This window comes from Mercenaria mercenaria, chromosome 14, assembly GCF_021730395.1.
Source record: "Mercenaria mercenaria strain notata chromosome 14, MADL_Memer_1, whole genome shotgun sequence".
NCBI classification, from domain to species: Eukaryota; Metazoa; Mollusca; class Bivalvia; order Venerida; family Veneridae; genus Mercenaria; species Mercenaria mercenaria.
Genome location: NC_069374.1, coordinates 21432019 through 21576197, shown reverse-complemented (window position 1 = coordinate 21576197; position 144179 = coordinate 21432019). Strand labels below are relative to the sequence as shown.

General features: G+C 35.1%; 3 protein-coding genes across 4 annotated transcripts; 1 reads left to right on the top strand and 2 right to left on the bottom strand.

Annotated features, from left to right (window-relative positions):
• Positions 1–52994: 52994 nt before the first annotated feature.
• LOC123526534 (dynamin-like 120 kDa protein, mitochondrial) lies at positions 52995–109649 on the bottom strand. Of its 2 annotated transcripts, XM_053523025.1 has the most exons (30): positions 109490–109649; positions 94169–94535; positions 92295–92435; positions 91214–91307; positions 89731–89772; positions 87434–87516; positions 86815–86868; positions 85581–85685; positions 84741–84827; positions 83937–84013; positions 83254–83371; positions 82601–82675; positions 82175–82246; positions 81328–81427; positions 80305–80435; positions 79995–80067; positions 79483–79555; positions 76707–76822; positions 76077–76141; positions 75463–75539; positions 68536–68628; positions 66454–66526; positions 65873–66034; positions 63765–63873; positions 62650–62783; positions 60136–60222; positions 59459–59575; positions 57562–57655; positions 56730–56840; positions 52995–55503 (listed from the first exon to the last, which is right to left on the bottom strand). In XM_053523025.1, the coding sequence occupies exons 1-30, from the start codon at positions 109516–109518 to the stop codon at positions 55439–55441; spliced, it is 3024 nt and encodes a 1007-aa protein (XP_053379000.1). In that variant the 5' UTR covers positions 109519–109649; the 3' UTR covers positions 52995–55438. The 2 variants fall into 2 exon arrangements, with proteins under 2 accessions (XP_053379000.1, XP_053379001.1); XM_053523026.1 differs by lacking the exon at positions 89731–89772.
• Positions 109650–111718: 2069 nt separating this feature from the next.
• On the top strand, positions 111719–129080 carry LOC123526529 (heat shock 70 kDa protein 12B-like). Its single transcript, XM_045305721.2, has 5 exons — positions 111719–111960; positions 121449–121769; positions 125307–125525; positions 125793–125928; positions 126165–129080. Exons 2-5 carry the CDS (start codon positions 121461–121463, stop codon positions 127217–127219), a joined length of 1719 nt encoding a protein of 572 aa, XP_045161656.2. The 5' UTR covers positions 111719–111960; positions 121449–121460; the 3' UTR covers positions 127220–129080.
• A 2979-nt stretch (positions 129081–132059) lies between these two features.
• LOC128548266 (uncharacterized) lies at positions 132060–134996 on the bottom strand. Its single transcript, XM_053522749.1, has 2 exons — positions 134940–134996; positions 132060–134071 (listed from the first exon to the last, which is right to left on the bottom strand). The coding sequence occupies exon 2, from the start codon at positions 134047–134049 to the stop codon at positions 132724–132726; it is 1326 nt and encodes a 441-aa protein (XP_053378724.1). The 5' UTR covers positions 134050–134071; positions 134940–134996; the 3' UTR covers positions 132060–132723.
• Positions 134997–144179: the final 9183 nt, after the last annotated feature.

The window sequence follows — 144179 nt, the reverse complement described above, 5'->3', positions numbered from 1 at the left end:
GCCTCTTTATAAAAGTCCCTGGCAAGTCTACAATACTAATTAGCCTCTTGATATAAGTCCCTGGCAAGTCCACAAATTCACCAGGCCTCTTTATAAATGCCCAGACAAGTCTACAAACCCAAAGCCTTTTTTTAAAAAGTCCCTGGCAAGTTTACAATGCCACTAGGGCTCTTGATAAAAGTCACTGTCAAGTCTACAATTCTCCCAAGTTCCTTAAAAAAGCCACTGAAGTCTACAGTACTCCAAATTTTCTCGAAAAATGTCCCTGGCAGGACTACAATACTCTTTAAATAGAAAAAGAGGAAAAGCACAAGTCCCCCAACACAACCTCAGTGAAAATGTTGCAGGCTGGGGTGGATTGAGCCTGTTCATAGATGGTTGTGAAAATAGTCACAAGCCTCCTAAAGAAAGGCCCTTGCAAGTCTCAGTACTCCCAAGCCTCTTTATGAAAGTCCTTGGCAAGTCTAAAATTCTCCCAATCCTCTCGATAAAAGTCCCTGGCAAGTCTACAATATACTCACAAGCCTCTTGATAAAATTCAGTAGCAAGAGTACAATACTTCCAAGCCCCTTTATAAAATCCCTGGCAATTTTACAATACTTACAAATGTCTTGGTAAAAGTCCCTGGCAAGTCTGCAATACTCCCAGTGCTCTTTATGAATGTCCCTTGCAAGTCTACAGTACTCATAAGCCTCTTGATAAAGGTCCCTGGAAAGTCTATATTACTCCCAAGTCTCTTGATAAAAGTCCCTTGCTAGTCTAAAATATCAGAAGGCCTCTTGATAAAAGTCCCTGGCAAGTCCACAATAATATCAGGCCTCTTGATAAAAGTCCCTGGCAATTCTACAATATCACAAAGCCTCTTTACAAAGGTCCCTGGTAGGTCTACAATAATCCCAAGCCCTGCGATAAAAGCCCATGCCAAGTATACAATACTCTGAGCCTCTTAATAAAAGTCATTATCAAGTCAACAGTTCCACAAAGTGTCTTTTTAAAGGTCCCTGACAATTTTACAATACTTCCAAGTTCCTTGATAAAAGTCCCAAGGAAGTCTACAGTATTCCAAAGCATCTTTATAAATGTCCCTGGCAAGACTACAATATGCTCAAAACAGAGAAAGAGGAAACCCACAGATCCACCAACATGACATCAGCGAAAATATTGCAGGCTGGGGTGGATTGAACCTGTTCATAGATGGTAGTGAATATGATTCCAAGCCTCTTATTGAATGGCTCTTGCAAGTCTACAATACTCCCAAGCCTCTTTCTAAAAGTCCCTGACATGTCTAACATTCTCCCAAGCCTCTTGATAAAAGTCCCTGACAAGTCTACAATACTCCCAAGCCTCTTGATAAAAGTCCCTGGCAGTTTTACAATACTTACAAGACTCTTGATAAAGTCCCTGGCAAATCTAAAATACTAATAAACCCCTTGATAAAAGTCCCTGGCTAGCCTACAATATCACCAGGCCTCTTGATAAAAGTCCCTGGCAAGTCCACAATATCACCAGACCTCTTGATAAAAGGGCTTGGCTATTCTAGAATACCACAAAACCTCCTTATAAAGTCCCTGGCAGGTCTGCAATACTCCCAAGCCCTGCAATTAAAGCCCACCAGGCCTCTTGATAAAAGTCCCTGGCAATTCTACAATATCACAAAACCTCTTAATAAAGGTCCCGGGCAGGTCTACAATACTCCCAAGCCCTGCGATAAAAGCCAATGCCAAGTCTACAATACTCCTGAGCCTCTTGATAAAAGTCATTATCAAGTCTATAGTTCCACAAGGTGTCTTTATAAAAGTCCCTGACAATTTTACAATACTTCCAAGTTCTTTGATAAAAGTCCCAAGGAAGTCTACAGTATTCCAAAGCATCTTTATAAATGTCCCTGGCAAGAATAAAATACGCTCAAAACAGAAAAAGAGGAAACCCACAGATCCTCCAACACGACATCAGCGAAAATATTGCAGGCTGGGGTGGATTGAGCCTGTTCATAGATGGTAGTGAATATAATACCAAACCTCTTATTGAAAGGCCCTTGCAAGTCTACAATACTCCCAAGCCTCTTTCTAAAAGTCCCTGACATGTCTAACATTCTCCAAAGCCTTTTGATAGAAGTCCCTGGCAAGTCTACAATACTCCCAAGCCCCTTGATAAAAGTCCCTGGGAAATGTAAAATACTCATAAACCTCTTGATAAAAGTCCCTGGCTAGTCTACAATATCACCAGGCCTCTTGATAAAAATCCCTGACAAGTCTAAAATTCTCCCAGGCCTCTTGATAAAACTTCTGGAAAATCTATAATACTACCAATCCTCTTGATAGAAGTCCCTGTCTAGTCTACAGTATCACCAGGCCTCTTGATAAAAGTCCCTGGCAAGTCCTTAATATCACCAGGCCTCTTGATAAAAGTGCTTGGCAATTCTAGAATACCACAAAACCTCTTTAAAAAAGTCCCTGGCAGGTCTACAATACTCCCAAGCCCTGCAATAAAAGCCCACCAGGCCTCTTGATAAAAGTCCCTGGCAGTTCTACAATATCAGAAAACTTCTTTATGAAGGTCCTTGGCAGGTCTACAATACTCCCAAGCCCTGCAATAAAAGCCCATGCCAAGTATACAATACTCCTGAGCCTCTTGATAAAAGTCATTGTTAAGTCTTCAGTTCCACAAAGTCTCTTTATAAAAGTCCCTGGCAATTCTACCATACTTCCAAGTTCCTTGATAAAAGCCCCTAGCAAGTCTACAGTATTCCAAAGCCTCTTTATAAATGTCCCTGACAAGACTACAATACGCTCAAAACAGAAGAAGAGGAAAACCACAGATCCTTCAACATGGCATCAGCGCAAATGTTGCAGGCTGGGGTGGATTGAGCCTGTTCATAGATGGTAGTGAAAAAAGTCCCAAGCCTCTTATTGAAAGGCCCTTGCAAGTCTAAAATACTCAGTGTTTTTTTTCGGCCGTTTTTATAGCCGTTATTCGGCTATATTCCCAATGCCAAAAAGTATGTATTTTTCCCAAAATGAGTGCAAAAATTCCCAATCTACATTCTGAAAAAAATTTCATCAAAATTGCACAGCTATTTACCAAATTATGGACAATTTTGTAATGGAAGTATGTTAAAGAGGTTGTACAAAGTGAAACAAGTGACGAGAAAGTGCTTAAACACATCCTTACTATATCCTATGGGACTAAACATTTCCCAATTTGGAACATTTATGCGTCAAAATTCCCAATTTTGGGGGTATAGGCTTTGTTCCCAAATTAGCTAGAAAAAACCCTGAATACTCCCAAGCCTCTTTCTAACAGTCCCTGGCATGTGTAAAATTCTCCCAAACCCGTTGATAAAAGTCCCTGGCAAGTCTACAATACTTGCAAGACTCTTGATAAAAGTCCCTGGAAAATCTAAAATACTCATAAGCCTTCTGATAAAAGTCCCTGGCTGGTCTACAATATCACCAGGCCTCTTGATAAAAGTCGCTGGCAAGTCTAAAATTCTCCCAAGCCTCTTGATCAAACTTCCTGGAATGTCTATAGTATTCCCAAGTCTCTTGATAGAAGTCCCTGGCTTGTCTACAATATCACCAGGCCTCTTGATAAAAGTCCGTGACAAGTCAACAATACCACCAAGCCTTTTGATAAAAGTCCCTGGCAATTCTGCAATACCACAAAGCCTCTTTATAAAAGTCCCTGGCAAGTCTGCAATACCACCAGGCCTCTTTATGTATGTCCCTTGCAAGTCTACAATACCCCCAAGGCTACCAAGGCTATTCATAAAAGTCCTGGCAAGTCTACAATACTCCCAAGCCTTCTGATAAAAGTTCCTAGCTTGAGTACTATACTCGAAAGACTTTATAAAAGTCCCTTGCAAGTCTACACTAACTACCAAACCTCGTGATAAAAGTCTATAGCAAGTTTACAGTTCTGTCAAGCAATTTGATCAAAGTCCCCAGCAAGTCTACAGTACTCCCAAGCATCTTTATAAATGTACCTGGCGAGTCTACAAGCCTCTTGATACAAGTCCCTGACACCCAATTCTCAATTGATAAATGTCCCTGGCAAGTCGACGATACTACCAAGCCTCTTTATTAAAGTCCAAGCAAGTCTATAACAATACACTTAAGCTAAATCTATTCATAAATCCCTGGCATGACTACAATACTCACAAAACAGGAAAAGTGGAAAACCACACATTGTCCAACACAACAGCGAAAACTTTGCCGGCTGGGTTTTCATTGAGTCCATTCATTGACAGTAGTGAAAATAATCCCAACTTGAGTCTCTTAATAAAAGGCTCTTGCAAGTCTACAATACTGCAAAGCCTCTTGATAAAAAAGTCCCTGGCATGTCTACAATACTCCCAAGCCTCTTGATATAAGTTCATGGCAAGTCTATTATACCCCTAATCCTCTTGATAAAGGTCCCTAGTCTCAAAACAGAAAAAATGGAAAACAATAGATTGCCTGACATGACATAAGCGAAAATGTTGCAGGCTGCGTGTGACTGAGCTTGTTCATAGGCGGTAGTGAAAATAATACCAAACCTCTAAATTAAAGTCCCTGGCAAATCTACAATACTCCCAAGCCTCTTGATAAAAGTCCCTGGCAAGTCTACAATACTCCCAAGCCTCTTGGTAAAAGTCCCTGGCAAGTCTACAATACTCCCAATTCATAAAAGCCCTGGCAAGTCTACAATACTCCCAAGCCTCTTAATAATAGTCCCTGGCAAGTCTTCAATACTCCCAAGCCTCTTGGTAAAAGTCCCTGGCAAGTCTTCAATACTCCCAGGCCTCTTGATAATAGTCCCTGGCAAGTCTTCAATACTCCCAAGCCTCTTGGTAAAAGTCCCTGGCAAGTCTTCAATACTCCCAGGCCTCTTGATAAAAGTCCCTGGCAAGTCTACAATACTCCCAAGCCTCTTGGTAAAAGTCCCTGGCAAGTCTTCAATACTCCCAAGCCTCTTGATAAAAGTCCCTGGCAAGTCTACAATACTCCCAAGCCTCTTGGTAAAAGTCCCTGGCAAGTCTTCAGTACTCCCAAGCCTCTTGCTAAAAGTCCCTGCAAGTCTACAATACTCCCAAGCCTCTTAATAATAGTCCCTGGCAAGTCTTCAATACTCCCAAGCCTCTTGGTAAAAATCCCTGGCAAGTCTTCAATACTCCCAAGCCTCTTGGTAAAAGTCCCTGGCAAGTCTTCAATACTCCCACGCCTCTTGGTAAAAGTCCCTGGCAAGTCTACAGTACATCCAAGCCTCTTGGTAAAAGTCCCTGCAAGTCTACAATACTCCCAAGCCTCTTCGTAAAAGTCCCTGGCAAGTCTACAATACTCACAAGCCTCTTGGTAAAAGTCCCTGGCAAGTCTACAATAATCCCAAGGCTCTTGATAAAAGTTGATCTCCCTAGCAAGTTTACAACAGTCTCAGAAAAGCAAAAATGGAAAACAATTATATATTGCCTAACATGACATAAGCGAAAAAATGCAGGCTGGGTGTGACTGAGCCTCTTCATAGACAGTAGTGAAATAATACCAAGCCTCTTTATAAAAGTCCCTTGCATGTCTACAATACTCCCAAGCCCTGTGATAAAACTCCCTGGCAAGTCTGCATTACTCCCAAGCTCCTCGATTAAAGTCCCTGGCAAGTCGAAAATATTTTCAAGCCTTTTGAGAAATGTCCCTGACAAGTCTACAATACTCCAAAGCCTCTTTATAAAAGTCCCTCTTAAGGCTACTCCCAAGGCTCTTCATAAAAGTCCCTGGCACATCTATAATACTCACTAGCTTCTTGATAAAAGTCCCAGGCAAGTCTATAATTATACTCAAAAGACATTTGATAAATGCTCCTAGCAAGTGTACAAGACTCTTTATAAACAGGGTATATTTTTTCTGCTATAATCTACCTCTGGTAAAAGGAGGCAGTCCCAAAGCAAAAAAGTCTGGGTTTTTTTCCAATTCTGAACTTAAAATTCCCAAGGGATTGTTAACTTTCGGTGCTTCTGCTGCTTTACAATAGTTTTGCTACTGTATCTGTTTTTTGGTGCTCTATAAAACAAGTCTTGTAATTATTAAACTGTTTAACAATTATATAAATGCTGACCCACATTTTGGAAATACATGATTGTATTACACATAAAAAGCACTTTTATATAGATTTTGGTAAGTCACTGGCAAGTCATACAAACTCTCAAGCCTCTTGATAAAAGTCCTTGGCAAGTTTACAGTACTACCAGACCTCTTTATAAAGGTGTCTGGCAAGTCTACAGTACTATACTCTCAAGTCTCTTGATTAAAGCCCCTGACAAGTATACAATACTACCAAACCTCTTTGTAAAAGTCCCAGCAAGTCTACAATACACTTAAGGTTCTATACATGTCTCTGGCAAGTGTATAAAACCGTTGAATTTCTTATAAGAATGCAATTTTCTCAAAACAGGAAAAGTGGAAAACCACAGATTGTCCAACACAACATAAGTGAAAATGTTGCAGGCTGGGTTTGATTGAGCCTGTTCATTGACAGTAGTGAAAATAATCCCAAGCCTCTTATTAAAATGCCCTAGCAAGTCTACAATACTCACAAGCCTCTTGATAAAAGTCCCTGGCAAGTCTGTAATACTCCTAATCCTCTTGATGAAAGCCCCTGGTTAGTCTACAATACTCTCAAAACAAAACAAGTGGAAAACAACAGATCGTCAAACACAACATAAGCGTAAATGTTGCAGGCTGGGTTTGATTGAGCCTATTCGAAAATAATCAAAAGCCTCTTAACTCTTACCCTGCTGAATTTCTATAACGAACTGACAGTACGGCATTTATACTGTTAAAAGGGGTGCATAGCAAAAAGTTATTGACTGAATTTCAAACAGTGCAGTCCGCCATGTTAATAGACAGTAGTGAAAATTATCCCAAGCTTCTTAATAAAAGGCCCTTGCAAGTCTACTATACTACCAAGACTCTTGGTAAAAGTCCCCAAGCCCCAAGTCTTTTGATAAAAGTTCCAGGCATGTGTACAATACTACCAAGTGTACAGTACTTTCCCACAAACAACCACTTCACTAATGTCCCAGGCAAGTTCACAATGCCCTCCTTTAAAATGCCACTTAATTTAAGTACCTTATAAGTCTGTAGTACTCTCTTACAAAAGACTACATCTTACTATTGCAATTCTGCTTACAACACGCCTCATCTTGTAAGTCTGTAATACACTCCCACAAAAAAACCTTTTGACTGATGTCCCCTAAGCCTACCCATGCTGACTGGTACCCACCAAGGTAGTGTGATGTTTACTAGTAGTTTACCAGTCTTACACTGTGAACAATTAATACATGGCCAAACCCCACTAAGGTAGTGTGAATGTTTAAAATAGCTCTAATTACCTTAGCTATGCCTTATTTCACTATCCAACATGGAAATAAATTAAATAATCAAGTGGGCCGTGTCTCCTGTGACAACTCCTGTTGTGGTATACATGCATTTCCTATAATAATTGCATTCTGTCATTCCATCAATTGTATCAAATTCCTTGTGGATGTATAATATGGGCCTTAAATGTGAGTTTATAAAAAAGTTAAAAAAGAAGGACAGTAAAATTATGAACTTGTGCTGTACATGTCCTCTTATTAACATCTTTCATTGCATGATATGTCCACAAGAATGAAATCATCAGGCCCCAGCAGATTTGTAAGATATCATTAGAAAATATTACTCTAACTATTAGATCTTTGAAGTTGCATAAAATATCTTACAAGAAAACACCTGATGGCCACAGATCTTTATATAATAGCTCTTTCAATAAAGATGATGACACTTGGGAAAGATGTCCAACAAGAAAAATCTTTAAATATCATGCAAGTTATTGCATGTTATTGCATGTATCATCTTTAATATAAAATAGGCCCTTTAAAGCCTATTAGAAACCCCTGAAAATGTTAAAAGACACAGGTACTTAAAGTGAGAGACACACAAAAATGCTCATTTAGGCTGAATGTATATAATTAAATCATAATAAAGTATCGGTTTTATTACAAGAGCGATGCTTTCCCAAGTTGAATAAATTTTTAAGTTTATGTAAAATGTAAAAGGAAATAGTTTGTAACAGTGAGCCATACTCATTGATGAGACTGGAGCTCATTTCATTGTCATTGCTCTCCTTAACCCTTACCCTGCTAAATTTCTAAAATGGACTGGTCCATTATTCAATTTGGACAGTACCACTTCTTACTAAATGGTGTGTTCAAAAAGATTTACTGACTGAATAGCAGATATGCAGGCTGATCTTGGTCTGCACTGGTCGCAAAGGCAGGATCACTTGTCACCAGCAGGTTAACAGTTAATTATTGTAATTAATTTCAATGTATACCTTCAAGGTATACTCCAAACAGGGGAAAAGAATCAAACTGGAGTAATTCTCAAATCTGTAAAAGCAGATGTAAGAGTTATGATCATTGTACACAACACTTCTTCCCAGTGCCCCTTATCTTTGTGTAAAATGTCAAGTAAATCTAATGAGATATTAGTTCTGGACAAGCATAATAACATAAAATGATGGGAGATTAAGTAGAAATGGGGCACAGTAGAGTTAAGTTTCCTGGACATTGCACTTTGTCTTAAATGTCAGCTACCACTGCATGCAACATTTACCAAATCCCTTAACATCCCTTGCATGACTGCAAAGGCAGACGGTAATGATGATAACAGTGATAAATAATAAAATCTGTAATAAGAGTAAATCTGAGTTAGGAGATCCTTTGGAACCATAGAATGCATCCAAGCAAAATAATAGAAAAAACAAACTAAAGCAACTTCAGAAACTGATTTCAAGAGTAGACCTTTGTAGTCTTTCAAGAAAGATATCAGATAAATGAACCGGTCATACTGCATACTGAAAGACATAATTAATGCTCAAAAAAAATAAACAACAGTCAATATCCACAGAATGCATAAATCTTCAATAGCACATGGCTTCTTGTATCATATAATCTTGAGTCTATAGTACTTGTATGTTGCCAGATATGCTTCCTTCAAAATAGAATGCCATAACAAAAAGGTGTAAATAGTTATTTCACATGTTTAATTCAAGCCACATTGCTCAAGCTTAAGTGTTTCACAGAAGATTGGTCTGAAATGAATTCAGAATTAATTTTATCACATCTAAGGGAAATAAGATTGATATAAAAAAAGCTTTAGCATTCCTTCTAAACAGAGGTATCTTTTTTGAGGTATATAGAAAAAACAACACTTTCATATCTCCCATGTTGAAAGGCTGTCCTTTAGTTGCGGGGAATATTTAGAGGCTGTCCTTTGTGGGGAATGTTTAAAGACTGTCACTTGAGGTGAACGTTTAGAGGCTGTTCACTCGTGCCAAAAATCGATGGGTCTAATTTTCCCATATGAACGACCCTGGGCCACAAGTTCTGCCAACATTAGGAAACGGCCCTTCCCTTGAAAATTAACTACTACTTAAAATTAACTACTTTTACGAAATAAACATTTAGGGAATGTTAAGAGGCTTTATCTTACTTGTGGCAAGTTTGGAGACTTCCCTTACTTATCGGGAATGTTGAAAGGCAATGCCTTCTTTAAAGGAATGTTGGGGGGCTTCCCTTTCTTATGGAAAATGTTGCAAGGCTGTCGCTTACTTATGGGGAATGTTGAAAGGCTGTCGCTTACTTATGGGGAATGTTGAAAGGCTGTCGCTTACTTATGGGGAATGTTGAAAGGCTGTCCCTTACTTATAGAGAATGTTGGGAGGTTGTTCACGGAACAAACTTCGCAAGTGAGAAGGTACAGTTTATTGCTCTTTGTTAAAAGTCAATAAGGCAGAAAACAAATGAACATAGATAGAGGCTTTATCTCCTCCATAAAAAGAATAAATCTTCTTTACAAAATGTAAATATTTTTTACAAAATACAAAGAAATGAAGGAATATGAATATTTAAGGATTTAAATTTGATGCAGAGAACAAAGTATAGTTTCCTACATGGGTCTCATAATACAGGCAGCAGTCACTGTGGTAAATGAATATTATGCGATAATTAAGTTCTGTAGTTCAATTTCAGAAAGATACTTGTTTATGAATAGCTGCCACAGAAACTTCAAGTTGTACCATATCAATACATGGTCCTGCCAGGAGATGTACATAATTATGTACACAAGAGGCTCGGTGAAGATCCTACAGAGACGGAAGGTTTTAAGGATGCACACCAGTAATCTACAAGACTTCAAGCAAACATTGCTTGTAAAACATTTATCATGTAAGTTTTTTTTTCATGAAAATATAGAAACAAATAAAAATTAATATTGATTTAATATTAATACTCGTCTAGATTTTTAAATATTTAAATATTTAATAATGATGTTAATTTTCTCAAATAGAAATGCTACAGCCTTTAAAGTTAATTTTGTTAGAAAGAAATAAGAGTAATTTAAAATCAAGGTGGTTTTTTTGCAATCATTTTTTCTAACCTTTAAAGTAATTTGCTGTATATAATTCTATGGTTGAGTGGTGAAATCACATACCCAACCCAAGTTGGTTAGAGCCCTGCTTGTGTCATGAAAGTAAGCCACCCTGAGCTAGCATGTTAAAGATTGTTGGTTCTCAATGAAATTATGCCTGGAGGGGCTGCTTGGGTCTTCCTACACAAAAGCTGGAAAGTAGCCATATAACATGCAAAATGTTGAGGTCACTTAAAATGCAACAATAGAACTATTTTAAAGAAATAGTGTTCACATTTCTTTGAATGATTTGTTATAAATTAAGTTTATTTACTGATAACATTCTTATTTTACCAAAATAATTTTTGTTTCAGGACAGTGCTGATTATACAACACTACCAAGTTTCTGTTTCAAGTAGATGATGCTACACCAAACATGACTGCCAATAACAATGGAACTTCCTAGGAGCAGGCCGCACTGGACAGAGTCAACACTGTCTAATTTTCTTTATGAGCAGATGCTAAACAAGCAGGCTGGTTATGTTGGAACTTCATGCAAACATGTTGACACTCAGAATCAAGCAAAATGGAGGCACTATATTGGATATTTTGAAAAATAAGGTATCTAGTTTATGTGGGAAAAAAATGGACAAATGAAAGAGTTAAATCTAACATGTTGCTGACTGAAAGAATGAAAGAATGAATGAATGAGACTTGACAGTTTTAAAGCATTTAATTTTGTAAGATGTAGAAGTCACACAAACGTTCATTGATCATATATTGTTGTTTTTTTTTTAAACAATGCTACAGATTAATTTTGTAAGGCTTGTAAATACAGTTGAATTAGATATAACTGTTTATAATTTCATTTGAACAAAGAATTGTTTGTTTTTTTTTCACTCTTAAACTTCAGGCATACAGTAAGTAGAACTTTAATAAATCTGAAATGTCTGTTTACTGTCAAACATTTTTCAAGAAACTGACCTGACTACAGTTCAAAATTCACATTTTAATGTTGACACCTCCATACAAAATTTTAATGTATCCTATCACCTGTGCAAATTACATAATTACTGGACTGAAATGCAGTATATGATACATACATATAAATTAACCCAACCTATTGGCCTTATTTACATAGAAAATTTGCTTTTCTAACATCAGCAGCAATACAATGACAGAAATGGTAAAATTTGAGCTTCTGAAAACTTTGGGCGCAGGGGGGCGGGGGGGGGGGGGGGAAGGGGTGAAACCAACAGGGGGCTTCACACTTAAGGTTTATACCAAAAGGGTTTTATCAAAACAATTCACATTTCACAGTATTTATTTAGGTTTAACATAATGCGAGGTGTGTTTCATGTTATATTGTACAGTTGAATCAGAGACAATTCTACAACACATATTATCACCTAATTAGACTGTCCAACAGAGCAGGTGGGGAATTCAGTCCATGGGCATGGTGTGTTGTTCTTTATGACCAATTTTACTCATAAATAGTGTTTGAAGTGGTTTGTCCTTTATCACTGAGCCACATGGAGAAGTTGTCTGTTGCTTGTGGAGAAAGCAGGAACATTGGTTAGCTTAACTGCCTATCATTTGTGTAACAGATTATACTGTTAAAAATTGAATAGATGAATATTTATCATTCATTTTGGCATTAAATCTGAAACAGTATGTTACCTTTAGAATATGGATTATACATGTTATTTGGTAAGTGAACAACATTGTCCCAACCTTCCCCATGCATTTATCTGTCATCTGTCATGTTAATACTATTCTGAGGTATCATGGACATTAAGACTTGTGTTGTCTCAAAGAACTAAAAATACACAGAATTGCAACTGGGGATAATCCCGTGTCATCTCGTGTTAGAGGGTTATCTTATTTCAAAGCGTTTGCCGACTTGATCAATCGTGATCAAATCAACAGACGTTTACTGAAGTATAAAATTGGCGGTACGCCCGGCGCATAATGAACCGAATTGAGTCCTTTTTTCAAACGAAAACTGTTGATTTCTTAGACTTCCAATCATAAATTCATTCCTTCCCCATGTAGAAAATACTAATAACATTAAAAAGCACCATTATCATTATAAACAATCGATCCGAAAGTAACCTTATTTAAAAGCGTTTGCCGACTTGATCAATCGTGATCAACAGACGCTTACGAGATCTCATTCAGTTGTCACGGGATGTTGGCGAGATTTGCTCTATATGCCTTTCAAGTTGCTGATCTATTTATTTTTATAGCTCTTTGGTTGTCTGCACTGTGACTAAAGCTACCTGCAAGTCCTTGCACTTCTTGGTCTTTCATGATATAATTTTTAACACCACTTTTGTAACACAATTTATCTCCGTGTATGAGCATTTATGCTGCATACAAGTATGAGATCTTTGTTGATTCAGGTAGCCTAGAAGAAGAAACCATAACTGAGTCTCAGTTCTCTGTGAACAAGTTATATTTCACTGGTACTACCAGTTAGTAAGTTCATACTCTAAAAATCAAATTAGAGAAATTTGGGAAGTTTTTAAGAATTGAAATGTTAAAACTAGATTATATATTTTTGTGTACACGAAAATTGCCTTTAGCTAACAAGGTCAATATGTCAGTGGTCCATAGTAGGCTGAACATGCCATTGTGACAAAATTGTTCCAGTTCAAGTAATGTAGTATGGAAGAGTATAAGCCTGGCTGTAGAAACTGCTGTAGTATAATACAGTGATATGGTATAGTTTGCACCTAAGGTGTGAGATGTCTTGGGTTTCTGGTCTTGGTCAAGCCTTAAAGTTCCATAAGGCTCTTAATTTTATGTTAACCCTTACCATGCTAAATTTCTATAATGGACTGGTCCATCTTCTAATTTGGGCTGTACCATTTATCATTTGAAGGGGTGTTTACTGAAAATTTACTGACTGAATAACGACCAGTGCAGACCATGATCAGACTGCACGGATGTGCAGGCTGATCTTGGTCTGCACTGGTCGCAATGGCAGAATCATCTGCCGCCAGCAGGCTAAGGGTTAAAAACAGATAAAGCTGCTGACCAAATAGAGACTACACATAACTGAATAGTCAGAAAAATGCTACTTTCAGTATTACACATGCAATTATGAAGTCAAGGTCATAAAGGGAGATCATCAGAACTATGCATTTTATAGTACTTTCTATAATGTTAATGATATAGTCAAACCTATGACAAATACATGACAAAACAATTATCAAACATTGGATTTAACAAGAAAATAATATATTTTCTGTTCGTAACAAAAAATGTGGTGGCCACATTTTAATCAGGGACATTATGACCCTTTAAATATTTTATGTGACTGTTCCACTGTTCTGTATTTTTAGTGAACAGTTCACTGGGCCATTGCACCATCCAGATTACCCGGTACTGTTAACACTGAAAAAGAAAATATTTGGTATATAATGTCCCTTTTATATTTCTGCTCGACATGTAAGAAGAGTTACTTTTCCTTGATCACAAAATTATTTAACCCGCCCGCTTAGCTCAGTAGGTAGAGCATCGGTCTACAGATCTTGGGGTCGAGAGTTCATTCCTCGAGCGGGGCGTATGTTCTCCTGACTATTTGATAAACAACATTGTGTCTGAAATCATTAGTCCTCCACCTCTGATTCATGTGGGGAAGTTGGCAGTTACTTGCGGAGAACAGGTTTGTACTGGTACAGAATCCAGGAACACTGGTTAGGTTAACTGCCTGCCATTACATGACTGAAATTATACTGTTGAAAAACGGCGTTAAACCCAAAACAAAAACAAACAAAAAAAACCAAAATTATTTATTATATAAATATCACTCATAACTATGCACTCTTGGTTAAGATTTTATAGGTATACTTATTTTTGAGAAATATAGACATTTACATGCATTTCAAAGCTTTAAATAGAGTCTGTGGTTTGTAAAAATAAGGGAAGTCTCAGCAGTTTTTTGAACTAGACCACCATTTTCAGCTCGACTTTTTGAAGAAAAAGTAGAGCTATTACACTCGCCCCAGCGTTGGCGTCACTGTTTAAGTTTTTGATAAAGTCAAATATCTCTGTTACTATCAAAGCTATTGACTTGAAACTTAAAATAGTTATTTACTATCTAAGTCTACACCAGGAGAAACAATCCCTGTATCTTTGATTTGAATTTTGACAAAATTATGCCCCTTTTTAACTTAGATTTTTTTGTTAAAGTTTTTGATGAAGTCAGTTATCTCTATTACTATCAAACCTTTTGTCTTGAAACTTAAAATAGTTGGTTACTGTCAAAGTCTACACCAGGAGAAACAATCCCCATAACTCTCACTTGAATTTTGACTGAGTTATTTCCCTTTTTAACTTAGAATTTTTAGCTCATCTGATTTTTTGAAAAAAAAATGATGAGTTATTGTCATCACTTGAGCGGTTGTCGGCGTCGGCGTCGGCGTTGCCTGGTTAAGTTTTATTTTTAGGTCAGCTTTTCTCCTAAACTATCAAAGCTATTGCTTTGAAACTTGGAATACTTGTTCACCATCATAAGCTGACCCTGTATAGCAAGAAACATAACTCCATCTAGCTTTTTGCAAGATTTATGGCCCCTTTTGTACTTAGAAAATATCAGATTTCTTGGTTAAGTTTTATGTTTAGGTCAACTTTTCTCCTAAACTATCAAAGCTTTTGCTTTGAAACTTGGAATACTTGTTCACCATCATAAGCAGACCCTGTACATCAAGAAACATAACTCCATCCTGCTTTTTGCAAGATTTATGGCCCCTTTTGGACTTAGAAAATATCAGATTTCTTGGTTAAGTTTTATGTTTAGGTAAACTTTTTCTCTTAAACTATCAAAGCTATTGCTTTAAAACTTGCAACTCTTGTTCACCATCATAAGCTGACCCTGTACAGCAAGCAATATAACTCCATCCTGCTTTTTGCAATAATTATTGCCCCTTTTGGATTTAGAAAAATCATTTTCTTGGTTGAATATTATGTTTTAGTCAACTTTTCTCATAAACTATCAAAGCTATTGCTTTAAAACTTGCAACAGTTTTTCACCATCATAAGTGGACACTGTACATCAAGAAACATAACTCTATCCTGCTTTTTGCAAGAGTGATGGCCCTTTTTAGACTTAGAAAATCATGGGTAGGACAATATTTCTATTATACAAAAAAAATCAGATGAGCATCAGCACCCGCAAGGCGGTGCTCTTGTTGGTTGAAGTTTTTGATAAAGTCAAATATCACTGTTACTATCAAAGCTTTTGACTTGAAACTTAAAACAGATCTGTACTATCAAAGTCTACACCAGGAGAAACAGTCCCCATCACTCTAACTTGAATTTTGTCGGAGTTATGCCACTTTTTATCTGGGAATGTTTTGTTTTGGTTATTTTATAAAGTTTTTACTGGCAAAGCTGTTATTCAGAGTCAAGCACTGAGATGTCGAGCGCACTGTCAGACAGCTCTTGTTACAGATGAAATTGCCTACAATGCAAATTAAGCTCTACTGTTATTTTAGTTAATGTAAATTGCCAACTGAGGTCCAAGCACTTTTTGGGTTAAGCTGTTTATAAGTCTTAGCTCTTCCTTGATTTAAGTTGCCTTCATGTCTTAGCACTTCCTTGATTTAAGTAGTCTTTAAAACTTGGCACTTGCTTGGTTTAAGTTGCCTTTTAGACTGAGCACCTCCTTGGTTTAAGTTTCCTTTTAGACTGAGCACTTCCTTGGTTTAAGTTGCCTTTTAGACTGAGCACTTCCTTGATTTAAGTTTCCTTTTAGACTGAGCACTTCCTTGATTTAAGGTGCTTTTTAAAAGACTGAGCATTTCAATTTATGATTTAAGTTGCGTTCAAGTCTTAGCACTTCCTTGATTTAAGTGGACTTTAAAACTTGGCACTTCCTTGGTTTAAGTTGCCTTTTAGACTGAGCACTTCCTTGGTTTAAGTTGCCATTTAGACTGAGCACTTCCTTGGTTTAAGTTGCCATTTAGACTGAGCACTTCCTTGGTTTAAGTTGCCATTTAGACTGAGCACTTCCTTGGTTTAAGTTGCCTTTAAGACTTAGCACTTCCTTGATTTAAGGTGCTTTTTAAAAGACTGAGCACTTCAATTTATGATTTAAGTTGCGTTCAAGTCTTAGCACTTCCTTGATTAAAGTGGACTTTAAAACTTGGCACTTCCTTGGTTTAAGTTGCCTTTTAGACTGAGCACTTCCTTGGTTTAAGTTGCCTTTTAGACTGAGCACTTGGTTTAAGTTGCTTTTTAGACTGAGCACTTCCTTGTTTTAGTTGCTTTTAAGATTTAGTTATTCCTTGATTTAAGGTGCTTTTAAGACTGAGCATTTCTGTGATTAGAGTTGTCTGTAAGACAGCACTTACTTGATTTAAGTTGCCTTTATGTTTGAGCAATAAAATTTTTAACTGTTGCACTATTTAAATGGCATTTCTATTTCTGGAATATATATTAATACATTCTTTTAAGTTTTAAAGTTACATTCACATGTGGAAATCTCATAGTTAATACAGTATAATGCTTATTGCCGGATTAGCGTATGTATTATAAAGGCATTACATAACATGAGTTTTTGTAAAATGTATCTTACTGTGGCACAGGCTCTACAAAACTTGAAACAATATTTTCTGTAAATGAAATACAAGACCTGTATGTAAAAATAATGGGAAAGGTTGTGTTAAGGGATGCAAAATTCAATGAAGGTTTATGAAGGAGTCTAATGCCATTTATTAATGTGTATTTCTGGTAAATCACTGAACATGGTAGGCTATTAATTATGCTGGCAATATTTAATGTAAATGAAACTGTTATGCTGGTAACAGACATAACCAATCCCCCTATGAGACTGCACACTTGTTAGAGTAAGCAGTACTAATCAGAATGTTAACAGCAACCTCTGTAAAGTGTAAACATTTGAACTGTAAATAAGGTATTCATTATGTAGTAAGTTATATTGTAATTAATAGTTATAACAAAAATTATCAGAATATCTTTATTGTAGGATTTTCAGACTTTTACATCTATTTGGTAGAAATATATGCATGTACTTTATCAACATTGGGTAGGTATCATTCCAGACGTCTGGATGCATAGGAACAGAAATAAGCTGCAGTATGACCATAGAGTGATAGTAAATCAATATTTTATTGCTAGGCTGGCTAAATTAACTAACATTAATGTGATAATAAGTACCATACTTCCTGAGGAACTAAAGGCATAAACTAGGCAATAAGTACCATACTTCCTGAAAAACTAAAGGCATAAACTCGGCATTAAGTACCATACTTCCTGAGCAACTAAAGGCATAAACTGGGCAATAAGTACCATACTTCCTGAGCAACTAAAGGCATAAACTGGGAAATAAGTACCATACTTCCTGAGCAACTAAAGGCATAAACAGGGCAATAAATACCATACTTCCTGAGAAACTAAAGGCATAAACTCAGCATTAAGTACCATACTTCCTGAGCAACTAAAGGCATAAACTGGGCAATAAGTACCATACTTCCTGAGCAACTAAAGGCATAAACTGGGCAATAAGTACCATACTTCCTGAGCAACTAAAGGCATAAACTGGGAAATAAGTACCATACTTCCTGAGCAACTAAAGGCATAAACAGGGCAATAAATACCATACTTCCTGAGAAACTAAAGGCATAAACTGGGCAATAAGTACCATACTTCCTGAGCAACTAAAGGCATAAACAGGGCAATAAATACCATACTTCCTGAGAAACTAAAGGCATAAACTGGGCAATAAGTACCATACTTTCTGAGCAACTAAAGGCATAAATTACCAAACTATCGGGGAAGACTTGGCAATAAGTACCATACTTTCTGAGCAACTAAAGACATAAATTACCAAACTATCAGGGAAAACTGGGCAATAAGTACCATACTTTCTGAGCAACTAAAGGCATAAATTACCAAACTATCAGAGAAACTGGGCAGTAAGTACCATACTGTCAAGAGAAACTTAGCAATAAGTATCATACTGTCAGAGAAACTGGGATATAAGAACAATCCTGCCATAAACTGAGCAGTAGGTACCATACTGTCAGAGAAACTGAACAGTAAGTACCATACTGTCAGAAAAACTGAGAAATAAGTACCATACCGTCAGAGAAATTGCGCAATAAGTACCATACTGTTGGAGAAACTGAGCAGTAAGTACCATACTGTTGGAGAAACTGAGCAATAAGTACCATGCTGTCAGAGAAACTGAGCAGTTAGTACCATACTGTCAGAGTAACTGAGCAATAAGTACCATACTGTTGGAGAAGCTGAGCAATAAGTAACATACTGTTGGAGAAACTGAGCAATAAGTACCATACTGTCAGAGAAACTGAGCAATAAGTACCATACTGTCAGAGAAACTGAGCAATAAGTACCATTCTGTCAGAGAAACTAGTCAATGAATACCATAATGCAGAGAAATTTTGCAATTCATACCATAATGTCAGAGAAACTGAGCAATAAGTACCATACTGTCAGAGGAACTGAGCAATAAGTACCATACTGTTGGAGAAACTAGGCAATAAGAACATGTACCATACTGTCAAAGAAACTGAGCAATAAGTACCATAGTGTCAGAGAAACTGAGCAATAAGTACCATACTGTCAGAGCAACTAGTCAATAATTACCATAATGCAGAGAAATTTTGCAATTCATACTATAATATCAGAGAAACTGAGCTATAAGTAGGGTAACCATACTGTGAGAGAAACAGAGCAATAAGTACCATACTGTGAGAGAAACTGAGCAATAAGTACCATACTGTCGGAGAAACTAGTAGATAATTACCATAATGCAGAGAAATTTAGCAATTCATACAATACTGTTAGAGAAACTGAGCAATAAGTACCATACTATCCGAGAAACTAGTCAATAATTACCATAATGCAGAGAAATTTAGCAATTCATACAATACTGTCAGAGAAACTGAGCAATAAGTACCATACTGTCAGAGAAACTGAGCAATAAGTACCATACTGTCAGAAACTGAGCAATAAGTACCATAATGTCAGAGAAACTAGGCACTAAGTACCATACTGTCAGTAACTGAGCAATAAGTACCATATTGTTGGAGAAACTGAGCAATAAGTACCATACTTTTGGAGAAACTGAGCAATAAGTACCATTCTGTCAGAGAAACTAGTCAATAAATACCATAATGCAGAGAAATTTTGCAATTCATACCATAATGTCAGAGAAACTGAGCAATAAGTACCATACTGTCAGAGAAACTGAGCAATAAGTACCATACTGTCAGAAGAACTGAGCAATAAGTACCATACTGTCAGAGAATCTAGGCAATAAGTACATGTACAATACTGTCAAAGAAACTGAGCAATAAGTACCATAGTGTCAGAGAAACTGAGCAATAAGTACCATACTGTCAGAGCAACTAGTCAATAATTACCAGAATGCAGAGAAATTTTGCAATTGTGTACCAGGCTCTAGTTGGACTGGCTCGAATCTCATCTGGGGAATAGATTTTTATATAAAAATTTCTAATATAGGTGATTGTATAGATTTATCTATGGCCGATATATTTCTGGGGAATTTCCTACACTACAGTGAAGACAAGAGTCATCAACTCTATATAGATCTATATTTATTCAGTATTTCAGAATTTATTTAATTTAAATAAACAAAGAAACTTAAAGAAGGAAAGTAGAATTTTAATTATTAATCTAAAGAGTAGAGAAATTTTTTTATGTTTTAGAGTTTTGCTATAAGCAAGTAAATATGTGAGAATGATCCCAATTAAATAGATGAAGCGCTAAGGCTTCTATGACAGTACCGGTTGCCCGGTACAGCCTATCTAAATAACAAAATGGCTATATAAATGAAATTTCCTGAGCATTATATAGTCACATGACAGATATAAACAATTAACTTAACATAAACTAATGAAAATACTCGAAACATATTATTAACCAATGAAATGATACGTAGTAAAATACATTCGGCGAAGAAGACAATATGGCAGTGCCCATGAATTACAACAACAAGTGAACAAGTATAGCTAGAGAAAAGATTTTAAATATAAAACTGACCTATTACCATAGTTTTAATTACAAAATACTGATGTTTTTGATGTTTTCATTCAAATATCAGCTAGAAATTGTTGGGTTCTGTTATTTCTTTTGATTTCAGTATTTCTAGTTTTACATAAACATTTGATAGATATTGGGATATTTCAACAATGTGAACCAAAAGATAAGTTATAAAAACCTTGTCATGTATTTCAATCTGTGTTTTTTGTGCAAAGGGAGGTAATAATAATTTTACAAACTTATATTTCTAATAAATTTGGACTTAGTATATTATTGTCAATGTACATCTTTGACAAATATAATACAAAAGTTCTTAATATTCATATCATTCTTTAGGCTACGTTATGTTAATTAATTAATACTTAATATGTTTTATTAATCCAGTCTTGGTTCAGCAAGCACGATAGGAAAAACAAAATTAATTTAAAAAATACCTGCAGTGGAAATACAACACATATTAAGCACTCAGTGCACACAATTAAATGTAAATGATCAGTTGTTAAAGTTTCAAACAAATCCATTACTTGACCAAGATCTCTCAAAAGTGCTTCTTTATCTATTATGCACATTCGCATTCACCCCTTGATTTATACTTTTATATTCATTTATGAAAGAAAACAGAACTAGATTTTTAGATTATTTGAAATAAATGTCCACCTTTTGCAAAAGGCTACACTGGGATGCTAAGGCGCAGGAACATTTATTCCTAGATATATGATACATAACAAAAAAGACAGTATAGTTCGAAAATGTGATATGAATTAGGAAAATGTAAGTCTTGAAAACTGGAATCAAACATATTATATCAGTATTGTATAAGTTTACAATAAAATTGTCTCTTTGTATTTTATTCTATTGGAAAGTTACAAAGAGAAAATTTTATTTTATGATTTACTTATAGTAAGTGTATAATATCAAAGCTTTGGTAACTTTTAGATGGCTTATAACAATTTAATAACAATATTACATAGTTTTGGTAATACAATAGAAAAAGATTGTTTGTAGCCAACTGATCTTGAACAGCTCATAACAGGTAACATGGCAAAACAATTAATGCATGATAAAATCATGTTGTTGTCTGCAGTGATTTATAATTAACATTTCTGTTCACCAGCATTGAAATTAATGATCAAATTTATTGAATTTAGTAATTGCCTTCAAGATATGAGCCGTGCCATGAGAAAACCATCATAGTGGGTTTGCGACCAACATGGATCCAGACCAGCCTGCGCATCTGCGCAGTCTGTTCAGGATCCATGCTGTTCGGTATCGGGTTCTCTTATTACAATAGGCTTTGAAAGCGAACAGCATGGATCCTGACCAGACTGCACGGATGCGCAGGCTGGTCTGGATCCATGCTGGTCGCAAACCCACTATGTTGGTTTTCTCATGGCGCCACTCATATGTTCATATTTATGGGATATAGCAGGTTTGAGATTGCTTTGAAACAGCTGTGACATACTTTTAGTCTTCATCAGTGCAAGTTTATGTAGAAATAGTAGCATCCAGCCTCTTCTTGGTAGTGGTTTCATTCATTGATGTTTTTTCTCAGGTGCAGCTCTGATGTTTTAGTTTGATAGCCAGTTCCTTTTGGCTGTTTTTCTGTGAGGTATGTGATTATGAGATATAAATAGCGTGGTAATTTGGGTGTTGTTGTTGTTTATGTAGTTGGTTATCTCTGTGATGTGTCTTGACCGTTGCAGTATTCTTAGGGTTTATTGTAGGTTAGTGAGATCTTAGTATTAAGATATTAAAATCATTTGACGCGGTGATGAAGACTAAATAATATGTCATAGTTGAACTGTAAGCAACAAAATGGTAATTAGATAGTTGCAACAATTGTATCTTACTGAATTGGAATTATTTGAGAGACCCAGAATTCCAATTCATTTGTCATTAAGGCCATGCAAACTAGAATTTTAAGGGTCTCAGAATTCTAGTCTGTATGGTTTATGACTATGATATTGTGTAACAATTTCTTGCAGCTATAAATAATCATGTTGTTTACAGTTTTGTAATTCATTATAAATGTATACATATTATGATTTAAGGTGAGACATTGAAATTTCTGCCTAAAATTTAAAGGCACTGGACTACAGATTTGTACGACAACAAAAAAAAAAGAAGAAAATTTAGGTATCAGGAAAGCTTTGAAACTTAATTACTGACAGACTGTAATGTTATGGAAACACACATGAGAATAAGTTGTTTTTACTAATTTTCACATTGAAAATTGAAAAGCATTTGTAACACTTTACTCGATTTTAACTGCCTGAATTATAAGTATGTATATTTAATGGTTGTTAGATACATATTCGTCCATGGTGGTATTGGTAAAGACAGCAGAAAAGTTTTTATTGCCGTTGCATCCCGGGTTCAATTCCCAACGAGGGCATCATTTTTTTTTCTTGATTTGGCATTTTTAAGATAGTTTAGAAACAAAAACTCATAGTCAAAATATTCTATTTCCAAACTAGTTTTAAAGAAAGGTTATTTTTAGCCAAAACTCGAGGTAAGTGCCTTTAAAATGAGAAATTGATATATCCGCCTAAGATTTAAAGTGAGAAATTAAAATTTCTGTGTAGGATTTTAAGTGAGAAAATGAAATTTCTGCATAAGGTTATAAAACTAAGCTTTGAAGACAAGTCTCAAAACTCTAGCTTCTGATTGGTTGTTTTGGGGGATCAGTTTTGTAATTGACCAATGACAAGTCTGTCGGCAAGTTATGTGCAGTTTGAAAAGAATAGTTATTTAAGCATCATGATTATTTGGACCCCAATAGATATAGCAAACTTTGATTGCCTAATATTTGATTTAATTTGTCGAAAACTATTAAAGAAAAGCAGAAATGCTAAAAATCACTGCAGATGCATGATAAGCTATGAAATTCAAACCAACAGTTCTTGGAAATAAAATGAGTCAGGAGCTGTCATTTTGTTCCTTTCAGTTGTCAAAAACCTGACAGATATTTTCTATCAAACATTATAATTATGTAGTTTAAGAATGCTTTTGTTTAAGAGTTTCCAAAGCAGTGAATAGAGAGAAAATATTTAAAGCTTAAATTGGACTGCAGGATATTTTTTCAAAGACTACATTCATCATTATATTCATCATGTCAACTCTATAACTTTATTTTGGATTGAAATATTTATACCAAACTTGACCTATAACTTTATTTGGATTAAAATATTTAATTTCCCAAACTTGACCTATAAGTTTACTGTGGTTTGAAATATTTAAACCAAACTTTACCAATAGCTTTACTGTGGGTTGAAATATTTAAATATGGTTACTGGGTAATCAGATTTCGGTCAACTAATGGATTTGTTGAAAACTTAACCAACTGCTGATCATTTACACTTTTTAATTATGTTCACCGACTTTTTAATACATGTAAAATTTTCACATTTTTTGTCTAAGACAATTCCGTCCAGTGGAACCATAATAATACATATACGAATTTCGTCTTAATCGATTTTTTGATAACCACCATAGATTTCACACTCCATCGAAAGAAAATAGTTATCAAATGGCAGCACATAGAACAACTGAAATCAGCACGCTTCACTGCGCGCTTTAATTGAATGCAGATTAGTGTAGTATTAACTCAAGCAGAAGATGTGCCCGCTGACCAATAAACTAAGCATGCTTTATAAAAATTACGAGACAGTGTTCTTATCACTGGATGACAGATTTTTCATTGAAGATTTTACATCAATGGAATTCACAAATAAATTAGCTGTACTTAAAAAATTCAGAATTTAGGGAAAGTAAAAGCTGGAATATTTGTTATTTTTAATCACCACAAAGAAGTGAAATAGAATAATAGAACTTTGATAGATGCTTTTGATATTAATTCCAATGATTTATGATACTTGGAAATTTATTGAGAAATGAATCTATTATATTGCCGAATACAATATTACTTTGGGAGCTCTCGGTAAATCTGTAAAAGTAATTCCTATTCTAGAGCAAAATCAAAATATTTCATGCTCAAATGATTTGGCTATTACAGTCTATTTTAATTTGCAACATGGTAATCCATTACATGTGTATTCCTTAAAAGTATGATCATCCCTGCTATAATTAGTGACCTTAAAAATGTGTTTCAGTTCTGTTCACTATGTTATTGTAGTTTGATGTATATTTGCCCAATAGTTATTACAAAATGTATGATTGTTTTGTAATTTTGTGTATGTGTCTACATGCACATCTGTGCAGTCTGATAATGATTGTCTGCATTTTTCATATTAAGTCATTAAATTCACAATGAACATAGAAATTTGCCAAGGAAATGGTTACACTGTTGTAAAAACAAACGAAAAAGACATTTACTAGTTTAACACTCCCAACAGAAAAGGGACATTGCAGATCTCGGACCTGACAGAATCAGTACATTTCAAGACAATCCGTCCTCCAGTATTTACACTTATGCTTTGATTATAAACTGATTTTCCTATCCTGGTTGTCCAACCAGAATAACATTATTTCAGCAAAAGTATAAATCAAATAACATATTTTGCCTAAAGAATGGTAAGAATATAATCACTTCAGTACTGTATTAAAGTTGTCAAATATTTGCATTGACATGACTTTAGTACATATTTTGTCAAAATAAATAAGAAGTGCTAGTTTATTAAATTATTATTAATTATTATTACCTCCCTTTGTCTATCTTGGTTAGAATGGAAAAAAGATGAATTCTGAAGCTACACCTGTGTTACAGCTTGTCTTTTGTAACAGGTTTTTGAAATATTGAAATATTTACCAAATGCAAAATGTAAAACTAGAAATAATATTGAAATCAAAAGAAATAGTCAACTTTTTTTAAATACTTTTAAATTAAAGGGAGGTAATTACAAAATTTGGTAAAAAGTAATGAAATACATTTTTCCAATAGCTGACTCCATGAAATGGATCTTTTTGTTCCTTAAATAACTCTCTAACAGAATACATGAAAAACCAAAATAACATTTTTTCAGCAAAAGTATAAATTAAATAAACATATTTGCCTAATAAAATGTTGCTCAAATGTGACTTCCATAATGCTTTAAATTTTGATCATAAAAACAGATGAAACAGCTTCCCAAATAGATGTTATGTGTACTTACATGGTTGTAGAAACACTTCTTTTAATAGTGTACATGAACTGTTATAGTTAGGGCATTAAAGGGAGATAATAAAAAACAATAGATTCAATAAAACGTTAGTATATTTGGCAACATTCAGACCTTTGACAAATGTTAAAGAAAGTAATTATCAGTCTGAAATAGGATTTTACAAGAAATTAATGTCTTATGTTCCAAACGGAAAATGTGGCAGCCACATTTTAAACAAAGGCATTAGGAGCCATTAAAACAAACTGTACCTGTAACTTAAATGTGGATTGAAATATTTAAACCAAACTTGACTTATAGGTAGCTAATAGTATGAATGAGGTAGGGACTTGATATGGTGTCAGTGTCATCAAGGTCACTATTACTTAAAAGAAAGAAAGATAATGGAAGCTCAATATCTCAAGAAAGGAATAAAGTGAATCAAACAGAAAATCACAGTATTTAAAGCTTGGATTGCTTAACCTTTACCCTCCTAAATTTATAAAATGGACTGTTCCATCATTGAATTTGGACAGTACCATTTATTATTCGAAGGGGTTTTCACTGAAAATTTACTGACTTAATAGCGAAAAGTGCAGACCATAATCAGTCTGAATGGATGTGCAGGCTGATCTTGGTCTGCACTGGTCGCAAAGGCAGAATCACTTGCTGCCAGCAGGCTATTAGGTTAAAAATTCACATATGTAAAGGTATCTGCTCAATAACTTGACATTTGGATTGAAATGCTGAAATAAAACTCTGCCTATAGGTAGCTTATTTGAATTGCATTTGGGTCCAGTTTGGTCAAGGTCACCATTTCTAATTTTCACAGCTTTAATTTTCCCAACTGTTTCAATGTTCTTGCATGGCCGAGTGGTCCATGTAGTTGGTTTATGGAACTTTTGAAGGCAGGCTGTTGAATATGTTTAAAGCATTTTTTAAAAAAAGTTTGTTTTAATAGATTCAATTTTATTTCTTTAACATTTTGCAGCAAAATACGGTTTTATTGTACTCACTGCTCACCAGAACTTAAAATACAAAATGATATATTAAAGAATTTCAGTAACACTATTTGTATAATTGAGCATCGGAACTGAACATAGAAATAATTATTATAACTAATTTCTGTGATTTCTTTGTGTTATTTCAAAGCCTTTTTGCAATAACTCTTCTATTTTAGTTCAAATCATTGTTTTTATTTAAAAAAAACATACAGGATTGTCTGCAAAACTTTTAAGATTTAAACAATGCATTCTCAAGAATTATTTGATAGGAATTTACAAGCATTTGTGTAGATGTTGTGTTGCAACTAATGGTTGCACCTGGTATCTTTAAGCGAAGTCACATCATTAGAAACTTAGAAAATTTTAGAAATGTGAGGCTGAATTGTTATGAACTGTTTTGAAAAAAAATTCCTGAAGGTTTAGAAATGTGAATTATTGGTATGTAATGCAGTTTTCATTTACCTACTGGTAAGTTACCCATTTCAGATTTAAAGTCACTGACAATGATATATTGATGACCAACGGTAAAAAGGAAAATTCCAAAATTTGGCATTGTTATGTAAGAAGTTATGTAGAATCCATCAGGATCATGTCTACATTCATTATTATACAGTAAATTGACTGTCTGCAAAATAAAACCAAGCAAATTTGATGAATTGGTATCCCCAGCCGAAAGGGTTTCTGGTGTGGAATGGCCAAAAAATATATCCAGCAAAAAGTTAAGGATGTTACTAAAAAGCAAATAATTTCATTAGCCAAAATCAAGTTAACAGAAAACAAAATTTATGTTTAAAGTGTATATAGTAAAGGTATGATACATTGATCCTGACTAAAGAAATTATTTAAATGGAATATGCTTACTGTAATAAGCTTAGCTTTTAAAACTAAATGGAGTTATTTGAAATGTGAGCTTGGAAGTTTAACTGGAACAAAAATATTGTCTTTGAGTGGTTTGGCACCAGAAGTTGCTGTTTAACATGTACATTTGAACTTAAAAGAACAGATGTCCTTAAGGGAACACAATCAAGTAAGACATCTAGAACAATATGGCTGGGGGCAAGGTGGGTGCGGGTACAACTGCACAATTGTTGAAGGTTTGAACATGTTTAAAAAAAAAAAGGAATGGAAATATATTTTATGATTTGTGAGACATGAAAACAGAGATTTGAGTATGCAAATGTTGAACCAGTACGAATGTGTAGTACAATTCGGGCCCGTATATAAAGCAGCATCGAAACCAATCTTACGGTTATAGTGGACTTGCTGTGGCATGTGCGTGTTCGTTTGTACTGCTAGGCGCTTTGCCATAATTGGTCTGGTATATTGTGGTGGTGATTTAGTTCGTAAAAATTTTCTCTACTATATATATACACACACATATATATATATGTATGTATATATATTTTTTTTTTCTTTCTTTTTTTGGAGGGGGAGGGGTGTGGGGGGGGGGGGGGGCGTTGAACGGGTGAGGAAACAACTTCACATGTTGATTATTAATGTTGATGGGAAAATTAAAAATGAAAAAAAGGGGGGGGGGGGGGGGGGCTGTAGGGGGATGCATGATCGATGGTGGGCATGACTGGGTAGAGGAGCGAGGTGGGGGAATGGTACAACTTGCATGTTGATAAATATTCATGGAAGGTTTTAAAAAAATATAAAATACGGAATTAAGGAATGAATTTTTTTTTTGGGTGGGGGGGGGGGGGGGGCCTGGAGGGGGAGGGGGTTACCTGGCATTGGTACACAACTTCACATGTTTATAATAAATGTTCATGGAAAAGACTGAAAGAAATTTAATGAAATTCTACCAAATGGTAAGTGTATGTACAAATATGTGGATTTTTATACAATTAAAACGCAATAACTCTGAAGTTACAAAAGAAATCCAAACAAAATTGTGTGTGCACAACCACATTATGGTGATCTGAATTCAAAATAAATTTCATAGTTCTAGGTCAAATATATCAGAAGTTATGATGCAGAAATTGCCATATTTATAGTATGCCTTTTTCTCGTAATTCCGAGCCTTCTCATTGTTCCGAGCCTTCGGAAAATTTGCCCTTGCAGCTATTTCCTGTTTCTAAATTTTATGTATGTTATGGCAAATCATAAGACAGTTAAACAAAAATAAAGAGAAAATAGTACTACTTGCATTAAAATAGAAATAGACACAACAGAAAATTTTGGCACAAAATTGGCTTATCTAAAATCACTGGGGTAATATATAACCTTCTTACAGAAAACAGAAACCACATATTTTAAAACTTTTTGTCCGCAAACACTATAATGTATTTGTTCTTAATTTTAAAAAAGAACTTTTTCAAAAAAAGCCTTATTTTTTCAGAGCTAGTACAAATGATCGCAAGTCTCGGTTCAACGAGAGGGAATCTGGCTGTTTCAGAGGGATGGGGTCATCAGGTGAAAGCCTGGATTATTTATTTACAACAATCTTTAGAATTTTTCTTCATGGGGATTTTTTAAGTTTAGATGTTGGAGTATCAAACTAAAACAAAAACACTTTTGAAACTTTAAAGCTGTTACTGACCAGCACTGAAATACCGGTTAAGGGGCTCGGAATAACGAGAAAAGGGCATACCCTACATAGTTAACACTAGAAACTTCTAAGGGCCATAACTCTGGTGTTACTTGGGCAATCTGACTGAAACTTGATGGGCCGCATAACCTCATAGTGGTGAACATGTATATAAGTTTTACTTTCTAGATATGGCTCTGGACGGACGGACGGATGGGAGGACGAACAGACGGACAACACCAAAACTATATCCCTCCGACTTTCGTTGGGGGATAATAAATGGGGCCTTTATTGCCAAGTGGTGAAGGTCACTGACTTCAAATCACTTGCCCCTCACTGATATAATTTATTGTGTTCAAACCTCATTTAAGGTGTAGAATTCTTTATACAAGGAAGCCATCCAGCTAGCTTATGGAACGTCGGTGGTTCTAACCTGGTGCCCACCCAAGATGAAATAATGCCCGGAGGGGAACTTGGGCTCTTCCTCCATTGTCCAAAGCTGGATCCAGAGTCACCAAAATTAATGACCTTTGATTGTGTCTGCATGACATTTTGGTACTGCAAGCTGAAAAGTTTCTCTGAGTACAGCAGCCAAAGGACTTCTTTGGCACTGCAAGCTTTATAGCTTCTCAGGATATTGCAAACTTAAAGTTTTTTCTGTGTTCTGCATGCTATAAATTTTCCCTGGGTATTGAAGGCAAAATTTATTTTCTGGATACTGCAGGCATATTAGTTTCTCTGGATACTTAAATCATCATTAAATTAAATATTCGTGGGGGACTAATTTTCATGGATTTCGCAGTTGAGTCAATCCACTAAATTTAATCCCATTATGAACAAGTAAAATTCCCTTTCATTTTATGTTCAGAGGTTGAAATCCACGAATTCATATCCCAACATAATTGCCGTTTTGACCAAAACTACGAAATTTCATGCCCACTTAATCAAATGATTTTTCAGTAGCTAATCTATTGATACTGCAAGCTCAATTCTGTCTTGTGGGGTGGGGTGTGGGGGGGGGGGGGCAGGTGGGGTCTGCAAGTTTTAGTGAATAGCTTTTCTAGTTACTGAAAGCTGAAAAATGAGTACTGCATGTGTAATAGTTCTCATGAGTACTGCAAGCTCAGTAGTTTATCTGGGGACTGCAAGATAAATAGTTTCTATGGGTTGAATAGTTTTTCTTTTTCAAGGTAATGCAGGCTGGCTGCTCAGCAGTCTGGGGCCTCCGTGGCCGAGTGGTTAGAGTCGTTGACTTCAAACCATTTGCCCCTCATCGATGTGGGTTCGAAACCTCATTTGGGGCGTAGAATTCTTCACGTGAGGAAGCCATCCAGCTGGCTTACGGAAGGTCGGTGGTTCTACCCAGGTGCCCGCTCGTGATGAAATAGTGCACGGAGGGGCACCTGGGGTCTTCCTCCACCATTAAAAGCTGGAAAGTCGCCATATGACCTAAAATTGTGCCGGTGCGACGTTAAACTCAACAAAATAAAAAATAAATGCTCAGCAGTCTATCTGGATACAATGTATTGTAAGCTGAATAATTTCTCTGGATATTGCAAGCCTAGTAGTTTCTGTAGGTACTGAATGTTTAATAGTTTTCTGTGTAATACAACCTTAATAGTGTTTAAGGGTACTGGGATTTTACTAGTTTCTCTTAGCACTGCAAACTGTTTTTTTTTCTGGGTGCTACACCCTGACTAGTTTTTCTGGCTATTTTCAATTTTGATAATTTTCTCTGGATACCTCAAAATAAAAAGTTTCCTTGGTAGGTTTTCTTGGTACTGCATGCTTAAGTTTCTCAGGGTATTGTAAAAATAACAGTTCAAAAAAAAACTGCACACTCTTAATATTTCTTCTTTCTGGGTACATAATGTCTAAAATTTCCCTGTAGATACTACAATTGTAATACTAGTAGTTACTTTGGTATTCCAAACTTAATAGATTTTTTTCAGGGTACTGCAAACCCATAATTTTACTGTGTGTACTTGAAGCTTAGGTACTGCAAGTTCTCTGGTACAGTAAATTTCTCAGTGTAACACAATCTTAGAATTTTCTCTGGGAACTGCAGTCTTAATAGTCTCTCTTGGTACTTAAAGCTTAATTGTTTCTCTTGCTACTGCAAGTCTAAAAGATTTTTTCAGGATACTGCAAGTTTAAAAGTTTTCTGAGTACTGCAAGTTTAATTGTTATTATAGCTCCTGCAAGCTAAAAATATTTTTTCTGGGTATTGCAAGCTAATAAGTGGAAATCTTTGGTATTGCAAATTTAATAGTTTATGTGGGTGTTGTAAGTTGACTAGTTACTCTGGCTGTTGCAGATTTAAGAATTTCTCTGGCTATTGCAAACATAGTAGTTTTTTCTGGGTACTGCAAGCTCTTAACTTTACTCTGGGCACTGCAAACTTAGAATTTCCCTGCAATCCTAGTATAGGTTATAGGGAACTTAACATTTCTGTAGGTACTGCAATCTTAATAGTCTGTCTGGGTATTGCAAGTTTAATAGCTTTTTGGGTATTGAAAGCTCAGTTGTTTTTCTGGGCACAGCAAGTTTAACAGCTTTTATTGTATGTTTTACTTATAAATCTGCCTACTAATTATTACAAAGTAAGGTTGTATGCTAGAACCTATAGCTTAAAGTTTAAGTATAAACTCGTATGCATGCCAAGTATTTTTAAAATAGAAATGTACTAGTCTTAAAAACTTATAGCCAATAATTCTTCTTGCCAGATATTTCTCAAACTTACTGCACAGTGTGTAGATATAACTCTATACCAAGTATTTCCAGAATAGAAATGTGCTGTGTTATAATGTTGCTCAAATTATTGCATCATACCTTTTCATGGCTGATATTTACAAAATAGAAAGATTTGTAGACCAAACTTTAACATACAAGTTGCTGGTTCTTCAAAGTATTTCAAAATCGATATGTGCTAAGACATGTAGCAACAGTGTCTTACAAAATAACTCTGCCAATCAGTTTCAAAACCGAAATGTGCTAGAACTTGTAGAACAAAGCTTTAAGACTTTAGCCCAGTGTTTTACAAATAAATTTACCAGCCAAATATTTCAGATAAAGAAATGTGCTAGAACTTATAGACATAAGATTTACAAATCAATCTGGCTGCAAAATATTTCACAAAAGGAAATATACCAGGACTTGTACTCAGTGGCCAAAACTTTACAAATTATTCTGCCAAGAAATATTTCAAAAATAGCGATGTTTTAGGACTTATATAGACTTATATTTTAGAAATAAGTCTGTCTGTGAAATATTTAAATAAAAGAAGTGTGCTAGGACTTGTAGCCCAAGGTTTTACAAATAACTGACTGCAAAATATTTTGAAAATAGAAATCTGGAATTTTATGCAAAAGATTTACAAAAACTCTGCCTGCAAAATATTAAAAAAAAATACAATAGAAATACAAATGTGCTTGGATTTGCAGCCCAATGAATAATTATTATTCTGCCTTCAAAATATAATCAGAAATAGAAATGTGCCAGGAATTTTATCAGAAAGTTTTACAAATAACTCTGCTTGCAAAATATTTTGTAATAGGAGCGGAAAAATGTGCAGCCCAATACAGGACTCGAACCTGCAACCTTCTGCTTGCAAGTCAGATGCTCTACCAACTGAGCTAATCGGACAATCGATATCATAGACTAATTATAAACATTATATACACACTGCTACATTCCTCCCTCCTTTTTTTTCAACTCAGATTCTTTTGACTAACCCAGCCAATTGCTTCACCCTAGCTCTAGGATTCCAAGGATAGTCACCACTCTCACGGCACCAATGTTATAGGAGCGGAAAAATGTGCAGCCTGATACAGGACTCGAACCTGCGACCTTCTGCTTGCAAGTCAGGTGCTCTACCAACTGAGCTAATCGGACAATCGATATCATAGACTAATTATATACATTATAATACACACTGCTACATTTCAAAAATAGAAATGGCCAGGAATTTTATCCAAAAGTTTTACAAATAACTCTGCCTGCAAACTATTTAAGAAAGTCCTTTAGTTATAATAAATGTGCTAAGACTTGTAGCTCAACATTTTACATTATTATATTTCAAAAACAGAAATGTGCTAGGATTTGTAGCCCAAACTTCTATACATCACCCTCTTGAAAATGAAATGTTCTAGCTTGGACTTCTTGCTTTATGTTTAACAATGTTATATACATCTGCATGCCAAAGATTTCAAAGACTGATTTATTCTAGGGCTTCTTCCTCAAAGTGTTACGTAGGTAACTCGGCATTCAAAGTATTTCCACAGTTTTTTAGCTCACCTGTCACATAGTGACAAGGTAAGCTTTTGTGATCACGCAGCGTCCGTCGTCTGTGCGTCAGTCCGTCCGTAAACTTTTGCTTGTGACCACTCTAGAGGTCACATTTTTCATGGGATCTTTATGAAAGTTGGTCAGAATGTTCATCTTGATGATATCTAGGTCAAGTTCGAAACTGGGTCACGTGCCATCAAAAACTAGGTCAGTAGGTCTAAAAATAGAAAAACCTTGTGACCTCTCTAGAGGCCATATATTTCACAAGATCTTCATGAAAATTGGTCAGAATGTTCACCTTGATGATATCTAGGTCAAGTTCGAAACTGGGTCACGTGCCATCAAAAACTAGGTCAGTAGGTCTAAAAATAGAAAAACCTTGTGACCTCTCTAGAGGCCATAAATTTCACAGGATCTTCATGAAAATTGGTCAGAACATTCACCTTGATGATATCTAGGTCAAGTCGAAACTGGGTCACGTGCCATCAAAAACTATGTCAGTAGGTCAAATAATAGAAAAACCTTGTGACCTCTCTAAAGGCCATATTTTTCATGGGATCTGTATGAAAGTTGGTCTGAATGTTCATCTTGATGATATCTAGGTCAAGTTCGAAACTGGGTCACATGCAATTAAAAACTAGGTCAGTAGGTCTAAAAATAGAAAAACCTTATGACCTCTCTAGAGGCCATATATTTCATGAGATCTTCATGAAAATTGGTCAGAATGTTCACATTGATGATATCTAGGTCAAGTTCGAAAGTGGGTCACGTGCCATCAAAAACTAGGTCAGTAGGTCAAATAATAGAAAAACCTTGTGACCTCTCTAGAGGCCATATTTTTCATGGGATCTGTATGAATGTTGGTGTGAATGTTCATCTTGATGATATCTAGGTCAAGTTCGAAACTGGGTCACATGCCATCAAAAACTAGGTCAGTAGGTCAAATAATAGAAAAACCTTGTGACCTCTCTAAAGGCCATATTTTTCATGGGATCTGTATGAAAGTTGGTCTGAATGTTCATCTTGATGATATCTGGGTCAATTTCGAAACAGGGTCATGTGCGGTCAAAAACTAGGTCAGTAGGTCTAAAAATAGAAAAACCTTGTGACCTCTCTAGAGGCCATACTTGTGAATGGATCTCCATAAAAATTGGTCAGAATGTTCACCTTGATGATATCTAGATCAAGTTCGAAGGTGGGTCACGTGCCCTCAAAAAATAGGTCAGTAAGTCAAATAATGAAAAAACGTTGTGACCTCTCCAGAGGCCATATTTTTCATGGGATCTGTATGAAAGTTAGTGTGAATGTTTATCTTGATGATATATAGGTCAAGTTTGAAACTGGGTCAACTGCAATCAAAAACTAGGTCAGTAGGTCTTGAAATAGAAAAACCTTGTGACCTCTCCAGAGGTCATACCCTTGAATGGATCTTCATGAAAATTGGTCAGAATGTTCACCTTGATGATATCTAGGTCAAGTTTGAAATTGGGTCACGTGCCTTAAAAAACTGGGTCAGTAGGTCAAATAATAAATAAACCTTGTGACCTCTCTAGAGGCCATACTTTTCATGGGATCTGTATGAAAGTTGGTCTGAATGTTCATCTTGATGATATCTAGTTCAAGTTTGATACTGGGTCAACTGCGGACAAAAACTAGGTCAGTAGGTCTAAAATTATTAAAACCTTGTGACCTCTCTAGAGGCCATATTTTTCAATGGATCTTCATGAAAATTGATCTGAATGTTCACCTTGATGATATCTAGGTCAGTTTCGAAACTGGGTCACGTGCGGTAAAAAACTTGGCCAGTAGGTATGAAAATAGAAAAACCTTGTGACCTCTCTAGAGGCCATACTTTTCATGAGATCTTCATGAAAATCAGTGAGAATGTTCACCTTGATGATATCTAGGTAAAGTTCAAAACAGGGTCAGGTACCTTCGAAAACTAGGTCAATAGGTCAAATAATAGAAAAACCTTGTGACCTCTCTAGAGACCATATTTTTCAATGGATCTTCATGAAAATTGGTCAGAATTTTTATCTTGATAGTATCTAGGTCAAGTTCAAAACTGGGTCACATGAGCTCAAAAACTAGGTCACTATGTCAAATGATAGAAAAACAACGTCATACTCAAAACTGGGTCATGTGGGAAGAAGTGAGCGATTCAGGACCATCATGGTCCTCTTGTTTATGTATAATTTGGCATACCAAGTATTACTATGAAATGTTGCAAGTTTTATATATAAATCTTTTTGACAGATAATACACAAAATAGGAATGTATGAAGACTGTATAATTTTGCAGACTATAGTCTACCACACCCCCTGTCCTCCCTAAAACATGCAGTCAAGCTTATTTCCCCACCTGGGGGTGGCATGTAGTAATTGCAGTATTTAACTATCCTTTTGTTAATTTGTTCATCCCAATTTTGTGTCAGGTCTGTAACTTTGTCATTCATGGATGGAAAAAAAGCTTTGCACCAATGATCAAAGTAACATGATAATGTGTGGATACAAGACCCTTAAATCAATCCCTTTTACTTTTTAGCTCCACTATTTGGAGAGTAGGGGGGCTATACTACTCGCCCCGGCGTCGGCCTGACCCTTCTTGGTTAAAGTTTTTCGGCAACCTTTGTTTTTCTGTCGTATCTTTGTTACTATTGCTTATATCTTACTGTAACTTCACATAAACATTGTCCAGTATACAAACAATATATGTTTATGGGCTGAGCCCATTATACCCAAGGTCAAGGTCACCAAGCTGTTATACTTAGGTTATTTTTAAGGTTAAAGTTTTTCAGCAACCTTTGTTTTTCTGTCATATCTTTGTAACTATTGCTTATATCTTACTGTAACTTCACATAAACATTGTCCAGTATGCAAAAAAAGTATATTTAGGGGCTGAGCCCATTATACCCAATGTCAAGGTCACCAAGGTGTTACTTCGTTTATTTTTAAGGTTAAAGTTTTTCGGCAACCTTTGCTTTTCTGTCATATCTTTGTTACTATTGCTTATATCTTACTGTAACTTTCATAAACATTGTCCAGCATACAAACAAAATATGTTTAGGGACTGGGCCCATTATACCCAAGGTCAAGGTCACCAAGGTCTTATACTTAGGTTCTTTTTAAGAAAGTTTTTCGGCAACCTTTATTTTTCTGTCATATCTTTGTTACTTTTGCTTCTATCATACTGTAAGTTCACATAAACATTGTCCAGCATACAAACAGAGTATGTGTAGGGGCTGGGCCGATTATACCCAAGGGCAAGGTCACCAAGGAGTTATACTATGAATTATTTTCATTTTAAATTTTTTCGAAAGCTTCGTTTATGACATATCTTTGGTACTTTAAAAGATAATGACTTGAAATTAAAAGTGTTTGTAGCTTTATAATCATCTGCATGTGTGGCTATACACACCCCATAACTCTAATTATGTTTTTGACATAGTTATGCCCCTTTTGTACTTAAACTTTTTTGCAATCTTCGGTTTCTGGATACTACTTTAATGCAATATAAGATTGAAAATTGAAACTTAAAATGTATCTTTATCATCATCATCTGCATGTGTGGTAACAATCCCCATAATGCTGATTTGTATTTTTGACTGAATTATGCCCCTTTTATACTTAATTTTTTTACAAACTTCGTTTCCTGGACATAACTTTGGTACTATATAAGATAATGACTTGAAACTCAAAATATATCTTTATCATCATCATCTGCATGTGTTTTAACATTATCCTAATAACTCAAATTTGTGTATTTGATGGAATTATGTCCCTTGGTATATCTTCCTTTTAAAGTAGAGGTCTCTTATTAAGACATATATTCATTTTACTGTCAAATCCCGGAATAGTGGAGCACGCTGTCTTACGGACAGCTCTTGTTGAATTATCGATATTGAATATCTGTCTGGATATCTGGTTTGTAACTTTGCCATTCGTGTATGAAATTTAAAAAAAACGCTAATGATCTAGAGATAGTACCTAAATTTTTCAAATCATAGGTATGAAATTAAAAAGCTTTGAAATGAAGGCAGATTTCCACAATATTTTAACCAGAAGCATATAGTTATAAGCATTTAATATTTTCATAATTTAACAGAAAATTTTGTGATCAAGGAAATGTAACTCTTCTCGGACATGTAGAGCAGAAACAAATCAAAGGGACATAATATATTGAATATTTTCTAGTTGGGTGAATTTCATTTAACATTCAGCAATGATCTGGATTGCTCAATAATGATCCATGATACTGTTCGCTAAAAATATAGAACATCTGAAACAGACTGCATGATAACTGCAAATACATGCTGTAACAGAATGCAAATGTTTAAGCTCTGACCGGGTGGCGAACCCCTAACGCAGACAATCTACCACTTTCCTATAACAGCAGTAGCTATAGCTAAGCAGTTTAAGTGCACTCTTATTCTCTTCCTGACTACATAATGTGAACTGGAACAATTTTGTGACAATAAACTGTTTAGTGTACTCGGATCATCGGCATATTCGCTTTTGTTACCTATCGGCAATTTTCATGTAAAGAAAAGATATAATCTAATTTTGCTAACATTTTGATTGGTCAAAACTTCCCAAATTTCTCTGACGTGTTTCTTAGAGTAAGAACTTACTAACTGTTAGTACCAGTGAAATATAACTTAGTTACACTGAATCTTTTATAATATTTAATTACGTTTTGGCCTTTTAGCAGCTGGCGAATGGCAAAGACACTGAGCTTTGTCCAAATTTAAGCAATCATTTTAAAAGTTTTGAGAGGATTTCAGTTGATAGAAGATTACAGTTACAAACTAAATACCTTTCTGCAACAGTCACTAAAGAGACATGTAATATATTGCATATCAGAAAGTTCAAATAAAGAAACATGCTTTTACTTGTAGCCCAAAGTTTAAATATTTAATATAACTTAGCATAGCAGTTAGTTCAAACAACTTAATAGGCTTTTGACATGTAGCCCAAAGTTTTACATGTAACTATGCATATAGATAGTTCACAGATAGAAACCAATTTTTACTTACCGACAAAAGTTTTACATGTAACTCTGCATACCTGTAGTTCAAAGAAATATTGTTAGGTTTTTGACCAAAGTTTTGCATGTTCAAAGATAGAAATAGGCTTTAAACTAGTGTTATTAGTATATTATTAATTTTAAACTAACGGTAAACTCGACTCATTTACATTTTGTCTAATCAAAGTCGAAAAGGCTGGAAAGGTGATGATAGCAGCCAGGAGGGGGTACCAGGGACAATGTCACCCTCATTTGAATATTCTGTTTTTATCGGCCTTTGACTTAATCACTTCTGTAAATGTAGAACATGTACCTGGGTAAATTAGCACTGTTTTTTAAAACAGTATTTTTGTTATGTACTGATGGGTACGGTAGTTAACATATTACCAGTGTTCCCAGATTCTGCACCACAGTACTGACCTGTTTCCCACAAGAAACTTCTCCATATGACCCAGAGTTGCCTCTCCTTAAAGGATTAAGCTCAGAACCCTGTGATCCATAAAGTTGCACTCTTCCTATTGAGCTAAGATGGTTGGAAGTTAGTTTTACTCGTATAAATATAATTTAACTTTTAAAATTTGTATATGTCACAGCCAAAAGTTTCAAATTTCTTAGTTGTGGTAAAGCCAGCTTTTGTAAAATTGCCATTTTGTATTTGTTTTTTTTTTCAGCAATTTTCCTAGGGGGAGGCTTTCCACCCCCACCAAAAGGAGGGGATTCCCTTTCCCACAACCTTCCCCTCAGAAACTTAAAAATTATTGGTCAGTTTACACCCCTGGTATACATGATTTGACTAAAGACTGGGTAAACATGAATATTTCTGAATATGGAAAGAACAACTTGACGTTATAAGTTCAACATTACTTCTAGAAACAATGGTTGACTCAGAACACTGCTGTTTTAAAGCTACATTTTGTATATAATTATGATATTTACAGAATTGGCATATTTGTGCTTTTCAGTATGAATTGTTTGATAAAACCCAGTGGAAAAATACAGATTGTTTACTCTAAATACTGCTGAACTTCGGCTTTGGCCGAGGTGTTGTTTTTAAAGAGTCAAATACATACACTACAATTATTTGATTGGAAATAATTGGCCATTTGAGTCAGATGATGTCTGTTCACAGGTGACAACTACATGACTGTAATGATTTAAAGCACAATAATTATGGTTATTTATATATTTATTGAATATTAAAAATTTTGTTTGGAGATTCAGACATTAATAACCTTTTAGATCATGGCTGTAGTAACTAATGAGGCAACCATTGGCACACTAGGTCAGGTTTTCTGTCTTGTTTGCTTCAGTCGATTTTTCTTCCTCAGTGGCTCTTGTTGATTTTTCCCAGAAACATGTTTAACTGTAGAAAAATGCCTTTGACAAAATTTAGCCTATGGCTTAGCATTTTCCTGTAGATGAGAGGGTTACAATTGAGCTGTATAATGGTATCCCTTCAAGTTTCTTCAATATTATTGTTTATTATAGAAGTTTATACTTAATATGCTTATGCATTTTTTGGAGACTTTCATTTAATTACAAACATTTCCAGTTAAGGCTTTGGGGAATTACATGAATTAAGAAAATTTTAAGATTTTTATTATATTTTCTGGAACTTTTTCTATGGTTTAATGCATGATCTATGAATGTTTGAAGCTTGACACTTGTGCAGTTAAAGTTCATGTGGTGCTTGTAATCTTTTATATAATTAGTAAAAAAACAAAAACAAGGGAAAATGAGAAAACAGACTTAATATAGAAATGTTGTGTAGGAATAATGAATGCAAAATGACAGATTGAGAAAATGAATGAATGTATGAGAAAATGGAAAAAAGAATAAAAGAAATGAAAGGAATGAATGAACAAATGGGAAAATTGAAAAAGAAAGAATTTTTGCACATCAGTATGAATGAATGAATAAATGAATGAATGAATATGAATTAATGTATGAATAAATATGAATGAATGAATGAATGAATAAATGAATGATCTTGTTTAAAAAGGAATTGTTAAGTTTTATCATATTTATGAAAAATATTGTTATAAACATCTTTTTACATTTTGTAAAAAAAAAATTTCAGTAAAGTTGGCAATACTTAAGATACAAGAAAATGGAATTAAATGAAAAAGTGTTTTAGACAAGCAATTTTAATTAGTTATTTTTACAGAAGTAAGAGATGTATTTCAAATTAAATCTTTTTTAAGTTAACACTTAAATTCAGAAATATTTTTTTAATTATATTTTTATTGGATTGAACTCTTTTTTTCCCCTAGTATTTGTTGATTTCTGAATTTCAATGTTTCAGATAATGTGGTAGGTATTTCAACAACAACACATATAAAAGTTTTTGGCTATAGTGTTTTTATGCCCCCGAAGGTAGGCATATTAAAATCGCACTGTCTGTCCATCTGTGCAAGCATAAATGTTCACCATAATGAGATGACGTGTCATACGCAAGACCCAGAGACCCCATAGCTCCAAGGTCAAGATCACACTTAGAGGTCAAAGGTTAACATGGTCTGTTTCATGTCCGGTCCATAACTCTGCAATCCATGAAGGGATTTTGAAACAACTTGGCATAAATGTTTACCATAATGAGACAATGTGTCATGCGCAAGACTCATACCCCTGGCTCCAAGGTCAAGGTCACACTTAGAAGTTAACAGAGTATGTTTTGTATCCGGTCCATAACTCTGCCATTCATCAAGGGATTTTGAAATTACTTGTCATAAATGTTCCTCATAATGAGACGACATGTCTTGCGCAAGATCCAGACCCCTAGCTCTAAGGTCAAGGTCACACTTAAAGGTTATAGGTTAACGTGGTCTGTTTCTTGTCCGGTTCATAACTCTTCCATTGATGAGCATAAATGTTCCCTATAATGAGATAAGGTGTCATGCACAAGACCCAGACCCCTAGCTCCAAGGTCAAGGTCACACTTAGAAGTCAAAGGTGTTTCTTGTCTGGTCCATAACTAATAACATTAATCAAGGGATTTGAAAATAATTTGACACAAATGTTAACAATATTGAGGTGCGTCATGCTTAAGACCTGGACCTCTTGGGTCAAGGTCAAGATCATGAAATGATTTGTGATTATTTTGCGCATACAACTGTAGCATTCTGGGGCACACTTTGGGGGCATTTGTCACCAATAGTGACAGCTGTTTTGTTTTTTTTTTTCTTCTTTTTTTTTAAATGTTTCAGGTAAGAAACTTAACAAATTTTCCTTAGTCACTAAGTTATCACCATGATATAGCATGTTTTTTATCTATGTTAAAATAAATATCTTTAACACTTGTGCAAATTAATAAAATTTTAAATCTGTGTTGATATTGTTATGTTTCTATGTACCCTACTCCTTTAACATCAAAGAACAGGGATTAGACTGTTTTGCTCATGCAGATTGCTAGGAGCTCTTTTTCCAAAGAGATTTTGTCCAGAAACCATGGTTTTGCATGACATAATACTCACATACTGAATGGCTTGCTAGCCAATAGTAATATTGTAGGTTCTAAGGACCAAGGACCAATAGGTTTGACTGTTGATCGGCAATTTGGGTCTTGGACATGCAATAGAATTATGTCTCCCCCTCCCCCTCTGCGGGAGACATATTGTTTTTGGCCTGTCCATCCGTACGTCACACTTCATTTCCGATCAATAACTGGAGAACCATTTGACGTAGAACCTTCAAACTTCATAGGATGGCAGGACTTATGGAGTAGACGACCCGTATTGTTTTTGGGGTCACTCCATCACAGGGGCCTGAACATTGAAAACCATTTCCGATCAATAACTTGAGAACCACTTGACCCAGAATGTTGAAACTTCATAGGATGATTAGTCATGCAGAGTAGATGACCCCAATTGCTTTCAGGGTCACTCAGTTAAAAGTTCAAGGTCACAGGGGTCTGAACATGGAAAACCATTTCCAGTCAGTAACTTGAGAACCACTTGACCCAGAATGTTGAAACTTCATAGGAAAATTGGTTGGTTGGAATTTTTTTTAGCTCACCTGTCACATAGTGACAAGTTGAGCTTTTGTGATCAACCTTCAACCGTCCTCTGTGCGTGCGTGCGTCCGTCAACCATTTCTTGACTGCACGATAGTGGTTTCATTTATGATTTTATTTTAACCAAACTTGCATACAACTTGTATCACCATAAGATCTCGGTTCCTTTCTTGAACTGGCCAGATCCCATTATGGGTTCCAGAGTTATGGCTCCTGAAAGGGCCAAAATTAGCTATTTTGACCTTGTCTGCACAATAGTGGTTTCATTTATGATTTGATTTTTACCAAACTTGCACACAATATGTATCACCATAAGATCTCGGTTCCTTTTTAGCTCACCTGAGCAATGCTCAGGTGAGTTTTTCTGATCGCTCAATGTCCGGCGTCCGTCGTCCGTCGTCTGTCGTCTGTCGTCTGTCGTCCGTCGTCTGTCAACATTTAGCTTGTGTATGCGATAGAGGCTGTATTTTTCAATTAATCTTCATGAATATTGGTCAGAATGATAACCTTGATGAAATCTAGGCCGAGTTCGAAAATGGGTCATCTCGGGTCAAAAACTAGGTCACTAGGTCAAATCAAAGAAAAACCTTGTGTATGCGATAGAGGCTGTATTTTTCATTTAATCTTCATGAATATTTGTCAGAATGATAACCTTGATGAAATCTAAGCTGAGTTCGAAAATGGGTCATCTCGGGTCAAAAACTAGGTCACTAGGTCAAATCAAAGAAAAACCTTGTGTATGCGATAGAGGTGGTATTTTTCAATTAATCTTCATGAATATTGGTCAGAATGATAACCTTGATGAAATCTAGGCCGAGTTCGAAAATGGGTCATCTCGGGTCAAAAACTAGGTCACTAGGTCAAATCAAAGAAAAACCTTGTGTATGCGATAGAGGCTGTATTTTTCAATTTTTCTTCATGAATATTAGTCAGAATGATAACCTTGATGAAATCTAGGCCGAGTTCGAAAATGGGTCATCTTGGATCAAAAACTAGGTCACTAGGTCAAATCAAAGAAAAACCTTGTGTATGCGATAGAGGCTGTATTTTTCAATTGATCTTCATGAATTTTGGTCAGAATGATTGCCTTGATGAAATCTAGGCCGAGTTCGAAAATGGGTCATCTCGGGTCAAAAACTAGGTCACTAGGTCAAATCAAAGAAAAACCTTGTGTATGCGATAGAGGTGGTATTTTTCAATTGATCTTCATGAATTTTGGTCAGAATGATTATTTTGATGAAATCTAGGCCGAGTTCGAAAATGGGTCATCTGGGTTCAAAAACTAGGTCACTAGGTCATATCACGTAAAAACCTTGTGTATGCGATAGAGGCTGTATTTTTCAATTGATCTTCATGAATTTTTGTCAGAATGATTGCCTTGATGAAATTAACCCCAAGTTCGAAAATGGGTCATCTGGGGTCAAAAACTAGGTCACTAGGTCAAATCAAAGAAAAACCTTGTGTATGCAATAGAGGCTGTATTTTTCAACTGATCTTCATGAAATTTAGCCAGAATGATTACCTTGATAAAATCTAGGCTGATTTCGAAAATGGGTCATCTGGGATCAAAAACTAGGTCACTAGGTCAAATCGAAGAAAAACATTGTGTATGCAATAGAGGATGTATTTTTCAATTGATCTTCATGAAATTTGGTCAGAGTGATTGCCTTGATGAAAACTAGGTCGGTTTTGAATATGGGTTATCTGAGGTCAAAAACTAGGTCACTAGGTCAAATTAAAAAAAAATCTTGTGTATGCGATAGAGACTGTTTTTTTCAGTTGATATTTATGAAATTTGGTCAGGTTGATTGCCTAAATGAAATCTAGGTCGAATTTGAATATGGGTCATCTGAGGTCAAAAACTAGGTCACTTGGTCAAATCAAAGAAAAAACTTCTGTATGTGATAGAGGCTGTATTTTTCAGTTGATCTTCATGAATTTTGGTCAGAATGATTGCCTTGATAAAATCTAGGTCGAGTTTGAACATGGTCATCTAGGGTCAAAAACTAGGTCATATATAAGAAAATGCTTGTTTTATCGCAAGAGACCAATTTTTTGGTCCAATCTTAATGAAAATTGGTCAGAATATTTGTTTCCATGAAATCACTAGGTCAAACATGTTTTACACTGTTATGGAGTGTTTCTTAGGTGAGCGACCTAGGGCCATCTTGGCCCTCTTGTTTGAACTAGCCAGATCTCATTATTGGTTCCAGAGTTATGGCTCCTGAAGGGCCAAAATTAGCTATTTTGACCTTGTCTGCACAATATCAGCTTTATTTATGATTTGATTTTTACCAAACTTTCACACAACTTGTATCACCAATAGATCTTGATTCCTTTCTTGAACTGGCCAGATTCCTTTATTGGCTCCAGAGTTATGGCCCCTAAAAAGGGCCAGAATTAGCTATTTTGACCTTGTCTGCACAATAGCAGCTTCTTTTATGATTTTATTTTAACCAAACTTGCACACAACTTGTATCACCATCAGATCTTGGTTCCTTTCTTGAATTGGCTAGATTCCATCATGGGTTCCAGAGTGATGGCCCTGAAAGGGCCAGAATTAGCTATTTTGACCTTGTCTGCACAATAGCAGCTTCATTCATGATTTGAATTTAATCAAACTTACAAAAAACTTGTGTCACCATAAGATCTCAATTCCTTTCTTGAACTGGCCAGATCCCATAATGGGTTCCAGAGTTATGGCCCCTGAAAGGGCCAAAATTAGCTATTTTGACCTTGTCTGCACAATAGCAGCTTCATTTATGATATGATTTTAACCAAACTTTCACACAACTTGTATCACCACAAGATATTGGTTCCTTTCTTGAACTGGCCAGATTCTATCATGGGTTCCAGAGTTATGGCCTGTTAAAGGTCCAAAATTTGCTATTTTGGCTTTTGCAGCCATATGGAGACTTCATTTATGGTTTGATTTGATACAAACTTCCAAAATATCTTCAACAACAATAAATCTTGGATTCCATGATAAATCTGTCAGAATCAAAAATTGTTTTATATCTGATTACCTCCCCTGATTGTAATCAAAATGGATTTATATCAGTAAGTCCTTATGACTTATTTGAAATTTCATTATTGTCATTAGTTGGACTGAGACAATCAGGGTAGATAACTATGGACTGATTTTATGTCAAATTACCTTCCTTTATTTCAAATTAAAATAGGTATTTCTCCGTAAAATGAAGATACTGATCTGAAATTTCATTTTATGTCAACAGATGGACTTGGACAATCAGTGAAGATACATATTGACTGAATTTATGACAAATTACCTCCCTTTATTTTTTATCTAAATGAATACACCTTAGCAGCTTCTAATGAGATTGGTTTGAAACGATCATACCATTTTGAGCAATGGTACTCAGGTGAGCGATACAGGGCCATCATGGCCCTCTTGTTTTTGGTTGGATTTAACGTCGCACCAACACATGATAGATCACATGGCGACTTTCCAGCTTTCCGTGCATTATTTCATCACGAGTGGGCACCAGGGTAGAACCACTGACCTTCCGTAAGCCAGCTGGATGGCTTCCTTACATGAAGAATTCAACGCCCCGAGTGAGGTTCAAACATCGATGAGGGGCAAGTGATTTGAAGTCAGCGACCTTAACCACTCGGCCAGGGAGGCCCCCCTCATAGGATGATTGGTCATGCAGAGTAGATGACCCCTATTGATTTTGGGTCACTCTATTAAAGGTCAAGGTCACAGGGGCCTGAACATAAAAAAACATTTCCAATCAAAAACTTGAGAACCACTTGACCCAGAATATTGAAAATTCATTGGATGATTGGTCATACAGAGTAGACGATGCCTATTGATTTTGGGGTCTCTGCGTTAAAGGTCAAGGTCACGGGCCCGAACAAGGAAAACCATTTCTTGTCAGTAACTTGAGAACCACTTGACCCAGAATATTGAAACTTCATAGGATGATTGGTCATGCAGAGTAGATAACCCCGTTTGATTTTGGGTCACTATTAAAGGTCAAGGTCACAGGGGCCTGAACATGAAAAACCATTTCCAATCAATAACTTGAGAACCACTTGACCCAGAATGTTGAAACTTCATAGGATGATTGGACATGCAGAGTAGATGACCCCTATTGATTTTGGGCTCACTGCGTTAAAGTTCAAGGTCACAGGGGCCCGAACAAGGAAAACCATTTCTTGTCAGTAACTTGAGAACCACTTGACCCAGAATGTTGAAACTTCATAGGATGATTGGTCATGCAGAGTAGATGACCCCTATTGATTTTGGGTCACTCTATTAAATGTCAAGGTCACAGGGTCCTGAACATGAAAAACCATTTCCAATCCATAACTTGAGAACCACCTGACCAAGAATGTTGAAACTTCACAGGATGATTGGTCATGCTGAGAAGATGACCCCTATCTATTTTAGGGTCACTCTATTTAAGGTCAAGGTCACAGGGGGCTGAACATGGAAAACTATTTCCGGTCAGAAACTTGCGAACCTCTTGACCCAGAATGTTGAAACTTCATAGGCTGATTGAACATGCAGACTAGACTACCCTTATTGATTTTGGGGTCACTTGATCAAAGGTCAAGGTCACATGGGCCTGAACATTGAAAACAAATTCCATTCAGTAACTTGAGAACCACTTGACCAGAATGTTGAAACTTCATAGGATGATTGATCATGAAGAGGAGATGACCCATATTGATTTTGGGGTCACTCCGTTAAAGGTCAAGGTCGCAGCGGATAGAAAATTGAAATCCTTTTCTGATTTATAACTTCAGAACCATTTGACCTAGAACCTTCAAACTTCATAGGGAGATAGGAATAATAGAGTAGGTGACCCCTATTGTTTTTGGGGGTCACTCCATCAAAGGTCAAGGTCACAGGGGGCTGAACATAGAAAACTTTTCCCAGTCAGTAACTTGAGAACCACTTGACCCAGAATGTTAATGTTACTCAATAGGATAATTGGACATGCAGAGTAGATGACCCCAAATTATTTCACTTGATCAAAGGTCAAGGTCATAATAGCCCGAACATGGAAAACCGTATCCAATTATAATGAAGCTGGTCAGTAACTAATGTCACTGGGTCAAGTCCCATAGCTCTGACATGTATTTTGGACTCAGAAAAAGACAAAAATTCAAAGCTGTATATGCCTTTAAATGATAGCTGTATGTACTTGCATGCAAAACTTTTACCAGGTTTTTATTAGTCGATAACCAACCTCAATTTTGGCTGAATTATGCCACCTTTTGTACTAATACTAATACTAATGCAAATATTGAATTGAAACTTCACACAAATATTCTTCAGGTTTATAACACTAGGTCATAGCATCAAGTCCCATAACTTTGTGGGGAAGATCAGTTTTGAATTAAACATTGGGTTGAATAATTTGACATTAGTATATATACACTTAAAATGATTTAATTCATAACATGCCCAATGATTATTAAAACTATCAATATATGTATCGGACAACATTTGGCGTGTAATTGGGAAAATAAGGACCTTTATAGTGGCTTTGAAATTTTATAATTAAATAAGTATGAATAAATAAAGAAAAAATAATTTAAAACAAGTAGTTGCGTTCAATAAACGCTAAAGTCCAAAACGAAGTCAAGATCAAACTGAGGTCAGGTTAAACTGAGGTCAGGTGATGTTTGAAGATGAGGAATGGTCACAGGTTACTTCTGTATTAATATCAATTCATTCTTGTAAGCGGTATTGATGCTAGAGGAAACTGTCCCATTTGGTTAACCAAGAGATGGCCCATATAAAGCAACCTAAGTCCAAAAGGAGGTCAAGGTCAAGGTCAGACAGGTCAGGTGATGTTTGAAGATGAGGAATGGTCACAGGTTACATCTGCATTAGTATCAAGTCATTCTTGTAAGGGGTATTGACGCTAAATGAAACGGTCCCATTTGGTTAACCTCCTGCAGATGGATGAACGAAAGAACGGATGGACAGGACAATCGCTATATGCCTCCTGTATTAGTAGATAAATAAATAAAAAAAAAGTAGTATTTAAAAATGGATTATTCTTTAACCTAAGAAATTTAGTACTCTCTAACATTAGAAATTTAGTAGTCTCTAACCCAAGAAATTTACAAGTCTGTAACCTTAAAAATTTGGTAGTCTGTAACCTACAAAATTTAGTAGTCTCTAACCTAAGAAATTTAGTAGTCTGTAACCTTAAAAATTTAGTAGTCTGTAACCTAAGAAATTTAGTAGTTTGTAACCCAAGAAATTTAGTAGTCTCTAACCTTAGAAATTTAGTAGTCTCTAACCCAAGAAATTTAGTAGTCTGTAACCTAGGAAATTTAGTAGTCTGTAACCCAAGAAATTTAGTAGTCTCTAACCTTTAAAATTTAGTGGTCTCCAACCCAAGAAATTTAGTAGTCTGTAACCTAAGAAATTTAGTAGTCTGTAACCCAAGAAATTTAGTAGTCTCTAACCTATAAAATTTAGTGGTCTGTAACCCAAGAAATTTAGCAGTCTCTAACCTATAAAATTTAGTAGTCTGTAACCTATAAAATTTGGTAGTCTGTAACCTATAAAATTTAGTTGTCTCTAACCGAAGAAATTTAGTAGTCTGTAACCTTAAAAATTTAGTAGTCTCTAACCCAAGAAATTTAGTAGTCTGTAACCTAAGAAATTTAGTAGTCTCTAACCTAAGTATTGTAATTTAAGTAGTCTGTTAACCGAAGAAATTTAGTAGTCTGTAACCTGAAAAATTTAGTAGTCTCTAACCCAAGAAATTTAGTAGTCTGTAACCTAAGAAATTTAGTAGTCTGTTACCCAAGAAATTTAGTAGTCTCTAACCTATAAAATTTAGTGGTCTGTAACCTATAAAATTAAGTAGTCTGTGACCTATAAAATTTAGTAGTCTCTGACCTAAGAAATTTAGTAGTCTCTAACCTAAGAAATTTAGTAGTCTGTTACCCAAGAAATTTAGTAGTCTCTAACCTATAAAATTTAGTGGTCTGTATCCTAAGGAATTTAGTAGTCTGTGACCTATAAAATTTAGTAGTCTGTACCCAAAAATTAGTAGTCTTAACCTATAAAATTTAGTCGTCTGTATCCTAAAAATTTAGTTGTCTTAACCGAAAATTTAGTAGTCTGTAACCTTAAAAATTTAGTAGTCTCTAACCCAAGAAATTTAGTAGTCTCTAACCTAAGAAATTTAGTAGTCTGTAACCCGAGAAATTTAGTAGTCTCTAACCTATAAAATTTAGTCTGTGACCTATAAAATTTAGTAGTCTGTGACCTATAAAATTTAGTGGTCTCTAACCTAAGAAATTTAGTAGTCTCTAACCTAAGAAATTTAGTTGTCTCTAACCCATAAAATTTAGTAGTCTGTAACCTATAAAATTTAGTAGTCTCTAACCTGTAAAATTTAGTAGTCTCTAACCTCTAAAATTTAGTAGTCTGTAACCTATAAAATTTCGTAGTCTGTAACCTATAAAATTTAGTTGTCTCTAACCGAAGAAATTTAGTAGTCTGTAACCTTAAAAATTTAGTAGTCTCTAACCCAAGAAATTTAGTAGTCTCTAACCTAAGAAATTTAGTAGTCTGTAACCTTTAAAATAATTTAGTCGTACTAAATTAATACTGACCTAAAAATTTAGTAGTCTCTAACCTAAGAAATTTAGTACTCACTAACCTAAGAAATTTAGTAGTCTCTAAACTAAAAAAATTTAGTACTCTCTAACCTAAAATTACAATTAAATTACTTCCCCTTTTAAACTGCTTGATGGATTTCCATCAACCTTGATGCGTAGCGTCTTTAGAAGGTTCTTTCTTCTTTTTTTTCAAATGCTGGAAATTACTCCTACTACAGCTAAAAATAGGAATGAATGTAAACAACTTCAACCAGTCGCCAAACGTCCGATCGCTCCGCCTTAGATCACGTGTTCTGAAAATGCGAAACCTTTGACAAACAAGCTTCAAAATAACGGATACGATAATGCTGAAAATGATGTGCCTTACGATGTTAGCTAATATTTCTTTCCATACAAAAGATCATTATGACTAAAAAGTTTGCTAATAAGTCCTATATCAATTTGATAAAAAAAAAAATTTCGGATGGAAATAACACTACTAAGGTTCAAGAGGCTGCAGGTATTTCACATTCGAACGTCAAATGTTAAGCTAAGGCTCCACGTTGAGTTGTAGTTCTTTTTCACTCTCATATATTTCACAAATTCTAAAATGTATATTGTATTTTCATATATTTCTTAAATTCTAATCTCAAATTCTATACTGTATTTTTACGTCCAGATTAGTATACTTTCTGTCCCTTTATTCACATTTCGTTAATTATTCTAAACTCTAGATATTATTTTTTATTCATTTTAAATTTACTTGCGTTAATTCATTTGTTATACAAACGGCTTCTTTTTGTGGCTATTAAACTGAAATTTAAGACGTGCAACTTAAATCCTTAATGAACTTGCTAGGTTTTATTTATAGGGTGTAGGTATATATTTGGGCACCCGAACAGTCACTGGCATTTCAGAGAAAATCACACGAGTCCTCTGCCCAGTTTGGGGATCCTTTGCATTTTTCAAATGTCTAAAATCTTAAATCTTCATTATTTCTTCTATAGGCAGAGATTTTTCGAGAAAAAAAAATAAAACACTAAATTTCTGACAAAAAAGGTTGCCTACCTGATCAGGTTTTATTTAATTTGGCCATATAACGCAACAGATTGAACAATACTTGTTCATCCACAAAATCAGTATTAGTTTATTTGGATGATTATATGTTTCAGCTAGATATTTATTTATTACAATGTATTTTGTAAATATTCGCCAAATAGCGGTTACTCAAAGTGCAGAGTTCACTTTTTATTATGTATTATACATACATTGAATATGGTGATACATTTTAGTAACTTTTAAATTTGATGCAAGTTTTAAGGTCTCGAGTTTATATTTCTTCTATAGGCAGAGATTTAAAAAAAAAAAAAAATAATAAAACACTAAATTTCTGACAAAAAAGATTGCCTACCTGATCAGGTTTTTTTATTTGGCCATATAACGCAACAGATTGAACAATACTTGTTCACTCACAAAATCAGTACCTTAGTTTATTTGGATGATTATATGTTTCAGCTAGATATTTATTTATTACATGTATTTTTGTAAATATTCGCCAATAAGCAGTTACTAATAAACTTTGATAATGTGGCAGGTGAGTCCAATACGTCCAGGGGTGTTCAAAGATAATCCTTCATAGATCTATTGTGCAGCAAATATTGGATTTACCTGTATTGGAAAATAAACAGTGTCAACTGTACTGAGGTCAACTGCCACATTATCAAAGTTTATTAGTACTTCGAGTGCAGAGTTCACTTTTTATTATGTATTGTAGTATACATACATTGAATATGGTGATACATTTTAATAACATTTAAATTTGATGCAAGTTTTAAGGTCTCATGTTTATTCATCTTCAGCTGACATAGGTGCTTATTATTGTAAAAAGGCCAAAGTTTACATGTCTTTCAAGATTGCTTTTGGTTAAGGGAAAGAAATAACTTGCACAACTCTAAGTCCACTTCAACAGTTAAGCAATAAAACAGAATTTAAACTAGATTTTAAAGAGAGATGCTTATCTACTAACCTCAACAAGTAGCTTGTCGAAGGAAAATGGCGGCGATAAGTGGTACACACGTGTTTGTTAAATATCGTTATCTGATTGGATCATAGATAAATTTGATTGACAGGTCAATTCACACATGGCTGAAATATTTTGTGGCAACAGTGTGGAAGCTGCAAGTTTGAACCCAGAATCCAACAGTCTTGACAAATTTCATGGTACCTTGAATCTACCCAAGATACACCTCTGTGGCCGAGTGGTTAAGGTCACCGATGTGGAATTTAGCCATGCTTCTGTTGTTGAATTTTTCACGTCAGGAAGCCATCCAGCTTGCTTACAGAAGGGCATTGGTTCTACGCAGGTGCCCATCCATGATGAAATAATGGAGAGAGGGGCATCTAGGGTCTTTCTCCACTATCGAAAGCTGGAAAGTCACTATACGACCTATAATTAAGTCTTTGTGACATTAAACACATCAAATGCACATAGTGGATATTAACTTTTCTCAATGACAGTATTAGAAACAGATACGTCTTTACAGAGTACATATCACCAGGACGACAGGGCCTTGTTGGTTGTACAGCAGGCATTCTTCCGGACAGGATAATTGGTTTGAAAGGAACTGGGCAATTTGCTCTCGAGGTGCTGTTTAATTTACTCCTGATTTTACTCACAATTCTGTAACTGATACATAATTGAGCCACACCATGAGAAAACCAACATAGTGCATTTTGTGACCAGCATGGATCCAGACCAGCCTGCGCATCTGAGCAGTCTGGTCAGGATCTTTGCTTTCAAAGCTTATTGCAATTAAAGACACTGTTAGTGAATAGCATGGAGTCTGATCAGACTGCGCGGATGCGCAGGCTGGGGTTGATCCATGCTGGTCGCAAATGCACTATGTTGGTTTTCTCAAGGTGCGGCTCAAATATATTATAACAATAACCACAGAATAAAGTTTTTACATGTTTGTTATAATCATGGTTTGCAACATTGCATACAAATGAACAGACATACAGAAACAATATTCAGTATGCACCAAAGAATCTTCCATATCAAAATGTAACAAAGATAAATAAATCACAAATAATATAGTCCTGCTCTGCTTTAGAACTTTAGAAATCTAAACAAATATGTTTCAGGGACAGCCCATGTCTCTCCAATATCTGCATTTCAATTCTTTGTATAAATTACGGTTTGAAGTTCATGGATTAAAATATTTTCAGACCACTATGTATACTGGTATATGCATTTTTTTAAATCAAAATTAAACAAGTTAAAAGTATGTAAATTAATGCTAAACAGGTAAATGAAAGACAGACAAGAAAAGCAGACAAGTGGACAGAAATGGTGTAAACAGTTTCTACAGATTTCACTGTATGAAAAGACAAACTAATCTAAACAACTTGCATAAAATGTATACACAACAATTTCTATAAAATTAATTTCATTGCAGACAAAACTAAACAAATCTTAACATAAATAGAAGAAATTTCATTTGATGTAAATTCTAGAATTTCTGGCGATAAAAAGAACTTAAATTAACAAAATATTTACTACAAAAATAAGGAACAAAAGTAAGTTAAACAAGAGAAGGAAAAATTAAAATGTGGGTATTGACATATCCAATTGAATGAACCTATTCATAGCCTATCTCAAAACACACTGTAAACGCCGATTATTTCAAATTGTCCAAACTCAAAATATATTTGATTCAAACTCGAACATGGATTGATAAGTAAACCAAAAGTTTACCATGTGAATAAGGATTAAGTCGAACATTATTCACAGAAATTTTCCGACACTAAGGCTTAACATGTTCATTTAAAAAACAAACAATTTTAAAATGGATTTTACGAATACAATTTGAACCGCTGAAGATATTGTTCATATGATCAATAATCATAAATGCTGAAGTAAGAACTTGTGTTGAAATATTAAACAAACGATATATGCTTAACACATTTAAGCAATGAACAATTCACATATATAGATATAAACAAAATGATGTATTACTAAGTGATATAACATTTCATTTTTCTTTTGTCAATGACCTCCGGATTGTGCAACAACAAAAACAAGAGCTGTCCGTAAGACAACACGCTTGACTTTTCTCAGTGCTTGACTCTAAATAAGAGCTTTGCCAGTAAAAACTTTATAAAACTTAAACCAAAAAAAACTATGTTAAAAAGGGGCGTAACTCTGTCAAAATTCAAATCAGAGTTATTAATGCTGTCAAAATTCAAATCAGAGTTATGAGGATTGTTTCCCCTGGTGTAGACTTTGATAGTAAATAATATTCTAAGTTTCAAGTCAATAGCATTGATAGTAACAGAGAAATTTAACCAACGCCGATGGCAGGGCGAGTACAACAGTTGTACTTTTTCTTCAAAAAGTCCAGCTAAAATAGAAAATTTTATGGTATCAAACAATCATTGCTGTATTTCTTAAGACAATGTAAGTAGACTTTAAATTTTAGTTACTGACAGATTATAACGGTCAAAGCTCCTTCTTTATTTAATGCAAGTTAAGATAGTTTTCTGTCCAACCATCAAAATTGGTGTTTTTGTATTAAACGATGAGTGTATAAATCAATGCATCATAATAAACAAGACAAAGGTATGGATCAATATACTGGCAACCTACGGAGGAGGTATAAACAGCAAACTTTGTGCAAATATTAAAATTTTGTGGGGACTATTTTTTTTCTTCATGGATTTTGCATTTCAATCAATCCGCAAAATTAAACCACAACAAACCAGTAAAATTCCCATTCACTTTCATGCTCCAATGTTAAACTCCATAAATTCATTATCATATCTCCTGTGAAAGAGCCATTTTCGCCAAAACCAAGACCTTTCATGCCAAATAAAATTAACCTTTAGCCTACTGGTGGCAGGTGATTCTGCCTTTGCGAGCAGTACAGAACGTGGTCTGTGCTATTTGCTATTCAGTCAGTAAATTTTCAGTGAACGCCCCTTTGAATAATAAATGGTACCATCCCAAATTGCCAAATATTTAATGACTTTAAAGTATTCTATTTAGACTTCATTGTTCCATAAAATACTCTCACAATGTAGCCTGTAAACTGAATACTGTAACCAATATTACTGGTTCCTAGCACATTTAAACAAAAAGCACTTATATCATTATCTCTCAGCTAATGCACCAAAAATTCAGTTATGTGAAAACAACATCATGTACACAATAAACTTTTCAGCTATACAAAATCAGACAATGTACCATTATGACACATTCCTTCCTGTATGAAAGGCATTCGATTTCATAAATAGTTCCTAAAACATCACAAAATGTACACAAATAGTTTGAATCCAACAATAGGTCTGTGTTCATGTATTCATTTCATGTCCATATCTGCAAGAACTTCTGCACAGCTCTACTTTTCCCTGTTCAATGCTTCAATAAATTCTTCTAATTTCTCTTGTATTTGTCTAACTTTTTCTGAAAAGAAATACCACAAGTCACAAACATAGTAGAAGTAACGAAAGGATTTTCAAAGCATTATCAAGTTTGTGAACAAAGACAGTATGTTTTTGCTATATACTTCAATCAGTCTAAATTTTAGCTTGAAATTGTTATTTTTTCTTCTTTTTTTATTTTTTGTTGGGTTGTACCGACACAATTTAGATCATATGGCGACTTTCAAGCTTTCATGGTGGAGGAAGACCCCAGGTGCCCCTCTGTGCATTATTTCATCACGGGCGGGCACCTCTGTAGAACCACCGACCTTCAGTAAGCCAGTTGGATGGCTTCCTCATATGAAGAATTCAATACTCTGAACGAGGCTTGAACTCAAGCAGTGAGGGTCAAGTGATTTTAAGTCAGCGACCGTAACCACTTGGCCACGGAGGCCCCTCAAAATTATGGTCTGGACAAAGAAACTTGGTAAGTGTATAAAGACCAAATATTGGAACTGACCTGTTTTTCAACATTATACACATATTAAATGGCTTGCTGGCCAACTATCAAAACTATTGCTCTAGGTTTGAAAGATCAAAGGTCAACAGTTTTGACTTTCGGACGGCAAGCCATTCAGGTAAGTCAAAGTGTTTTGTTTACATGACATCAGAAATATATATTCAGATGTTTTTGTTTTTTTCTCTCCAGTTTTGACTTTTGTTTAGCAAATTTATAGTGCTGAAGTATAGATTTTACAAAACAATGAACTATGGACCAATGATTTATATCAGCAGTCATGTAATAATATGTAATGGTGAACATAAAACTCCTTGTGTTTCATCATTCCTTGCAAGAACTAATTGCATGTAGATGAAAACTTCTCCAAAGGCAAAGATAAGAAATCTTTCTCTTCATAAAAAAAAAAAAACCTTTGCATTGCAGATGAATTAAACTTTAGACCTTTTGATTTTACATATCAAAGTTTCCATATAATGACCAGACAGGCTATACCTCAACCCATACCATGCTGGATACAACTGATTCTGTCTTTGCGACCAGTGTAGATCATAACCAGTCTGCACATCCATACAGTCTGATTATGGTCTGCCATGTTCTCTATTCAGTCAGTGTCTTTTTGGCAAGCACTCCTTTTAACAGTTAAAGGTGCTGTCCAAATTGAAAGTTCAATATAGAAATTTAGCAAGGTAAGGGTTAATGCTGCCTGATCTGTGCAGATTTTTTTTTATTAAAATGTGAACAAAACTCACTTAGTTCTTCCGCTAGATCAACAGGTCTTCCAGTTAACAATTTCTTCAATCTATCAGTATCTTCAGAAAAGTCATCTAATACATCTTTGATAATCCTCTCTAATCTTCTAGCTATAAAAGTAAACAGTAAATATTTATATATTTATACTTGATATTTTTTATGCTACACCTCAATTCTCTTAATACTTGGTACTTTCAGATGAGATACCCAGTTCTCTTAGTACTTGGTACTTTCTGATTTAATACCTCAATTCTCTAAGTACTCAATACTTTCTGAGAAGGTACCTGTATTCTCCTACCAGAATCAGGTTTTTAGATAATTTTATGAGCTGTTACATACATTACAGACCTTTCAATATGCCTAATAGTAGCCCTAATAAGTGTACCCATAAATATTATCCATATTTGCCAAACTGCATATCCCCACTTTAAAGCAACTCCATGGTTATAACCAAGATCTCTCAAAATTGGGAAAGAATTTATTTTGGAAGTTTATCAAGTAATCTGAAAGGTATTCGCATGTCACTTTTTGCAAAGAATACATGCAAAAGACAAACACACTGGAAGAGTAAATTATCACAGATGCTGCTGAAATCATGAACAAACTCAACAACTTTCGTTAATGGCAGATTACAAGCTGGAAAATGAAATAAAATAACTCATTATGTTTTTCAATTAACATGTAGGTGTTCATGGGGACAGACATAAAATAAAATGTCTACTGCAGGTTTTCTATTATATTTTAGTCAAAACTTTATTACACTAGTGATGACTTTAAGTCAACTTCGAACATGAAATAAATATTATCTAAACTAAACTAATTTGTACGTACCTTCATTATTCATAACTTGTTGTCGTAGAGCATTACTTGTCATTTCTAACATTCTATGTATTCTCCAAAACAATACAACCTCGTGGCATTCAAGCTGTAATATATAATACAGAGAAAACATTTAATTTATGGGGAAAAATTCAAGGTTTAAATAAAAAAAAACCACAAATATTTCTTTGGGACATGAATTTGCTTACATCAAAGTTCAAACTTTAAGATTAAATAAATGGAAAAATTGCTTTATAGTTGGATTTGAATTCGATGACTGACTCAACCATGGAAAATTAGTCCCCCAAAAATATTACTGCTTTCACAGTATAACATACCTCTACCAAACACCTAGTTTTTATGCTTGACAGGCAAGCCATCCAGTAAGAGTTCTATTAGTACACAAAATCAGAAAAAAAGGTTCTTTTCCCAGTTTTGATTTTTAGCCCAGTGAAAGTTATGCTAAATATAGACAAGTTACATAGCACAAACTATGGGCTGGCAACTTATGTATGTAATCATATAATAAACCATGTAAGTTTAATGAATGGGATAGTAACGGTTGTATTATGTATTTTGAAACCATTTTCATCATCTTGCCGAGTTTCTTGCCAAAAGGTTGAACAAACTACTACCAACAAACCTACGGGAGAGCTGTCTAAAATCAAGCTTGTAAATGTATTTCAAGTCCCCTTAAATGCTTGGCCAAAAAATGGCCAACTACTGATTTCATTTATTAATTCAAAATAGTCACTAAGTTATACAGTGCATTTGTTTTAAACATTAAAAAATAGAGCTGCTTTTGAGAAAAGCGCAAGTCTCCCACAACTGCCTAATCAACTGAATTGTAAAAAAAGTACACTTCAGGAGTAAATTTTGATTCAATAATTTAAAGGGCCACTCCGTTCAGTAAGTTTTGGTTCAGTAATTCAAAGTAGTTTGGACGAGTGGTTCGGATCAGTAATTCGAGGGCCATAATTACGAAGTGCCTGGGCCGATTTGGCTAGTTATCAAACTTGGCTGAGGACTTAATTCGAGGGCTTGGCGCAAAAGTATTGTATCTTGTTCTTTATTTATATACACTTACAATAGTTTTGCACCAAGCCCTCGTTATGGTCAAACACATTTTGTTCAAGTTTGGTGAAGATCCGATGAGAAATGTTCGACTTAGAGCATGGACAAGATTTGTGACACACGCATGGACAGACACATATACGGGAGTAAATCAATATGTCTTCCACATGACTGTGTGGTGGGAGACATAAATATGTATGTACATATTTTAGCTGATGCACTGAAGTAACAGTAAAGAATTTAAAATTCCTCAACTGCATCTTTCTCATAACCACAATACTCAACTGCAAAATTACAGGATTTCTCATATTAATCTATCAGCAATGAATACTCTGGTTAAATTTTTTTTGTTTTTTGTTTTTTTGTTTTGGGTTTAACGCCATTTTTCAACAGTATTTCAGTCATGTAACGGCGGGCAGTTAACCTAACCAGTGTTCCTGGATTCTGTACCAGTACAAACCTGTTCTCCGCAAGTAATGCCAACTTCCCCACATGAATCAGAGGTGGAGGACTAATGATTGCAGACACAATGTCGTTTATCAAATAGTCATGGAGAACATACGCCCCGCCCGAGGATCGAACTCATGACCCTGTGATCCGTAGACCAACGCTCTTACCTACTGAGCTAAGCGGGCGGGTCCTCTGGTTAAATAGAAAGAATAAATCTGCTATATGGATAGTACAACAAGAACATACATAATCTGACTTTGACTTTGCCCTTCTTAGCAGAATCCTTTTATTTAGAACATTTATGAAACAGAGGTCATCTTCTATTCATCTGAAATGCTTCAATGTAAGATATTTTAAACAAACAGTTATTTGTGAAAATACTCACCCCTGAATTTGGAACGTTATGCTGGTAATAATAGAAACCCTTTTTACAATCACTACATTGCTGTAGGGCTCTCTTGATGAATTTCTCTCTAAATACATGGTACCATGTTTGTTTTATCTGAAAGTAAAGTATATGTCTATCACGTGTTCAAACGATTCTTTCAATAGTGGACATTCATGTATATATCAAAATGAATTATAACTAAGTACCATCATTTATATAGTATTCCAGCATTGCCTAGGAAGTGAATTAAGCTAAGATTGCTCCCAACATCACAATTTTTCAAACTGACTTTCTTATATCTCACAATCCTATAAGTTAAACATTCAATTTTGAAATCAGTACAGTATAAATGACTTCAAAAACAGAATTCAAAGTTAAATGAAATACATATAGGAGCTCCATATTATTGATTATGACGTTAAAAAAAGCTTACCTTTAACTTTACAACAGATTTTGTTTATTTGCATAACAAATTTGTCAGGAAAAATTATTCAATTAACAGGATTATTCATATAAACGAAAACAATGTTGATTACTTACAATATCATACCCTATCTGTCACGTAATACTATTTGTCCATTGTGACTTAAATCTATTTGATTGAGCATAGTTAAAAACTTTGCTGATATAGTTTGATATAGTAAATAAATGTAAAACCAGAAAATGCTACTTACAAATTCAGCATCTACTTCTATACCCTGGGACTGCAGTGTCTGTTTTACTGTAGTAAGTTCATCTTGAGATAACGTTGGTCTATGCTTCTGAAAAACAAAATGGAATTGTAAATTCATAATTGAGCCGTGCCATGAGAAAACCAACATAGTGGCTTTGCGACCAGCATGGATCCAGACCAGCCTGTGCATCCACGCAGTCTGGTCCTAGTCAGGATCAATGCTGTTCGCTAACAGTTTCTCCAATTCCAATAGGCTTTAAAAGCGAACAGCATGGATCCTGACCAGACTGGTCGCAAACCCACTATGTTGGTTTTCTCATGTCGCGGCTCAATTATATATATATATTTTTTTTTTGGTCTGCCATTTTTTATTTCTGCACTACCAGGCTGTCTAGCATACCCTGACAAAAAATTAGGGCTAATTTTAGGGCAATTTGTACAAAAAAAATAGGGCTAAAATTAGGAATTTGGTACAATTTTAAGGAAATTTTAGGGCTAAATTTAGGAATTTTCAAATTAAAATATGGACTTTAAAGACCATGTAATGTGCTTACCTTTATGAGACTGACATAAAAGTAACTCACAAATAGTGCTTTATTTACAGAAAAGACATCTACCACTGGTAAACTGCTTTGAACTGTGCTAAACTGTTTTTTCTGAATTAGAAGAACTTTAAAACAACATTTAAAACATTTTCTCTTTTTGATCATTGCAAAAAAGTTAAAAAATTAGGAATTTTTGTGAAAAAATAGGGCCTTTTTAGGAATTTCCTTTGATTTTTTTTAAAAAATAGGAATTTTAGCCAAATTGAAAAAAAATAGGAAAAAGTAGGAATTTTAGGGACGCTAGACAGTCTGCACTACCCATACTATGCCTCCACCTCTGCCTCTAAGCACAAATTTCTAAGGCTATTATGCATCTTTCTAACATACAGATTACTTTCAACTTTGTCTCATTTCCGGTTAAACAACAAAAATACCACTGTCTGAAGTATAGTATGCCTAAAACAATGTGTCTATCAAGTTTTAGAATCACAGCCTTATAGGTAAAAACATTTGCAGTTACCGTGTGGAAACTAAATCAAGAACAGATAGATGGATGACTTGCACCATCACATAATACATCTAGTATGTGATCTTTTCTCATGACAGTGACCACAACCTTTCATTAAGAAACCTAAAAATCATGAGGGATTCGTGGTGTATGTTAATTTATTTTTAACTAACCATCACTGTAATCTTAACCTTAAACCCACTGATCTCAATATCAGGAGACAGCCATTCCCTGCCCATGAGCAATGAGCCTGCCAAGGTCATGAAATTATCTTCCTCAAAATATTGAGTGGAAAAGACTTTATGTACTAACAGTCACTGTGCCCATGACTTGACTAAATGATTTCAAAATCAATCAGGGTCATCCATTGCCTGCAGGTATTGTTGTTTGTCTGTTTCGGGTTTAACGCCGTTTTTCAGCAGTATTTCAGTCTAGCCTGAGAAGTAAGATGACTGAAAGTCAAATGGTTCTCAAGAAAATGAGTAGAAGAACTTTTTGTAATACCAATCACTGTGACCTTGACCGTTAACCTAAGTAGCCTTAAACTCAATCTGGTTCATTTAGTGCCGACTGGCAATGTGCCTACAAAGTTTAAGGTCCACAGGTCAAATCACTCACAAAATATTGAAATGAAAACAGTCAGTGTGACCTTGACCTTTCACCAACTTGTCTTAAAACTGACAGATGTCATCTACTGCCCATAGGCAATGTGCATTTTAAGTAAGAGAATTGAAGGTCAAAGGGCTCTCAACATATTGATCAGAAATATTTTTGAAATAACAGTCACTGTAAACGTGACCTCTAACCCACTGATTTATAATTAATTGGGCTCTAACCTGTAACCAGGGTAATGTGCCTACCATATATGAGGATTGTATGTATAGGCATTCTCAACATACTGAGCAGAAGTGTCTTTTTATGTATTTACAATAACTCTGACCTTGACCTCTGACCTACTGATGTCAAGGTCAATACAGATCATGCAATGCCCATGAGTAATGCGAAGTTCAAGGAGCAAAAGTCCAAGTCTAATAAGTTATTGAGCAAGAGCAATCTTTGTATTACCAGTCACTGCAACCTTGACCCAATGACCTCAAAATCATTTAGGGTCATGCATTACTCATGTGCATTGTACATAAGTTTGAGGATCATAGGTCAAAGCATTTTTAAGATATTAAGCAGAAACAAAACTGCTAAGAAGAGTACAGACAGATGACCTGTGCCATCACATAATACATTACTTTGGGCATATAAATTGAACAGGGCACTCATTTGCTATGAAGAAATCATTTTTAACACTACATTTTCATTACTTCAGTTTTATTGTCACTTCAGTCATCATAAACCTTAAAATATACGGAAGTATTGCCTCTTAAAGGTAACATTCTCTTTTTAAATTTTCGTCTGCACAGAACTTAAAAAATACACAACAATAAAAAGTGACTGTGTTCAGCATACTTACATTTTGAGGTTTAAGTATTCTTTCCAGCTCATTTCTGGTGGCTATTCTATTTTTATGTTCAGGTGTTCTGTATGTCCAATGTCTCCACTGTTCCCAAGATCCCGGGCCCGTCAACTCCCTCAATGTCACCTCATCTGTGAAATATCAACAGAAAATCAGGAGTCAGGAATCACATCCACAAAGACAAGACAACAATGTCCACATGCAAACAGTCAAGTGGTTAAATAGCCTGCTGAACAATTCTAAGTTGAGGGCTCCAGCCATGTTATGGTTACGACTGCAACTCTACATCTGACACCAGTACTGGTTTTACAAGTGGAAATGACTTAAATAAGCAGAAGTGAGCTAATATAATAGTTTTCATAAACTAGATCCAATCACATTCTCATAGGGCTACATAAGCTGTTGTTATCTTCATGACTAGTCAAGCTTCTACTGAAACTTATTTTTCAGTAAAGTATGCATATTATTCTAATAGGAATCATGATATTCAGCCCTCACATCCAGTGAATGATAATGCTTTTCAAGAATTAACCAATAATAAGAGGGTCGTGAAAGCCACTACTAACTCACCAAACCTTGACTTTTTACTTTGCTTCTGACAAAGTTTAGAGAACATACATCAAGCCATTTACGAAATGAAGTTGTTCAAGGTTTTCCTAGTATTAGCACTGGCCCCCCAAGTGCTGATTAAGTGGATTCACTTCAATTAGTTTAAGAAAGCTCCATGGAAGGATGCTTCTCACGAAGTATGGTGAAAATCCATCAAGTAACATAAAGTTGTTAAGTTTTTTAACATTTAGCGCTCATAGTCTCTGAATACTGATAGAAATCCATGCCAGGATGTCTCATACCATGTTTGGTGTAATTCTGTCCAGAAGTGTCAGAGAAGAAGATGTTTAAGCAAAGTGGTGGACAATGGACACCTGACCATCTGCCTAATATACTAACAGCTGAACCTGAACGCTTGGTCAATGTGAGCTTAACATTCTGTGAGCAATGTCATCTTGTTTTGATAAGAATACACAATGGCTTACAGTTTCCTTATCTGTTTGCTGATCAGCTGTTTTAGACACAAAGGATTTCATAATCTAGACAAAACACACTAAACTTACTTTTCTCCAGTTGTTCCTTTAGAGCTTCTTCCATGAAATTAACTGATGTATCCCACTGTTGTTTATCCTGTACTGCTCTGTCTTCTAGTGTATTACGCTGCATCACTCTCTACAAATGTTAAACAAGTCAGAGCTATCTGTAAATGATGCCTAAGTTCACATCATAGTTCACATCATAGTTAAAGGTCCATAATGCTTAAAATTTTTTATCTTAAAAACAGATGCAACAGCTTTCCAAATAGATGTTATGCGTACTTAAATAGCTAGAAAGGCACTGCTTCTAATATTGCACATGAAGTGTTGTAGTTAATGCCATAAAGGGAGATAATAAACAAGAGGGTCATGATGACCCTATATCGCTCATCTGTTGAACTTGGCCTTGGAATCATCAAGATAAACATTGAGCCCAAGTTTCATGAAGATAGGGTCATAAATGTGGACTCTAAGAGTGCTAACCTAGTTTTTGACCCTGCATGACCCAGTTTCGAACTTGGCCTAGGAATCATCAAGATAAACATTCTTACCAAGTTTCATGAAGATAGGATCATAAATGTGGCCTCAAGTGTTAACAAGCTTTTCCTTTGATATGACTGGGTGACCTAGTTTTTGACCCTATATGACCCAGTTTTGAAATTGGCATAGGAATCATCAAGATAAACATTCTGACCAAGTTTCATGAAGATAGAGTCATATCTGTGGCGTCTAGGGTGTTAACAAGCTTTTCTTTGCTTTGACCTGGTGACCTAGTTTTTGTCTCCACATGACCCAGTTTCTAATATGGCCTAGAGATCATCAAGATAAACATTCTGTGCAAGTTTGTATCAAATCAAAGCATAAATGAAACCTCTATATGGCTGAAAGGTTCAAAATAGAAAATTTTGCCTTTTTCAAGGGCAGTAACTCTAGAACCCATGATGGAATCTGGCCGGTTTTAGAAAGGAACCAAGATCTTATTGTGACTTAAGTTGTGTGTATGTGTGGTTAAAATCGAATGTAAAATGTCACTTCTATCATTTTCTCAAGGTAAAAATTAACAAATTTTGGCTCTTTCAGGGGTCAACCAGGGGCTGTAACTCCATAACATATGATTGGATCTGAAGGATTCATAATGGAATCCAAGACCTATTGTTGTTAAAGATATTTTGCAAGTTTGTATCAAATCAAACCATAAATGAAGTCTCTATATGGCTGCAAAAGCCAAAAAAGCAAATTTTGGCCCTTTAAGGGTCCATAACTCTGGAACCCATGATGGGATCTGGCCAGTTTTTGAAAAGAACTGAGATATTATGCCAATACAAGTTGTGTGCAAGTCTGATTAAAAAGATTGCAAAATGTGGCCTCTATCGTGTTCACAAGCCGAAATGGCAATTTTTTGCACTTTAAAGGGCCATAACTCTGGAACCCATGATGGGATCTGGCCAGTTTTCAAAAGGAACCGAGATATTATGCCAATACAAGTTGTGTGCAAGTTTGATAAAAATTGATTGCAAAATGTGGTCTCTATCGTGTTCACAAGAAATTGTGGACGGACGGACAACGGACAGTGATCACAGAAGCTCACCTTGTCACTACTTGACAGGTGAGCTAGAAACGAACGATTCAATAAAACATTCTAGTATATTCAGCAATATTCCAACCTTTGACAAATGTTAAAGAAAGTAATTATCAGAAATGGGATTTAACAAGAAATTAATGTATTTTATGTTCATAACGGAAAATGTGGCAGCCACATTTTAAACAAAGGAATTATGAGCCTTTAAACATTACTGAAAACTGTAGAAGGATTTATCCTGACAAGGCTTATACTAATCCATGTCCAGCCAACATGGGTTTTACACCATTTTTCAATACAATTTTGACTATTTAAAGCCAGTCAATTAGCTAACAACTGTTGCTGGATTCTGTACAAGAAGAACCATATTTACCAAAAGTGCCTGAAAACTTCCACAAATAAATCAAGATGTGGGGTATGAATGACATCAAACATATTAAATTCTGTTAAAGTGTCACAGAAATCCTCACACTGCCCAAGACAGGACTTGAATCCACATGAATGGCTGTCAGATATTTCTACACTGAAATACTGTACGCATAAACTTGATACTTACTAAGCTCTCCTCTGCTTTGCTCTCCCAGTTATGCGTAGATTTACTGCCCTCTATCACAGCTAGTTTCAGTCGGTTGAACACTTCATCATGCTCGCTGGCATTTTTCTTTTTGTCTTTGTCAGCAAGATGTGAAAACTCCTGGTGCAATACATCCCAACCAACCTGATATCAGTATACAAGGTAAAATATATCTATGAAATCATTTTGATGGTATTTTGTGATTCTACTTACACTCATTCCACAGATAACAATTCATTTCCAACATAATCAGGCTTGATTTTTACTTCTAGACAGTGTTTACTGATAAGGAATGATCAGCAAACTAAAGTACTAGGAAAGATCAGAAACAGAGTGCTTTATACAGCATAGAAAACGACAGTTTAGCCAGGATTTTATCTCATTTGATGTAACTTTTTTTGTTAAAATGTCACCCTCACAATAAAGTGCAGGTTTAAAATTTACAAGCCCCTTCATTACAAATCATTTACAGTGTTCACTTATGTTTTGGATACATTATACAGGTTAACCTATGACAGTAAAGTATATATGTATAGCTCTGTTAGCAGTACAAAATTCCTTACCTCAACACTTTTCTTAGGTAAAGCATGGTATGCCCATTCCGATAGCTTTATATCAACCATTGTGTTAAACTCTCTGAAAGTAATAATAGATTAAGAAATAATGAGAAAACTTAAAAAATGTGTATTAAAGCCTAGACAGTATAATTTAAATAAATCAGAAGTTACCAACTAGCAAAATGAACATTACCTATATTAACCAGATTCCCTTTAACGAAGAAAAGATTCCTGTAAAGTGGAACAGAATCTCTGTAAAATGGAATCACCTCCAAACTACAGCTTAAAACAGTTATAGTTTTCATCCAAAATGTATGATCTATTGGAAACTAGAAAATGCTTTTGTAAAAAAGCGCATGTCTCCCCCAATGCAAAGTCCTAAAGTCAAGAAGTCAATAGGGGTCAGGAGCAAAAATCAAAGAGACACTGATGGTTGGCTGCAATAGGGATCATCTACTTGGCATGTCCAGTCATCCCTAAATTTCAACACTCTTGGCCTAGTGGTTCTCCAGTCACTGTTCAGGCTCCTGTGACCTTGACCTTTGATCAAGTGACCTCAAAATAAATAGGGGTCATCTACTCTGCATGTCCAATCATCCTATTAAGTTTCAACATTGTAGGTCAAGTGGTTCTCAAGTTATTTCCAAAAAATGATTTTACATGAACAGGCCACTGTGACCTTGACCTTTAACAGACTGACCCCAAAATCAATAGGGGTCATCTACTCTGCATGTTCAATCATCCTATGAAGTTTCAACATTCTGGGTCAAGTGGTTCTCAAGTTATTGATCAGAACTGGTTATCAATGTTCAGGCCCCTGTGATCTTGACCTTTAACGGAGTGGCCCCAAAAACAATAGGGGTCATTTACTCTGCATGAACAATCATCCTATGAAGTTTTAACATTCTGGGTCGAGAGGTTCTCAAGTTATTGATTGGAAATTGTTTTCCATGTTCAGGCCCCTGTGGCCTTGACCTTTAACAGAGTGACCCTAAAATCGTTAGGGGTCATCTACTCTGCATGACCAATCATCCTATGAAGTTTCATCATTCTGGGTCAAGTGGTTCTCAAGTTATTGACCGGAAATGGTTTTCAATGTTCGGGCCCCTGTGACCTTGACCTTTCACAGAGTGACCCCATAATCATTAGGGGTCATCTACTCAGCATGACCAATCATCCTATTAAGTTTCAACATTCTGGGTCAAGTGATTCTCAAGTTATTGACCGGAAATGGTTTTCAATGTTCAGGCCCCTGTGACCTTGACCTTTAATGGAGTGACCCCAAAATCGATAGGGGTCATCTACTTTGTATGTACAATCATCCTATGAAGTTTCAACATTCTGGGTCAAGTGGTTCTCTAGTTATTGATCGGAAATGGTTTTCCATGTCCAGGCCCCTGTGACCTTGACCTTTGACGGAGTGACCCCAAAATCATTAGGGGTCATCTACTCTTCATGACCAATCATCCTATGAAGTTTCAACATTCTGGGTCAAGTGGTTCTCTAGTTATATATCGGAAATGGTTTTCCATGTTCAGGCCCCTGTGACCTTGACCTTTGACGGAGTGACCCCAAAATCAATAGGGGTCATCTACTCTTCATGACCAATCATCCTATGAAGTTTCAACATTCTGGGTCAAGTGGTTCTCTAGTTATAGATCGGAAATGGTTTTCAATGTTCAGGCCCCTGTGACCTTGACCTTTGACGGAGTGACCCCAAAAACAATAGGGGTCGTCTACTCCAGCAGCCCTACAACCCTATGAAGTTTGAAGGTTCTAGGTCAAATGGTTCTCCAGTTATTGCTTGGAAATGAAGTGTGACGTACGGAAGGACGGACGGACGGACAGACGGACGGACGGACAGGGCAAAAACAATATGTCTCCTGGGGGAGACATAATAATCACTGTAAACTCAAATTTCATCAAAACAACTTTCCCTTTTGTAACAAGGTAGTTTGGCTGAAAAGGGAGTTAATGTATTCTCTACTGTCTTTTGAAGAAGTAATATTTCTACCGCCATTTTTCAAAATATGCAAAGATGGTAGGTAAGTATATAGGCAAAATGACTTTACTATTTCAGTATCTTACCCCACAGTTTCTGCTTGAGCAGCTGGTAAATAGATATTTTCAAACATATGAGTTGCTGTTCTCTCCCATAACTTTTTTCGAAACATTATCTCCCTGAAAAAGATCACATACTGTAAAATCATTTAATTTTGCGGGCATATAATTTCATGGCTTTAGCCAAACAATGCTTTTTCGTGGGTATATGAATTTGTTAATTTCAACTTTTGAAGAGAAATTCAAAATGATAAGGAAATTTATTCGTCGGGATTTAATTTTGCTGACTGACACAACCATGAAATCCACAAAGGTTAGTCTCCTATGAACATTACTGATTTCACAGTCCAAGGTGAGATATGAAACAAAAGCTTCTTCAGCATAAAAGACAAGGTACTGACTCAATATGGTATCAATAAGTTTTAAAAGGCTACCAAACAATTATGCACACCAATCATTACTGTATTCCCTTTCATCTGGGGTTAAACTTTTTTTAAACAAGAGGGTCATGATGACCCTGAATCGCTCACCTGAGTAATATGAGCCACATATGTAAAACGGCAAACTGATGCTATAATATTAGAAAGTAGGTCACATTCATGGTCACTGAGAGTCAGTTTTAAGATTGGTGTGAAAAAAACTGTACATGTCATCCAAATTTCAAGGCTGTATCTCAAAAACAAGAAAGTAGGTCAGTAGGTCAAGGTCACAGTCAAGTGACCCCTAATCACTTCGTGTCATCAGGTAATTATGATTAAGCACTCTAGGAAATATGATTTGATAATTTTTGAAGTATTTATTCCTATATAACTCATATAACAAATGACCCCCAGGGTGGGGCCTCTTTTCACACAGGGGCATAACTTGAACATTCTTGTATGAGATCCACTAGGCAATGCTACATATCCGATATCAAAGGCCTAGGCTTTGAACTTTCAGACAAGAAGATTTTTTCCCCTATAGATATGTCTATGTTAAATGTGGGAACCCTAGGGCTGGGCCTCTTTTCACCCCAGGGGCATAATTTGAACAAGTTAGGTAGAGGAACATTAGGCAATGCAACATACCAAATATCAAAAGCCTATCCCATGCAGTTTCAGGCAAGAAGATTTTTAAAGTTTTTTCCTATATAAGTCTGTGTAAAACTTGAGAACCCCCGGGGCAGGGCCTCTTTTCACCCCAGGGGCATAATTTGAATAATTTTGGTAGAGGACCATAAGGCAATGCAACATACCAAATATCAAAAGCCTAGGACCTGCAGTTTCAGACAAGAAGATTTTTAAAGTTTTTTCCTATATAAGTCTATGTTAAACTTGAGACCCCTGGGGCAGGGCCTCTTTTCACCCCAGGGTTATAATTTGAACAATTTTGGTAGAGGACCATAAGGCAATGCTACATACCAAATATCAAAGGCCTAGGTCTTGTGGTTTTAGACAAGACGATTTTTAAATTTTTTTCCTATATAAGTCTATGTAAAACTTGTGACCCCCAGGGCGGGGCCTCTTTACCTCCCAGGGGCATAATTTGAACAATATTACTAGAGGACCATTAGATGATGTTACATGCCAAATATCAAGGCTCTAAGCCTTGCGGTTTTGGATAAGAAGAATTTTAAAGTTTTCCCTTCGGTTGCCATGGCAACCAGAGTTCTGCATGGAATCCAATTCTTTGAACAATTTTGAACGGGGGCCACCCAAGGATCATTTCTGTGAAGTTTGGTTTAATTCTGCCCAGTGGTTTTCAAGAAGAAGATTTTTTTTAGAAAATGTTGACAGACGGATGATGCACGACGGACACTGAGCGGTCACAAAAGCTCACCATGAGCCTTTGGCTCAGGTGAGTTAATAAAAACTGCCAAAAATATGCTTTCTGTTTACAGTTTTACCAAGTGTAATCAAACATTGGTGTAAAATAGCACCCAGATTTGTCACTTAAAAAAATGATCAGTTATTTGAATATCACATTTTCTGAATGGTAAAAAGTAGGAATTTGAAAACAAGACATGTCACAAAATCTCATGTGTTGGAAACTGTTAACAAGAGGGCCATGATGGCCCTATATCACTCACCAGTTATCATTGCACTTGAGGACAAGAAGGTCCTCAGAAAAGTCCAAAGGACAGGAACAACAAAGGGAAGAAATTTAACCAAAAAGAAAAAAAAAATTCTTACAAGGTACAGATATGTCAAAATACACCTAAAAATAGGAGCTCATCCATGTTGTACCACAGAAAAGTGGTCCGGTTTTTCACTACGCCAATAATAAACAAGAGGACATGAGGGACCTGAATCGCTCACCTTTCCACATGACCCAGTTTAGAGTAGACGTCGTTTTTTCTATTATTTGACATAGTGACCTAGTTATTGAGCTCATGTGACTCAGTTTTGAATTGACTGTATATCAAGAAAAAAATTCATGACCAATTTTTCATGAAGATCCATTGAAAAAATAGGTCTCAAGAGGTCACAAGTTTTCTATTATTTAACCTATGACACTAGTTTTCGAAGGTACTGCCCTGTGTTGAATTTTACCTAGATATCATAAGGTGAACATTTCACTAATTTTCATAGATTCCATAAAAATATGGCTAGAAGTACCAAGGTTTTCTATTTTTATACCTACTGGCCAGTTTTTGACCGCAATGACCCAATTTCGAAACTGACCTAGATATCATCAAGGTGAACTTCAGATCAATTTCATGAAGATCCATTGAAAAATATGGCCTCTAGAGAGTCAAAGATATTATAATTTTAGACCTACTGACCTAGTTTTTGACCGCACTGACCATTTTTCAAACTTGGACCTAGATATCATAAAGATGAAGATTCAGACCAACTTTCATACAGATCCATGAAAAGTATGCCTCTAGAAGGTCACAAGGGTTTTTATTATTTGACCTACTGACCTAGTTTTTTAAGGCAATGTGACCCAGTTCAAACCTGACCTGATATCATCAAGGTGAACATTCTGACCAATTTTTATGGAGCCTTTCACAAGTAATGGCCTCTAGAGAGGTCAAAAGGTTTTCTATTTATAGACTCTGACCTAAGTTTGTTGAACCCCACATGACCCTGTTTCGACCGACCTAGATATCATCAAGATGAACATTCAGACCAACTTTCATACAGATCCATGAAAACTATGGCCTTTAGAGGTCACAGAGTTTTTCTATATTTGACCTACTGACCTAGTTTTTGAAGCACGTGACCCACTTTCGAAACTGACCTAGATATCATCAAGATGAAATTCAGATCAACTTTCATACAGACCCATGAAAAAATATGGCCTCTAGAGAGGTCACAAGGTTTTCTATATTGACTACTGACCTAGTTTTTGAAGGCACGTGACCCACTTTCGGACCTGACCTAGATATCATCAATGGTGAATCATCTGACCAATTTTCATGAAGATCTCATGAAATTTGGCTCTAGAGTGGTCACAAGGTTTTTTATTTTAGACCTACTGACATAGTTTTGACCGACGGACCAATTCGAACTTGACTAGATATCATCATAGATGAACCTTCAGCCAACTTTCATACAGATCCCAGAAAAATGTGGCCTTTAGAGATGTCACAAGGTGTTTCATATTATTTGACTACATGACCTAGTTTTATTAAGCACGTGACCAGTTTCGAACTTGACTAGATATCATCAAGATGAACGTTCTGACCAATTTCATGAGATTTGGTGATTATAATGGGCCTCTAGAGAGGCACAAGTTTTTCATTTTAGCCCTACTGACCTAGATTTGAGGCAACGGACCCAGTTTCGAACTTGACCTAGAAACACAAGGTGAACATTCTTGACCATTTTCATGAAGATCTGTGAAAATAATATGGCCTCTAGAGAGGTCACAAGGTTTTTCTATTTTTAGACCTACGGACCTAGTTTTTGACGGCACGTGTACCGTTTCGAACTTGACCATAGATATCAACCAAGGGTAACATTCTGACAATTTTCATGAAGATCTTGTGAAATATTTGGCCTCTAGAGAGGTCACAAGGTTTTTCTATTTTTAGACCTACTGACCTAGTTTTGGAAGGCACGTGACCCAGTTTCGAACTTGACCTAGATATCATCAAGATGAACATTCTGACCAACTTTCATAAAGATCCCATGAAAAATATGACCTCTAGAGTGGTCACAAGCAAAAGTTTACGGACGGACGGACGGACGCACGGACGGACGACGGACACCGCGCGATCACAAAAGCTCACCTTGTCACTTTGTGACAGGTGAGCTAAAAAGTTACTAAAAATAAGCTATTTATAGTAACGTAAAAGGGAAGAAAATAAAAAAAAAATTATTGTAAGTGAACAAAAGAAGGAGCTGCCAAATAAATCTGTTGACATAAATGAAATTTCAGATTAGTATCTTCATTAGTTACGGAGATATACCCATTTTAATTTGAAATAAAGGGAGGTAATTTGACATAAAATCAGTCCATAGTTATCTACCCTGATTGGCTCAGTCCAACTAATGACAATAATGAAATTTCAAGTAAGTCCTATAAGGACTTACTGATATAAATCCATTTTGATTACAATCAGGGGAGGTAAACAGATAAACAAACGAGCTGTCCGTTAAGAATCCAACTCGACTATTCGAAATTATTGTACAGAAGAGAAATTATTACCCCAAAATGTTAATATCAAAAGAGTTTAAGTTCGAAAGGGGACATAATTGACCAAAATGCATTATCAGAGTATGGGAATCTGTGCATCAAATAGTTATACCCGAAGAACATGTTTAAGTTTCAATTCCATATTGCATTTTTTGGAAAAAAATTACATGTTAAAACTTTAACCATAATTTCTAAGTCCAAAAGGGGGCATAATTTGCCCAAAATGCATGTCAGAGTTATGGGATTGATTCTGTCAACTTAGGTTTTAATAACCCCGAAGACCATGGATGTTTCAAATTTAATATCTGCAATTAGTTTTGGAGATAGTAACTTGCATGTTAAACTTTTAACCGAATTTTCTAAGTCCAAAGGGGCATAGATTTGCCAAAATAATGTCAGAGTTATGGACTTGATTCAGTCAAACTAGTTTTGATACCCGAAGACCCATGTGAAGTTTCAATTCAAATCCATAGTTTTGGTGAGATAGTAACTTGCATGTAAAACTTTAACCAAATTTTTCAAGTCCAAAAGGGGCTAATTTGCCCTAATTACATGTCAGAGTTATGGACTTGACCCAGTGAGGAGGTAATTGATCTAGAAAAGAAAAATTAGTTTAAATCCATATGCCTTTGTAATAGCTGTATGACTTGCACGCAAAACTTTAACCAGAATTTTAGTCCAAAGGGGCATAAATTGGCCAAAACATGTCAGGTTATGGACTTGACCTAGTGATGTAGGTAATTGATCTAGAAAAAGAAAAAATAAGTTTCAAATCTATATGCCTTGTGGTAATGCTGTATGTACTTGCACGCAAAACTTTAACCAGAATTTTCTAGTCCAAAAGGGGCACAATTTGCCAAACTGAAGTCATGAGTTATTGACTTGCTGCTATCAACTAGTTTTATAACCCCGAAGAACATGTGAGTTTCAATTCAATATCTACATTAGTTTTGGAGATGTTAACTTGCATGTTTAAAACTTTAACCACATATTTCTAATCCAAAAGGGGGCATTAATTGCTCATAATAAATTTGAAGTTATGGAATTGACCCAGTGAGGTTGTATATTGACCTAAAAAAATAAATAAGTTTCAAAGCTATATGCCTTTAAATGATAGACTAGTATGACTTGCATGCAAAAACTTAACCAAGTTGTGGACGCCGACCACGCACAATAGGTGAGTAGAATTTGCTAGACTTTCTTCGAATAGTCAGCAAAAATAACTCTGGAAACCTATGATTGGACATGATTTGTTATGGAATCCAAGATTTAATTGTTGTTGAAGATATTTGGAAGTCTTTTATCAAATAAAACCATAAATGAAGTCTCTATATGGCGCAAAATGCCAAAATAGCCAATTTGGACCTTTAAGGGCAAAAACTCTGGAACAACGATGGAAATCTGGCCATTCTAAAAAGGAACCAGATAGTGGTTTTGGAAGTCTGTATCAAATAAAACCATAAATGACAGTTTCTATATGCTGCAAAAGCCAAAATAGCCATTTTGACCTTTAAGGGCCATACAACTCTGGACACCCATGATGAAATCTGCCATTCAAGAAAGGAACCAAGATCTTGTGGTAATACAAGTTGTGTGCCAGTTTGGTTAAAATCAAATAGCATAAAGAAGTGCTATTGTGCAGACAAGGTCAAAATAGCTAATTTTGGCCCTTTCAGGGGCCATAACTCTGGAACCCATTAAGGGATCTGGCCGGTTTTAAAAAGGAACCGAGATCTTATGGTGACATAAGTTTTGTGCAAGTTTGATTAAATTCAAATCATAAATGAAGCTGCTATTGTGCAGACAAGGTCAAAATAGCTAATTCTGGCCCTTTCAGGGGCCATAACTCTGGAACCCATAATGGGATTTTGCCAGTTGAAGAAAGGAACCAAGATCTTATGGTGATACAAGATGTGTGCAAGTTTGGTTAAAATAAAATCATAAATGAAGCTGCTATTGTGCAGACAAGGTCAAAATAGCTAATTCTGGCCCTTTCAGGGGCCATAACTCTGGAACCCATATTGGAATCTGGCCAGTTCAAGAAAGGAACCAAGATCTTATGGTGATACAAGTTGTGTGCAAGTTTGGTTAAAATAAAATCATAAATGAAACCACTATCGTGCAGACAAGAAATTGTTGACGCACGGACGCATGGACGGACGGACTGACGACGGACGAAGGGTGATCACAACAGCTCACCTTGTCACTATGTGACAGGTGAGCTAAAAAAGCATATAAAATTCAGTGCAAATGAAGAAAGGCATCAAATTAACCTATCTTAAGCAGCTGTGAACTTGCTTTTTTTTCTCAATAATATTATAACCATACCATTGCTTTGGAGACACAGCTCCTAAACTGATCACTTCATCCAGTATCTCTCCTTTAGCTTTCTCAAATAGTTCATCCTGAAATATTAAGTATCGTTTCAATTTCTCATCCCTTCTTACATTCCTTCATAAACCAAACTGTGCTTTCATAAGGCCCCTAATTTACTAAATTAACACCATAACACACAAACATTCCATGAGTTGTGAGTTTGAACTCCCTCTCCTATAACTAAAATTATGAATATTTGGTTGAGTCCCATGTACAGGTGCTTTATGTCTGGCAGGCTAAATAACCAGAAAAGCTTCTAGAATTGGAATGTCTTCTGTACCTTGCACTATCCTCCAACTAAAATTACTAACAGCCTTGTAAAGGAGCCACCTATACAGCAAATACAAATAAGCTTAAACACATAAAAGCAAATTTGCATAGACAGTTTTTAATATTAAAGCACTTTGAAAACTTCTAGGACAATAAACCAAGACTAAAACTATTTCCAATTTGATATGCATGTGTTTTTGTATCATGTTAGCTCTAAGTATTCCTACATTTTTTTAAATGTAAGATTTACTAAGGATTTGCTATTATATTTTCAATGTACTGTTTCACTGACTTACTCTGTCCAACTCTCTCAGTCTAGGGAAATTGTTTTTCCATTCCGTTTCCAAGTTGTATCTTGTTGCTGAAGAAAGATAAGCAAGTCTGCAATATGGAAACTTCTTTCTTATATACAAAATTGAAGTAAGTGTTACTGAATTTAAAAAAACAAAACTTTTCTAATTTATACATTCCCCATTTCTGAAAACACTTGTTCTCAACTAAATCTCAGGTCTATTTAATTCTCTTACAGAATAAAGGTAATGTAACAAACAAAATTCAATCATTTTTTTCCACAAGATAGTTTTATACCATTAAACTTCAAAAACATCCATTAATGTGTTACAGAAGCATGCTAAGGTATTCATGGTCCTACACATCTTGTTTGAAATAAATTTAGCAAAACGAATGTTTTGTCTTTTGTTACACACCCACTCACAAATGTGTTTATTACTATCATTATTACTGGCGGCAAGAGATTCTGCCTTTGCGAACAGTGCAGACCAAGATCAGCCTGCACTGTTCGCTATTCAATCAGTATTTTTCATAGAACACCTCTTTGAATAATAAATGGTACTGCCCAAATTGAATGATGGACCAGTCCATTTTAGAAATTAAGCAGGTTAAAGGTTAAAAGATATATAGTTTACCTTTGAAAGCATCAGTTTGTTGTTCAATGTTCTCCTTCACCATTTTCCAGAACAGTTCTGATACAGCCATGCTCAGGTTGTTAGTATTGGTCTGTGTTACCTTTAGAGCTCCATCTCTGTAACACAGACAGTAATAATGCATTTGTTTTTTGTTGGGTTTGATGTTGCACCGACACAATTATAGGTCATATGGCGACTTTCCAGCCTTGATGGTGCAGGAAGACCCCAGGTGCCCTTCCGTGCATTATTTCATCACTTGAAAGCACCTAGGTAGAACCATCAACCTTCCATAAGCCAGCTGCATGTCTTCCTCACATGAACAAGAGCTGTCCGTAAGACAGCGCGCTCGACTTTTCTCAGTGCTTGACTCTGAATTAGAGCTTTGCCATTAAAAAATTCCAAGTTAAAAAGGGACATAATTCTGTCAAAATTCAAATCAGAGTTATGGGAATTGTGTCTCCTGGTGTAGACTTTGATCATAGTAAATAACTGTTTTGAGTTTCAAGTCAAAAGCTTTAACAGTAACAGAGATATTTGACTTTTAACAAAAAATTCTAAGTTAAAAAGGGGCATAATTCTGTCAAAATTCAGAGTTATGGGGATTGTTTCTCCTGGTGTAGACTTTGATAGTAAATAACTATTTTAAGTTTCAAGTCAATAGCTTTGATAGTAACAGAGATATTTGACTTTATCAAAAACTTTAACCAATGCCGACACCGACGCTGGGGCGAGTGCAATAGCTCTATATTTTCTTCGAAAAGTCGAGCTAAAAATTCAACACCCCAAGCAAGGCTTGAACCCACATCAGTGAGGGAGAAGTGATTCAAAGCCAGCAACAACCACTCGGCCACTGGCCCCCTCCCCCACCAACAAATAATGCTCCGTAATTAGGATTACTAAAAGAATAATTAAGGACCAAAAGAATACTTAAGAACCAAAAGAACAAAGTTCCTTTCACAAAACATTCTTTACAGTAACTGAAGATATACTTAATAAAATGACAACATTTTGTGCCCTCAATAATTTAAGCCCCCATCACACCAAACTAGTTCTCAAAACGTCCCAACCCGTCCTAAAATATTGTAAAACGGGCTGCGATCTGGCTGGAACGTTTGTACTTTGGCCGGAAAATATCCATAATGCGATTGTAGTTAGTTCTTAAACAGTTCTTGATACGTCCATCATGTCTTTATCCCGTCTGAAGTCCGTTTATAGTAAGTTCAGTTCGGAAAAAAATGCCCGTTCACCTCATGTGGACACCGTTTGTAGGCAGACCAAGTCCATCTGTAGTCAGATTAAAGAAGTTCGTAACTAGTCCTACTTCGTTGCGAGTACGTTGAAATACGTTCTAACTAGTTGTTAACTCGACCAACTCGTTCACAGACAGTTTAACTCGTTCTGATTACGTCCTCATCTCTCCCTAGTACGTTCAGAACGTAAATTGCAATCACATTCTGGCCTGATGGCTATCAAAAGCCATCACGTTTCGCCCAGTTCTCATTCTCGTTTGTTTCTTAAACCTCTCAAGACACAAAAAAATCCACAGCAATAGGCAAGTATCAATATGACTCCAAAGAAAAGTGAAGCCATACAGAGACGGGGTGTAAAGTGTTAAAGCAGTAAAAGACCTATGTCTCACAGAAGCCGATACAGAATCTCCTAAGTCAGCCTCTGAACGTGATAGTCGAGAGGATGAGCGAAGTAATTTATTCCCTGCACCTTCTGACGACTCTGTCTCCAAGTCCGAGGATGAAGGAGGACAGAGTCAGAAACCAAAGAAGAAAAAACAAGGGCATAAACTTGGCTAAACCTTGTGCCCAAATCTTGAACCTGTATGGCAACGGCATGCATTTATACCCTAACTTGTGTAATTGTACTGCGGACGGGATCGACGTTGTAAGAACTGTGAATAAACGTACTAAAAACGTGTGGAGCGTACTGAGAACGTATTGTAAACTCTTAGAACTGTTTAGAAACGTATTGCAAACTTAGTATTATATTTTGATCGTATTCAGACGGAATAACGACGCACTAAGGATGTAATGCGGTCGAGTTAAGTCTTTCTGTGAACGGATTTGACGAGCTACAAACGGATCCGGTCGGTGTGCACACGTACTTAAATTGACGCCCGATTGCATTACGTCATACCACGTTTCTAGTATGATCGAAGTACGGCGGTTCAGTTCTTAGTACGTCCATTTCGTTTTAAGTACGTTGTCAGTCCGTCTAACTGTAGGACGGAATGATCGGCAGAAATTTTTGAGTAGGCTCAAAGTTCTGGAGCTCCATTCCCGTTCAACCCCGTCCGAGTAAGTCCATAAAGTTCTTAGACAGACTGTAGAACGTCGCTACTACGTCTGTTCCGTTGCCACACAGTTTGAGTCCGTTTGGCTACATTTTTTAGAACATACTGAAAACGAGCTTGGTGTGATGGGGGTATTATGGTTATACTACTGACAAGTTTTCATTAACAATCATGACTGCTAACCTGGTAGACTACTATTACTTTAAATGTGGCATATTTTTTTCAGTGTTATTTCCTATATCCAGAACATTGCAAATTAAACTGTGATTGGTCACTATGACAATTTTGAAGAAAAAAAAAGGACTAATTGTAGGATCTAGCTAAAATTGCTAGAAGCACAAAAATATAGGTTTTTAACCTTCAAAATCTGACAAAAGTTACTTTTCACAATGTCTTTATGATTTAATCTTAAGGTTTGATCTTTTTGTAAGCATTCCATCTGCAAACAAATGAGAGGTAATATTGACTTACTGTAGTAGTTTTGATTTCTGGAAAAACTCATTCTCATACTTTCTAATTGTGTCAATACTGTCATTGGAGTTACCTGAAATCATTGATCAATTTAGTCAGTAATAAGAGAATATTACATTTCTAAACATAACCTACTGCTGTAAAAGTGTAGGTGGCAGTCTTCTCATGAGCATGTGTCAATGACAATGACACAATTATAGGTCAATAGGTCATATGGCAACTTTTCACCTTTTGATAGTGGTGGAAGACTCAATGGTCCCCTTCGGGCATTACTTCAGGCATGTGCGGGCACCTGGGTAAAGCCACCCACTGACCTCCCTTACACCGGCTGTATAGATTCCTCACACAAAAGAAATCTACACTCCAAGCAAAATTTCGAACCCACAGCAGTGAGGTGTAAGTGATTCGAAGCCAGAGACTTTAACCACTTGACCACAGAGGCCTTCTTAACATTTATGAAGAAGTACATTAAAATGTAACCTAATATGAGAAATAAGTCAAAACTACTTAACCTTTTCCAGTCACAACTGCAAAGTAGCCCAAAGCCTTCATTGGAAACAGTTCACCATCTAGTATTGATTTTATCTGAAATATGTATTACATCTCAAGTTATGACAGACAGAACTTTTAAGAAGCATTAGAACAATTGTGTCATATTGCGTTGAATGCTGTTACAACTTTGCTTTATGTAATAAGGTCTATATTTGACTTTTATGAAGACAACAAAATGATGATTCAATTTGTAAAGTGGTCTTACAGTTCACCTCATGTCTGATCAAGTGCTTCTTAGGGGTGTTCATGGTCATAAGAAAAAACACATACTCTGTTAGGGTTATAAAGGTTACTCTCTGCTAGATCGACCTTGGTGAGAACAAATATTGTACGTTTTCCACTAGGATCTATCTGACTAACAACATCTGTTACATTACTTCTTTCTGCATCTAGTGACCCATCTACAATATAACGTTTTATCATTAGTTTCTTTTACAATGTACTACTGGATTTCTTACCAGCATATGTGTATCCATAGGGAAATTAGGAAATGCTTATAGAACTATTTTGGGGGTGAGATTCAAATTTTCAATGACTGACAGTTCGTAGAGCTCCAAAATTCTAACCCTTCTCAACACTTACATATTAACATTGTGCCATAATGTATGTAAGGTTTCACTGTAACTTCATTTAGAAGTACGTGCTTGTGAGACAAAAATGTAAACAGACTTGTTTGCTATGTGAAATGAGGTCATTCAAGAAAGTTTTATATTAATCAAAGAAAAAACTTCAAGTGCCACAAAGATAATCCAAATCAGTTTGTAAACAATCATTACAATGTTTGTTAACCTTTACCCCCACAAATTTCCAAAATGGACAGGCTTATCATTCAATCAGGGCAGTACCATGTACTATTCAAAGGGGTGTTCACTGAAAATTTACGAACTGAATAGCAAACAGTAAAGACCAAGATGAGCTCACCTTAGTCTGCACTGGTCACAAAGGCAGAATCAATTGCCACCAGCAGGCTAAATGACTGTAACTACATTATTCACAATGTGTTATCTTAACTTTTGTGTACATTAATACAATATGCTTAAAAGCTGGAAACTTTGTTCCTCACTCATTATAATTCCCCTTTGCATTTAGACTAACTCCCTACACAGTTTAGATCATATGGCAACATTTCAGCTTTTGAAGATGGAGGCAGACCTCTGGCACCCCTCAGAGAATGGTATTCCTATTTCTTGAACCTCATTAGAAAACATGTTTTCTTCACTCATCAGTTATAACTTATTCCCCTGGATAAATTACATTTTCACTATCAACGTATTTTACTTGGAAATGTCTCACCTTGTATACAAAGAATTATTGCATTTGGATTTTCCATATAACTTTTCACTAGTCTTTTGATTCCTTCCTTTGTATCAGGGGCCATAACTGTTGTTTCAGTCTGAAATAAGAATAGTTATTTCATGTCATACAAGAATATTTTACACAGTCCATCAAGAATTTAAGCTTGTAGCAATAACTTTACACACTCAAAGATAAAAGCATTAAATGTACACAAGACCCAAATTTCATATTTGAAAACATGAACAAATACTGCATATAGTTTTTTTGTTTTTGTCGGGTTTAACGTCGCACCGACACAATTATAGGTCATATGGTGGCTTTCCAGCTTTTCCCAGGTGCCCCTCCATGCATTATTTCATCACGAGCAGGCACCTGGGTAGAACCACCGACCTTCCGTAAGCCAGCTGGATGGCTTCCTAAAATGAAGAATTCAATGACCTGAATGCGGCTCAAACCCACATCGGTGAGGGGCAAGTGATTGCAAGTCAAACATAAACTTAAACATAAAATTAAGATGTTTATGTGTATAAACAGTGCTATGCACTAGGTTAATAATAGTACACACTGTATACATGTATAGCTGAACGCAGTATAAATGTGTACTACCAATAAAAATCTGGACGTTTTTTAAGCAATCGACGGTTACTGCATGACAATTTATTATGAATTCATTTATCTAGTAAAGTTTAATCTATTTGATGAAGATGGTAAATATATAAATATAAATATCTTAGTGAAAGATAACCACTTGATATTTTTAAACTTGTTGTAATTTGTAGTTGCATCATTTACTGAAACTGAACTCTCAGAGGATAATGTGAAACTTGAGTGACAGCAAACTTACTGAAATAATACCAGGTAAATCCACTAGTACCATTCTCTGTATACCTGGTCCCTTCACAGACATTGATATACACTGAAATATGACATAAAGACATGCACTTATAAACAGAAAACACATACATTGTTATACACCCTGACAGACGGCATATTTAAAATCTGACTAAGTATAACAACCTATTTGCAAGTACTTTCACTGTAAAGCATCTCTCAGATAATTTCACTGTAGTTAAAAAGCTAATTATGTTGAGCTGATCATATCATGAAGCAGTTCATATTTTTTTCATACAAAATGCAAGACAGTAAATACATGCATGATCAGCAATTGTTCATTTATTCAAGTCCTGTTGAGATATTTTAAACATCTAAATTTTGTTTCATTACTTAAGAACCATCATGACCTCAGTTTCAGTAAGTTCAAAACACAAACCTCTGTACTGACTGTCTGTCCACCCTTTACACTCTTTTTCATCCTATGCTCAACTTCCTTTCTCAATGCTTCTGTCTGCAATGTCATGGTTTTGAATATTTAACAAACAATAGAGGAATCATTAATATTGATTACAGACTAATTTTTCCTTATACTGTGGATGAACAAACGAACAAAAGTCCTAACAACCTGACAAAACTCCTGTTTATGTTATGTTTATTTAAAATATAAAGTCAATAAATTCATGCACCTATTATCTTCATGAATGAAAACACAAACATTTATAGCCACAATTTCAAATCACACCTCACAGCAGCAAGAGAACACATGATTCAAAGTAAGTGACTTTAACTACAAGACCCTGAAGATAGGGTACAAATATATTGACAGTGTCAATTAAAGTGACTTAATACGATTTCCAGTTCTCTTAGTTACTTAAAACTTCAATGAACGCTGTATTTACAGAAATGATCTTGACAAAAATAACTGTTTTGGGTGTGATTGAAACTTTTTTCCACTAGAACGAAAAAACTACAAGTAAAATGATACACATCAATTCCTGTCTTTCCAAGAAATTAAAATATTATAATCTAAAAACCCTTTTTACTATATACTGTGAGTGATCCAGGTTAAGCATTTAATGTATTTCTTACATCTTCTTCTTTAGTAAGGTCAAATTCTCTTGTACTGTCCTTGAACTGTGCCACATGATAAGGACCCTCACTGAGTGTGACCTTCACTGGTGACCTTGTCATCATTTCTCCAGAACCCCTACAATACATTCAAATATTATATTCCAACGAGACTGCAGTTTAGATTTAATCCATCCATGCAAACATATGATTATTCAAATCAACATCGACAAAACATTTGACAATCTATTTTATCAGATTACTGTAAGTTTCAGAATTACTCTGTGTTGTTGTGAAAAAACCAAAACATCAAAGGAGGAAGACTGTTTTTAATTCTAGAGCCAAGGTTATAAAACATTTTTTTTGGCATCAAATGTTGTTTGTTGTACAATGGGTCTAGGTTTATCAAAGATTTGGGTTTTATGTCAAAATGACAATTTAGATCATATATTGACTATCCCTTTATTAATAATAAAGGAAATACCAAAATGCTCCTTCAGGAGTAATTTCTTATGCAACATGCTGCCACCAGGACAGAATCACTGACTTTCCACAAACCAGCTGGATGGCTACCTCTACTGATGACCCAAGCAGGGGCTTGAATCAAGAGAGGTGAAGGGTATGTGATTATTAGTCCTTGGGCACAGAAGCCTTTTTCCTTGTATGAAAACTTGTATCATTTCCATTACAAATAGGATATATACCTTGGAAATATTCTAGCTCTAGCAATCATCTCTAACACGCTAGTTTTTCCTGCACTTTGATCTCCAACAACAACTACCTGTAAAACAGGAAATCAAACATGTATATATTGTCTGCTTTGTCAGCATGAAAACTGAGGTCCTAACTTACTTTTGTTAGACTGTCACATTACTACCCAAGAAGGCTCAAATCTACCGAGGTAAGTGAATTGCAGGGCCTTTAACTATGTGGCCAAGGAGGCCCTAGCTAGTCATATGCCAGTTTTCTAGCTTTATTGATGGAAGAAGGCCCTGGGTGCATCTACAGCTATTACTTTCAGGCAGTGCGAACAGTCAAGTAGAACTACTGACCTTACATATGCAAACAGGATGGCTTACCTACACAAAAGAATTTGGCTCAGGCAAGGTTTGAACCAATGAAGACGAAGGTCATCAAACATCTTAACTACTCCTGAAAGGATGTTTCACCAGTATGCTCTCTCACCACTAATTAACAGCAACCTTACACACATACTAAACTGCAACACAAAATTTATGTCCTTGTCAAATCTGAATGATTTGGATCAAGATTGTGACCCAAGAATTTGTAGTAAACATCACCCTACTGTGTTTGCCCATCATCCTTAGGTTCTAAACCATAAAGCAGGCAGTAGTTTCCTTTGCAGAAATTCAAAAATAAGTGGCAAGGTAAACCTTCAAACTTCTGGGTCTTATTAACTGCTTTGCATAACCAATTTATTTTTTCTATTGAAAACCTACGAAGATCCATAGCTGCTGAAACTGTTTTCGTAAGAAAGAGATATATACCCTTGGCAAGTGGTCCTGTGTATTGTAACTGGAGTCGAAGTCTGTGAGAACATCTAATATCTCAGAGTACATGTCAATCAAGGATTTCTGGAAAATAGTTACAATATTTATTAATAAAGAGTACTACAGAAATACAAATATCATCTGAACAGTACAATTAGTATATAATAAATAAATGTATATAGATGTTTTTACTATAACTCCTACTAGCATGTGAGACTGTTCAACAAAAAGTATCAAACAAAAGCTATTTATTATAATACACATGTCCTCAATGATGGCCTGCAGGAGGAATGTGGGTGTATAATAATGTATGTTGTGACTTTGACCTTGACCAAAATGACCTAAAAAAACAACAGGTTTTCTACTGACTAAAGACAACCATCCTATGAAGATTGACAGTCAAATTTTCCTTTACTTATGGAGCTGAAACTGTTTTCAGCCTAAGTCACTGTGACCACTGTTCAGTATGACCTTGACCTTTGACCTCACTTCATTTATAAGACCAAGCATTCTCTACTTATTTTTGATCAGAAACCAAAATTGTCTCTTGACTGACAATCAGCAAAAGCAAAACAATATACACTGTCTTCTTCAAAGGTGTGTGTGTGGGGTGGCATAACTAGTGAACTCTAAAACGGTGTTCTTATCTCCCTACCAAATTAATTGGATGGGAAAAACCAGCTATTACATATAAGCCTAGGTCATGATCAGCTGTATCCCCCCCCCCAAAACAACACACATTTACTGTAGTCCCCTCTATGATGAACAGGCTAACTTCATAATTTCCTTTTAAAAGGAGTATAAAAGTTCATCAAGAAATCAAAATGAAACACTTACATTCATTTTCCGTTTCCTCCCAGTTTTCTGTTCCATCAAGTTGAGCTGTTTTCTCAAGTCTCTGTTTTCCTTCTCTAATCTGTCAACCTCTTTCTGGTACTTTGTCTGGTAAAATATACAACACATATTTACTGCTCAAAAAATGCTGCATCATTTTTGCTTACCTAAAATAATTTTTGTCTCGATTAACATTCAAACAAGACCTGTTTGTAAAACACGATGCACCCTATGACAGGTTGTCCCATTTTCAGGCCCATGATCACCATGACCTTCATCTCTGACCTATTAACCCCTAGAACAATAGGGGTCATCAACTGCATAAGCCCAACCAAGCTAACAAGTTTGAAGATACTGGGTCAAATGGTTTTCAAGTTACGAAGCAGACTGCTTTTAAGGTTCAGGCCCCCAAAACAATAGGGGTCTCCTAATCATGCTAACAAGTTTGAAGGTTCTTAAGTGATTCTGAAATTACCGTGCAGAAATAGTTTTCCATGTTCAGGTTCCTGTGACACTGACCAGACCATTGTTCTACTGACCCTAAACACAATTGGTGTCATCTACTTCATAAGTACAATCATGCTATCAAGTTTGAAGGTTCTGGGTCAAGTGGTTCTCAAGTTATCAATGGGGAAACCATTTTTAAAGTCCAGGTCTGTTATTGAATAGAAACCGTTAATAAGGTTCAGGCCCCTGTGACCTTCACCTTTGACCTATTTGCCCCCAAAACAATAGTGGTAATATTTTCGATAAAAGCCCAATCATGCTACCAAGTTTGTAGGTGCTGGGTTAAGTGGTTGTCAAGTTATTGGGAGGAAACCGTTTTCAAGGTTCAGACCCCTGTGACCTTCACCTTTGACCTACTGACCCCCGAGAACAATAGCTATCATCTACTTCATAAGCCCAATCGCCTTACAAAGTAAGAAGGTCCTGAGTCAAGTGTTTCCCAAGTTAGTGTATGGAAACCATTCACTCTACTGACATGGACAGACTGACATACTGATTTTTGACTGTTCCTTCTGCCTCCTTTAACAGTTCAGACACCTTATTTTGCGGAAAACTCAACTTGACCATCTTAGCGACGAAACAAGTGCTAGGACTTGTCTTGCAATGAAAGTTCTATTGATCTGTCCTACTGTTGGTTTTATACCAAATTTAAGGAATGCACTAAACCTTTATCACAAGACAGACTTTTTTCATTTAATCTCTACCTTTGTAAGATACAACCAACACTCACCTGCATTTTTAAGATTTCTTCATTCATACTATCTTGTCTAGCCCTGTCATCTGACTGAAAGTACAGTATTAATCAACAATAAACTGCAAACATTCATTTTTTTTGCAAATGGAAGTTGGAAACTTTTATATTAGACAGGTGGCTGTTTCAAACTTGTATGGGTAACTGTACACAAACTGCTTCAGTCTTCATTTCCAAAATTGTTTATGGTAAGGGATCCAAATTTAAAAGATCATAGTCATTCACACAAATTAGCCATACATGTTCAAATGCACTTGTGAAACCAAAAATCAAGTTTTAGACCTGTAGATAAATGTGTACCTTGACTGAATTTATCAAACAATTTTAGCAGATGCTTCTCTGATGTTTCTATAGATTTTATTACATATGAATATGTAAGTATTAAAGTCGCAATCTCTGTATTGTCATTAAGAAAATATTTTGTCATATATATCCAAGAACTATGTATAGTGTTTAAAAAATATTACAAGGACAATTTATTTTTTAGAAACTGTCAACTTTATAACCATGTACAAATTTTACTATTAATGAATTAATGTACAATAAATGTAGAAACAAAATAACAATTTTGTCATAACCTTGGTAAAACAGAACATACCATTGTTGACCCTTTCGTTCCATCATCCCTGGAAAATGGACTGATGCCTATTTTGGGTAAAACAGATTTAGTTGTTTCCGAGTCTGAAATATATATCTTGCAAAATTACAAGTTAAAAAACAAACTTCAAAACAAAGCAATGGTAATATATACTAAATTTTATGTACACTATTTTAAGTACATAGCACGGAACCACTGAGTAAAATGTAGCTTCTTCTTATGACAAAAACCTACCAGTATGTCTAATTTAAAACGGATTTATTATAGACCATTCACACTTTGTGACTATGGTATTGTACTGCACAGGTAGTGGCCTCTGCTGAACGAGTTGGTATACATCTGACCAGCTAGACTAAATGGCTAGGTTGGACTTATTTCAACCATACAATTTAAGATGTCAAGATCCCTGATCTACATAAATCAGAATCTGAAAACATTTAGCATGACTATTGTTCCGCCGGCACTCCTGCCTAGGACCGGGAACAGTTGTTGAGTTGGGTTCGGACAAAGAATGATGACATTGTACCTATATCTCTAGCAACGAGGCAAAATCAGTGTTCAGTCACACATCTTTTATTCAGATATAAAGTTCTAGCAGTTCCAGTATAAAATATTAAGTAGTTTACAAAGTATTCATAAATTCCACATATCTCCAGAAGTTACTGTTCTATGACTCTTATACAGTATGCTTATGTCAGGATAAATTGATATTTGTGGAGCCGATTTTTATGCATTTAACATAGGGGTTACTGTCTTCAGGGTGGAGGAAAGATTGACAAATGAGGAGCCGAAAAACAGGCCTTTTATAGTTTTAGCCAAAAATACTTCTTTGTTTTAGCACAGCTCCGCATACGACAACGGTACGTGACGTCTGGGAGATAGCTACTATCCAATCGAAAACGATGTCACATAAACGTATGGTGACACCGTAGCAACCGGAAGTAAACAAATGTCTCGGAGTGAAAGACCGATATAGCGATGTATTTCTCGCATATCATTCTAAATAACAGTATTCCAAGCGAATCACCGATATAGATTGATCAAGAACAGGTAGGGCTATCAATTAATAACGTGTTTTAGGTCTGACATAAAATACGTGCGTCGAAATCGTTGATGTAACTTTTGGTTCTATGCGATCAAAAATATACATGTACAAGTCTCGTGTTACTAATCGTGTTTACATCAGTTGGACGGCCTAACACTATTTCTTCATATTCTTACTTGAATAAATAATACAAATTGTCAAGAAAAGGTAAACTTAAAGAATATGTCTTGTTACAATAGAATACCTGTTCCTCTACAATACATATGCCTCTAAACTCCATGAACACCAGTATGAACATAGTTTAAACAATGAAGCTGGTTTGACATGATGTACCCACAATGAACAAAATGCATGTTTTGGTCCCGAGTATCATATATATATACACACCAAAGCTTAATGCAACCTGCTTACAGACTGACATCAAAATAATGAAATGACTTTTCAAAAAGTACAAATTATTAATGACTGTAAAAGTAAAGCTAAATTCCCAGACATTTTCTCTACATTTTACAGTTTCATAAGCAGGTTCTAAAATATTTATTGCCTTAAATCCTCTACATCAATTGTGACGATTTGATAAAAGATATTGTGTCTGATATCATTAGTCCTCCACCTCTGATTCATGTTGGAAAGTTGGAATTCACTTGCTGAAAACAGGTTTAAAAGGTACAAAATCCATAACTAAAATACCGTTGAAAAATGGCGTTAAACCCCAAAACAAACAAAAAATCTACATCAATCTGCTTTTCAATTTTCTTTTAACATCATTACTGTCATTGGTGTGTTTTCTAAACTTCAAGAACTTTGATAAAACTTTGGAAGTTGGTCCCTTTAAATCATTTTCTGGTTACATTAAATTATACTCTGCCATTTATCTAGTCATAATTTAAGGAACTTACAGATAAGACATACATATGTGTCATACAACACATTAAATATTCATACATTCATCCATATGCTGGACCGATATTTTATTTTTCATTCTAGGTGATGGGGATAAATTACTTTAAGCAGTTGCTTCCTGGGCAACAAACAAGCAGAACAACCTTAAGTCCAAGATCGACCACAAATATTTAACTTTGCATATAAACTGTCCATTAGCTAGCTTTCCAAACAGATTTGAGGAAAACATTTTTATATTAGCAAACTGTGTAAGATAAAACAACTCATCTCTGAAGTCAATCATTCAAGCAGATTGGGGGATAATGATATCTAGCACACTGGGTTAGAGGAGAAGTTATTAAGTACAAACCTGGTAAATGATTGCCTAATACATCCAAAACTGACTCTCTACCTGGGAATACAAGCATATCAACATGTTACAAGGACAGAAAAAAAAGAGAACAGAAAAAGACTAGAGCTATCACTGAAGGTGATGAATGTACCCCCTGCAGGCACTGACACAGTACATTGCAATTTGATACACACAATATAAAGTAACAAAAAATAACAAAATCAATAACGGAAGATTTTTTTCTGAAAGAACATAACATCCACTGTGCACAACTTGGGTTGGTACTGATCACTTTTGTGAAGTTTCATTAAATTGTGTGCAAGGGTTCAGGAGATCAGGTGCACACAAGATGGCATATGCAGTCTCTAAGTATATTGAATAGTAACAAAAAAACAAAGTCCCATAACTCTGCAGAATATTTTTCTAAAAGAACCTATCATACACCATGCACAACTAGGGTCACTATTGATCACTTGTGTGAAGTTTCATTAAACTGTGTCTATGGGTTCAAGAGATCAGGTGCGCACAAGATGGAATATGCAGACTCTATGTATATAGTATAGTAACAAAAAACAAAGTCCCATAACTCTGCAGAATATTTTTCTGAAAGAACCTAATGTGCATCATGCACAACTACTGTTGTTACTGATCACTTGTGTAAAGTTTAATTCAATTGTGTCAAGGAGATGAGGAGATTTGGTGCACACAAGATTGTGTCTACTGAGATGGACAACCTGAAACCAGTATACCCCCACCTTACCACTTTGTTGTGTGGGGGATACAATGTTATGCTGTGCTGTGATTCAAATGACTGTTAACTTCATATCCATTCAATTAATTATCAATAACTTATCAGAGCTGTTAAAACTGTCAAGATTTCTCAATAATCTTTTTGTGTGTGCTTTGACATTTGTTACAATTTATTGTGTTGCTGAAGCAAATAACTTGCTTAAACCTATTTACACAATGTCAAAATGACATATTTAAAAATATTGTAAACTGTCTTTATCAAGTAACATAATATTGAATCAGATGTGTTCTAAAACCTGTTTGGTCCTTACACATTAACCATGACACTCGAGACCATAACTTAGTAATGGCATGACCATGATTTGTTTCTCTTTTACTAGAAAAATGGTTATAGAAAAGAATGACAGAAATGTGATGATACAAAAAGGTGGCAGAAAGATTCATTAGGACTTAACTGAGTCTGAATCTTAAACTAAAACGCTAAACACTAAATCTGTCAATTTTTTTTGTTTCTAAGGAATCAACGTTTTTTATGAGAAATTCTTGCCCTAAGGAACTATATTTACCCAATGGTTTGTTTAGATATGTTCTTTATAAAAAAAAGCAATATCTACAAGAAAGCTGTCTAAGATTTTGACTCAAAACTTTTGATGTCTATGGGCCCTATTCTAAGCCTGTCTGAAGCAATTTACAATCAACTGTTGCTACAAAAATAAGTTAGTGCAAAAAAAAGGTGTATAAAACAAGATACCATCCGAGAAAATAGAGCCTAATTCTTTGTTGGATCCGTGTGACAGCCAGTCTGACATATCCTTCATCTTTGGAAACTTTTCTCCCAACCAGCCCTGTAAACAGAATAAATATCACATTCCATTACGTCATGTAATGAATATAATATAAGGCTAACTTTGTCTTGCATTAAAAATGAAGTCCAACAAGGTTCATTGGTAGCTTTGTACTGATTAACTAGCAATCAATTTTCGTGACATTGTCACAGTATAAATGAAAGTAACATCATAACAATGGCTTAAGATAAAAGTATGTGAAAAACTCTAATCAGTTACATAAAGGAATATAACATTTATATTTTTTAAAAGAAAACATCAATTCATCGAAAGCTGTTCATAAGACAGTGCACTCGACTATTCTAATTTCTAAGTTAAACATGGGCTATAACTTTCAATAAAGGGCCATTATCAAAACTTATTTCAACCAAGAGTTCTCTAACATAGTTATGCAGATACATTTGATGTGTAAGTCTGACAGTTTTGGATCCAGACCAGCCTGCACATCCGCGCAGTCTGGTCTGGATCCATGCTGTTCGCTTTCAAAGCTTTGTAATTAAAGAAACCATTAGCGAACAGCATGGATCTTGACCAGACTGCGTGGATGGGCAGGCTGGTCTGGATCCATGCTGGTTGCAAATGCACAATGTTGGTTTTCTCATGGTATGGCTCATATAGCCATGCACCCAAAACTGAAACAGGAGCGTGACATCAACTACTGGTGAGCAGAGTAGCTCTCAATATTCTTCAAACAGTCTAGCTAAAAACTAGCATGTGAGCTGATTTTTATTCTGATTCTGTTCTGTAATTCATGATAAAGAACTTTTGGAAAACAATAGAATCAACAAAGTGAAGTACACACTATAATATTATGTAAACCTATTTTCTCTAGAAGGCTTTTAACAGTTTCTAACAGTTTGACGTGTGGTAATGTTTGCAACATTTAGCAAAACCGAAGTTCAAGATTTTCTATGTTTTGCACATGCAAAAACCAGTAAACTTACAGTAATTACCGTTTTTTTTACTTACAAATGCAGTAATGCATACCTTTTCAGGTAGATGTATTCTGTTGACTAGTTCTCTTGCTTGTCTAAATGGTACTGCCATTTTATCCAAGGTCTCTGGTTCTGGAATGTAATGTTTCAACCACTTCATGTCTGGTATGTGCTGTTTCCATGACTCATACGTCTAAAAATTGAACAAATGCATATTTTTCATTACACTGTAGAACTTTTGAAAGACTGCAAAATGACATTGATTTTTTTTTGATGAAAAAGTTATTACAGTAACATGTAATAAGGAAACTTCTTAAATTACAATTTTACTACAATCATGTAATACATGTATATTCTGCCAGATTTATTCAGTAATGTGAAATCATTTAATTCCGTGAGCATGACATTAATTTTCATAGTTTGAGCCAAATATGTGGGGGACATTAATTCCTGGATTTCAACTTCTGAACATTAAGTAAGTGGGAATTTTACTTGTTGATTGGGATTTACCGTAGATACCCGTGTATAATGCGCACCCGTGTATAATGCGCACCCCCGATCTTAGTGCAAAATCCTGGGGAAAAAAAAAAAAAAAAAAAAAAAAAAAAAAAAAAAAAAAAAAAAAAAAAAAAAATTTGGTCAATTTTGAGGTGGATGGAAAACGAAAGTAGAGTTTACATCGACACCGGTAATAAATTTTATCTCCACGGCGGAGAGCAGCATCGGTCTCACGGTACTATCGATTTTTGTTTTCTCGAAAATAAAACCAGTAAATTATTGTTATATTTGTTGTTTTACCTTTTTTAATTCACTATTTTGAATAAATAAATAGCAGCTGATTCAATATTTCGGAATGGTATCTTTCAAAATGACATGAGCTTCTCAATTTAAACTGATAACAAAAGGTGTGATAGTCTTTTTGTCACGATCATAAAGCCAGTAATTACCGGCAATCAACGTGTCACCTCGTGTCAATTATGTTATTCACAGTTTGATCTCGGTTAAAGATAATTCTCGATCTTTAATTAGTAACATAATTTTTGTGATTTATAAACATTTCTTTCGTCAAAATACTTTTAAATTTATATGAAATTAATTTTGTTTGAAAGAAAAATAAACAATTCGATCTTTTACGGAACGTAACGGCAATCTTAGATTTTAGCGGAGACAGTAAGCGCGGGGAGTAGTTTCCCTTTACCAAAATGGCGAACATCGGTAACAAACTTGTTTTGAAGTTGGAAAATTGTCTATACCTGTGTATTATGCGCACCCACGATTCGGGGGTGGTCCCGGGGGTCAAAAAACTGCGCATTATACATGGGTATCTACGGTAATTGCCGAGTCAATCAACAAAAATGAGCCGCACCATGAGAAAACCAACATAGTGCATTCGCGACCAGCATGGATCCAGACCAGCCTGCGCATCCGCGCAGTCTTGTCAGGATCCATGCTATTTGCTAACGGTTTCTCCAATTGCAATAGGCTTTGAAAGCGAACAGCATGGATCCTGACCAGACTGCAAGGATGCGCAGGCTGGTCTGGATCCATGCTGGTCGCAAATGCACTAAATTGGTTTTCTCATGGTGCAGCTCAAAAAGTCTCTCATGAATATCAATCATTTTACAGTATTTGCTTTCAAGCTGGGTAAAGCAACCTTCTCGGAGTAGGATACCTAGGTGTTTTCCTCATAAGAAAGAAGTCAATCCTTTGAATGTTTGGGCTGTAAGTTGGTCAGAAGCAAGCCCTTTGAACTTCCAAGTTCAGCAACCTCATTGACTTAGTGAGAGACTGCTTTTTAATCAAGCAGAAAACTTTTAATAAGATTTAAAATATTTGGCTGATCAGCTTGTACACTCTTAAGCTACAGCCAAATCATATACTTAAAGCCAAGGTATACCTATGAGTGAACAAGTATCATAAACTAACCTGATTTGCTGCTACTCCACCACCTATTGCACCAGTAAAGATTAAATATCTGACTCGTAGGAACCTCCCGACGGTGCCCAGCGCACGGGAAAGACCACCCATATGTCGCACTTGCTGAGTACAAACGACCAGCTGAGGACCTAGAATTATCCGAAGTAGAGGCTTTTCTATCCTCTGTGTTCTGATATGCATGTTCTTCAAACATCCTTGAGCTCTCACTGTCCTTTGAAGAATTAAAAGGTTTGTCTTGCTGGCATGGGCATTTAATGAACCAGTTAAAGTTCTTCTGGACACTGCAAGTTGTCTGGTATTTTCTGCTTTCCTAGTGCCATCAGCCACTCTTCTCACACAAAGCTGGCAGTAAGGCCTGAAAAAATAACTTGCTTGGTTAAACATCATCTCAGTAGCACTGGAGACATGTAGCAATAGGTGTTAGTAGTGCTTAATATATAACACTCTTGAACTTCTACCAGTATTTAGTTCTCTAAAGCCTGTCAAAGTCTATCATGGTTCATACAGGACTTGGCAAAAAAAATTCAAGGACTTTTCAAGGACTTTTTATCGATTTTCAAGGACTATTTTAATCGCTTTAAATCTTAAATTACAAAACCATTTAGGCTCTTCATAAAGCATTAAGATAGAAGAAAAGTTACAGAACAGTTCTATTTTCCATAAGCTACAATAGCATATCTTAACCTTTATGAGATCTTCAATGGGATTACCTTTTATGAGCTATATTTGCCTGTATACATACTTAGTACATGTTTCTTACAAGTCTTTCAAGCTCTCAAGACTAGTTTTCAATTTGTCCTCAAGGGACTTCACTTCTTGTTTTCGCGTGTGATTTCAACGCACTTTCTCCCATAGTTCCGACATCAATGAGTTTATCACATACACTTATGCTTGTCTGACTTAAACTCCTTTAACCACGATGAATAATCATCCTGTGTAAGCCATTTATTGGCGAAACTACATTTATTTTTTGGGCCACTCATTGTTGTTGTTGATAAGGCATGAAGGGGGCAATTAGCCGGATATGCCTCCGTGGTCCACTTGAATGTAGTCCATATATAATCAATATATAGTGCAATTTTCCCGCCTAGTAAAGGCCATTTTCATGCCAGATATAAGCTTTATTGATGCTTGATTGTAAAAGTGAATGCCCGCAGATGATTTTAAGCTATGTTATATGCTTCAAAATTTGATTTGAAGCTGCCTTGTAAAATGAAAGTGAAAGTAGGTATTTCCTGATGTCTACATACGCAATATTAGTGTTTTCATCACGTCTCAGTCACGTGACCATGGTTTCACTGCATTATGGTCAACCCCATATTTTCTGGGTATATTTTGATTGCCTAAAGACAGACCTTCAAGACAAGGGTAGTCTCACAGGAAGTGAAAGGCTAGAAATCTTGATACAAATTTGTTATAAGTTGTTAATTTTATACAGAAAATAGTAGCGGAGGCATTTAATACCATCATACCTAAAATGAAAAATTCGCACTTCGTGAAAACTGCTTCAACCGATGTAAAACTGGTACTTTCTGATCAGAATTGAGCAATAAGCACCATTTTAAGACAAACGTGGCATATCAATTGCATATTTTGGGCAAATTTGCGATTTTTTTGGAAAGTAGGCAAAATTCTGATTTTTAAGGTGATTCCCCATATCTCAGTTTTGCATCAGCGACACCATTTTAGGTAAGAATGACAGAAATCGATTATTTTTCGTGTACTTCTAGCTGTTTCTTGCAAACGAATTCTAGAAATAAGAAAAGTAAGGCCGTATGATACTATATTTAATGAAAAATTGGCGTTATCTATGCCCCTGACACATTTTTTGCAGGTGTTGACTGTCTGTCTGAATGGGGCATAATTCCGACAGTAGCCATTCTTTCAGACTGAAAGTTGGCAAAATTGTTGACAATTGACTTACGTACAATAATTGACTGCAACAGAACGATTTTGAAAACTTTGGTATTTCTTATAGGCATGAAGGGGGCAATTAGCCGGATATGCCTCCGTGGTCCACTCGAACGTAGTCCATATCAATATATAGTGCAATCTTCCCGCCTAGTAAAGGCCATTTTCATGCCAGATATAAGCTTTATTGATGCTTGATTGTAAAAGTGAATGCCCGCAGATGATTTTAAGCTACGTTATATGCTTCAAAAGTTGATTTGAAGCTGCCTTGTAAAATGAAAGTGAAAGTAGGTATTTCCTGATGTCTACATACGCAATATTAGCGTTTTCATCACATGTCTCAGTCACGTGACCATGGTTTCACTGCATTATGGTCAACCCCATATTTTCTGGGCATATTTTGATTGCCTAAAGACAGACCTTCAAGACAAGGGTAGTCTCAAAGGAAGTGAAAGGCTAGAAATCTTGATACAAATTTGTTATAAGTTCTTAATTTTATATAGAAAATAGTAGCGGAGGCATTTAATACCATCATACCATAAGTCACGCTACAGGTCAGAGACCACCAATTCAAAAAAGTACAGGGAACTTACTGGGAATGAGGTAAGTGTATACCTGGGAATAAGGTAACGTCTGTGCGTTCTGATTGGTCAGTCATGTAAACAAACCCAGGAAGTGATTATTTTTTCAAAATTGATATTTTTTCACTGCATTTACAGTATTTTATTATACATTTTGACAAAATTTGCTACATTTTATGTGTATTGAAAAAAAGTTTTATCAAACGAATTTCTCCCGCCATGTCAATGATGTAAACAGGGGGTCATCTCATTCACACGAAAATTACTTAAATAAAGTATCACTATTCATATGTTTTTCGTCCGATATTTTGGTAGAACTAGGATAGTTCTTGAAAAACTTGTAATTAGATATACATGTTTTGATGTATGGAAGGCCGTACATGCCATAATGTTACAATGTAAGTCTATGGGAAAACAATTGGTGGTCTCTAACCTATAATAGAGCTAAAACATGACTTTCGTCGGAAGCCATCACAGGTAATGTAAATGGCCACAAATCTGTTGTAAATGATGTAGAAGACGTTTTCGTGCAAAAAATAAGCGTGAAATTTGATTTTTGTTAAATTTTGGCCTCTTTGTTTTAACAGGTGTGCCCATTTTTATCTGAGCTTTTGGGCGAAAAAGGATCATTTTTATCTCTGTAATGTTAGAGAATGATCAAAATTATTAGACCTTATTTCTATTTTTACGGAATGAATCGTATTTCAGCTTCCAAGTGAAATCAAATGCAAATAAGTGAAATTTTCACAAAAAATTGCAAACTGACGACGACAGGGACCAGGTCTGGGCATATAAATCAACAGGGGGTGACCTCAGTAAACTGTCCATATCTTTCTTAAAACTGAACATTTCTTGATGAAACTTTGTAAGACATCTGGTATTGGATCATGTTCCACAATATCACTGTAAAATTGGAAAATGTGATACGAAACATTCATCTATAGGTCAGAGACCACCAATTCAAAAAAGTACAGGGAACTTACTGGGAATGAGGTAAGTGTATACCTGGGAATAAGGTAACGTCTGTGCGTTCTGATTGGTCAGTCATGTAAACAAACCCAGGAAGTGATTATTTTTTCAAAATTGATATTTTTTCACTGCATTTACAGTATTTTATTATACATTTTGACAAAATTTGCTACATTTTATGTGTATTGAAAAAAAGTTTTATCAAACGAATTTCTCCCACCATGTCAATGATGTAAACAGGGTGTCATCTCATTCACACGAAAATTACTTAAATAAAGTATCACTATTCATATGTTTTTCGTCCGATATTTTGGTAGAACTAGGATAGTTCTTGAAAAACTTGTAATTAGATATACATGTTTCGATGTATGGAAGGCCGTACACGCCATAATGTTACAATGTAAGTCTATGGGAAAACAATTGGTGGTCTCTAACCTATAATGACCTTGCGCATAATATTTTAACGTTGTGAAAATCGTTATTCCGTATCTAACTTCCGTACCGAAACTGTGTTCAACTAGCGTTCCCTCCGTGGGTGTGCATGTATTTTTATTTTACACAGTTTTTTCGCTCGTTTTGACTTATTTATTATTTATTTTTTGTATTTTTCCCCTACAATACGATTGCACCCCCGTTTTTAGCAAAATTTAAGGACTTTTCTACCTTCTTTTTCAAAATTCAAGTACTTTTTCAGGGGATTTTTTGGAAGAAAAAAATCAAGGACTTTTCAAGCACTTAGGGTCAAATTCAAGGACTTTTAAGGACCTGTGCGAACCATGTCTATACAAACCAAACACATTAACCCTTAGCCTGCTAAATTTCTAAAATGGAGTGGTCCATCATTCAATTTGGGTAGTACCATTCATTTTTGAAGGGGTGTTCACTAAAAATTTACTGACTGAATAGCGAACAGTGCAGGCCATGGTCAGCCCGCATGGATGGCAGAATAACTTGCCGCCAGCAGGATAAAGGTTAAATATATGATCATGTCAGGTAATGGAATAGATCTAAGAGTACATCTAGTTAAACTACAGCTATCACAGAAGCGATTAATACCCCCCGTAAAACTGCTCAGATTGTCACAGTAAACATCTTGTGTCTATGTTATTAAGTTTCTGACGTCAAGAATTTGTGCTGGTGTTATGACCTTGACCTTAAAAGAGGCAGATCTTATATTTTGAATCATACGACTGCCTGGATAGCCTAGTGGTAAAGCATCCGCTTCGAGTGCAGGAGGTCATGGGTTCGATCCCCGGCCGTGTCATACCAAAGACATAAAAAATGGTACTAGTAGCTGCCTCGCTTGGCACTCAGCATTAAGAGGATAGTGCTAGGACTGGTCAGCCCGGTGTCAGTATATAGAAACAGGCAAAATCAACACCAGTCCTGTATACGTTTTTGTATTTCATTTTCGCTATTTTAAGTGAAAAAAAGTAAGTTTACAAAATCATTTATGCATGTCTTGAACATATATTTGATGCTTCTTAAATACTTCCATAATCCTAGCCTATCCTCGTAGGTTTTGTCTAGGAATATGGAACTTCTGTAATCCTAGAATCGAAGGCTCGTGGCCACTGCCAACATGAAACGCTTTCCAATTACAACTTAGCGTTTGCTGTCACCTCCGCTTGTTGCTATGCAACGTGATACGCTGAAGTGCCCTAATATCCGAACTGATCAATAAAAATAAATGAGTAGAGCAGTAGGAAAATGTGGATCAAAACAAATAAGTATAAAATACACAGAATGGCAACTGGCTGTAATCTCGCGTGATCTTGTGTCAGAGCATGGATTGGCATTATCTTAATAGTAAAAACCAACATTGGCCAGCATGGAGTTACAATTTGTACCTTTAAAACTACATTTAAAATATATGTCAGCTTCTAAAACAACATTAGTTTAATGTGAAATAGTCTTAAGACACAAAGTACACGTTTCTTACCATCAAAAGAAGCGTGGTCTTACGGTGATAATTAATTTACCGATTAATAATTGCATGCTTTTGCATACAAAATGACGTGTGGAGAACGCGTCAGTTGTCACGTTTTGGCATTATCTGCTTATTTGTACCACGGTACAAATATATTTTTGTTAAATTTCACCCCTTGAAGTGTTGTTGTTTATTTCCATTAAAAACCTAGACTGTAACGAACACAAGAATCAGTATCAGTGAGATGCTTGTTACTAAATAAACATTACTCACCAGAAAGGTCAAATATTCCAGTACCCCTTTCGATATGCTAGCTTAATGTGTTTACAGACTTGATCATAATTTGGCATCAGTAACAATTGTTTAGCTTTATTCTGTGAGTGCAAATACCGTTCATGCCAGGTCCCTGCTTAATATGTTTACATAATCTAGCGATTGTTGAGTTAATGGCTCGGACAGTTGAAGCATCTCACTGACCTAATTCGTCGCCTTATATACTCCTATTTGTACCGCTTCATAAAAAAGGATAAAAAACGTTCTTTTTCTTTCAAATTTTGTCATTTTCAGAATCATACCTACCCCCAAAAGTATTCCGAGCCCCATTTTCTATTATTTAGCCTCCAAAGAAAACCCTTTTCTGGGGAAATCTTCCCCTTGCAAGGCATTACTAAGTTTGTAAGAATTCTCTCTCCTTATATATACTCTGGTTATTTGTACCGGTACAGTAAAGTCCTATCTTGAAAAAGTATTCTTATTTACCGAGTTTTACCGTGCAGACTTTGACGAATAATATCTAACTCTACCGTCTAGATACCCGTATCGTTTGTTTGAAGCGTTAAATGCATACAAAGTATAATTTCGTGATGGAAATAAACGAAACAATGGTGCAAAATGTTTGTATACAGATTCATCACAGCCTAATGACCTGATAAGCATAATGGGATGTTAAGAGTTTTATAGCTTTAAAACTTTTGCCTAAAACTTTATCAGTCTTGCGTAAATTTTTTTACTGCATATCTGGAAAGATAATTAAAAGTTCAAGGATTCAGGAAATAATTGCATTAGTCTCAGTCAAAATGAGGAATTGGCACAGGAGGGCTTTGTAATATTTTATGATAACTGAAACAAGTTATAAAAGTATAAGCAGTAACTCAAATGGGTAACAAACTGTGATAACTTGAAACAGTTACACACCTGACCGTTCTAAGTGCGAAATTAATATCTTGTCATGAGTCACATGATCATTTCGTTACAGGTCATTCTATTTTTAACCATGCGTCTGTTAAACATTGACGGAATAAAACTGAAAATGTTGACCAAGCGTCTGGTTACATTAATGGAATAAATTGTTACAGCGAACTTGCCCTTTCCGAAACAGTATTTTTTTTTTATCGTTTTACTTCGTCAAGTTTATATTTTAAATATATATGATATTCTTTATTTGTAATAAGCCATTTATGGCCCATGAACAAAGCATCAATATAAAGAACATAGGTAATACAGCGAGTCACATTATACAATATATAAAATACAACACATTATGCAATACATAAAATACAACACATTATACAATATATAAAATACAACACATTATACAATATATAAAATACAACACAAATCTAGCATTTGTGGGAGAGACAAATTTACATATGAATCAGCATATTTGTGATTAGACGTCTCATGTTATTCGTTAATTTTATAACATTAAAACCTGGCAATTCATACAATTAATCTTCTCCGATATTATTTAAATTAAATATTAGAGAACACCTTTCTTCTTTCAAACGCCTTAAAAACGTATGTTGATAGTTTTCTTACTTCATGTTCATTTGTAGAATTCATCAACTCAGTAAATTTAACATAATTTGGCAAATGCCAGAAATATTTCTTAATGTATAATGTTTCCTTAAATCTGAATAAAGTGAGCATTCTATGATAAAATGATATTCGTCTTCTAAAGACTTACATATTGTACATTTTCTATCATCAAATGGAGTTCTTTGAGGCTTTTTCCATCTACCACATTCTACTTCTAGTCTATGAGATGACATTCTTAATTTTGATAATGCAATACGATATTTAGTAACATTTGTAATATTCAAATACGGTTTAAATTCAAAAAATGCAATAGATCTATAAAACAGAGCTCTGGACGATTCATTTAAACTTGCTTGCCAATCTTGTACAAAATTGTCTGTTAAACGTTGTTTTACAATTGAAAGAAAAATGTTTACATCTCCAACACCTTGATTAATCCACACTTCATAGAAACCAAATTTTGATAATAAGAATTTTATTTCGGTCACCCAGTTTGTCCTGTTTGGATAAATATCTGAATCTGTTATTAACATCTTATATGCAATTTTTATATATTTTGTGTCCGGACTAGAGCAAATTTTTAACCAATATCTAATTATAGATAAAAAACGTCTAAACATAAATGAAATTCTACCAGTTTCTCCATATACAAAAGTGTTCTGAGTGCATAGTTTCACACCTAGAATGCGTTTACAAAAATTCATGTGTACTCGTTCTATTTTCAAGCCTTTATTAAAGCCCCAGACTTCTGAGGAGTAGTTTAAAATTGGTGCTATTAATTTATCAAATAGTTCTAACAAAAATTTTGGTGCGAAAGGGGTAAATCTATATATGTATTTATTTAGCTGAAATATTGCCTTTAGAGCTTGTCCCGATAGCATATTATCAGTTTCATTGTAAGCTCCTCCGCTCGTGAATATAACACCTAGATATTTAAACTTTGTTACTATTTCTAATTGGGTATCATTGTAATAAAATTGTAAGTTTTGTGGAAGCCTACCACCTCTTCTAAACACCATTATTTTTGTTTTCTGGGTATTTACAGACAATTTCCAATTGAAACAATAATCTGCTAAAACATTAAGCGAGCGCTGCAGGCCATCAGCTGTTTTTGAAAATAAAATTATGTCATCTGCATACAATAATAAGCACAGTTTCAATGTTCCTATATCTACGCCTTCTACACCCTTTAAAACAAAAGTTTCCTCTATATCATTGAGATACATACTAAAAAGAAAGGGAGATAAACACTCCCCTTGTCTAACTCCTAAAAAACACGAAAAACTGTCACTGACAGTATTCATTAACTTTACTTTTGATTTAACACATTCGTACATTGACTTAATGACATCTAAAATTTTTCCTCTAATACCAAACTTTATTAATTTATACCATAAAATATCCCTCACTACAAAATCAAAGGCTTTCGTAAAGTCGACGAAAGCACAATACAAATTTTCATTATTACCTAGGCAATGTGAAATAAGAGCATTTAAAACAAATATATTATCTACCGTACTCATCTCTTTACGAAAACCTGCCTGCGCTTCAATGTATACACTGTAATTTTCGGCCCAGTTATTAAGCCTATTGTTCAAAATTCGAGAGAAGAGCTTGCCTAAAGCACTAAGAAGAGTAATGCCTCTGTAATTACTTGGATTCTTATCATCTCCACTTTTAAAAATAGGGACAATCAAACCCTCACTCCAAGAATCTGGAAAATAACCGTTAGTCATACACGTATTAAACAATTGGAATAAATATGGAAGTAAATAATCGATACCATGTATGAGAAATTCATTTAATAACAGATCTGACCCTCCACTCGAATTTAACTTTAATTGCTTGACAGACAAAGTTATTTCTTCTTCTGAAATTTCAATATCTAATTCAATATCTAATTCATCAAACATTACCTGAAATTCGCCCTTTATATATCTGTCGTTAAAATTTAATACATCTTCATCGGCCTGATAAAATCTATCATTTGGATTATTAATTGCTTTGAAATACCTAGCAAAAACATCTGCAGACAACGATTTTGGATAGCTTGAACATGAAAATTGCTTTAATAATTTCCAGTATTTTCTAGCATTAGATTTCCTAGCCTCTAATAATTGTTTAGTGTCCTGTCTACGATATTCAACCTTTTAGCTCTTATAGTATTTTAAATATAAATTTCATCTTAAATGCTGGACAAATTTGTCACGATCAAAATAACGTGAAAAAAAAATTCGAAACAAAACATTGTTTGTAACAGATTTCTGTAATTGATCAGACTCATCAGGTACTGTGCGTAATCCGGGTCATACTCGCCTATTCCGAATCACCACAAATGAACTGAAATTGTTTTCTTATTTACTATCCACAACAACATAAAACTACCATCTTGACTCGAAAACTGAAATTATTTTATGTTAGGAATAGAAATAATCGCATTTAAGGCCAATTAAATGACTAAAACGATAGGCATGACATCCTTCTCTGGCATTATTGAAATATACTGTTTTAAAACAGTCATGTGGGCGGTCTTGTCCTTCGTGTGAATAAAATAGTCACATGGTATAATAAGACCTCTGCCTTTTTCTTTAACATCTGGCCATGGGTAAAAATAATAACATAAATTAATATTTTGAACACACTGAATCGGCATTTTTTCTACAACCTTTAAACAACATGCAGCAAAACAGAACTGAAAATGTGTGATTCGGAATAGGCAAAATGTATGCCATCTATATTTCCTCTTTTGGCATCTCAATGGTCAAGTTGTTTTTAATGTGGGATATATATGACTGGAAAGAACGTAAAATTTCCTTCTTTTTAATCTCCCTTTCGTTTCATTTCATTAAAAAACTAAAACGCAAGCGTTTCTTGAATCTGACATTTTTGTTTACATTTGTCAGATTTCCTCATAAGAAAAAATATAGCATTTGGACAATGTTGCAAATATGGATTATGTAAGCATAACTTGAACTATTACCAGCAATGAATTATTAGTTTAATGCATTAGATATAAAACCAAAACTTACGGTTTTTCTTTACGTATGCGCGACGGCTGCTTTAAAGCTTGGAAATGAGTAAATTTACAGACTGGTTCGGAATAGGCGAGTTCACTGTATCCGTCCAATTTTATAAGGGGAAAGTAGGCCAGAATTTATCTGTACAATGGTACAAATAACAGGATGATGCCCACGTTTTTTTTTTTTGCGAGATTTGCTCTATATGCCTTTCAAGTTGCCGATCTATTTATTTTTATAGCTCTGTTACGTAGTGAGAGTAGGTTTATAGGCCACTTCCAACAGCTTTGCTGTTGGGTTAACCTTTAAGCGACCAGGTTGAGTGTCTGCCTACAATCTCGAGGTCCGGGGTTCGAGCCCCAGTAGGGACCTTGGTAAGTTCTCTCCCAGGGTTTACTTTAATGGTGTCAGAAGTGTTTGACAGACTCATGCGGTGGACATGGAGTGTCATTCTGGAGAGCTGGTAAGCTCTGAAAAGTAAAGGGGGAGAAGTGTAATGAGATTAGGTTTATAGGCCACTTCCAACAGCCTTGCTGTTGGGTTAACCCTTTAGCGACGTGGTTGAGTGTCCGCCTACAGATCTCGAGGTCCGGGGTTCGAGCTCCAAAAGTAGTCCAAATAATTGTACTCGAGAGTTGAATATCGTTAATATTTTTTTGACTTGTCAATATCCGCCTCCGAGTACAAACCAGAAAAGGAAAAGAATGTGATAGCACTGCCCCTTCTTTACGTAAATAACACTCAACGGAATCCGTTGGGTGGGAATTATGTTATAATAAAGCAACGGATCAAAAAAAGAAATACATACATAGAAAGTCTGTAATTTTTCCTTTCCAGTGATGTATATATTATCTAGATTCCTTAAAAAAATTTCAAACTATGGCAGTTAAAACAAGAGCTGTCTCCATAGGATGACACATGCCCCCGATGGCACTTTGAATGAATAGTTATGGCCGATGTTAGAGTTTAGGACCTTTGACCTACGGATCTTGGTCTTGCGCTCAACACATCGTCTTACTCTGCCACACATTCATGCGTAGTTATTTTAAAATCCATGCATGAATGACAAAGATATGGACCGGACACGCCCATCAATGCACTAACATGAAATATGACCTTTGACGTCTAAGTGTGACCTTGACCTTTGAGCTACGGACCTGGGTCTTGCGCGCGACATGTCGTTTTACTGTGGTACACATTCATGCCCAATAATTTTAAAATCCATGCATGAATGACAAAGATATGGACCGGACACGCCCATCAATGCACTATCATGAAAAATGACCTTTAACGTCTAAGTGTGACCTTCGGACCTGGGTCTTGCACGCGACATGTCGTCTTACTGTGGTACACATTCATGCCAAGTTATTTGAAAATCCATCCATGGATGACAAAGATATGGACTGGACACGATGCACTATCATGAAAAATGACCTTTAACATCTAAGTGTGACCTTGACCTTTGAGCTACGGACCTGGGTCTTGCGCGCGACATGTCGTCTTACTGTGGTACACATTCATGCCAAGTTATTTGAAAATCCATCCATGGATGACAAAGATATGGACCGGACATGAAAATTGCGGACAGACTGACAGACGGTTCAAAAACTATATGCCTCCCTTCGGGGGCATAAAAATTCAGAGGTTTAAATCGCGTGTACTACATATTGGAAAATGGCCGATACAGGTAAACACATTACTACACGAAGCGTTTTCATTGGTCACGCCTCCGATCCGACCGCCATTACATGAAGACGACTGAAATGTTAGAGGTTTAAATTTTTTACAACAGAAATTCTTGATAAATATGTCATGTTCTTATGTTTTTTATTTACTATTTATGATTTAAAACAACAGGTAAGCTGTTAGCAGGTCGGAGATTTCCCCTGGATTGAGAGACAGTCTCTAGATCTAAACACTGTCTCTCGTTTGAAAGACAAAATGTCTTTCGATTGAAAGACTGTATTTAGCTTAAGTGTTGAAAAAACATGAAATCATTATTAAAACAATCATTTCTTTACAGTCGCATTATTTAATCATTGAAACAACTTGTTATTTCAAGTAAACTTTACAAGAAACACATTGTCATAGAAGTTTGCTTAAGCATTATAATGCTTAAACAAAATTCCCAAAATAATTTTGATTTTGAAAATTTGATAAAAGAAAGATAATTTTCTATATTTGAAATAAATTTGCGCATTCTAAAAAGAGAGTTTTAATTACTCTTTCAATGATTTTCATTGCTTTTAAAAGCTAATTTGAGTCTTTCGAACGAAAGACATTTTGTCTTTCGAACAAGAGACAATGTTTAGATCGAGAGAATGTCTCTCAATCCAGGGGATGTCTCCGACCTGGTTAGGGCTAAAAAAAATCGTGACTACTGAAAAATCGTAATTTCAATCGACCACAGTTTCCACCACAGTTTTGATTATTTCTGGTTGAGACCTCTAGGTAGACAACATAAAATATCAAAATGTAAAATCGGTCTACCCGAGGTCTCATTATAATACCTGTAGGATGATTCTTAGACTTACAAAGTCTGTTGAGATCAAATAGTCTGTAATAATATTAATTTCTTCACACTGACACTAAATTATTTTCTCAGAAAAACATTTTCTCTCTAGGCTCATCTCAACAGAGACAGAGGCAAGAGATATTGTAAATTTTTTTAGAAAGTGGTATCAGAGAGGATTGATTTTATGGCCAGGTGCTTTACATTCAATGACCCTAACGACTGATGCCAGTCTAGATGATTCTGGGCTCTGGTGGAAGGGTGTAAAACCCTTTTTAAGCCCCTCTTCTTATGGAATTGCTGCTGTATGGCTCAATTTGTTTCTTCACAGTTTATTCATTAAAATGGTGACAGATCTAATTATATTGTCATTATCGCTGTAAAATCAATTTACAGCCCAGCGTTTTAGTGTCTTAATTTGTATGGAGTTTCTCCCTGCCAGTGCTTATCTAATCTTATTTTGAAGTCAATTACAGTTTTAGCATCTACAACCAGTGCTAGCCCTGGCCATTATAAATTAATAGCCACATTTTTTTCAGGGAAAAAAATAATAGACAAACTTGGCGCGTGCGTAATTCGCATGCGCTTTTGTATTTCAGTGAAAAACATAAAACAAGGTATTTATAACAATTTTTTTTTTCATGACTCAAACACATTTTATTTTTCAGTTATCATTTTACATGTTTATCATAGGCTTTGAATAATCATACATTTATGCATATCTTCAGTTGTTTGTATTCAGATGTCACTGAAAATACCATTTTAGTATGTGACATGACCCATTGTGAATTCTTGTCAAGAATGATCATTACGTTTTGTGACGAAAGTCAGGTCTTAAGCTAGGCTAAGATTTTACGGAGAAGTCACTTCTCTCTCAGCTAAGATTAGGGAGAAGGGGAGAGATTTTAGGGAGAAGTGACAAGATTTTAGGGAAAATGTAGAAATATTTTAACGCCATGACATGCAAGTTGAAAAAGGAACTAAATATGCTTAACATAATGTTACTATTTTTAGTAATTCCTTTGTTTAAGTCTATTGATTTAAAGTAAATAACAAATTCACTCAAAATGTCAGTGCTTCTGCTTTCTTATCATTTTAAACCTTCTGAATCTGATGTGATTAAACTGCAAATTAAAGTGGTTTTTTTCACTCTTGCAATGATTGCCCAAACTAAGAAAACCCTTTGAATATATTAAATACAATTTAAAAAAGTTAATTCCATATCAGCAAAAAATAAATCAACTCCCAGTGCTATAATGCACTCAAAGTCACAGTCATTTTAAATAACAGGTGTGTATTGATGCTGGTTCTGAATTAAATACATGTCAATAGCAGTGACATCACTATGACATCACATGGAATACACCTCTTCTTTGATCTGCTGGAGTCTTCTTTGATCTGCTGGTGTCTTCTTTGATCTGCTGGTGTCGGCACAAATTAAAAGAAACAGTTGTCAAACAGGTTAAACCCAGTTTCTGATGGCAGGTGTCAAAAATTTGGGTAAATTTAAGTTACGTTATCTAAGTCACTGAAAGTGTCAGAGATAATATATGTTTCTAAAGTCTCGGTTTTGAAAAATACGAGTAAAATTAAGTGGATTTAAGGAAATTACTGACCCAGTCAAGGTAAGATACTTTCTAAAGGTAAAAAAAGAATGTGTAAGCTAATGTAATGTAAATCCCTACTGTTAATTTGTGCTTGCCCGTGGACAGACGGAATGCAAAAAGCACACTTGTTGCTCAGTCTAAAAGTCACGAGTCGGACATAGGAATCTGAAGGAATTATGTTTAATTAATTTGTTTGTTTGGTAATTAATGGCGATTAAATGATCAAGGATAAAGTGATGATAATTGTTGCTTTAAACTTCTATACGATCAATAGTGCACACATGCGGATCAATTAGTTAAGTATACCTCGTACGCGTGTTGGCTATAAACAAATCCATTTAGCGTGTCCCTGTTTAGAAAGGGTAATTATGCCTCTGGGCATATACGCTTCCTGCTTCCGAATTCACACGTTTTTGTCGATAAAACTACGTATGTTCCAACAGTTTAAGGACAATTTTTTTTGTAGCATTTTTATTAATTAATCGCCATTTTCTATCGCCAAAAATTGCGTTTTAATCGACACTTCAATAAAATAATCGCCATTTGGCGATAATGTCGATTGGCAGCACGAGCACTGACAACATACTGTGGTAATTCATTCCATGGTTTGATAACACCACGAGAAAACTGGTTCAGGCAAAACGTTGTTCTAGAACATGGCATTTCAAGTTTTAGGTTATGGTCTCTTGTTGAAGAAGAGTACTTGAAAAATCTCTCAAGAGGACAGTCATCAATTCCTTTAACGATTTTAAAAACTTGTATCAAGTCACCTCTTAATCTGCGATGGTGAAGACTGGGTAATTTTAATTTTTTCAACCGGTCTGTATATGTAAAGTCTTTCAAAGATTTGACAAGATTTGTTGCTCTCTTTTGAAGTCTTTCTAGACTGTCTATGTCTTTAAGTAATTTTAGACTATAGATGTCAAAAGTTGACAGGTGAAAAAATTATTCTAACACCGCTTACCCAAATCTTCCTTGTAGAATTTTTAACATTTTAGCGATATTGTCTTTTCCATAACGCTATCATAACCTAGAAATATGATTTTGTCATCATAACATTCGTTATTTCTCATGAAATTTATCTGGAGGTCATTCTGAACGAAAGGAACCGAAGTATTCCGCACATTGTGCACTTATAGACTGGTTATTATACCGGGTTGTTATTCACAGAAATACTTGAAAGTTGTGGAATTACGACAAAGAAACCATAAAAGTGGAACAAAGTACTTCGGATTGTATGTTATATGATGAACTTTGCGTTACTCTAATATCCTTGCAAATAAAAAGTAGAATTTTTAACTGCTGGTTTAAGCTGTTGAACAGTAAAAACGATAAGATTTTCAATATTTTATACAAGTCTATATACAACTAGTACTACTAAAAAATCTTGCACTGTTTTGTAAAGAAATAATATTTAACAACCTGCAAACAATTTTGATAATGTTCTGTCATTAGTTTTCTTCTTTAGGAATCTTTAGGAATTTGTGTTTATCATTGGTCAAGTTGTGGCTGTTTAGAGGTTAGGCATTCTCCAAGGGATTTTGAACCTTTGCTTTTTGTCTTGGTCCGGAATCCTAGAATGTGGGAGAAAATATTATGAGTACAATGCAATTGTGTCTCATTCTCCTTTTCCGGTTGAACATTTCATGTTCACATTTTATATTAGTTTGTATTTTATGTCACATGTTCAAGATTATGAACAATGACAGTATTTAGATACTAAAATATTGATATTGTTAGTGAACTTCTTTGATTTGCCTTTCATTTTTGTTTCATTTCGCTCAATGTCTCTTATTCTACATGGCTTCATAGCACAATGAAACGGTACGAACAAAATGAATGTATCAATAGGGACACCGCATGGGAATGCCCAGTATCATTAAAGAAAAATGGGATTTTAAATGCGTATGTAGCTAGCTAAGTGATGATACAATGTAAGTAAGACTGTAAGATGAAGTATCTAAATCTGAAATAGTAAAAAAGAACCCCACTTTATACTATACAACTAATACCGATCCTAAATATCAAAACAGACTTTTTTCTAAAGTTGCATGAGCATAAAAGTTGAGGGCACAGTCGACCAGGCTAGATTATAACAGACAATTAGAATATACAAGTACCAGTAGAAGGAAGTTACACAGGACTTGTCTTTGCACCATCAGATGGAAATGTTCAGTTTTAAACTTATTTTTGAAAAAGAGTCATTCACCAAACATGCCTGCTTTGACTCCCCTGTTGATATACCTTTTAATGATTTTCACAGATGTTTTAATGTAATGGATGAGTGCTAATATTTGGTTCTCTTATTCCATAAACGGCATCCAAATAGCTATAACTCCAGTTGTGTGCAAGATTGAAAAGTATTTCTTTAAAGCCGTAAGCACAATTCCAGATTTATGTTGTTTTTTTTCAAATCTAAACCGATTTCGAAAGTTTAAGGAAGTTCAAATTTGTATATTAAACACCCCTTTAGGCAATAGATTATGCAGACTACTCTCATGGGCGTTAGCCATACCCTTAAAACTTGATATAAAATCCTCAAGTAGTATGTCAAACGATGTTTTCTAACCTTAAAACTCGAAAAACCGTTCTACAAACTTCGATCCATGCAACAACGTCAGGGTTGCCAGTCTCAAGTTCTCAACATACAGTATCTGTAACTGAATGGTAAAATATGCATTTAGGAATTTCATTGACTCTTGTGAATTGTGATTAGGTACGTGTTTGTGAACCTCATCATCGAAGGAGATATGCTCAGAGATAACTTACAGCATGAACGTGTTGAAGTAAATACACAATGCGAGATTGTAATCGTATTCTTGAAGCTAGAGTGCTACAATTAAGAAACATTGATAACTATCTTATTCTATCTATCTACAAATAACGATGAAAATCCTCAGATCTTTACAAAACTTTATTCCTAGTTGGCTACAGTTTTGGTTACCGGTCACAGATCTTAACCTTCCTGATATAAACTGGCCGAAAAAAAACAGCACACAAGGCAAGAAATCAAACAACAAACAATTCTTACTCCTTGACCTGAACTTGATCTTGTGCAAATTGTAGAACTTGATGTTTTCCTGACAAAGTGCCTAGAACTGAATAATCGGTGAACCCCGACCCTACTTTAGTGATCACAATGCAATCTTCATGGACACCAATATGTGCACATCCTTCCACATTCTGCGCACACGCTATTTGGGAAAACCTGATGTTCAGGTCACCGGGTTTAAAAACACATTCAGTTAGCAAATCTTGATCTCGTTAGAACAAATACTTGTTGAAATGTTGAAACATTTTCGTGATATTTTCACCATTCAGGTATTTTGAAAACGAAACTACTATTGCGCATAATTTCGGAACAGGACGTTATTTTTCCACGAAGAAATATTTCATTGTTGCAAATTCCGTACGTCGAACAGCACCTTATTTTGGGTAAGCTTTCAAATACATTTTTACTGGAAAGAAAAACAACAACATGCATTTGCTATTTTTTGATATTTTACTGATAATGTATAATATTGATGCATGGGCTGAAATAAGATAATGGTAAATGAAGGGGAATAAATATAAAGTTTTATAAAATTAATAAAATATACATTTCTATCTCTACGTAAGTATCACTTTATTCATTGAATATATCTCTTATAGAAAATACGAAAAGTGAATCTTGTCATGAATATTGCTTTGAAGTGATTAGATCTTATATCGGAGGTTACAAATTAGGATTTGTTTCATAATTTACAATTTTGCACACAAACATATTCAAAAAGAGAACATATCAACATAAAAATAACCAAAAGAAATAAATTAAAAGTGCATAATAATTTTTTTTATGAACTTGGGACTGAATGCCGCTGTGGTTATAAAATGATATAGATCTACATGTACATATTCGATTTCAAAGTATTAACAACTTACGAAGTCCAGATTAGGTTATAGTTATAGATATAGTGTACACGTGAAAACGACTATACACGATAACATTTTATCATATGTAAACATTTAAAGATATAACGCAACTTCATGGAGTAAAGTACAATTTGAATGCAAATATGCAACGATTGTACGTATATCATACTTAAAAATTGTGTTTCTTTTCCCTCTGATATGGTTAAATGCTGAAAACCCCAGGGGCCGTATTCATAAAGCATATTAAGTATAAGTTTTGACTTAAGTTTAAGATTTTACTTAAGTTTGTGGTGATTTCAGCTTAAGTCTAAGTAAAAACTTAAGCCCTAGTCATAAAACAGCTAAAACTTAAGATACGTAAGAAATGACTTAAGTCAGAAAATAAAATAGCGTGGTGAGTACGAAAAAAGTGTTTTTTTTTTAGATAAAAGCACTTTAAACATAATTGTGCATGTTGAATCTATCTGAAATTAATGTGTTTTTTTTTTAATGTTTTCGCCCACAATAAAAAACAAGAATTACTTATTAAGTTGTTTTATGAATAACAAATATACTTTAATAAAATAAATTTTCTAACCTAAGTAATACTTAAGTAAATAATCAATTTCTTATACTTATACTTAAAATGCTTTATGAATACGACGGCCCCAGATGTATCTCTATTTTAAATGTTTTTGTCTTGATAAATGTGAAAGCACATCCAGGTGCATGAATAAAATGGACTTTTACCATGACGCTACTATAGACTAAAGTGTTTAACCATTTATTATAAAAGGTATTTACTTTAACAGTACTAGCGCAAGGTAATATTAAATGATATAGACGCTATACTAAAACCACAAATGAAATCTAAAACTTGAAAGATTCCATTTCAGAAATAAACAAAACATGATTGATAGAATGAAATCTTTTTTTGCATTGAATACGTTAATGGCTTATAATGCCTTTGTTCTTAATGTGGCTGACACGGAATTTGTTATGAACATGAAAAATGTCTATTTCTTGGCAAATAATATTTTCTATAGAGCAAATGCATCTAATGTCGACCCCCTTCATATATCGACCCTTTTTGAGTTCTCCTTTATATTTGCATATTTTGTCACATGAAGTACAATAGGTTGTGAGGCAGTTTATGACGTCATCATACCTCTTCACGGAATTTGTTTATTGGCCAAGTTGTGCTGCCAGGAGAAATTTGAAAAAATTGGTCGAAAATTATTGTCGCAAATAAGGAGGGTGTGCTTTTTTTTGATGATCTCATGTATCATTGTTTCCTGTTTCTGGAGTTATTCTATGATTAGTTATTCCAAATAAAAAAAGGAGAGTTGATAAAAAATACTGAAATATCCAATTATCAGTTATATCAGTTATTAACAGTTATATATATAGTATAGCAAGGTCGATAATACGTTACACTCTTTATACATTGTATCATTCATCGACCACCAACTGTATTTAAAGTTTATAACAGGTTTGATTACATTACATGTTGATAACGCTAATAAACTATGTAATTAAATATATGTACCTAAAAATATGAAGATATACGGTAAATGTCAGTCTGTGAAATCGGTCTGCATGAAGATCATAGAGCGCTTGCTTGGAACTGTCATATTTTATTCGATTTAGGACAAGTTTTGCACACATGTTCACACATTTACACATCAAGGTTGTTCACCCGTGAAAGTTTAAAGCAAATCAGGCAAATAGTGTGGGAGGATTTAGACACACAAGATTTTTCTTTACGAGGGGCGTTCAATAAGTAATGCTACTCCGTATGTAGTTCCGTAACCGGTGGTTATTTTTAGATGCGGTTTTCGGCACATTATAGAGCAATTTTTTGGGAACATATTGCTATATAAATTTTAAAAATCGGCAGGTTCAAAGTAAAGATATAATCATTTGAGTGATGTGTACTCAGGTATACTGGACCATAATTATAATTTAGGTTTGTCCTGGGCATCCAGAGTCTCAGAAAAATAGAATCACTTGTAAAATCACAAACTTCTATCATTTTTCTACGAGGTACAGCAATTTGTGACGTGTTTGCATTTGTTTAAAACTATTAATTATATTTTAAATTTTACAACACAACTAAAAAATCTAAACTCGAGGTTGATTCCTTCTGGAATGGGTGTTGAGAGCGATTAATCAAAACTGTAAGAACTAGTTTCGCAATCGAGAATTAAGATACCAGTATCAACTTAAGATGCAAGAATTTTTTAATGATGATTATCGCGCCTGACAAAATGCAGAGGCTTATTGTACTCAACTTACCATTTTCGAGTAAAAATATACACACTCAATTTAATTACTGTTATAAACTTTTTTATTTCAGTTTTCAAATGTTTTTGTAAAAATCATGATTTGTTTTATCTGTTTAAACTGAAAATTGAACTATAGTTCTAGTTGTTGAATAGTAGAATCAAGGACTTGCATATTACAATCTCAATATTTTGGACATAAAATTGTCCAGTATACCCGAGTACACCTCGCTCAAATGATTATATTTTTACTTTGAATCTAACGATTTTTAAAATTTATATAGCATTGTGTTTCCAATAAATTGCTCTATAATGTGCCAAAAACCGCATCTAAAACTAAGAAGCGGTTACGGAACCACATACTGAGTAACATTACATATTGAACGCCCCTCGTATATTCCATATAGCAAAAACTAACAAAGGGCTATAACTGCGGTAAAATAGTCACAGAAAATATTCCTTCCTTTATGGTCATCTACACATGTATCAAGCTGAAGGTTGTACATAAGTGGAAGTTTAAAGCAAATCAGGCTAAAAGTGTTGGAGGAGTTAGACACGCAATATTTTTCTCTATATTCCATATAGCAAAAACTATCATAGGGCCATTACTGCGGTAAAACTAGTCACTGAAAAATTCCTTCCTTTATGATCAACTACACATCAAGCTTGTTGATCTGTGCAAGTTTAAAGCAAATCAGGCTAATAGTGTAGGAGACGTGGGACACGCAATATTTCATAAATTTGAGAAGTATAACTTTCATACAGGCCTCAAAAATGTTTGCAAGTCATAGCGTCTGCAATAATCCAATGACGTATTTTAAACGAAGGAAAGTAATTGTCAGGATACAAGTTATATGACCCAGGGAAGTACCTACGCCTTTATTATCTTGTACAATGAAATGGATCCAATCGCTAAGGTGACTATGTCTTAGACTAGTGGAAAAACGATAAAGAATGTCCTTTGTTAAAACGTGTAGCTGATGAGACAAACTATTTCATACATACATTTTCCGCTGGCTATTTTGCCTAAATGATTAATGCACCGATAATTCGTAAATGATTTAAATTATGAGCTAAATAATTTCAGGGATCAGGCAAATTATTAGATGTTTCAAACTAACAATCTTCAATTAACATTAATTAGCTCAAACTCCTATAGGCTGGAGACTCTATACTTGATTGGTCATTTTGTTTGAAGTTCTCTACAGACAATTTCTTTGATTCAACAACATACGAGTCCTATCGCATAGATACTCGGCCTCTGTCCTCTTAATTAAAAGTTGTAGCTCTGTATGATTGTTCTGAATCCTGGAAGCTCAGCGCCAATATACTATCATATGTAGCATTCAACCAACATATAGGTATAACCTCGATGCCTTGGCTGTACTTTGCCAATAACGCTGAACCGTCTGATAGCTGGAACTCTCTTACTATCTCAGTAGATTACCAAACTCTGTATCTCTGTCTCAGCTTTCCGACCCAGCGTATATTTGCTTTCATCTCTAGCATTCAGCTACCCTTAAGGTAAACCTCCTATTTTAATCGACTGTCTGGAGTTTGCTACACAGCGCAGTATATATTATGACGTTCAATCTTTGAAAGAGTTATTTGAAAACGTTTCATTCGGAAATATTTTATCCTTTTTAAAGCAGATAGGAACTCTCTTACTATCTCAGTAGATTACCAAACTCTGTATCTCTGTCTCAGCTTTCCGACCCAGCGTATATTTGCTTTCATCTCTAGCATTCAGCTACCCTTAAGGTAAACCTCCTATTCTAATCGACTGTGTGGAGTTTGCTACACAGCGCAGTACATATTATGACGTTCAATCTTTGAAAGAGTTATTTGAAAACGTTTCATTCGGAAAGATTTTATCCTTTTTAAAGCAGATAGGAATATATAAAAAAATCTAACATTTCATAATTTTATTTACATCTTGCAATATTGTTATGTTTGCAGCTGACATTTTAACACATAAGTATATACATTTTTACATAACTGATTTTAGATATGCTTAACAATTTTACATGGATGTTTTCAGATATGTTTTACATTATTCATAGTGCTCTTTACATTTTTACATGGATGTTTTAGGTATGCTTTACATTTTTACATCAATATTTATGCTTTACAGTTAGCGTTTGCAATACGACTTCTTCTCGGCGATATATGACCATTCTGTGTCGATTCGCCGTAAAACCGAACTCACTGATGTGAGCTGTCCCAATAGCTCAAAACTTTGTTGAAATTCTGCAACTCTTCCTTAGTCAATGAGCTTCAAACGTCTTTTTTGATGATTTATCCGCCCTGACATGGTAGTTGCAATAACCTCCTTATCAAGGTACTGTGATAAATGTTTAGTTGAATCCTCAATGCGTCTTCTTCGATCGTTGGATACCGTATGATCTATCTGTCATCTACCTATTTATACTTTAGCAGACGTAAGCTTTGATTGGTGCTATTTATAGACCTTGTAGATCTATCTGATTGGTACGAATTTATACATAGATTTATACAACGAGTACTTGCTCTAACAAATATCTGGTTCCGTTTAACTAATGTATACGGTATAATGTGTGGGGTCCAGCTATCAACATTATGAACCTAAATCAGTCACAAAAGAGCTAAATCCTATTATCAACAGCAAATGAACAATAAGTATAGCAATTACAGCATGAAAAAAAGGGAGTCAAGCACTATCTGTGCTTATATGTAGCGTTATCAATATATCAAACGTACAAATTGTTCTGACAGTAACTTAATCAGTATACTTAATTTGGATAAATCAAACTCGCATGACTTACCCGCATCTCAGAAATGAAACGTTTAATCTGACTGGGCTTACCAAAGAGACTTACATAGGTTTTTGGTATAATATAATACAATATGCTAAAATTCATAGTTATATACTCCACCTACGTTTTGGGTAGTAAAATGAAAGTTAATCATTTTCTATCGTAAAAATGCTGTAATTGTCTTTCCTAATGTGTACAATTATTGTAATACAAAAATAAGAGCATCTGGATATTACAATAATTCTAATATTAACTCAAAATAGGACCGGTCTTACAACATTTTGGGGCATATTTAAGCTTAATTAGCATTTATTCTTATAAAAACGAATTCTTATTAATTTTTCATTATGAAAAATAAAACTTTTATTCCTTCTGTTGATTCAAATATATAAAGCATAAAAAATAGAAAATACTAACACCCGCAGCAAATATAAATGTGTCTCAAGCGGAATTTCGAATTTTGCCTAAAATTCATAGTTGGATACCCCTACCACTTTTTGGCTAGTAAAATAAAAACATTTATTTTTTTATTTCATAAATGGTGTAACTGTCTTTCCCAAAAGTGTACAATTATTTTAATACAAAGATAACAGCTGTGTACAATGAATCTGAATACAAATTTAAAAAAGGACCCATACCCCAACATTCTGGGCCATTTTAAGGCTAAAATCAGCTTTTTCCTGCAAAAAACGCGCTTATATATTTTTTTTTCGCTATTAAAAATGGAACTTAACTTTTTCGTGTTGATTAAAGTAAGAAAAACGTCTATAAGATAAAAGATACTAACAACCGCAGCGAATAATGGATATCGAGCGAAATTCTAATTTTTGGCAGCCATCTTGGCGGCCATCTTGGATTTTGAAAAACGTACCACGATTTCAGCAAATCACCTGGTAGATTCTAACACTTCAGCCATTTCTCTAAATATTTTTGGTGAAATTACGAGTGGACCATTTTTGCACACAAATTTTCCCAGATACTGTACTATCAAGCAACTTCAATCAGGAAAGTGCAATTCTAATGAAAGTATATAACGACTGTGCGTCATACTTATATCTTTTGTTTCTTTTTCCTCTAATATTATTAAATGCTAAAAACCCCGGATCACAATACAATCAATCAAATATTCTAACGATTTGATTTCCAGCTAAACAAAGAAGGCATTCAAGCTCTGTATATTCTGCGATAAACAACGGTTGACGCACGGACCGGTAAGAGAGAATTATGACGTCAATTATGACGTCACATTGCCGCATGACGTCCAATAAATTACTCCTCGCGTAAATGAAGTACAGCATAATATTTATTAAAATATATCAATGAGCATGTCAGAATGAAAACAATCAAGGCATTCTTGCGATTTATCGTCTAATTTACCACGGTTCATCGTTCAGATGCTTCAGTATTTAACCACGCGGGCTGGTTCAATTCCTACGCATCTGAACTCTGTCATCACCAAACGAATAGAATACATTAATGCGTGTTTAATAAAAGTTTATTTTATACCGATATAAATTTATCCCATAGATAGCTTTTTTTTCTGTCACGTGGCGATATATCAGAAACCGGTTACGGACTCCGAGTTTCTTTCTTAGAATATTTCCTACCCGTTGAATATTGTTTCGGTTTAGAATTTGATGAAAAGATGTCTTAGAATTTTTTTAGCGTTGGGAGTAAAACTCGATAACGCATCTAACTTTTGAGAGAAGAATATGGACTTCTAATGTTTGTTGTTAAGTACATGGAAAAGTTTGCAATCACCAATTAAAAATCTGTGAATATTGGTCTTTCCGTCAATCCATTTTTAGCTCGCCTGTCACGTAACGTGGTGAGCTTTTTTGATCGCTCTTCGTCCGTCGTCCGTCTGCCCGTCCGTCGACAATTTTTTGTAAACACGATAAAGACCACATTTTGCAATCAATTTTAATTAAACTTACACACAACTTGTATTGGCATAATATCTCGGTTCCTTTCGAAAACGGTTCAAACTCCGTAATGGGTTCCAGAGTTATGGCACCTTTAAGGGCGAAAATTGCTATTTTTGGCATGTGAACATGACAGGGACCACAGTTTGCAATCAACTTTTATCAAACTTGCACACAACTTGTATTGGCATAATGTCTCAGTTTTTATAAAAAACTGGCCAGATCCCATCATGGATTCCAGAGATATGGCCCCTTAAAGGGCCAACATCTGATATTGTTGGCTTGCGAACACGATAGAGACCACATTTTGCAATCAATTTTAATCAAACTTGAACACAACTTGTATTGGTATAATATCTCGGTTTCTGTCGAAAACTGGCCAGATCCCATCATGGGTTCCAGAGTTATAACCCCTTAAAGGGCCAAAATTTGCTATCCTGGATTTTGCAGCCAGACAGAGACTTCATTTATAGTTTGATTTGATACAAACGTGAAAAATATCTTTAACAACAATAACTCATGGATTCCACAATGAACCTGTTAGATCAGTTCATAGGTTTCGGAGTTACGACCCCTGTTGTCCCATGAAAGAAGAAAAAAAAATTTTTACCTTGTGAAAATATAAGTGACATTTTATATTTGATTTTAACCACACAGACAACTTAACTCACAATAAGACCATCAGGTCAAATGAAAGGAAAAGCTTGTTAACAAACTAAAGGCCACACTATTGACATTATCTTCATGAAACCTGGTCAGAATGTTTAACTTGATGATTTCTATGCCAAGTTTAAAACTTGTTCATATGGGATCAAAACTAGGTCAACCAGTTAAATCAAAGGAAAAGATTGTAAATACTCTTGAGGCCACATTTATGACCCTATCTTCTTGAAACTTGGTCAGAATGTATATCTTGAGGCCAAGTTCGAAACTGGGTCACATGGGATCAAAACCTAGGTCCCCCGTCCAAATCTCTTAATACTCTTGTTCATTTGATGTGCATGAAACTTGGTTAGAATATTTGTGTGCATGAAATCTCGTATTAACTTTTTTCTGGGTCATTTGGGGTCAAAAATTAGGTCACTAGGTCAAATCAATGAATCAGCTTGTTTACACACTAGGGGGTAAATTTTTGATTATATCTTTATGAAATTTTGTCATAACATTTGTTATTATGGGTCACATGGGGTTAAAAACTATGTCACTATGTAAAATCAAATAAAAAACTTTTATACATTCTAGAGGCCATGTTTTGCTCCAATCTTCCCGAAACTTTTCTAGAATGTTTGTTTTCATTAGTTTTTGGATAGATTCGAATCTAGGTCATGTGAGGTAAAAACTTGGTTACTAGGTCAGAATATTTGTCTCCAAAAATCACTAGGTAAAACATGTTAACACTGTTATGGTGTAGTACTCAGGGGAGCGACTTAGGGCCATCTTGGCCCCTTTGTTTTATTGTAGTGTGATATATAGAGGTAATTCCAGTATTAGAATATTTGGACATGTTCTCTGTTCAAAATTTGATTTCTGTTAATGTCAGATTCTAAGCCTAAATGTTGAAAAGTTGTGTCTGAAATAGGTTTACTTGGAGTTATTAGAATTACGTTTTCTAGATATTCATGTAAATGAAAACCCTGCGTGATAACATAAACATACATATTCTTAGAAAAGAATATGGATTTATTATGGTTGTTGTAAAGTATTTTAAAATATTTCCAATCTTCTGCTAGTATCAAAATGTACGAATATTTGTTTTTCATCATTTCGTTTTTATTATGGTATGAAATGAAGAAGTAATTTAACAGTGTTGAGTACATAGCTGAATTTTATTGAGTATCTACACAACAGTAATAGCCCATATTTGGACTTCCGAACGTTAAATAACTTCATGATACTATACTGTTGTGCATAATACATGCTATACTGCACAGTGTTAATTTGCAATAAGTGTATATATTAAAACATGATAACTTGTCCTCAGATTTAAATAGTGAATTTACAACTCGATTAATAACTTCTTCCAATAGAAAACAATACCAATGGCAGACGACAATTCAAAATGTACAAAGCTCATATCAGCCGCTTTGGATTTTGGAACCACATACAGCGGGTATGCATTCTCGTTTCGCGACAGGCCAAACGATATACACACGAATCCAAGCTGGGTGGCAGGTTCAGAGAAGCTTATATCGCTGAAATGCCCTACTTCCGTACTACTTAAACCAAACAAGGAGTTTCATTCGTTTGGGTTTGAGGCGGAAAACAAGTACGCTGATTTGGCTGAGGAAGATGAACACCATAACTGGTACCTATTCAGGCGTTTCAAAATGTCTCTTTATGAAACAAAAGTAAGTTAGTCAAGTAATATGATTTTGAAATACAACTTTCATAATTATATTTATCGAGCACTGTTTTCCCACCAAATTATCTGACAGAATAAATAAGATAATATAGAAAGTTGGTATGTTTGCATAACTGCATGTCTTGCATTTCAATAAAAATATAGTTTGAATGCTAACACATTTGTATAGTTTAGTTTAATAGTTTTAAATATGCTCCTCAAAACATCTTGGAGAGGAAATAGTCGCCGCCTTGTCCTTCCGTCTGTGCACGTGTCTGTTTTTCCATCCGAAGATATTTTTTCAGGCTACTCATCCTTAAGTTTTCAAGGGATTTATGCCGACTTTATAGAACTTTATCACTATGAAGTGATCCTATGAATGTTTCAGGACATGAATATACCAAGCTCGGGCTCGATCAAGAAGTGATGGCCGTTCGAAATTTTACAGAATGCTGTATATTGCAATATACTGATATAAGAATTTTGTCCGAATTTCTCCGCTTACAGTTTTCAAAAGTACAAAAAATGTCACTATGACGTAAACTTGTGCATTATATTCCAAGCCTGTTTTATGAGTAATGACCTTTTGAAATTTTACAGAATGCAAAATACTGCTAAAGGGTTTTCCGGATAAAGTTACCTACAGGGGCAAAGGGACCTGGCCAAAACTGATAGCTATTAAATTAGATATCATTACGAAGTACACTTTTACAAATTGTTGCCTAACTGAACCGATACGGCCGTTTAAAATCTTACAAAATGCTTTATTTTACTATGTATTCAGATAACTCCTTCCGCAGTTTTTAAGGGACCTAAACAAACAGTGCATTGCTATGAAATGAACTTGCACATATTGTCAGGATAAACATGTACCTATACAACAGTATAAATACCACTCCCTGTAATAAACGCTTCCTGTCATTTGTCATTTCTTTCATGTTGGCTAGATGTAACTGTTCTACCGTATATACCGGTATTAATGCCTCATCCTAAATAAATGCACCCCTCCTAATTTCCAAACATGATATTAAAAATGACTTATGACATGGTCGTTTATAGCTTAATTCTTCCACAAAATGTCAAACAATCACATTGTGTCCCTGTATAAACGCCCCTTTTTACAAAACGCATATGCAGCTGCAGAACGAAATTTCAAGATTGCTACTAATAAGAAAAATTATCAGGACTTTGAAACATAACTTATTGTATTATCTGCTCTTTTTGGCTCGACAAGGATTCAGGTTTAGCTATTTTTAGTATAGGCTGATGGTCCGGCGTCTTCTCCTCTGAAATCCCAGGTCAGAATTACATCAAACTTGGTCTGTAGCATCATGACAAGGTCAACTCAGAAGTTTATTCAAATAGTGGCACTTGGCACCTTTTATAGGTCGCTATAGCTAAAACTAGAAATAAAAACACAACATTTGAACAACTTCTTCTCTTGGACCACTTGAAGGATCTTCATCAAACTTGGTCTGTTGCATCAATGTAAGATCCTATCTCAAATTTATTGTAATGAGGAAACTTGGTCATTTGGAAGGACCGCGAGATAAAAACAAGAAAAAAATCGTTAAACAGTTCTTCTCATGAACCACTTGATGGATATGAATTCATCAAATTTGGTCTGTAGCATCACTGTAAGGCCCTCTCCCATTTTGTTTTCGTTTCCGTTAGGGACTCTTGGCACCTTTAAAGAGCCATTAGAGCTAAAATAGAAAAGAAGCTTTCAACGAATTATTCTCATAAACCGATCTCCATCAAACTTGTAATGTGGAATCATTTTAAGGTCCTTTTTCAATTTGACACTTGTTATGATTTATGCTTTTGTATGCTACACAGATGTTACCATTCATACTTCAGTGTCTCATACGTATTTTCAAGGTCAGATATTCAAGGTCAGATGAGCGACTTAGGTTCACTCTGACCCTTTTGTTTTGATGTTAAATTTTGCGACGTTGCATTAAAATTCATTCTTTATAAAATCGTATTAGACTTAAAATGCTTAAAATGTAGCGCTTTTAATTATTGATCAATTTAGTTCTCGTTGTCACTGTTTGTAGCATTTTCATACGATAAAAAGATTTGAAGCTAGAAGTTGAATACAAACGATAAATATTTTTAAAATTAAAATGATCACTTATCAACTACATAAGTTGCCAAATCACATCCTATTTCATTTTGGTTAGTTTTGGTTATTCACACGTATATGCAAATATAGACACAAATCCTATATTTAGGATATACTGTATTAAAGGTGAACATGTCAATCTGCACATATCTTTTGTTTTTCAAATGGTGACCAACAAATTATGTATTGAAATATTTTAGCAGACGCCAATTATTATGTATAAAGGTTTCCAAAACATATACAAAAGAGATATAGTAGTCGCAACTTGACCGCGATGGTTTACCTTAGGCTGATTATTCATATCGATTATTTCATTGTAGAAATAAGGGGGTGCTTAGGGTAGCTGTATATATTATATGGTATTAGTTTGTATACAGTATACAGTTTTTTTAACTTTCCAATGCACTAATTCATATTTACATAAATTTATATTTCCATTTTCTCGTGCAGCTTGTGTTTTTTAAATGCAAAGAGATTAAGTGTTTTACGTACACACCTTTTTACTAATAGGTTGTACCTCATTATGTATTATAATACAAAGGTCAACCATCGGGGTCAAGTTGCGTCCACTATACCTACGTACTGAAATGCATTTTCTCTTGTAGCGCAGTATGCTGTCAAATCACAACAGCTTCCGAACGGATCAAGATTATATCTCTGTTTATGGCGTTACTATTAGGTGTCGATATGTATTTTATTCTTTTCCTTCATTTAGAAAAGCTTAGTATCTAGGAGAATCGTAGTATTAGATAGATTATCGTACTGTAAATGATTCTTATTTACGCAGTCATAATTATTATTATTATTACTATACCATATTTGTATAGCACTCTTTTCATACAAAAGAATATACGTTCAAAAGTGCTTAACAATAGAATGAACATACATGCACAATAGATAATTACAAAAATAAAACAATGATACGGATAAGATACGTGTTTAAAACATTAAATAATAGTTAAAATGATTAAATGCTAAACACAGTTTACTACATGAAAGTTAAACAATATCACACTTGCAATATATCTATGCATATGACTACGAATAACACAGTTTGTCTGGTTAAACACAAATTACATCTGAAACAGTTTACGCAGAAAACAACACTGAAGTGTTTAAAATACGATTCATAACGAGATTAAGAAAAGAATTTAGATTGATAAGCTGACAAATTCACAGTCGGACTATCACATGCATGTGCATGGTTACTGTCCATAGTATTTTACAAATAAATGTGTTTTTAATGATTTTTTGAATGATAAGAGTGTTCCATTGTTTCTTATGTCATTAGGTAGAGCATTCCACAGTCTTGGTGCAGCATGTCGGAAACTTCTGTCACCGTATTTTAATTCAGATTAATTTTTAACTTCTTTGCTCTTCAGTTCGTCACTTTTGAATTGTTTTGCCTTTTTCAAGAATTTGCAATTTGACACACCTGCAGAAGACATTTCGGGCAAGAAAATGCCAGCTATAGATATTTTTTCGCATTCAATTAGTTTTCTGAAGAATCATCTTTGGAAAACTATACAATCAAGGACAACAGGAATCCTCGAAACTGACATACAGTATGTGATTACTGTTCCAGCAATTTGGGACCAAAAGGCGAAGCAGTTCATGAGGAGGGCTGCCAATAAGGTTAGTTGCGTTGCATACACAAATGACTATCTATAGCGGTAGCATTATTTTCGATTTTAATTATTTTCCCTTTATACTGAACCTTTTATAGTTTGTATCAGTATAATGTTCACAACAAATTTTATAATTAAATAATTTGATTAATCATGCATGTTGCCTATTTGTAAAAATGACTTACATGTGAATATCTGTAATACCTGTAAAACCGCAGTTTGCTTATTCAGATATCTAAAATTATCACTTTCATAAATTTGCTCGTTACAACAGGCAAACATTCCTAACGATCAGATACTATTTGCACTTGAACCAGAGGCAGCATCTGTATGGTGTCAAGTCTTAACAGACGACAAACTCAGCAATCTTTCGGAACCACTTGCTAAATATATGGTGGTAGATTTAGGAGGTAAGTCTTTAAAACTATCTGTAACTGATAAATCAAGACGTACACATCTATACATGAAACTGAAACAAAATACAGCATAATTATTGTGTTGGGCGTAAGGACGTTTTTGGTGATTTGTGTTTTAAAAATGTGTAACATACAAAAACGATTGTTGTTGAAAAAACAATTACGGATTACGGTATTGATAGTTGTTCATTGGGTATATCATATTTAATTCTATTACCTGCCCTTTGCAGGCGGAACGGCCGATATTACTGTCCACCAAAAAATGGCTGATGGTAGTCTGAAAGAACTCCATAAAGCAAGTGGAGGAGCATGGGGCGGAAATGAAGTAGACAAAGCCTATTTGAAAATGCTTTCTGATATGATAGGACCAGAAGCTATCGAAAAGTTCAAGCGAGAACAAATGATTGATTACTTTGACCTTCTTAGGGATTTTGAGACCAAAAAAAGAACGATAACAAGAGCCATTGATGGGAAAATGACTTTCAAAATTCCAGCTAGTTTACGTGAGTTAGGCGAGTCGGATGGTGTAAAGATGCAGGACAAAGTTGCAAAATCACACAGTAAGACAAAGATCACATGGACTGGAGACAAACTAAGAATTGAAAAGGCTGCTGCAAAAGCCCTGTTTGAAACTCCTCTGAATATGCTAATCTGTCATATCGGAAAGATGTTTGCGGAACCGACAGTACAAGATGTTGATGTTATACTCCTTGTCGGTGGCTTTGGAGAATGTGAACTAGTGAAAGAAGCATTTGAAAACAAATTTGCAAATAAGCGATTAATGATTCCTCCAGAGGCAGGTCTAGCTGTTCTTAAAGGAGCTGCGCGCTTTGGTCATCTTCAAGATATAGTGCAAACAAGGGTAGCAAGATATACAATTGGATGGGAATCATTGTCCTTTTTCGAAGAACACCATGATCCAGCTAAAAAAATTATTGTCGGCGGACAAGATCTCTGTAAAGATATCTTCCAAAAATTAATTGAAATCGACGAGGAAATTCCCAAGTACAAGTTCTTCGAAAAAGATGCAGGAGCAGCTTATGCTGAGCAAAAATTCGTTGCGATCAAACTTTTCAGTTCAACAAATCGGCATGTAAAATATACCACAGAGCCAGAATGTCAAGAATTGGGGCGTCTTGATATAAAATGTCCGGATTCGTCAAATATTTCGGACAAAAAAATGAAGATATATTACTTCTTTGGCGATACTGAAATTCACATTCGAGTAAAATTTTTGAATACAAACGAAGAATACGAAAAATGGATTGACTGTTTCTCCGGTTAATTGCATAAACAGTGCTATTTGTAAAATAAATATGTACACATCAGATATAAAGTGATCTATTATTACCTTGCCATATCCGTGTTTGAAACTGTACAAATTACCTAGGCAAAGATCAATATTTCTGTTTTGAATTTGATACCGCAAATATGACTGCCCTTAGATGGATGGTTAAATCCACAAGGGTTTGAGGAAGGCATTCAGAAGGCTTATTTATAGTATTGTAATAGAATTCTCCTTTTCAGAATGAAAGTCATGATATTATGATACAAATAAACGTTTAGCATACAAGTAACTATTGAACTGGTGTAATATAACATAATTATAATACAAGGACTGATATCAGTTTTAAAAGGTTAAAGGTCATACATTTTTTTCTATAAGTGAATTGTTTCTTACACAAATTCATCTTAAGATAAGAATGTCATCATGGTTGACATTTCTCCTTGTAAAAGAGTACTCTACATAAGGATACGTAACACTTGTGAGAATTAATCCAGGATACAGATGTTTCTTTTAGCGAATATCTTAATTAACCTCGGACAGGTACAGGAAGAGATTCTCGCCACATAATGGCAGACGTATTGGAACATTCTGACGATACTGCCTTGTCCCATTCATAGTATTTAAAAATGGCGGACCACACCTTTGGGACGACTTCAACGTTTTAGGGCTTAGCCATTTGTTAATGTATCATTGTTATGACTGAGGATTAATATTTATGCGAAATAACTTGAAGCCTGATGCAAGTCGGGTATTTCATGTCATTTCTAACATTATATTGTGTATGTACCATATATTATTAGCGTTACAAATTTCTTCTGCGTATATCACTACGCTCAGCGTGTAATGCTCCAGCTTTTTGTCAATATGTTATCTCATAACGTATATTATGTGTAAGTATGGGTCTTTTCCTTTCAGCCGTCGTGTAGTACTTGAGTATGTAATGTAATGCACTTTTATCATTATTATTGTGAAATATTGATTTGGGCGTATCACAGAACCTAGTCTTAAGCCGGGATTTCCATTGGCCAAAGCCGTTGCCATTTGCGCTCCGAAGGTTATGAATACAGGCGTCTGTTTTCAGTCAGTATCTTCTTCTCAACCATAAAACCTTGAAAGGCGACTCTCACAGACAAGACGTTTCTATTTATATATACAATATCGACGCATGCAAGGTATTTATATCAACGCATCTCGTGTTAATCGCAACAGCCACTTGTATTTGCATGCTTTATCGAGGGAGATGTTGATGTGCAACTACCGAGGGGGGTAGGTCCTTACAGCATAAATTCGAATGTTTATTTGTTTGCTTTGTTGGGCTAAACATCACATCGACATAATTGTAGGTGAGATGTCAATTTCCAAGCTTTTGTTGGTAGCGGAAGACAACAGATTCCCGTCCGGGGATTATTTCATCACTGCCGGGCTCCTGCGTAAAACCACCGCCCTTCCGTAAAATTTCCACTTATAAAAATATCTACACTCCCTGGGAAGTTTTGGGTATACGCTACATATTTAAAATAAGAACTACTATGAACTTAAAAACGACAAGAGGCAAAATGTAATAGTTGTTTGGAGGCCTTAGCTAAAGAAGTAAAAAGTCATAAAAGTAAACACATAATGAGTTCAGGTGCCTGTTTATAAAACAGAATACTGACATACTATTAAATGAACCACTTTAATATGCATTAAAACACTACACAATTGAATATTTAGACGCGGTGATTAAATATAAATTATTTCGCAGTCGGATCCATTAAATTAAATACGACACTACGACTAGTTTACTCAAGACTATGATAATGTCTTTGTCTTATTCTTTTGTTTATAATCATGATTTTCTTGCTTACAATAAAATTAGTGCCATAAGATAGCGAGTTTTGTCACTTAATCATATGCCTTACAAACTTGAATCGTATGGCCCGGCCAGTAGGCTAAATAGGTAGAGAGGCCAATTCTTTCAGGAACCGAGCTATACCAGAATCTATATGCAGTCCCAAATTGCTACGGGGGTCTGGGGCCTTTTCCGATACATATATGACCAAATAAGTACAAAAATATGCAAATGTGGTTAACAAAGTTCAAACAAATTACACATTTTAATTAGTTTTACATGATACCATCGTTGTTGTAAATCAATGTTTTTGGTCACTGGTATTATCGTATCACCAATCATACTTAAAGGGTTTACAGGTATTACTAATCATTCAAACTAAAACGACGTTTTCACTTTACACATATGGTAGATGCTTGAACACTTGTCAATTGGTAACTAAGGTTCGTTAGTCGACGTTGTTTGCTTCCGGTTTAAAGAGTGCCGCAACGAACTGATGAAAAGTTGTGTTTAGACGAAATGTAGATCGTGTTTATAAACTTACAGGTAAATGCAATGAAAATATAAGTGTTACGTGTTTGTACTACGAGGTGGTTAAAGTGTAGCCGCGATGCAACAATGTTAACTGTCGTTGTTTTAGCTTTGCGTTAACGCATGGACTGTTTTATAAATTTGCCGTTCTTTTGAAGGTATGGGTATATTCTGACCTTGCTGTGAAGCACTGTGTGATTTATTTTGGTACTCTTTGAAACGATATTACAGGTGGTGAAAAGAGAGCATTAGTCTAAGGGACGAAAACAGAGGTACAAAATGTTTTAGGAGGAATTGTAGTTCTCTAGAAAGGATAGCAATTGTTATAAAAATGACAAAATACATGATCTAAATATATAAAATATGGTAACAGTATAGTAAGTGCAACATTCAAGAGTAGGATACGAAGTAACTGTAAAAACTATGCACCATATCTTGTTTATTAAACTTTCTTTGTCACGAAAACATATGACAATCTTATAGATATTTCTTTAAAACTTACCAGCTTCAAATATAATGTAAATAGTTAATGCATTGCTAATACGTGATTTTTACAACTCTGTTAGATAATTAAACACTTGCACTTACTCCCTAATGGTTAAAATTCCAATATTTTAGACGATGTGGTGTCTGTGTGAATTTCAGTTATATCCCGCTAAACTGCATTAAAGATGGCCCACACAGCTCTTGACAGTACTCATGTCTCCCCACCCCCAGCTGTATTTTTGAGACATTACAATTTTACAGCTGTAACTTTCAACTGTTACTACCTTTTTACAGCTATATTTTTGAGACCTGCTTTACACCTGTATCGATTCGATTACATCTGTTTACAATTGTTAGTGTCATCTTTTATTTCTAAATTACGAACTCTGATCAAGGGTATTAACAAAATAAGATGTTAATTAAGTGTTGGTACATAAACATTTCAGATATTTTTTCAATGATAGTTTAGTGCACCGAGTTATTAAATATGTATACTTTTCTTCGTTTCCATATGAAAACAAAAATATTTGATATTTACAATTGACCATCTGAAATATCTAAAGCAAATTTAAGTCTCCATCAATAAATTCAACAGAACATAGTGTAAGTCTGCTTTCAATATTTCTAGTAAATTCAAAATCAAAGAATAATCAAGAGTCTAAAACTCTGAGTGAAAGAGATTCATATGCTCTTTATTATGATATTAGCCAACCCATACCACAATTTTAAGCTAAAAGAAGTTCTTTTTTAGATTTTAAACCAACCCGTAACGTCTTTACCATCAATATTTTTCCACTCACGAAAGTACTCAAAGCACGTTATATTTGTAATAAAGGATAGCCTGGGTAAATCTTAAATAAGAGGTCCCCGCAGTAAATACTTTTTAATTTAGATGGTGTTCCTATAGTTACCCGCTTACATTGTTTGCAACAATAAAGGTATCTTACAATTTGTTTAACATCGGATACTTTAGCACATTCCATAAACATTTAAGAAATAAAATACAGTCAAACTTTGTTCGCTCGCACTCGGATACTTCGAACACCACCATTCGCTCGAACTCATCGTCAGGTCCCGGCAAAATCCGTTTATAGTGCGTTCTGTTCGATGGCTCAAACTACCAATAACACGCACGAATTTTGCTGGTCCCGTCGAGTTAGAGCGAACGAAGTTCAACTGTATGTTGTTTTTTTTCGGTGTTCATGGGAAATGAATGACAGAATAGGATCGCTATTGCGTGATTATATATGAATGTATTTGGCTAATGCTTTAGGTTAGGTACCCATCATATATTGGCTTGAGCTCTCCTTTTTTGTCATTGTGTGCACACACGTGTTGTTCTTGTGTGTGTCTGTGTTAACTCTACTGTGGTTTGAGGTCTAGAGAGACTGCGTTTTTTGGGACTTGACTTCCCTTTTTGAATATTCATCCTTGCTTTTTTCCACTTCAGAATTCAGTTATACCTATCTTTTATCATACGAACGTATTAAATGACATCTAATTTGTCTGACACAAAGAACACAATCAAACAAAATAAAATCAAGGAAACACCACCCACGCCCTGAAGCGCCGGCTTAAACGGAATTCTATTATACATGTTCATTAAATGGACTCCATGATTTCAGCGGGCCAGAAAATGTAAAAACACACAGGTCTAGTTCGGGGAAGCATTTAGGGCCGCCATATGACACTTAAAGGCTGTTGTTGTGACAGTTTAAAAAAATCTACAAGAAGGCCGTCTGGAAACATACAATGCAATCAAGCAAAGTAATAGATGACTCAGATTTGACCTAGTTTGTTCTAGAGAGAGTGAAAGAAATGTGCAACACCCTTGACGGCCCCATATGACAGCATAAGAAAATACTAAAGATTTGTGAGCCGTCATGTTAGTGTCTGTCCGTGCATGCCTGCGCGCGCACATGTATCATCATAATATGATGAAAATGTTACAGATTATGTACAATAAATAAATCCAAAATTATCAAATTTTTGTATTTCCTTTATTAAGAAGTGCACAATATATTTATAAATTTTACGAATATACATTTACTTACAATACACAGTATCATCTACACACTATACAGTTTTAATTTTGAATAGTAAATTGTCTAGAATATGCTAATAATAAAACATCACCTATGTTTATTTCATTTTAACGAACTTACACAGAAGAATAGTATAAAGTGGAACCGACAATAATCTGTTACTCTGTCATGTTAAATATCTTCTTAATTTTGAGAAGGAAACTATGACAGCACTTAAATTTGTTCTTCGCAACATAGACGATTTTGCACACCTTAAATACTATGTAAGTTTGTCTATAAAGTCGTTAATTTGCAAACATAACATGACATGTTGTATATATGATCTGAGTAAACATTGAGAGATGTAAAAGTAAAGACACGTCTTTACTAACACAATATATACTACCAGCTATTTACTACCATTGCAAGCAAATGTAATAATTGAAATTAATACATTCTCCTGTTATATGTCTAAAGTAACCTAATATACATGTAAGGAAGACGCAGAACGGGAAGTTAGCAATTTCCTCCGGGCCGTTCGAACTGTCCGATTTCGACTTCAATGGCAGATTGCGTAACACCACTTGTTGAAACTTTCATACATCTTCCAGATGAAGTCAGTTCAATGCTTACTTTTCTTCGTTTTTCTCGAAAAGGTTCCCAAAGACGTGCGTTAGGGATTTGAAAATTTCTTTAAGATTCTTTCTAAAACACTTGTTCAGGAGACAGAAGATATAGAAATTCGCGTGGAAGGAAACTAAAAGGAGAAACTCGTAACAATAATGAATATATCTTTTCGTTTTCAGATTTCCAACCAATTCTATGTTATCAAAATGAAACGACAGTGACTCTAGGAAAAGATAGATTCCATAAGGTATTTCTGGTATGAGAAAAACTACAACGACGGCTACCACTATAACGGTTATACGCCTTCGTTCAGGTGTGCTCTTGATTGACCTCGAAGGAGTTCTATTGCATTTTTCGATGCGCCCAGATTTTCTCTCATTCACTTTAAGGTTCTTTACAAAGAGTCCTGTTAGGGTTATGAGAAGGACACAAGGCACAAAATGGCGAAAGAAAAATAAAGACCAAATGTACACACCATCTCCAACAGAGTCCTTTGAAAATTTCCATCCACACACACCTCCGTCAGCCATATCTACAACAATATGATGTATATGTAGAATTGGAGACAGAATGAAAATTAGCACACATACTATTAGCACTGTTGTCTTTTTAAATAGTCGTTCCGCCTTAAGAGGATAGGCAACTGAAATATACCTCTGAATAGCAAGAAATACCGTCAGAAAAATTGATATTGTATGCATAACTCTTAGGATAAAGTATTTGGAAAGCATAATTGCTCTGCATTGAACTTGGTACAGAAATAAAACACCATCCGACTCGCTTCTCTTTAAAAATGTAGCATAGCTGTTGAGAATGGTTTGTCCCGCGGCGCTTAGCTTGTGCTCTGATGTATTTGCCATTGGGGAATGCGTTTGATTCTTTAGTGACTGTTCAAAACCATTGGAATAGTTTGATGCCAGGTTGTCAGGTGGTTTTGACTCATATCCCGAGTAGATTAGATAGTGTTCAAGAAACACAATAAAGTCAGAGGTCGAAATGAAGTTATCTATGTTCTGATAAACGCTTATGTAACCAGGCAGTGTGAGAAGTCCAGTAAGCGTGTCAGATATTGCTATGGCTACCAATATCATGTAGGTGGTATTTCGCATATTCTTTCGTAGAAGTACGGATATAACCAGTACATTTACAAGCAGCAAAGCAAGTACTAAAACTGGCCATATTATCGCGTGCATTTGTCTTTCAAACGAATAGAAAGGGAAAATGATTAGTTCGTCTTCCTCAGCTCGCTGAGCATTGGTTGGTGTTGTTTCATTGCTATATGGCAATGTATTTGACATCGTATTAACGCCAGTATTCCTTGAATCCATCTTGATTAACCTGTACTTTTGCCTGAAATAAATATTTTGTTTCTTTACATAACAAGCATCAAATATTTTGCTTGAGACAGAAGTTGTTTTCAAAGTTCTACTTACTTTTGATATCTTATACTGTCGTAAACTAATTATTGAGTTTATTAATATTTCTAATTTGTAGGGTTGTGTAAGTTAAGCATCTTCTTAAGTGAACCCGATTATTTCATTGTAGTACATGTATGAATTAAATAACCACCAAATGACTAATGTATAGAAATTCGCATATTTTTTTTTTTTTTATTAAAGATTAACTGTAATAATTCGATGTGCGGTACCTTTAATGTGAAACCAGATATTTTAAGATGCATAATAAGTTCTATTAGTTGATAGACGTAGTGCGTTTTCTTTCAAAATAATACTTAATATGTATATTTAAAGGTTCGGTAAAAAGTAAAACGTTTAAGGGTGTGAGTGAATCAAATTGAATATTTGAAGAAAAAGATGGTCATTGCCTATATTCTCCTAGACTAAGATATTTCTATCGAACTCCTTATTCATAGTAACTTACAGAATGACAAATTAACATCCATTTCTGATGCAATAAAGCATATTTACAAGAAAGAATATATCTATCAATATTATCTAATAGATATTTGCTTAATCAATACTGATTGCATGTTATGTTGCTTATCATAATTATATTCTAAAAAGCAACACCAATTGCGCGTTTGTCAATGAAAGCGGTTTATTACACTTAGTTCATATAATTATGTGCTTTTAAAATCAGCAGTTTGAATTTTTAAAATAAAATCTACCACATTTTCCTGGTAATTTCCTTCTTGAGAAATATTGGCAGTACAAACATAGATATAAATAAAAAAAAAAAACAAATAAAGCAAACCTACCTTTGGTGGTTGAGCTCAGTAACACTTGCGCTAGAAAGAAGTGTTTTAGTCAGTTCACTGAAGCTTGCGTTACAAATAATATAGCACTCAGAAACATGAACAGTATTTTTATACTGGTGACCGATGGTGTAATCGTGTTAATATGGTAATTTAGAGCAGCACGATATTTTAAATTCATGACAACTTGCCGATGACAGTCGAGCACAAATGCACGATGATTTTATCATTTGTGAAACTTATTACATGTTAATCATGATGTTCTATGATTTGATCATACAACTCTTAGTCATCAAGCGAAGCATGCCAATCTTAACAATAACTGCATGATACGATGAACACGTATATTTAAGTGCTAACTATTTTCATGAGATTTAAACTTTCTATCAGATATCAAAAGACACATTTGGAAAAAGCGCGTGATTAAATAACACGTAGCCTTGAAACTGCAGTAAAGCCAGTGTAACATTAAATATTGCTCCTTTTGAAAATTGACCCAAAGGGTCCTTTTTCAACGGATGACTGATCAATTTTCAACGTGATGTATTGGATTGAAACCCCAGTAGTGATCAAACATATTAAAATAATAAAGTAAGACAACTCGTGCTGGAATTTTATACAAATTATGGCCCTTGTTTTATTATAATAGTTAATTCCATTGTGTCAAAGATTCGAATAGTCGAGCGCTGATTTTGTAAATCAAATTCTCAAAATAGTATTGCAAAACAAGTACTTCTTTCAAGTTTTTCGCGGCAACTACTACTTGCCACTCTTTAAAAGCAACATTTTTACAGAAATGCTCAATACATTTTTTATGCCATGGATTCTTTCAATAACACTATTAACATGTATCAAAACAAAAGAATTTGGACAATGCATGACTCTGCTTACACTATGAAAAGCAGTCTTGCAATTATGCACTGGAATGAGAATATTGCTAACAAAAAGTCATCTAGCAAATACTGATACCGAAATAAATTGTGGAAAAGGACAGTAAGACACTTATTGGAAGACCATCCATCGTGCTTGTAGACCAAAGTGCTAATGTGAACGTGAAACGTTTTTCACTTTGGCGCTCATTTTGGTTAAAAGAACGTCGCTTCATACGCGGCGTCGGCGTCTCTGATCTTTCTTTGCGGCATCTTTTATGTAGTTCAAACTTTTCTTAGCTCAGCCAATGAAACACAGCATCAAAGCCGCCGGTGTATTTTCAAACGCGCTTTTTTTACTTTGCTGTTTACAAAAACTGATCAGGCGTCTATCCATTAGTCACGTGTCCCCCATAAGCTTCTCGAGTATAAGTTTACCACTTCTGCCAGTTACACATTTTGCTATGGCAAACCGTCTAAAATAGATATCTATTGCACAAAAGAGCTATCGCTTTAATATGAAAGCGTCCAAGTGCCAGGTGGATTTATAGTCTATTAAAGTCTCATCCCAATTCAAATTTTACAATTTATATACACCATAAAAAACATTACAATATGTGGTAATTCTAAAGAGAATTATAAGTGACTGTATCTAAAAGCCATATATGTACATTCTATAAACGAACTTAAAAGGAAGATTTTACACATTCGTAAAATGTCATATAATAAGTATTTACAAGAACAGTTGGTGCATTTACTTTGATATTATACAAAAAATAAAACTGATCAAAGGTTAGAAAAATGGTGATATTGTAATATTTTTATCTCATATTTTTTTTTTGAATTTAACGTCGCACCGACACATAATAGGTCATATGGCGACTTTCCAGCTTTAATGGTGGAGGAAGACCCCAGGTGCCCCTCCGTGCATTATTGCATCACGAGCGGGCACCTTGGTAGAACCACCGACCTTCCGTAAGCCAGCTGGATGGCTCCTCACATGAAGAATTCAACGCTCCGAGTGAGGCTCGGACCCACATCGATGAGGGGCAAGTGATTTGAAGTCAGCGACCTTAACCACTCGGCCACGGAGGCCCCTTATCTCATAATTAGAAGTTATTAAGTGATATCTCTTTAACACAAAGAGATGTATTTTTATCTTATACAGATATCCCTTTATGCGTCCTAGTGCCAGGTTTGAAATATTTTATCTCATAATTAGGAGTTACTAAATCCTAATTATGAGATAATAGAATTAGGACTTTATCTCATAATTAGAAGTTATTAAGTCCTAATTCTATTATCTCGTAATTAGGATTTAGTAACTCCTAATTATGAGATAAGATATTTCAAACCTGGCACTAAGACGCATAAAGAGATATCTGTATAAGATAAAAATACATCTCTTTGTGTTAAAGAGATATCACTATAATTTACAGAGATATCCCTTATAAAAATCTTGATACTTCCTGTGTGGAAGTCTTGACGTGCCGGCCGAAGTCCGACCACGCCCTATCTACCTGTCTAAAATCATTGTGGTTAACTTTCGTTAACAGTTCCTTTTCAACATATAGATGATCTAGCCTACCTCGGGGAAGTTAGCGGTTTGAGCCCGGGCTCGGCCTTGTGAAATTATTTATAAAGAAGCTACCCAGCGAGCCTGCGATAGTTTCTGGTTCTTTCCATTGTGTTTCTCTTCTAAAAACAGACAATCTCCGACGTTTAACTTAAATTTAAATAACTGTTAAAACCCCATTACTGATAAAAATTTAACGACTGATAGGCTTTTAACGACATTTTGATCAAAATTTAATGTTGAAATGTTGGCTGGGTTAATTCTCAACGTTAAAAAAGGACCCATGGGGTCAGTTTTCAACGGGGTCAATATTTAATGTTACACCGGCGCATCGATTGTGAATAAAGTTTACATTGATACCAGCCTGTTTTCACAAAATGACCATTTTAATCATTACCATTATTACTAGAACTTACAGTATTAACATTATGTAACAGTATAGTAAGTGCAAAATTCAAGAGTAGGATACAAAGTTACGGTAGTAACTATGCATCATATCTTGTTTATTAAACTTTCTTTGTAACGAAAACATATGACAATCTTGTAACTATTTTTTTAAACTTATCAGCTTCAAATATAATGTAAATAGTTAATGCTTTGCTTAAAAAATGTCTTTTTACAACTGTATTAGATATTTAAACACTTGCACTTACTCCCTAATTGTTAAAATTCCAATATTTTAGACGATGTGGTGTCTGTATGAATTTCAGTTATATCCCGCCAAAATGCATTTAAGATGGCCCACTCAGCTCTTGACAGTACTCATGCACCCCCAGCTGTAATTTTGAGACATGACAATTTTACAGTTGAAACTTTCAACTGTACTTTTTTACAGCTGTTTTTTTTATACCTGTATGTTTTACACCTGTATCGAATCGATTTGTTAGTGTCATCGTTTATTTCTAAGTTACGAACTATGATCAAGGATATACGAGTATTAACAAAATAAGATGTTAATTAAGTGTTGGTACATAAACATTTCAAATTCGACTTTCAGAATTTTTTCAATGATAGCTTAGTGCGCCGAGTTATTAAATATGTATACTTTTCTTCGTCTCCATATGGAAACAAAATATTTGATATTTACAAATGACCATATGAAATATCTAAAGCAAACTTAAGTCTCCACAAAAAAATTCAATAGAATAGTGCAAGTCTGCTTTCAATACTTCTAGTAAATTCAAAATCAAAGAATAATCAAGAGTCTAAAACTCTGAGTGAAAGAGATTCATGTGCTCTTTAGTATTATCTTAGGCAACCCATACCAAAAATTTTAAACTGAAAGAAATTCTTTTTTAGATTTCAAACAAACCCGTTCAGACTTTACCATCAATAGTTTTCCACTCATGAAAGTACTCAAAGCACGATATATTTGTTATAAAGGATAGCTTGGATATAATCTTAAATGAGAGGCCCCCGCAGAAAATATTTTTTAATTTAGATGGTGTTTCTGTAGTTACCCGCTTACATTGTTTGCAAGAATAAGGTATCTTACAATCTGTTTAACATCGAATACTTTAGCGTGATTATATATGAATGTATTTGGCTCATGCGTTAGGTTAGGTACCCATCATATATTGGCTTGAGCTATCCTTTTGTCATTGTGTGCACACACGTGTTGGTCTTGTGTGTGTCTGTGTTAACTCTACTGTGTTTTGAGGTCTAGAGAGACTGCGTTTTTGGGGCGTGACTTCCCCTTTTGAATATTCATCTTTGCCTTTTGCCACTTCCCCCAACACTCCCGCCCTTTTCTCTACAGCGAATATTCATTGAACAGTCAGTAAAATGTCTGAAAATACTTTTAAGTTTGAGAATTAGACCTTGAGAAACAAAATCAAACAACACCAAATCCTAGAAAGAAAGAGTTGTTTGACATGAAAATTGAACAAAGGGAGACATTTTTTTCCGAACATTTTAAGTACATATGGCATTTATTTTCAAAGGGAGACAACTTTTTCCGAATATTTTAAGTATTCGTCGAGAAAAAGTTGTCTCCCTTTGAAAATGAATGCTATTTGTAAAGAAATAAAGATAAACAAATGCTGAAAACTGTGTTCCATCTTGTTATGTAAAATTTCACCACTCGCACGCTATTGCAAATGCATCAAAACGAACATGTGTAACAGTTCTTTGAAAATGGTGAGTTTTTAAAGGCGTTTGACTGTCCGGAAGTGGGGCCTCTTTAGGCAGTCCTTTTCTGAAATTCAATGTTTATATCAGTATATTGACACTTGTTTCGTAAAGTAATATACATGTTTTACATGCTGTTCAATTTTCGTGTTAAACAACTCTTTCTGTCTATGATTTGGTGTTGTTTCATTTTTGTTTCTCAAGGCCTAATTCTCAACCTAAAACGATGAAATGAAATGATGACTATAACAATATTCTACATAGGTTGTTATGAATATGCGATACCAGTTTTAACGTTTTTTGTTATTTCTAACTGTCGAATATTACAATTGTCTTCAAATCTTCTGTAAACAAAGTTATCCTCGCTGAGAACTAGTACCTCCAGATAAGAATACAAAATTTAAATATTTGCAGGAGCGATTCTTTTAAGTCGTAAAATTTTGTGAATGAAATTGAAACAGTCTTAAGTTTGATGCAACTAAACTTTCTGGTTTGGCCTCCGGATTGCTTATAAAATAATTGTTAAGTGTAAGTCACGAGAAAAGTGTGCATTTTCTATATCGATGACAAAGAGTTGAAACAAGTTAAGGCCATATTTTGTCTGTCTGAACAGTCGTTCGGAAATGGTCCTATTTAGGTTTTTTTTTTTACTTTTGAACACTGCTTTTATTTTGGCTTCCATCTATCGGTCGATTCTAAGTTATTCCCTTAAATCTTTTAGGGTAGACCCATCTCTATTTAATGTATTTGAACAAAAGCAAACAAAAATGTTGAAAAGATGTTTTACTGTTCTTATGAATATCAAACGGTTCTGTTATCCAGAAGACCAATGATTGTTCTCTACAATGTCTAAATAAAATGTTACACAGTTGTAGATAACAGGCTTTGATAAATACTTAAATTTGTGTGGATCAAACTATGGTACCCTTAAAGTTTAGTTTGATCACAGAAGTGATTATAAAAAGCACTTGCATATTGTAAGCAGCATTTAGTTTCAGGTGGTAAAATGCAATGGCGACTATTATGAATATGATGTACTGTGCAATTTTAAAATGAAAGAGGCTACATATGAATGAAAAAAATATGATAGGTTTGTGTACTCCCATCATGCGACCAAATATTTATCTTGTTGATGGGTATTTGATAGTAATAGGACGAGAAAAAAATATGGAACAGACCAACATAGAAAAAATAATCCAAAACCTTTGGAAAACAAACAAAGGAATGACGTAATAGACGGACGGCAGCGCCACGACAGACTGCGTTCTGCAGCGTTACGTCACTTTGGATAAGCTCAACAACTACGGCATTTTTAATTATGTTTATTACATATTTGACGTCGCGTGAGTGTAATAAAGCCATTACATAAAAATGATAATACAGTCTAGTGTAATAAAGCTTGACGTCGACGTCGTTTATAGTATAGGAGACGTTGAGCAAATTGACTTGTTTATATAGTAAAAGAAAGTAGAATTCTTGATGCTTCGAGAGGAAAAGCTTACATGTGATAAAAAGAATATTACATTTTTGACTTTCCACATTGAATTTATTAAACTCGTTGAATAAAAGCCTCGCATTTTATTATTTTACTAAACTCGTTTATTAATTCAATATAAAAAGACACTCATGTAATATCCTCTATATACATCCTGCCGACTCCCTGTCAATGTTTGCCGATACTATGCCGCCTTACTACGCCTAGTTTAGTTTTGTAGTTGAATGCCTGAAACACTCATTTTATAAAATGCATCTTCCACTATATCAGTTGGTAATATAATTGAAATTAGTAGAATACTTTTATCTGTGGGAGATATTTAACCCAATTTCACCAACATAGAATTCAGTTATACCTATCTTTTATCATACGAACGTATTAAATGACATCTAATTTGTTTGACACAAAGAACACAATCAAACACAATAAAATCATACTTATTTTGATTTAATCTGTTCATGAAAACCAAGGAAACACCACCCACGCCCTGTAGCGCCGGCTTAAGCGGAATTCTATTATACATGTTCATTAAATGGACTCCATGATTTCAGCGGGCCACAAAATGTAAAAACACATACTTTAGGTCTAGTTCGGGGAAACATTTAGGGCCGCCATATGACACTTAAAGACTGTTGTTGTGACAGTTTAAAAAAAGCTACAAGAAGGCCGTCTGGAAACATACAATGCAACCAAGCAAAGTAATAGATGACTCAGATTTGATCTAGTTTGTTCTACAGAGAGTGAATGAAATGTGCAACAGCCCTGACACCCCCATATGACAGCATAAGAAAATACTAAAGATTTGTGAGCCGTCATGTTAGAATGCACAATGATTTTATTTAATATTGAACCCCGACGCACGTGTGTGTGTCTGTGCGTGCATGCCTGCGCGTGCACATGTATCATCTATAATATGTAGAAAATGTTACAGATTATGTACATTAAACAAATCCAAAATTATCATTCTTTTGTATTTCCTTTATTAAGAAGTGCACAGTATATTTATACATTTTACGAATATACATTTACTTACAATATACAGTATCATCTACACACTATACAGTTTTAATTTTAAATAGTAAATTGTCTAGAATATGCTAATAATAAAACATCACTTATGTTTATTTAATTTTAACGTGCTTACACAGAAGAATAGTATAAAGTGGAATCGACAATAACCTGTTACTCTGTCATCTTAAATACCTGCTTAATTTTGAGACGGAAACCATGACAGCATTTAAATTTGTTATTCGCAACATAGACGATTTTGCACACCTTAAATACTATGTAAGTTTGTCATAAAATCGTTAATTTGCAAAACTAACATGACATGTTGTATATATGATCTGAGTAAACATTGAGAGATGTAAAAGTAAGAGCACGTCTTTACTAACACAATATATACTACCAGCTATTTACTACCTTGCAATAACTGAAATTAATACATTTTCCTGTTATATGTATAAAGTAACCTAATATACATGTAAGGCAGACACTTAACGGGAAGTTAGCAATTTTCTCCGGGCCGTTCGAACTGTCCGGTTTCGACTTCAATGGAAGCTTGCGTAACACCACTTGTTGAAACTTTCATGCATCTTCCAGACGAAGTCAGTTCAACGCTTACTTTTTTTCGTTTTTCTCGACAAAGGTTCCAAAAAACGTGCGTTAGGGATTTGAAAATTTCTTTAAGATTCTTTCTAAAACGCTTGTTCAGGAGACAAAAGATGTAGAAATTCGCATGGAAGGAAACCAAAAGGAGGAACTCGTAACTATAGTGAATATATCTTTTCTTTTTTAGATTTCCAACCAATTCTATGTTATCAAAGTGAAACGACAGTGACTCTAGGAAAAGATAGATACCATAAGGTATTTCTGGTATGAGAAAAACTACAACGACGGCTACCACTATAACGGTTATACGCCTTCGTTCAGGTGTGCTCTTGATCGACCGCGACGGAGTTCTACCGCATTTTTCGATGCGTCCAGATTTTTTAGCATTCTCTCTAAGTTTCATTACAAAGAGTCCTGTTAGGGTTATGAGAAGGACACAAGGCACGAAATGGCGAAAGAAAAATAAAGACCAGTTGTACACACACTCTTCAACACAGTTCTTTGAAATTTTCCATCCACACACATCTCCGTCAGCCATGTCTACAACAATATGATATATATGTAGTGTTGGAGACAGAACGAAAATCATCACGCATACCATTAACACTGTTGTCTTTTTAAACAGTCGTTCCGCCTTAAGAGGATATGCAACCGAAATATACCTCTGAATAGCAAGAAATACCGTCAGGAAAATTGATATTGTATGCATAACTCTTAGGATAAAGTATTTGGAGAGCATAATTGCTCTGCATTGACCTGGGTACAGAAATAAAACACCATCTGACTCACTTCTCGTAAGAAATGTAGAATAGCTGTTGAGAATGCTTTGTCCCGTAGCGCTTAGTTCATTTTCTGATGTATTAGCCATTGGGGAATGCGTTTGATTCTTTAGTGACTGTTCAAAATCACTGGAATAGTTTGATGTCAGGTTGTTGGTTGGTTCTGACGCATATCCCGCATTGATAAGATAGTTTTTGAGATACACAATAAATTCAGCAGTCGAGTTGAAGTTATCTATATTCTGATAAACACTTATGTAACCAGGCAGTGTGAGTAGTCCAGTAAGCGTGTCAGATATTGCTATTGCTACCAGTATCATATATGTGGTATTTCGCATATTCTTTCGCAAAAGTACGGATATAACTAGTATGTTTACAAGCAGCAACGCAATTACTAAAACTGGCCATATTATCAGGTAAATTGGTCTTTCAAACAAAAAGAAAGGAAGAAGGATTTTGTCGTCTTCCTCAGCTTGCTGTGCATTGGTTGGTGTTGTTTCGTAGCTATATGGCAGTACACTTGACATCGTGTTGTTCTTTGAGTCCATTTTGAGTTACCTGTACTTTTGCCTGAAATAAGTATTTGTTCTTTGCAATAACAAGTATAAAATATTTTGCTCAAGACACAAGTCGTTTTCATTGAAACATATTTCTACTGATCTCTTTATTTATATTTTCTTACACAATGACGAATTGACATCAATTTCTTATGTAATAAAGTATACTTGCATGAAGAAAGAATAATATCTATCAATATTACGTTATGTTGCTTTCCATATATTA

Excerpts from the sequence above, each read along its gene's own strand:
- LOC123526534 (XM_053523025.1), bottom strand. The coding sequence starts at position 109,518 with ATGTTAAAAATTCTACAAGGAAGATTTGG. Across the intron at positions 91,308-92,294 it reads GAATACATCTACCTGAAAAG|GGCTGGTTGGGAGAAAAGTT; the intron begins GTATGCATTACT and ends TTCTGTTTACAG. Across the intron at positions 79,556-79,994 it reads TGCAGTTGTGACTGGAAAAG|GTAACTCCAATGACAGTATT; the intron begins GTTAAGTAGTTT and ends CAATGATTTCAG.
- LOC123526529 (XM_045305721.2), top strand. The coding sequence starts at position 121,461 with ATGGCAGACGACAATTCAAAATGTACAAAGCTCATATCAGCCGCTTTG. Across the intron at positions 121,770-125,306 it reads TGTCTCTTTATGAAACAAAA|AATTTGCAATTTGACACACC; the intron begins GTAAGTTAGTCA and ends GCCTTTTTCAAG. Across the intron at positions 125,929-126,164 it reads TATGGTGGTAGATTTAGGAG|GCGGAACGGCCGATATTACT; the intron begins GTAAGTCTTTAA and ends TGCCCTTTGCAG.
- LOC128548266 (XM_053522749.1), bottom strand. The coding sequence starts at position 134,049 with ATGGATTCAAGGAATACTGGCGTTAATACGATGTCAAATACATTGCCA.